This window comes from Megalops cyprinoides, chromosome 17 (assembly GCF_013368585.1).
Source record: "Megalops cyprinoides isolate fMegCyp1 chromosome 17, fMegCyp1.pri, whole genome shotgun sequence".
NCBI classification, from domain to species: Eukaryota; Metazoa; Chordata; class Actinopteri; order Elopiformes; family Megalopidae; genus Megalops; species Megalops cyprinoides.
Window position 1 is genome coordinate 481,842 of NC_050599.1, and position 143,266 is coordinate 625,107.

The following is a 143,266-nucleotide window of genomic DNA, read 5'->3' on the forward strand; positions in this document are numbered from 1 at the left end:
TATAGCACTGCGCTATGATATTACCATGAGAATAGCACTGCGCTATGATATTACCATGAGAATAGCACTGCGCTATGATATTGCCATGAGAATAGCACTGCGCTATGATATTGCCATGATATTCCCAGTTTCAGCCCCAGAAAATAAAAAAGGAGATCATAAAATAACTTCACATCTATGAAACATCCATGGTGTAAAGTTATAATCTAACTTTGTTATGAAGAATTTCTTTTTCTTAAGTACATAGTTTAGAAAGACTAAGACTGAAACTAAATTAAACCAAAGGACATTCTATCAAGATTTCCTCAGTGCGGTAACACATATCCCACACCCTGGGGGTCAAGCAGCACCCTGACCCCTGGGGGTCAAGCAGCACCCTGACCCCCAGTATAATATTCCCAAGAATGCATTAGTGCGAGAACACACACACACACACACACACACACACACACACACACAAGCACGCAAGCAAACACAAAGACCAAATATATTACTGAACATTATCCATGCTGTTTCTTAACTCGAGTGGAAGGATGCCTTTATGATGATTTTACATTATAATATTACACTGAACAGAATAAATAATTCATTGAACTGAATCAGCCAGCTTTGACCCTTTCCTCAGAAGGCTGGCAGATGTTTGTCCGCTGATGATGTTCCTCCCACAGGGAGCAGAGAGACCATGTTTACATTAGCAGAGGGATTGGTTTTAATGCCGTGCTTTCCCGTTCGGCCATGTCTACAGAGAAACACTTATGCTTTTAGCTTGAGGATTAGGTTAGTCGCGTTTATGTGGACTGCAGAATTCATTGACCAAAGAGGTTTTGTCAGGTGTGTATTCATGGCTGTATTTTTGTGTGTTGTTTTACAAATGGACTAAGTGTTTTAAAATTTTTATAGATTCCCCCATAAATGGAATGAAACATACAACATGTATTATTGTGTGTTACATTTGTGTGTGCGTGCGCACATGTGCATGTGTGTATAAGAATGAGTACACATGTGAGTACAATAATGCAATTACTAGTATAAGTGGTGATAAGTATATAAAAATCAACAGGAACTGTGTACATAATGGATGTAATTCTCAAACATGAACCCCCCAGACAGATGCATGCACACAGACACACACACACACTGATGCCAAGCATCTACGTATAATGACATCTATTTCATTCAAGTCACTTTTTATGTAAATATGTTTCTACTCCTGATCCCTGTAATCCAGGGTTTGCTTTAAATGATAGTGTTATCTGTGCTCTCATCCACATTAAAATGCAGAGTGTGAAACACAGTAGCCTTTTTAACTGGGAAATCACTGTTAATCATTTTGCATTTTCAAAATGAAACGCGCACTAATCACCAGCAAACGGGAAACATGGCACAGTGCTGGAAACAGGGACTGAGACACTGCACTGGCCCTGAATATATATAATATCTCTCTGGATGCAGTGAAACAAACATTTTTACAGGGGTCTTACTCTGTTTGCACCTCATAACTGATACTCTGTATGAGTGGTATTGCAAAATGTAGTACAGAAACTGAAATTCAGCCTTCAGTTGCCTCTGGGTAACATACGCTGGCTATAATGCAACAGCAACACCCACTCATAATTACCACACGACAGTGCAGGTAGTTTAGCACACGTTGACATTAGCATGTGACTCTTTTTTTCTGTTGAATCCCCCCTTTTATGCCACCTAACAAAGCTTTGTTTGAAAGAATGTAATTAAAGGAGTGAATGCATGAGGCAATTGTTCACATTCCAGATGAGAGTTGTGAAAAAGACTAAAGCTTGAACAACCTTTGAACTGCAGCGGGTTTGGCAGCAGCTGAAGGTGTCTGCTGAGATGATCCCTTTGGTCTCACCTAATGAGAGAGATTTTATTATCCCTGAAAGGCAGAGCTAAACTAAGCTGTCTAATTAGAGTGCAGGGTGTGGAGTGACAGATCAATCATATTGATCAAAGGGAAGCCCACACGGAGGTCGCGGCCAGGGTCAGACACTGACAATGATGACAATGATGAAATAAGTGCAGGGGCTTTCAATAGGAGCTAATGGCTCTGCTACAGCCTCAATACGAGAGAAGTGAAATTAACAGAAAAAAAGTTGTTGAATGAAATATGTAAACATGGCTATAATTCTGATACCCTGTGACAGAGCTGAAACATTTCCAGTACATGCAACATACTGTAAACACATACAATGCATGTTTGAAATTGATCGATAACTGATTACTCATAATTAGGTATCAATCTACCCTATGAAAAGATGGAGGAAGTGATTTTCTATAAATAGGTCGACCAAAGTAACTGCAAGTGACATGAAAATAGCTGATGCTGCACTTATAGAAGACTTGGCTAGTGCTGCATTCAGGTGAGAGAGTCTTCAAAGGCTGCTTTGATTTCTTTGCCAGGAGCGCAGAATGGCTAATAAGTCGCTACTAATTACCAGAGGAAATGGTGAGCTGTGCGGCCTGTCACGCTCTTCCTGTGCTGCTCTGCTCTGCCGCTCTGTGTCTCCTCAGTGTCAACGCGGTGCGGCTGTGCTGATTGGTCATTAGGGACATGTGTGAGCAGGGAGCAGCAGGCAGGTGTGAAGATCTGTGTGTGGTTCTGAAACCGCACTGCGAAGGCTGAGGTCCACTGTCTGTGATCCTGAAACTGCAGCGATTAGGCAGGGTTTGCGCTGTCCGTGGTCCTGAAACTGCAGCGATTAGGCAGGGTTTGCGCTGTCCGTGGTCCTGAAACTGCAGCAATTAGGCAGGGTTTGCACTGTCTGTGGTCCTGAAACTGCAGCAATTAGGCAGGGTTTGCGCTGTCCGTGGTGGAGAATACCAACTCACCTCCGTCTGCAATGCTGCATATATGGAAGAATGTCCAATGCTGTTTTTCTTCAGGAACAGGAGCACTCCCCACATCTATGTCATATTATGAGAATGAAATAAAATCATGCAGTAAAATAGCAGTTACACAAATTCTTATGAGTACCAATTTCTTTTCATATGCATGCATATGTGTGTGTGTGTGTGTGTGTCTAAGTGCTTGTAAGTGTGAGGAGTTGTATGTAAGTCTGTGTGTTCTTCTAATTGCTTTTCCTAATGCTAATGTGTCAGGGAGTCATAGTGTTTCTTCTGAGAACTACAAGGGATGGAGCTGAATTTAGACTTCATATTTAGATTGTCATCAGGGGATCATTTTCTAACGCTAATAAAGTTACAAAGTTTTATCAAGAGTGATTTACATAGGTTACAATTTTATCCATTTACACAGCTGGATATTTACTGAGGCAATTCGGAGCCCTGCTCCTTACCACTACGTTATACTGCCACCCTGCAATGGGCTACACGGCTACACTGCTGTTCTTTATTACCTAAATAAAGAAGAGAAATAATTCACCAAAACTCACTACACAAAAAAGCTTGTGTAGCACTTATTCTTCAAAAAGCTGATACCAGCTATGCTAAGAATTCAATGTTACTGGAATCAGTATGATGCACTTTCATAATGACAAGTCTTGTGGATTTGTGCTTGGCACCTCAGAGCCACCTTGTTAATGCTGAGCAGAAAATGCTGTTTTCCAAGCATATGTATAAGCTTCATAATTAGTTATAAATACACAGGTCACGAAATGGACTTACCTAAGGTTTGTTTCTGACAGGGCGAGACGACAGTAGTGTTTCAACTCTGAATTATATTGTACAGAACTCTAAGAAATTGGTTTAGGTCAGTGTTTGAAATCACCTGAATTGGTTGTTGATTTAAACAAAGTACAAGGACATACACACTAAAGATAATTAATGAACCAAGTAGTCAGAAAATAGATGTGTGACCTTGTGCTGTCGCCTGAACGAAGAGGCAGAGCTGTGAACGACGGAGGTTTGATTCAGGTGGAGTGCTTTCTTTGCCTTTTCTATACAGCTTTCTCCCTCACTTATCATTGGTCAGTTCTGTGATGGACTCAACTGTCTTGTGATGCTTATATATCACATGCGTGGAGTTTTCTAAATCAGTAGCCTTATCACAGCCATCATTATGAGATGTCAGGCACATGGGTGAATACAAAATGCTTGTTGTTTATGCTCCATAGCAGGGCTGCAGCAGCCTCTGCAATTTCATGCATAACTGCAAATAATTTCCCTTCAATTTGTGCAGGGGTGATAAGAGGAGGCAAAGGGTAGCAGGGTTTGTCAGCTGGGGACTGAACCTCGATATTCCATATACACAAGGCCCTGGAAAGGCCCTGTTGGTATCTGAAGCACCAGCACAGATGAGGGATCTCAGTGCGCTGTGCATGAGCTGGGAGAGCAGTCTGAGATGGGGCTTTCTGATGTGGGACACCTTCATATCTCTTCAGTCAATATGACCAGCTATATGAATATAGCTTACAGTCTAACAAGCCAGCTCTCAGCCATGGATCCAGGCCAATGAATGTAAAAGAGAGGCTTCTACTTCACCCTGTCAGCACTGGTATGTGTGACACTGCTTACGAAACATGAGGAGCTGTTCCGCACTCCTGGAACACACTGCCATTTATTCTGCTGTCTGCAGGCCTTTGTTTTGTAATGCATTCATGTTGTACTTACCCATTTACTGTATTTCATTTGCCTTTGGCTGTGAAGAAATGAAAAGCAAAAACAACTTGCATGACATTGTTACAAGGGCAGTTATTGAAATGGCTGTAAACATCATTAAACTGCAGTGCAATGCACAACAATTGGTGTTCTGCAATCAAAGACTAAAGAAGCCATTTCAGCGACTCTTGCCTTGTAGATAATCAGTGCTACCAACTCATTTACCCCTCTGTGAATAGATCACTGTAAATCCTCCTCCGTAGCTTGTGTCTGTGGCCACACATACAGTCACGCCGGCAGGGTAATTCATTCTGACAAGATCCTGGTGCTAAATGCATGAAGGAGAGAATTACTGTTTAAGACATTTAAGGAGAAGAAGACTGATTCTGAGGCGGTTCTCAATGATGGGGAGCATGTTTGGCGAATACGTCTCTCCACTGTGCCTAACCAGGGGCATCAGACTGACACTCCTTCCATACCTACCTTTCCAGACCCTAGCGGGGAAATGAAGTGCCATTCATCTGATTGGTCAGGTGACATTCCTAATGAGGATACGAGACCTCCCCGTGACACTGTGTCTCCTGAGACAGGAACAGACCCGTCATTAACTGTGTTAGAGGCTGTAGAAGTAGCTGCTCAGTAACACTTTATGTTCTGGCCAGTTCAGTCTTTGGAGCTGTAAAGAACCTTTCTGCCACATTAAATCATGAATAATCCCTGTAGGACGCTGCCCTGGGAAAGGCGAGTCTCTCAGCCGCTCCCACAGTTCCCCGACTTACCATCAGAAAAGGGCAGTCAAAGGGCTGCTGTCATTGTCTGCACAGGGCCGGCTCAGGTCTTTAACTTTATTTCCCCCCAACAAAGGTTGCCAGGGGCAACAAGAGAGAGGTTTAGCGTCACGTGTTTGGGAGCAGACAACATATATAGAGTTAAATTTCTCTCACCAGCGAAATTAATTTCACACACACACACACACACACACACACACAAACACACACACACACTCCAGCCATTACACTCTGGAATCAGTCACAGAAGGGAATACAATGAAAGCTATTGTTCACTTTCACAGGAGTAACAGTTCATTTTAATTCATGTTTTTGCATTTTATGGTATTGTTGATGGTTATTTAGGACAGCAAAAATACATTCCAGCTGGAGACGTTATTGAGGAATGCAGCTGTTATGCATAAACCTCATGGAACAAACACACAGTGAGCGTAATGAGAGCTAATGGGGGGAGTGGACTGACATCAGACAGGCTGCAACACCCAGCCTGCAGTGAAGGATTACAAATCAGAATAGAATAGAAATCAGACAGAAGCCATGGCTGCTGTCCTCGGATACTACAATACTCCATCTGATGCCTCTGTGAATGTAACAGCACTGAAAACCATGGCCTTATAACTGTGTCAGTAGCTTTTCTTCCATATAGGAATAGAAATAGTCCAGTATCTACTAGCATCGGGGAGTAGGAGGAGAGCTGGGGCTAAGGTTTAGGAGAAGTGAGGGTCCTGCTCTTTCAGTCTGCCCTGTACCCAAGAGCTTGCAAACACAAATCACAGATGTGAAGCTAACACAACATTGAGCAGTGTACAGTAACCTGCCCTGTGGCACCCAGTGCCCCTTTACATACATGGATGACATGGAAGTTCTATGAAAATGTATTGACAGTAAAGCAAAGTAAATTAACAACAAACCCACTCCTCTGCCACGTGCCCAGTGCAGGTACATGGACTGTGGCAACTCGCACTGCTGTGATGGGAACGAGGGAGGCGTCTTTCCGTCACTGTGCTGCACAACGCTTCCACCTGTGCCGCGTCGCCTGTAACCGCGCTTCTACATTAACATGGGTGCGTTCGGTATTGTGGCTTGCAAGATCTACTGAGCCTGTAAAAACCAAACATCAAAGCGGGCTTTCAATATCAATATTCAATATTACCACTATGATGTTTTACCTGACGTTGTTTACCTTTTACTACGTGTCACCACGAGTTCGGTGGTCAAAGAAAACTTCAGTGCAACAATAGAAAAAAATGTAATGGTTGTTTAAAACCATCACTCGGTATTTAGGACAAAACGCCTATTGGCTAGATCAGTGCCCCTCCAAAGCTTAAAAATCACGGCTGAAAGTTGTCATTTCTCTTCATCCTCCCCGCTTGTCCACAAAATGACGGGGAATTTAATTCGCAGCGTCCTTTATTTCGCAATGCAATAGTCTGAAAGAATTCAATTGCTAGGATGCTCTAGGATGATTAATCCTTATAATCTGCCTCGTTAACTATTGATCTACAGTAATGTGGTGTCAGCCCCTCTGCCGGACGTTGTCATGTGTGTTAATCGTGTGCACCAAAATGCCAATACTGAACAGAAGTACTGTGTCACTGATAACTAGGACTCGTGCATGACAGCAATGCTGCTTCCCTGTCAGCAGCTGATCGCAAACGCGTTCACCGTCAGTACGTTTGCATCGGTTCCGTACCTGAGCTCTGCACAGCAGGTCCCTCTCGCTCCCGGGGCGCGCGAGACACACGTCGTGCCATCTCGAGCGCTCGGAGAGCTCGCGCCAGCGGCTGTTATCAGTTATCGCGCGCTGCTTTTCCTCCGGTGGATCACGCGCTGTGTGAGGTGAAACGGGCTGGATGCAAATAAGAATCTGAATGTGTTTCAGGGTTACCGTGCAGAGTTCCGGATCGTTTTTCGTTTTTGAATTACTGGGGAATGTTTTGCAGTTTGCCAGGTTGCATTTGAGAACGGAAACCCAGAATGCCACGCTCTTGCTATGCAGGAAACATTAGAGCCGTATAGAAAGCACCAGGAGAAGCTCGCATTAAACGACGTATTTGTGGGATTATAGTGAATTTCCTGTTCGTTTGAAGACTTGGGATATCTGGGCACAGAGGACCCAGTGGGAGTCTTTTCAGCTACAGTCGGGAGGAAACTATAGAAATACTGTGCCGAGAAGCTCCTGCTGCCGCTTCCACGGTACTGCAGGTTACGCTGCTTACATTCCTCTCCAAGAGTAAGGAAAGGATGTGTTGTGTCAGTTTTGATCGCAGTCGATATACAGGAGGTAAAAGAAAATGCTCTGGATTAATCGGGGAGTAAAAGCCTTCGCTGAAAATATAACATCTAGATGGTCCACAATGGATGAACTTCTGATAACTAAGGTAAGGAGAAGGAAGCGGTTTAATGCGTGTTGAGAAAACGGTGGTTTTATCTGTGAGTACTGCTCGTCTCTGCTTTATAGCCTAATGGGCCGGTACATGGATCCCAGAACGCTTAAAGACTGTTATCCCAGTTACATGCTAATATGTCAATAGTCTATGAAGTAGTACATTTAGAATCTTCTTCAAAAATGTGTGCATACAGGAAAGGCTATCATTTTTATAGGAAAATGGACTATTCGTTTCATTTAGAGCAATACGGGGATTTCCAGCTTGCAGACGCGTCTGGGGGACTTGCTGAGTACCGCCTTCTGTGCAGTTTATTCTAATGAACTTGTTTGGACATTATACAGGAGGTCACGCATGTGTCCTAAATGCCAAACGCTATATTTTAAGTGTATTGTTGAATATTAACGAATGGAACAAACTTTTCACTTTCCACTTTACGGTTAGCTTGGTTTCACATTAACAGGCATCTATGCGTTTTAAGTAGACTGCCTTACATTGTGTTATAAACATTCATCTTGCAACGGAATAAGAATGTTTTGCAAGTGAGGTTAAGGCTTGCCACTGTTGATTTCCTGTCGTTTTTTGTGTTTCTATACAAAGTCAAATCACTGTATGGGGCTTAGGATACAGTCGATGCAATAGTGCAAGCTGTGATTAGTTTTAGTCACGGATGTAGGAGCGCAACAGTCTACAATTTTCTACACGGAGCATCAAAGTAATGGCCTGTCCGATGCGCAGAAAATGGGGGCTGATATCGGAGCATAGCGCGCGGCCGTGTGCCGGCGTGCGCTCGCACGTTTTGTGAAAGATGCCTGGCTAATCGAAATGCAGAGACACGGTGCTTACTTCAACAATCAAAGCTCTGTAAAACTTTAAGGCCTATGTAATCCCAAAGACGGACGGTTGGTCTAATTATAAATGCTGTAAGCCTGCGTAAGATATTTCTTGGGGCTCTGAGCAGACAGCCTCTGCAACGGGAACCATGCTCACATGTGCCTGAAATCATTTCCATGCTTCCGCCAGACAGCATGTATAGAATCATTTTTAGGTTTGAACGAAAAGCTGTCGTCTATCTTCATCTAAAAGCTGTGCAACGCGCGGCGTCACGTATTTGTTGCAATGGCAGCGGTTATGCGCTTGTCAATACCGCGCACAATATGTGTTCCTGTTCATGTATTCTTCGGGATACAGAGGAATTGATTGTATAGAGGAGGAACTCCAGCACCCCGAACAGAAAAATAACTGAACGAAAGAGAGCGATGTGCACTGATTATCACCACTTTGCAAGGAAAGCACGAAGACACTCACTTACCACAGTGGTTTGTCCAGAGAAGTACTGGAGAAATATTGTCGTATATTTGACTTACAAATAAACGAGTGGCTAACACCAACACTGTTTTTCTCATTTACTTTGGTGATCGCTTAACAGGCTAAAGTGTGTTTGCGAAGGAAAAAGTCACATTTTCATGGATTTGCGAGTCAACGTTAGAGGCAAATTGATGACTGTACGAGGTTCCGTAGTTAATTCAGGTTGTTGGTTACCCATCACTGTTTAGCGTTTGTTCAGTGGCTGTCCATCAAGGTACACATTTAGGATCAAAGGCTTTGAGATCGCATTTGTACATTTTAAGACTGTTTATTATTTAAGAGATGCCACAGAAAAACATATTTATTATTACATATTTTCATTTCAATTGTGAAAACCTTGGGAAATATATCCTGCTCAGATGTTGTTTTGCTGCTGTTTTTTGCATTGCATTGCATTGCATTGACCAGACTGTGCAATGCCTGAAATGTAAGAAATAAAGAATATGCTTTTGTACATTTTATTACTGATTCAGGAGCTGTAACACAGAGGTGTCCTGGGGGTTTATGGCTGGTTATGAAATTTTGATTATTAAAACCTTATCAAAAATCCTGGAGCAGTTCTGTGTGTTGTGTATTCTCTTAAGTTTACTTGCTTAGCTTGAGGCGTTTATTCTCCTGGATGGCCAGGTCTGTTTGGACATGTGCCAGAATGCGTATTACAGAGCTAGGTGTGTGACAGGTATTTATACAACAAACCTCTGAGGAAATGTGGATCTTGAAGGCCTTCTATGCTACCGTGTATCATGCTAAATTTGATGCAAATATTAACATATTGTCATGAAAGGAGAAGGAGCTGCCGTAAGTCACTTAAACAAAAGTGTAGCACACCTACAATAGAATTATCACAGGGATTTGCAATGGACATCAGAGAGGAATGATTTTAACAACATGCATATTGTCACAAGGTAATAGACCAACATACTCCCACATAAAAGGAGTAATAATAGTCAAGAGGCCATGTAGAACGTAATGAAAAGTTGTTGAGATAAAATATTAAAAGTGCATTCAATGAATGCAGTTATGGAATGGAATAATGAATATGTGGAATCAGATAGCTAATTATTTGACCTACATCCTAATTAAGAAAAGAAAGTCAGTGCACACTGTTTTCCAGTGAGACCTTGAGCTAGTTGTGATTAGTGCAGATATATAGCAAAAAGCGCTAATATCCTCAAAGTCTAAAGCAGAGGCTGCAGTGGCGAGGAAAAATATCCTCAGAGAGAGAAAGCTTTCGTTTAATTTAATGTAGGAGCTAGCGATGGGTTCCCTGATGAGTTACACCTGAGGAGGAAAGTGAGGTTTGGAATTTAATGATGATTCAGGCAGCATCACAGAGGGGTTGTCACATATGTGCCTATGCATTCAGTGAGGAAACGTCTTGCATTTATTCACAGAGAGTCACAATATTTTATGTTTGACAATTTATGAAGTTGATATAAAACATTTGGCAGTTAATGTAGGATTTTCTGTGGCAAGAAACTTGCTTGGTGAGCTTCCCTTAAGAATTGAGTCGTGCACTGCATGGTGGGATTGATTCATCTAACTTCAATAATAATTAATATTGTGTGCTGTGCAGGCCATCTTTACGCTTATGAAAAACATTTCAGAGTTCCTGCACCAGAATTGTAAATAGATGTGTTTGCAGGTGTCCCTTACTGAAATGCAGTTGACTACAAACAGTTCAAGGTTGTTGTTTAAAACACATCCTTGGCAGCTGTTCCTCAGGAGGAGTCTCTGGGGTGTTTATTGTAGGCTCTGTGGGTACTGAAAAGGTAAAGAGAGAGATAAATGTCATGTAATTGATGTGCATAGCACAGACTGGAATTAAGCCACATTACAGCATTTGATTCATAGTTTTTTTTTTTTTGGGGGGGGGGGGGGGGGGGGTTTACTTGCTGCTGTGCGTGTCTCAGGACAGAAGATACCGGCCTTTAGTGGACTAACCCAGATACTGTCACTGAGAGGTACACATGCTCCCCATTGGCCCACCCACCAGGCAGAGAAACCCGGCGCACTAATCTTACTGCCTGCTAGTTAAGCAGGTGCCTTTGCCTTGATGGATTAGAGGAGTGCCCTCAATAGACTTACAGCTAACCTCATCACCCACCTGATCTATTTGTCCTAAAAAAAAAAACACCACAGTTCAAACCATCATGACACATCAAACCAGCATGATGACGAATAGCGCGAGAACGTTTCCGCCGTCTGTTTCCGGCTGGAATTCAGTGATCACAGACCTGCTGCTGTGGGGGACTGCTCGATCATTGCAACTGCTATAGAAGTTATGTGGAATTCAGTGACACCTGAGGGTGTTCTTTACCTCACAGACATCATTTAGCACGTTTGTCTGATAGGCAACGGAGATATTCTTTTGAATACTTTCACATTTCATATGCATTCTGAAAACAGGTGGTGGTAGTATGAAGTCCAGTGAAATCGCACACACCAGGTCCACACCAAGTCAGTGGTGCTTAATAAACTGACAGTGATGAGGAAGTGCCCCATTGTCTTTGCTCACAGAGAACATCTTAGAAGCCTTTCAGCAAACCAGCAGGAATTGGCGTGTCTCTCTGCTGGGGGGGGCTGTGCCGGGACAGTGACCTGCAGCAATAGGAGCAGAACTGAGAGGCCTTGGGTTCGCACACGACGCTGTGGGTTCGGCTCCCAGGAGCCTCAGCGCTGGTGGTGAATATCCAGCTCTCCGCAATAATTACTAATGTTGTAAGACTGTGAGCACTGGAAGTTACTCTGGATTATGGCATCTGGCCAGTGCTGTAAGCTGCATTGTAATGTGGCAGAGCTATATGAGGGTTAAATCCCTCTGTAATCTATGAGAGCTTTGTAATGCATGTACTTATTGTTTTATGGGTTGTTTGATCCTCATATGCATGCTGAGTTGTCATCATTGTGTCAGTGTCTCTAATGCATGAGAACAGGTCTGTGCATTGGCTGACGTCCAGGCAGATCTTGGGGTTTTCATATAATACCTCTCTAAGCAGACCTTGGGCCTCTCAGCGGATCTAAAGGCTATAAATACAGGCACATATGTCAGAGGATGGCCCGGTGACGCGTGCTAAGTCCCTCCTGAGCTGCACATGAGCCTGCTTTCCAGCCTTGCATCCCGTATCGGCCAGCGGGATACAGGCTGGTGCCTTCACCTGTACACCTGCCTGCTCTTCCTCATCTTCATCCTCCTCCTGCATCTTCTCTCCCCACCTTCATCATCCTCCTGTATTTCCTCTCCTTCTCTCCTCTTGCACATGCTCCTGCCTACTCCAATCCCACCTCCTCCTCATCCAGGTCCATCCATCCTCCTCTTCCTCTTTATCCTCCTCCTTGTCTTCATTTCCCTCCTTCCTCATGCTTTTCTGTCTGCTCCTCTTCCTCCTGTCTGTCTGGGTATGCCCTTATTATGGGATGTTGGCTGGTGGTTTGAGATGGCTGTCTGTGGGGTTAATGTGTTTGTTTGTGTTGTCAGAATGTGATTCCCCAGCATGTCGCCAGCTTCAGAGTGTTATGGGCGAAGGTGGAATAGTGTTCCAGGGACAAATAACTGCTGCATTCTGTCACAGTTCAGCACACAACTGCGAATCCATTAAAACACCATCACAGCCGTGAACAGTCAGACTGCAGGGACATGCAGCACTATTGCAGGGTGATAAATACAGCCTGATTCAGATGGAGCACAGGATCAAAGCACAGCTCATTCATTAATCTCATTCCAGCTCAGTCACAATGCCCTCTCAAGGTTTCCATCTATGTTGTGGCAAATCTATATTTCTATAGTGTTACAGCAATATCAGGGGAATTAAGCAAGTGCCTGAAAGCCTGTTCTATTCAGCCTACACTAAACGCTGATGTATTCATAGATATCGAGCAGAAGGCCACTGCTTTCAATTCACATGTGACAATTTTACCAAGTGACAGGATAAATATTTATCCAGTCAGCAGTGGCGATGTTCCACTCAGTGTTTGATGAAGGAGTCAGTGAGAAGCTGGTGCAGCAGAGGCCACCTGCCTGTCAGACAGACACAGCCCACCTGGAGGACCCTGCTGCTCACAGCCGGGCCCCGGGATGCAGAGTGCTGTGCTGTCTGTGTGCGGAGCGCCGTGCTGTCTGTGTGCGGAGTGCCGTGCTGTCTGTGTGCGGAGTGCTGTGTTGTCTGTGTGCGGAGTGCTGTCTGTGTGCGGAGTGCTGTCTGTGTGCGGAGCGTCGAACGCAGGGTGTGTTATGCTTACACTCTGTGGTGGGTGTTTATCTGCATGGGTCACAGCTGCAGCGCACGGTGTCACCAGGAACAGAGAGTTTAGGTGAAGAACGCTGTGGCTTCCCTCTGCTTTCTGATGTCACTGGAGACCGTGAGCCCATTGGTCAGCCCTGCTGGCTGCTGTGTAATTTTTCCCATTCCTGCCGCTGCAGCCATAAAGAGGCAGCAGCCAGCTCTGTGCCAGTGGCTGCAACAGCAGGACACCTGCCTGAGTCTGAGGGCACGAGCCATTAGGTCACTGCCTCAGATATGCATCCCACAAATCAAAAGAAGTGGCTTCGGAAAGTGCTGAGTAAAGACATCTCTGGACCTGTTCAGTGTGTCCCTTCTAGGCCACCATCTACCAACCTGCATGTATTTATACATGTCCAGATGTGTGTGTCTCCACGTGTGTGTGTCCAGGTGTGCCACTCCTTTTAAAAACACACCCCAATCTCCTGTTTGAACCACAGCCATCATGGGCCCAGCGTCACGGTAAAAAAACAAACCTGTCATGACAGAAGCAAGCCCAACGGGGAGCAGGCACAGTGTGTCAGTATCGTCAGTGCTCAGATGATGCTCTTGTGTTTGCTAATGCTAGATGGATGTTTAGTAGACATGACACTCAGAGAGATGAGGAATTTCTCCTCTGCGTTACCATGGTATTATTGAGTGAAAGAAAGAGCAGGTGGGGGCGGGGGGAGTGGGGGGTGCAGGGGACGGGGGGGGGGGGGTTGGCTGTTTCGGATGAAGGCTGCTGTCACCCCGGCTCCTCTGTGGCCCTGAGACTCAAAGCAGTCAGGCACAGATTTACAGCTTTTCCGGACTGGCCTTTGTGTTTTTTTCTAAAGATTCATTTTACAACAGCAGCCTGCCCCAGTGGGCCCAATGGCCATCCTCAATGACGAGAGAGCGAGAGAGAGAGAGAGAGAAAGGGAGCGAGACAGAGAGAGATGGAGAGATACAGAAATGTGGATAAATAAAGGACCTGATCACAATGGTCAGCGGTGATCGCAGGCTGACAGCGAGATCCAGACTGGAGGGACAGAGGTGCACAAAATACGGAAATTTTGATGAGGGAAAAAAACAGCAATTCCACATTTTATCACACTTTCAAACACCAAAAAAGAACAATACAAACAGCAAAGAATTACCATGAAAATACACAGAGCCCCACTATCTGTGATGTACTTTCCAGAGTCCTGCCAACTGTGGATCGGTGCTTTACCCATCTGTGCCTATGAACATTTACCTCGTACAAATATTTATGTAAGAAAACCACTGATGCTACACATATTTTTCTTGTTCTTGGTGTTCATCTGTTTCTTAGTTTCAAAGTCATCAGTCTTATGTCTGATTTAATAATGCTGCTCTGTAATGTCAATAAGGCTTTAAAGTTTGAAACTGAGAAAAAGATGAGAAAGAAAAATACAGTGAATGACAGAGAAAAAGGCAGAGGTGATGAGAGTATAAAAGAGACAGAATGACAGAGAGAGAGAAAGAGAGAGACAGGAATAGAGATGGACAGTGAGAGAGAGACAGGAATAGAGATGGACAGTGAGAGACAGAGACAGGAGTAGAGATGGACAGTGAGAGACAGAGACAGGAGTAGAGATGGACAGTGAGAGAGAGACAGGAGTAGAGATGGACAGTGAGAGAGAGACAGGAGTAGAGATGGACAGTGAGAGACAGACAGGAGTAGAGATGGACAGTGAGAGAGAGACAGGAATAGAGATGGACAGTGAGAGAGAGACAGGAGTAGAGATGGACAGTGAGAGACAGAGACAGGAGTAGAGATGGACAGTGAGAGAGAGACAGGAGTAGAGATGGACAGTGAGAGACAGAGACAGGAGTAGAGATGGACAGTGAGAGAGAGACAGGAGTAGAGATGGACAGTGAGAGAGAGACAGGAATAGAGATGGACAGTGAGAGACAGACAGGAGTAGAGATGGACAGTGAGAGAGAGACAGGAATAGAGATGGACAGTGAGAGACAGACAGGAGTAGAGATGGACAGTGAGAGAGAGACAGGAGTAGAGATGGACAGTGAGAGACAGACAGGAGTAGAGATGGACAGTGAGAGAGAGACAGGAGTAGAGATGGACAGTGAGAGACAGACAGGAGTAGAGATGGACAGTGAGAGAGAGACAGGAGTAGAGATGGACAGTGAGAGACAGACAGGAATAGAGATGGACAGTGAGAGACAGACAGGAGTAGAGATGGACAGTGAGAGAGAGACAGGAGTAGAGATGGACAGTGAGAGACAGACAGGAATAGAGATGGACAGTGAGAGAGAGACAGGAGTAGAGATGGACAGTGAGAGACAGAGACAGGAGTAGAGATGGACAGTGAGAGACAGAGACAGGAGTAGAGATGGACAGTGAGAGAGAGACAGGAGTAGAGATGGACAGTGAGAGAGAGACAGGAATAGAGATGGACAGTGAGAGACAGAGACAGGAGTAGAGATGGACAGTGAGAGACAGAGACAGGAGTAGAGATGGACAGTGAGAGAGAGACAGGAGTAGAGATGGACAGTGAGAGAGAGACAGGAGTAGAGATGGACAGTGAGAGACAGAGACAGGAATAGAGATGGACAGTGAGAGAGAGACAGGAATAGAGATGGACAGTGAGAGACAGACAGGAGTAGAGATGGACAGTGAGAGACAGACAGGAGTAGAGATGGAGTAGAGATGGACAGTGAGAGACAGACAGGAGTAGAGATGGACAGTGAGAGAGAGACAGGAGTAGAGATGGACAGTGAGAGACAGACAGGAATAGAGATGGACAGTGAGAGACAGACAGGAGTAGAGATGGACAGTGAGAGAGAGACAGGAGTAGAGATGGACAGTGAGAGACAGACAGGAATAGAGATGGACAGTGAGAGAGAGACAGGAGTAGAGATGGACAGTGAGAGACAGAGACAGGAGTAGAGATGGACAGTGAGAGACAGAGACAGGAGTAGAGATGGACAGTGAGAGACAGACAGGAGTAGAGATGGACAGTGAGAGAGAGACAGGAGTAGAGATGGACAGTGAGAGAGAGACAGGAGTAGAGATGGACAGTGAGAGAGAGACAGGAGTAGAGATGGACAGTGAGAGACAGACAGGAGTAGAGATGGACAGTGAGAGAGAGACAGGAATAGAGATGGACAGTGAGAGAGAGACAGGAGTAGAGATGGACAGTGAGAGACAGAGACAGGAGTAGAGATGGACAGTGAGAGAGAGACAGGAGTAGAGATGGACAGTGAGAGACAGAGACAGGAGTAGAGATGGACAGTGAGAGAGAGACAGGAGTAGAGATGGACAGTGAGAGACAGACAGGAGTAGAGATGGACAGTGAGAGAGAGACAGGAATAGAGATGGACAGTGAGAGACAGACAGGAGTAGAGATGGACAGTGAGAGAGAGACAGGAGTAGAGATGGACAGTGAGAGACAGACAGGAGTAGAGATGGACAGTGAGAGACAGACAGGAGTAGAGATGGACAGTGAGAGACAGACAGGAGTAGAGATGGACAGTGAGAGAGAGACAGGAGTAGAGATGGACAGTGAGAGAGAGACAGGAATAGAGATGGACAGTGAGAGAGAGACAGGAATAGAGATGGACAGTGAGAGACAGACAGGAGTAGAGATGGACAGTGAGAGACAGACAGGAGTAGAGATGGACAGTGAGAGACAGACAGGAGTAGAGATGGACAGTGAGAGAGAGACAGGAATAGAGATGGACAGTGAGAGAGAGACAGGAGTAGAGATGGACAGTGAGAGACAGACAGGAGTAGAGATGGACAGTGAGAGACAGACAGGAGTAGAGATGGACAGTGAGAGACAGACAGGAGTAGAGATGGACAGTGAGAGACAGACAGTGACAGAAAAAGGCAAAGAGCGCAGCTTGTTTCATGTGTTTTGTATATTTCGTTTATAGCATTACACATGAGACCAGCCTGCTGGCGTGCAGTCCCAGGGGACGCCACGCCCATGTCAGCCATGCCCACATTAGCTGATCCAATCACAGCGTTTGGTTCTGCTGGCTCTCGTGGGTAGTGAAGGGTGGTGCCGTCCTTTTCCAGGATGTGTTGCCGACCAGAATATTAATTTTACGCATTTTATACAAGCACAGGAAATGAAAAAGCACCACATGGACCGAAATTCAGTTTGAAATCATTTAGAGAGAGTTGGCTTCCGTGCAAAGAATCTGTTACATATCGACAGGAACAAGGACAGAGAGGGGATTATAGTTATTGTTTGGGATTAGATTTTTTCCATGAAAACTCCTAAAACTTACAGTGGACTTGTAACATTTTAGATTAATGCATTTCACTGAATTTGCTAAGCTCATTTGGTTGTTTCATTCAGATTTTATCTTTTTGGCACTGACCCCACTGGTCCGCTGACTGCACGTGTAGACAGCAGCTCTCCCCCAGCCTCTCTTCTTTCTGCTGCGATCTCAGTGTGTGAGTTTTCACACCTCTGCTCTGCTCAGAGAGCCGACGGTGTGGCGGGATCAGAGAGCCTGCGGTGTGGCGGGATCAGAGGAGCTGCAGTGTGGCGGGGTTAGGCTGACAGAGGGGCCACGGTGCGGCGGGATCAGAGGGGCCACGGTGCGGCGGGATCAGAGGGGCCACGGTGTGGCGGGATCAGAGGGGCCGCGGTGTGGCGGGATCAGAGGGGCCGCGGTGTGGGGGGATCAGAGGGGCTGCGGTGTGGCGGGATCAGAGGAGCTGCAGTGTGGCGGGATCAGAGGAGCTGCAGTGTGGCGGGATCAGAGGAGCTGCAGTGTGGCGGGGTTAGGCTGACAGAGGGGCCGCGGTGCGGCGGGATCAGAGGAGCCACGGTGCAGCAGGATCAGAGGGGCCACGGTGCGGCGGGATCAGAGGGGCCGCGGTGTGGGGGGATCAGAGGGGCCGCGGTGTGGCGGGATCAGAGGGGCCGCGGTGTGGCGGGATCAGGTAGGCAGAGGGGCCGCGGTGTGGCGGGATCAGGTAGGCAGAGGGGCCGCGGTGCGGCGGGATCAGAGGGGCCACGGTGTGGGGGGATCAGGTAGGCAGAGGGGCTGCAGTGTGGCGGGATCAGAGGGGCCACGGTGCAGCAGGATCAGAGGGGCCGCGGTGTGGCGGGATCAGAGGGGCCGCGGTGTGGCGGGATCAGAGGGGCCGCGGTGCGGCCTGTATCTGTGAGCACATTACACAGGGAGAAATGCTTATGTAAGCGCAGCCAGATGAAGGTTATGGTCATTCTGCTCGTGTATTATTCTAGGAGTATTCAATGCAAATTAAACTAACTCCACACATGCCTGTAGCAATCCATTGATCAGGTTCACTAAATATACAGATAAATGTTTCATTCTGTTTCCTTTAGCGCTAAAGAGAGTAATACAGCTATAAAATTGTTCAGATCTGTTGTAACCACAGTGTTACTCTACCTAGGGTGAATCACGTCACTGTGTTACATTTTAAAGAATTCCATTCTGCCACTATGTACATTTTGACAATAAAATATTTTCTGTTGTAATATTCTGCCTCTATGGCAACCAGTCACTGCAACATTGTAGCACTAGTATTTTGTGTCTGTGATTTGATAGACTCGTTTCACCTGTAGTCTCTCTGCTGTTTGAGCTCAGTGACGTTTCCTGAGTCACTGCATTATATATGCCTTCTTCAGGAAAGATTGGCACATCTGGAACTGCAGGCTTGGATGCTTTATATTATTCATCAAAGACAAATCGTCTGAATTATGAACAGTCTTATACAGTAATATAAGAAATAGTCCAGATTTAAATGCATGGAAATAGCAGTCATCAATTAGCCAGTGTGCTGTTCACAGTGAGTGTGTGGTGCACCTTAGAAAGGTCAGAGATGGACGTCAGCAGGGTGAGCTTTGATCGGTTCACATAGAACGCCCTGCTAGCGTCTTTCGTTGCTGTTTCTGCGGCTGTTGATTCTGGTCCGGATTGGGGATAAGTTCATTGGGGGTGGGGGTGAGTTTTTGTTGGTAGTCGGGGTGAGTTTTCATTGGGAGTGGGGGTGAGTTTTCGTTGGGAGTGGGGGTGAGTTTTCATTAGGAGAGGGGGTGTTTTCGTTCGCAGTGGGGGGGGGGTGTTACCACTGAGGTTCTGCGCTGTAATGCTACGCCTGGGCAACAGCTGCTTGGTTACTGAGGGAGACACTGGGGTCACTAAAAAAGCTAAAGACAAGAGTGTGGCCCCTGTAACCTCTGTGGTTCAGCTCATCATGTTTCCCTCTGGGGGAGTATTTCCTCTCAGCCTCACGGCCAGGAGAAATCTCTTCAGCGTAGGTTGCAAAAAACTTGTTGTATTGTTGGAAGCGTGAATCCAAGTGCAGTTTTACTCCATTCGTTTTGATCTTGTTCATTGTCTTTTTGTTGGTTTTTAAATGTAGCTCCACCTCTGACTGCATGTTGTGCTTCCTGCTCCTTAGACTAGATGTAGCACCTGAAACTCAAGGTTGTTTGCAACTGAAGGACCTCATCCGCCCCCGCACTCCTCCTCCTCCAAATGCAGTAGCACTTTGCACAGGCTGGGCGTGTAATAAGCATGTTTTCAGTGTCCACAAGGTGCATGTCAACCTAATAACAGGACAGAAGATTCCGGATCATTCCTGCAACGTGACACAGGGCAGATGCTCAGAGATGGGTACTGGCCAGTTTCATTCTGATTTATGTCCTTCTCAGCGGGTAGCTGCTGAATCACGTATAACCAGATGTGGAACCAGGAATGGACAGTTGCTTTGAAACTGCTGATAAGAGTGCTGTGCACTTGCAGGCAGCTGCTTCTCTGTGTTTCCCCTGCAAGCGCTGACCGTGTGCTTTCACAGATGCATGCTCAGGGTGGCGGTGTGAGTTTCTCCTCAGGTTGCAAGCTTGGCAGAGTTTGCATTCACATATGAATATTTCAGTCCTTTTGGAGACAACTGGCTGCTGTCTACTGCTGTTTATAGTCGCATACAACCCATAAGATGTATGAAACCATGGAGACCAGACAACACAAGAGCACCGACAGGGTGAGGCAGACGACCTGTGACAATTTCAGGTGCCCCAGGTTCTGTGGCAGAGATAAATAATGTGAGCACTGCGTAGAAGGACCCTCTGATTGGCGTTTTCAGCCAGTCTGTGAGAGAGAGAGCTGCCAGTCCAAAGCAGGCCGACTGAGAGTCAGCCCTGAGAGGGACTCTCATTCTGCTGAGTGGTAGTAATTGATATTTGATTATCATTATATCTAAACAATTATTCAATAATGTGTTATTACATTTAGTCAAAAGATAAAAACTTGCATATTTCAAGATACTAGTTAAGCAAAATTCTACTTTATTTGTATTGTAGTAACTAGTACTGCTGAATTGTATTCTCCCTCACAGACATTACCAGCCTGTGTTGCATAATCACAGTAATGATCAAAGTCTATCATGCATTTGCTCACAGTGACTGCCAAACTGTATCATATACTTACATTAATTGCTGGCTTGCATAATATACTCACAATAATTACCAACCTACATCATTTGCTTAACTGCAGCTATTACCAGCATACATAATATACTCTCTCACTCACAGTAATTACCAGCCTGCATCGCATACTGACTTTCCATCCAGCATCGTATACTCCCAGTAATTACCAACCTGCATCTTATCTCAGGGCTCTCTCAGGAAACAACAGCCATTTTGGCTCTGAATCAAACAGTGAAATGGAGTGTGTCGGGGCTCCCTTTAGGGTTGTCAAGCCTGTTTGCTGAATTATGAATATTTAATCAGTCAGCAGTCGTGTCTTTATTTGGACGGAGGGGTGTTTAGTTTAGGCCCTGTTGTGGCAGGTAACAGTGTGGTTTTCCAGAGGGAGCTCGTTTGGCTTGGCTTCCATGCTTCCTGCCTGCCGGCCGGGCGTGTGTGTGGACAGGCAGGCAGATTGCTTTCTGTTGGCTGTTACTTGGGCTTGGCCCACTGCCACCCCCTTTCACTGCAGGGGAAAAGCCTGAAATGATGAGGGACCCTGTGGGCTACCTGGGGGCCACCGGAGCCTCCCGCCAAACGGGACGGGACAGGAAGCAGGTGAATGAGGCGGCAGCTGACCCTGCCCGCTACTCCACCTGTGCCTCTGCTCCATATTTTAAAATCACAACCTACGATAAGACTGTTAGAGCAGTGTACAGCATGAAAATGGCCCTATATTCCAAAGGATTAATATATACACAGTTAAACATTATACAGACTGTGGCAGAAGATGCCAGGCCTGGGCACTGCCGCTCTCCTGCTCTCCTGTGGGCGTGCCCGTGCCGCATATGGCAACGTGCTGCAGGCTGTGTGTGCTTTCACATCACGGCAACAGCGGCCTGTGCTGCTTCAGAATTCTGAACACAGCTTCCGCCACTGTATAAGCCTGCAAACGAGGACAACGTCACATAGAGGTAGAGGTCAAGGGTCACAGCCACATGCTGACATGGCTTACCCTGTCTGGCTGTGGAGAAACAGGGCAGCAGGCTGGATTTCTTCTTTAAAATGCAAAATCTCCAGCCAGTACAAGACAGGACAGGAAAACTTTAACATGATCCTCTGTAACTGTGGTATTCCAAAGTTACCGCTTAAATAATACACTGCCATTTAAATGTTGCATTAATGCTTCGCTTATTATCCCATTACTAACTCAATAATTAAACACTCATCAAATATTACTGAGAGCTACAGAAAACCTGGGCTCTGTGTCATAAGTCATTTCAGTCATAACCATGGCCCTCAGAAATGTTCAAGCTGCAGTTTCCACAGATCCTCCTTGGTCACAGTGCAAACATCTTTCTGTGGTGAACTCCAAGCCTGTGATCTGGGCTTCAGCGTTCACCGTTATGGTGTGTGCACTAATGAAGCTGTAAGCAGGACTGCCTGCCATGGGAAACATGCTTTCTGCTGCTGGAGGCTGTCAGCGAGGGCAGCATCACCGCGTAGGCGCTGCTGACGTCTTAATCGTCCCAAAGAAGCTTTTCATCCTTTTCCTCCATCTCTACCCTAAGATACTCCAGGGATGACAGCTGACAGCTGGTAAACAGAGAGAGGTGGCAAAAATATCAACATGAACACGAAGGTGAGTGAGAAAGAGACAGATGTAAGAAAGCTGGGAATGTGCTCCCTCCCAAACCCAGAGCAGGAATACCCTGAGGACCTCGCGCCCTATTCCTGCTTCGTTAAAGTGTGTTTATCATACGTACGTTAGACAGTGTTCTTTTAATGAATGGGAAAAATGAGTCCTCCCATGGGCAAAAGCGAAACGGCCGAGCCACTATGCCAGTGCTAGGGATCTGAGAGAGCAGTTTATTCAGGAATTAAACACAATGGTTTCTCTGGAGATCAGATTCTGGTCCAGTTACCTGTTTCCATATTCTCCATATTTCCATATGCTTCCATATGTTGTTTGGTACAACCTTTCCTCACCACACACACCGTTGCCAGCGTCCCCCTGCCCTGCCTGTGGCCGTAGCGGAGGGGCAGCTCTGAGCATGTGCTGCCTAGTGACTGGCACAAAGCATTAGAGCTTTGCTGAGCTAATTGCTTCTTCAACGATTGGATGTTTCAAGCCACCAGAATCTGGTAAATCAATTAGTTAAAATCAACTGATTGTAAAAGTAATTAGAATGAATTGATCTGTGATTCACGAGGCCGTGTGTTTGCTGGAATGGACACAGTGAGCATTTTTCTGGCTCACAGAGCCTGCCCCCTGTGGAAGCACAGTCATGTTACTAAGATTTATTATCCTTGGAATTGAGGCGAGCTTTGCCAAGTTTAATCTCCAGTTCACATAAATACTAAGGCGACATTTATCAAAGTCCTTGGGGAAATTCAAATCGCCTTGCTCCTCCAAATGAAGAAATGCACCGGTTTCGGCACGCCATAGTCCCACTCTCCCTCTCTGCTGCTGTGGCCCGTAAAGAGGCCTCTTCTAGAAGACCTGACCGTTAAACTGATCATATTCTTATTTGCAGTATTTAACAATCAATTAACCAAACCGTTAAAACTCACGCAACTCGGTACACTGAAGTATGCAGTGGTGTGTGTATTTGTAACGCAGCATATGAAACGGAACAGTGTGCAGATTGTGGCTGTAAGCGTGGTGCTTTTTTAGCGCGGTGTTATTTTGCTGCCCTGACTGCGGGTGACGGGCGCAGTAAAAACACCACGGCTGTCACACAGGGGGTAGAAGGCAGGCTGAAGGTGAGGATATGCCAGCGCTCCTGCAGCTGTTAGTGCTGTCATGATGCTGTCAGAGGGCATTAACTCCTGACTGACAGTTGTCCATCAGCAGCCCTGCACTGATGGCTCCGTTGGGTTGAGGTGTGTCTGAGATTGACGTTTCCCTGCTTCCTGGACCGCCACAGACACACCTGTGTGTTGCTGCTGTCCAGGTGTCTGCCGCGCGGCAAGATGCTGCCCCAGGCCGATGTGGCTGTGTCAGTGTGATGCTGGCGGAGGCTGGACAGAGGCAGCGTTCTCAGGCCACACATCACACGGCACTGCATGGCATCACATGACAGTCTGCGTTTATGAGCAATTTGACCTGAAACCTGATGCAGCCAGCACAAACCCAGAGAGCTGGGCTGGGATTGGTCCGTCTCTGTCATGACTGCAGGCACTTACACTTGCTGTGATATGAGCAGCACTTCCTTTTGAGTGGAATGTGATTCTCTGAGAGAAGTGCTCGCGCTCGGAATGTTGATGCTACATTGCACTAACACTCATAGATCACTGTGCAAAGCCTCCCTGTTCTCTGAATAACGAATAATGTTCACCTCACGTGTACTAGCCACCATTTATATCTGAAAAAATATAAATATAACAGTGTACTGGAAATTGTTGAAGAATTTTACAATGAACTTCAAGAATTGAGTTTTGACATACTGTACCAAATATACACCGAATGGCACACATATGGGTGTTTGTGGCTGTGGGTGGTGGTCGCATGGTGTGGTAATCAGACACATTGATGCATGCAGCGATGAAGTTGATCAGATTTAGGCTGGCAGACAGGACAATCTAATGGTGCAGTGGAAAGATTCTCTGTGCTACTGCAGGAAGTGTGGGGACGTCATGGCCACTAAGACTACAGGAAGTGCAAAACTGTCCAATTACTGTCACTTTATGAGGTTGCACTCAAATGCTGCTTTAATGAGGTCAAACGGCAGGGGTTTGTGAGGACTCAGACCTCTGGGTTTATTTCTGTATGATACCCTGAGAAGAGGTCAGGATGCTGTAGGTATGGGGTGCCCGACCCTCCACAATGTTGTGGATGGCACGTTATATTATATTATACTATATTGATCAAATGTGAGGAGAAATAAGATATAAAAAAGCTATAAAAGAGTGACTATACTGTATAGCAACTAAACCAGGGTCATTCTGTAAATATGTCTGACATCAGTCTGGCTAAATGTATTGGGTTCATAATTTGCTTTATCTGTATCTTTTATATTCAGTCATGCTCACAAATAGGACTTTCAGTGAAACCATTTGCAGCCATTACAGCCCTTTCAGATTCAGTTATAAACTCTCCAATAAACACTGCTTTGGTTTCTCCTCCTTTTTGCCACTCTGGAGCATCTCTGTAGGTCTCCATCTTCCTCTCTTCCTTTTTGCCACTCTGGAGCATCTCTGTAGGTCTCCATCTTCCTCTCCTCCTTTTTGCCACTCTGGAGCATCTCTGTAGGTCTCCATCTTCCTCTCTTCCTTTTTGCCACTCTGGAGCATCTCTGTAGGTCTCCATCTTCCTCTCCTCCTTTTTGCCACTGTGGAGCATCTCTGTAGGTCTCCATCTTCCTCTCTTCCTTTTTGCCACTGTGGAGCATCTCTGTAGGTCTCCATCTTCCTCTCCTCCTTTTTGCCACTGTGGAGCATCTCTGTAGGTCTCCATCTTCCTCTCTTCCTTTTTGCCACTCTGGAGCATCTCTGTAGGTCTCCATCTTCCTCTCCTCCTTTTTGCCACTCTGGAGCATCTCTGTAGGTCTCCATCTTCCTCTCCTCCTCCAGCCTCTTCATCCCTCTGCTTTGCTCTCTGAGTGTCTGCATCTCAACAGTGGAAAAAAGCATGCAAAACACACCACTCCACATCCACTTGCATCAGTATAGTGCGGTATACAGTGTCTGTACACACACACACACACACACACACACACACACACACACACACACACAGACACAGGAAGAAAGAGGAGAGAGGAAGAAAGAGAGAGAAATATGTTTATTAACCACACCTTGGGGCTTGGCTATACAACAATCGTATGTCACAGATTTTGCATTTTATATATATATATATGAATAATATGTCATTTAAAATGAGGAGTCAATTGTCACATAAGTATATAAAAGTTTTTTAGATAAAGTGTTGTTCATTAAAGAGAGTAGAGATTTCCCTGGTGTTCTGGCTAAATTCCAATCAGGCCTTTTCTTTCTGGCATCTAATAATCCCCCCAGTTTAATTGACTCTATAATTTTCTCCCTCTCCACCTCAGCTGGTGGGAGGTGAGAGTCCTGGTGCAAAATGGCTGCCGTGTCTCACCCAGGTGGGAGCTGGTTGACTGCTCCCCCACCCCCCCTTCCTGTGTGTACTCTGCTAAAAGGCACTATATATCATTATTAAAATCGCTATTAAGTTAAATGTTTTTTACTCAATGTTTTATTTGAAAATGCGGTAAAAATGTTTATGCCAGTGAGGTGTGCCCATATAAAGGGCAGATCAGAGGAGAGGAGAGGACCTGTAAACAGTTTTTTGGAGTGTTGTGGGTTTGGGGAAACACCCCTCTCTGGTGAGTGTGTGTTTGCTGATAAGAGGGCAGCTTTTCTTCCAGCTCTTCGCTCTTATGGATGAGTTCAGTGACAGCTCTGACCCAATCACCGATCAGCGGTGCTGTGCGCTCAGGCAGGAGCCCTGTGAGATGCAGGGATGGTGGCAGGGCGTTGAGCTCACAGAGTGTGAGTCGCTTTTACCAGCTACACCCTCACTGATCTGAGAGCTTCCTCACTGCTGCCCTGTGAGGGGGACACCGAGAGCATGTGCTTTAGGTCAATGCTGTTGTATTTTGGAGATCATTCACAGTCAGGACTCTGAATCAAGGATTGGAAACATGAAGAAGCACTGTGATTAACTCAGCCAGCTGTGTCCTGGCCGGTGTCAGGAGGGCTTACCCCTCTGCTGGCAGGATCACCAGCAGTTGGCGTATCATTGCCACGCCCCAGTGTACAACAGACTTCTATTTTAATACAAGTGACAATGGCCACTCTGATGAGATATTTATGACTGCAGGTGATGTCAGCTGTTTAAGAGGACCTACAGTGGAGGGGAAATTAAACCCTGAACTTCTGTTTCTATAATTGGCTGGTTATGTGGTGGAATACTGTGAAGCATGTGTCACACAGGTTTCCCTTAGCAGGGATCTTCCAAGCAGGGTATTTTTCACAGTGTTAGATGTTAAAGTATTATAGGTATTCCCTGCTTAAAGGAAATAAAAACAATGATTAAGAACATCTGACTACTGTGCAAGCATAGCTGTATCACCCTCTTTTCCTTGTATGACCTCTGACCTCTGACCGGTGTCAGTGATGTGGTGAGATGGGACAGGTGGGTGAGGGTTCAGGCGTTGCTGCAGAGAGCAGCGGTAGCTGAGAGCCCAGCAGAAGTAGGTTAGAGGCCCGAGGAGCACGTGCTCTCAGAGTCACGTGGCCACCAACAGAGAAGAGGTAGCTCCTGCAGCTGGCCCCTCCCAGCCCCCTCTCCCCCTCTCTACCCCTATTTACCCTCCCAGCCCCCCTCTGCCCCCACCCCCACCCCCCAGGATACCCCTAAAGTCTGCAGACACTGCAGTGCCCCTGTCATTTATGATGGATTTAGGCTGAATAGTTGTGTCTTTTTGGTTACATATGAATGTGTAGTTAAGAATTCCCTTTAGAACAGAGTGTTTACAGACCTGTGGCAGGCAGAACAGTCAGAGGTTTTTCTTCTTTTTGATTAGCCCAATTAGGTGTGGAAATGGCAGATCTGGCAGCAATAGCTCCCACAGCCTGAGTGACTGTGAAAGAACACGGAGCAGAAACCCTGACACAGGTCAGATCAAAGCTCTCTGTGCTGCCCGGAGCTGGGCTAACACCTGCAACAATCAGCCTCTGTGTGCGCGGTGTGTGCGCGGTGTGAGTGTGAGTGTGTGTGTGTGTGTGTGTGTGTGTGTGTGTGTGTGCGCATGTGTGCGTGCGTGTGTGTGTGCGCAGGTGCATGTGAATGTGTGTGTGTGTGTGTGTGTGTGTGTGTGAGTGTGCGTGTGTGTGCGTGTGCATGTTTGCATGCGTGGCTCTGTGTGTGTGTGCGTGCGTGTTTGTGTGTGTGTGCGCGTGTGTGCGTGTGTGTGTGTGTGTGTGTGTGTGTGTGTGTGTGTGTGTGTGTGCGTGCGTGCGTGCGTGTGTGTGTGCGCAGGTGTATGTGTGTGTGTGCATGTGAATGTGTGTGTGTGTGTGTGTGTGTGAATGTGTGTGTGTGTGTGTGTGTGTGTGTGTGTGTGTGTGTGCATGCATGTGTGTGTGTGTATGTGTGCACGGATGTGCATGTGTGTGTGCTCTCTGTAACTAGCTCAGTCTCCTCCTTGGTGTGGGTTGGCATAGCCCTGTGTGCTGTGGGCGTGTGGAGTCCTGGGATTTAGCTGTAATAATCAGATAAACTTCGCATGGAAGACAAATTGCCAGCAGGCGTTACAGTACTTAACCTACTTAACGGCAGCATTTATTTACAGTAACAGGCTACACTGCAGCATAGTGTAAAGACCAATTAGGAGCCTATTACAATGCTGCACCAATTGGCAAATAACACCCTCATGACTTACCTCACAGCACACTTTCTCCAGGAAAGCCTGAATCATTAGAAAGTCTTAATCACAGTTTGGACTTGCTTAGTGTTAGTTTGGTCAGATTCAGAGACTTGACTATAAGTGTTAGATTTGTATGTGTGATATATACAAATACAGGTCTTTGATTCTTTCTATAGGTCACATTAATTGTGGCACATTAATTTATAACTGATTTATGAAAATGAAGAGGTTATATTTCTAGAACAACAGTAAAAGATCTTGACAAGGCAAAGGTCCTGATTCCTCCCCTGTTTGCACACATTCATACACATGCAGTTCCCCTCAGAGGCTCCTGGTTTGTGAATGCAGCAGAACTGTCCTGCCTGGTCCTTTGCTGTTATACTCTATGAAATTCAAATAGATTTGACTGACTCAGCATTGAGCTCTAAATTGAGTTTGGGAGTTTTTTTCCAGCATGTGCTGTTTTATGGTCTGATAAAATATGTTCTTTAACCTTGCTGTGTTCAAAACTGAGAGTGGAGGTAATTTCACTGCAGCTCCTGAGAGAACTGCGAATGAAACAGGCCAGTGTCTGACCGGGGAGGGCAGTGTCAGTCTGACCGGGGGGGGCAGTGTCAGCCTGACCAGGGGGGGCAGTGTCTGACCGGGGGGGGGCAGTGTCAGTCTGACCAGGGGGGGGCAGTGTCAGTCTGACCGGGGGGGCAGTGTCAGTCTGACCGGGGGGGGCAGTGTCAGTCTGACCGGGGGGGCAGTGTCAGTCTGACCGGGGGGGGCAGTGTCAGTCTGACCAGGGGGGGGCAGTGTCAGTCTGACCGGGGGGGGCAGTGTCAGCCTGACCAGGGGCATTTGAGACATTTGACATTTGAGACTCCTGAAACACTCAACAGCAAAATTTTGGGGGGTATCTGGAAAAATGTTAAAAAAATGACAATTTGCTTTGCAATTGTCACTTGCTATTGTCACTGAAAATGTCTTTTAACCCTTAACCTCTTTACTAATATCTTCACCCATTTTCACACTCCTGCTTCTCAGTTGAATAAGTCACGAAGTCCCTATCGCACAACGTACCGCATATCAAAGTAAACAGCAGAACTTCCCTTTCTGATGATGCTGTTGTGTCTCTGTGCGACAAAGCGTTTTTGAGTAATCCGGTTTTGAACTCACAGCAAATTTCTCCATTGTCTCCAACACAGGGCTGACATTACATCCCACTTTGTATGAAAAATAAACACAACATCATGTATTTGCTTTTCATTGCAATGATTCAAAAGTTGTGGTCGAAAGCCATCTCCCAGCGTCCTGCCGTTTAGTTGTTTCTCCCGGGAAACTCCTGTAATTTGCATGGCAAACTTTATTATGAATAATCGTCATACACGGATCCATAAGTTTTGTATGTTTGTCTGACGTTACCCAAGTTGCCAGATCGTCTATGAAACACAATTTGCACACACAATCCACACACTACATACAATTATTTATTTACTTTCCAACCACCCAACTCCCCCCCCTCTGAAAAAACCTCCCGTATTTTGACACAGTGCACTGCTGAAGACAGTTTCCCAGTGAGGATCTAAGCCTACAAGAGCTGCTTTGCTCCATAGCTCCACAGGGTCCTGGCAAATCAGCATTCAGAACACAGAGTGTCTCTTCCTGCATTTCGGTCAATAATTTTGTCCTTTTTCTTCACCTGTAGAGAAATGACAGACAGAGGTGCATATTGGTATTTTACACACACCTTTCAGCTGCAATCTGTTGACCCGTTTTCATGTGGAATTGGAGGGTCAGTCGTTTAGTAGAGAATGTGGTTCGGGTAGCAATTACGTGCACCTTGTTTTTAGAGGACATAAAAAGCCAGGCTGTGACCTTGCCAGAATGCAAAACTCACTTTATTTGAAACAGATACAGGGTTTGTTTCTGCTTAATGTGTGTATGAGTGTCTGTTAAAGCGGTTTAGAGGTGATGGCGGAGGTTGCTGTGAGCAGCATGTAAATGAAGGCGACAGGACTGCCTGCCTGCCAGGCTGCAGTGTCAGGAAGACTGTCGGGGCAGCAGGGCGAAAAAAGAAAACAGCAGCACATCACAGCAGCAACCCCAACTTTACAGCAACCTCACGGCAGAGGAACCCGCTGCTGTACATCATTCTGACTGTGCGTTTGCTACACGCCACTCTGCACCATGTTACTACAAAGCAAATGAAGGTGCTCAGTATGTTAAACAGACTCTGTCAATTGTACCAGATTAGGAGGTTTGATAAGCAAGCAAGTTTGCTGCACAATACACAGCATGCATGATAAAGAGTAACAAGCATGTCTAGAGTGTAGCATGCATTTCAGGTATGTTGTCCACTTATGATCATGAAGGAACAGTTTCTTTCTGGTTACAGGCCTCAGAAATGACTTAATCTTTTTGTAATTAAAAAGAAGAATCTTTCAACAAGCACAAAGCTGCATTATTTGGAAACAATGTTCCCTATAAAAGGGACTGTCAAAAATCAGAAAACAGAAACAATTAGCAAACATCTATTTTGCTCCTCAGACAAATGAGGGCTAGAATGATTTAACTTAAAAGAGCAATGAATGATGTGTATTTCACTTAGAGTATCCTTTATGATTTTTATATCTCCTTGGGAAATGTATGATTTTTGTGTGTGATTTTCAGTGATTGTGTGCATGTTCCGCTCAGATAATATGCATGCAGAGCTTCTCCATCTGCGGAAATGCAGGTAATTTCATAACGGAGCCACTTGAGATTAGGGCTCACATGCCTTACTGTCCTGGTCCGTTGCTGGATTAACCAATAGCAGCGCAGATACAGACGCTGCGAGGACGGGTTTAGCGCAGCCTGTGAACATCCCGGCTCTCGCTGCGTCCTTTGCCAGTGTTTATTTTCTGCATCGTTTTTCATTCCAAATGCATGAGTGTAGGAAGCTCTAGTACACTAGGTTGGTACCATCTCTCACTGTGTGGAAAGCTCTGATGCTTTGAAAATGAAGGCCTGGTATTTTTCTTTCACCTTTGGCTGCTCTGGTTTAATTTTGTTTAAACTGAGAGCTCCTTTCCAGACACTGAAGGTTGATGATCAACACAGCTGCAACAAAGCTTCTTCATTTTTTTGGATTTTTTTTCCCACTTTTTAAAAACTTCCTCACATAGCCTTTGGTGTGCTGTGCTATTGTGCTATTCTAGAGACTCAGGTGCCACAGACACACACACAGTGGGGCACGGGATGTGAGGTGTTAGTCGCTACATTCACTTCATCTAACCTCTAACAGCGTTACCAAGCCAAGCAGTCATCTATAGGCTTTTCTCTCTGTGCGTATTTTTATGGATGATAGCAGGACTTCAGTGATGCTTTGCAATTAGATGTCAGTTTTGCTCACCCATCAGCTTACGCATTAAATCGCCTAGATTGTCAGAACATGTGGCTGAGCTGCTCCTTCAGAAAGGTTAGACTGGCTGACTGCTTCACTGGCTGGCTGCCTCACTGGCTGGCTGCTTCACTGGCTGGCTGCTTCACTGGCTGGCTGCTTCACTGGCTGGCTGCTTCACTGGCTGGCTGCTTCCCTGGCTGGCTGCTTCACTGGCTGGCTGCTTCACTGGCTGGCTGCCTCACTGGCTGGCTGCCTCACTGGCTGGCTGCTTCACTGGCTGGCTGCTTCACTGGCTGACTGCTTCACTGGCTGACTGCCTCACTGGCTGGCTGCCTCACTGGCTGGCTGCCTCACTGGCTGGCTGCTTCACTGGCTGGCTGCTTCACTGGCTGGCTGCTTCACTGGCTGGCTGCCTCACTGGCTGGCTGCTTCACTGGCTGGCTGCTTCACTGGCTGACTGCCTCACTGGCTGGCTGCCTCACTGGCTGGCTGCCTCACTGGCTGGCTGCTTCACTGGCTGGCTGCCTCACTGGCTGGCTGCCTCACTGGCTGACTGCTTCACTGGCTGACTGCTTCACTGGCTGGCTGCCTCACTGGCTGACTGCTTCACTGGCTGACTGCTTCACTGGCTGACTGCCTCACTGGCTGGCTGCTTCACTGGCTGGCTGCTTCACTGGCTGGCTGCTTCACTGGCTGGCTGCCTCACTGGCTGACTGCTTCACTGGCTGGCTGCTTCACTGGCTGGCTGCCTCACTGGCTGGCTGCCTCACTGGCTGACTGCTTCACTGGCTGACTGCTTCACTGGCTGACTGCCTCACTGGCTGGCTGCTTCACTGGCTGGCTGCCTCACTGGCTGGCTGCTTCACTGGCTGGCTGCCTCACTGGCTGGCTGCCTCACTGGCTGGCTGCTTCCCTGGCTGACTGCCTCACTGGCTGGCTGCTTGATTATCAGCATTTCATTTAGCATTACCCAGTGATTATGAAAGTCAATTTTTATCATGTGGTGAATCAGTCTGAATCATTGTCTATTTCTTTTTGTTCAGTATTGCTTGTTTCAATGCAATATTCAAATTCCAACAATTTTGCAAAGTGCTCCACATTATGCTGTGCTACCTGTGCTGTTCCATCTACCCTTTAGTGTACAGTCACCAAAAAACACCCAATTCAGCTTCTAAAGTGCTACATCCTTTGCTTAAATGGCTGTGATTATTTCTGTTTTTTGCAGTTTTTGCTGCTGCTTGTAAAATTCAGTTTGAGAGCAAGGCAGGTGTTATTACAGGGTGCAGGATATGCAGGATAGCTTGCTAACAGTTTCCCATTCATTGTCTGCTGCTGTTGTTCCATTTGAGACTGCTGCCATACTAAATTGGGTACTTTGATTGTAATTGAAGACATAGTGCTATGTCTTTGCTCATTTTGTGAGGGTGATGTTCCATTTTTCCATGTGATTTCTGTGATTCTGCATCCCTCTTCTCTAAAAGGCGCATCACACGGGGATCTTTTGCCTGTAAGGTTGAACACAGAGGGACCTTATTTCCTGGAAAGGAAACAACATCAGATTCAGGGGTATTGTTTGCTATGACCTTACTTGTGATAGAAATTTGAGGTTTAATTCTTGCTCCCTGCAACAGATGTCCATTATTTCTCTGGCTGGATTTGTTCTCTCTCCTTGGCCCAAAAGACTTTTCCTCATTATATTAGTGCAATTTGCACAGAATCCTCTAAATCTGACAGCTGGGGTGGATTTGCATAACGCAGAGAGTGATATTAAAGTTTGCATCACCTGGGAGTGTGCATGTATGTATATAATGATATAATGCAGGCGGGAAGGTGGGAGCTCATAGAGAGCTTAAGCTGCTATCTGCAATACTGAATTCTGATGAGCTATGTCAGCTGGGGGGAGGCGGGGGCACAGCCTAAACAGCTACTAATGACACTAAAAATCTGTGTAAGTACATAAGCGCCGATGTATCCGCCTGTACGCTAACGATTCTCATTAATCCCCGCGGAGACGGGCGGTGCGTCTCGTGTCCGCGCGCGGCCTCGGCCCTGAGGAGACACGCTCCTCACCGGAAAAACGCTCTGATGGGCGGAACAGCCTGCCAGTGAGGGAGAATCGAGGTCAGAGCGGCCGCCAGCGACACACCAGAACATTCTATGTTAGAAGTTTATTTCAAAGGAGAAAGTGGAGGCTTTGCAGGAGACCCAGTCTGGGCGGTCAGAGACGGAAGGTGCCAGAATGCCTCACCCTGGAGGCCAGCTGCTCCTACTGTCCGTACCAAGGCCCTGAATCAGCCAGCCTGTCTATGTTTGTGTCAGTTTGGGGTGCAGCATGTTTGAGAATATGCTCACTGGCTGAGTAATTCCCTGGGATGCGTCTCTGTGAGGAGAGCACTGTTGCAGGGTGGGTAAGCAGATGCACGGGGCCGAGGGCTGTGAAACATGCTTCTGTAGAATGCCACTTTTACACCTTGAATTACCTTCTAAAAATGTCAGAGGAGGATGTCTGTTAAACAGGTATTTAGAGTGTACTGTAGAGTTTAGGGCCAGTGTTCTAGCGTGCACCAATTCAGTGCAGTGAGTTAATTCAGTGTCAGCAAATATTCTCATAAAGGAATCCCATGGGGGGTTACAGGAGTGTCTGGATTATGGGGTTTCATACCCCAGTTTCAAGGGTGTGTGGATCGTAGCGGGGATGGGGGCACCCTGATTAAAGCCTGTAAAGTTTTTATATTTGAGTCTGTTAGCGCCGCATGTTTGAAGAGAGCAGATCTGTGTTCCTCAGCCTGGGAAAAATAGTACTATTTGCACTCGTCCAAAGATCTACATTATCTTTTAAAAAATTTAGCAACCTTTATTTTCTTTGACCTGCACAATCTACAGTTAGTCTGTATTAAGAGGGCGTAAATGTTCTCGGTCTGCAGTCCCTTGTCCCCCCAGAGCACAGAGGCTGTGTACTCATTCAGCACTGGCTGTACTGCAGGTGGTATGGCTGTGTTTCCAGTGAAACATGTGATATGAGCATAACTGTCAGGCAGAGAGGTGGCAGCTTCCTCACTTCCAGGGCTGTGAGATCACTCTGACACCCTCACATCAACCCAAAGTCTACCCACTGGCACTGATCTTGGTTTAAAAGCATAATTTTAATGCAGTTGTGTTTTTCCTCTCTGGTTTTTCTGTGCAGGGTTCAGTGACGTCTGCCCGTTAACAGTGACAGTTTGCTGCAGTCAGAGGCAGCAGAGTCTCTGCAGAGAGACGCTCCTCAGATCCCATTATGATGCCATTTTCCTGCCAGGCTTCCTCAGTGCTGAGGGGGGAGGGAGCTGGTGTGACGCAGCTGAATAACGGGCCTGTGCTGCCCTGCCCTCAGCCCAGCACCACTCAGCCTGTGCTCCTGCGCTGAGCCTGTGCTCCTGCACTGAGCCTGTGCTCCTGCACTGAGCCTGTGCTCCTGTGTGAAACCTGTGCTCCTGTGCTGAGACTGTGCTCTTGCAGTGACACCTGTGCTCCTGTGCTGAGCCTGTGCTCCTGTGTGAAACCTGTGCTCCTGTGTGAAACTGTGCTGGGGGGATGGCTGTGTTCCAGCGCTTCACAGGGAGACTCAGGCATCTTGTCTGGAAAGAAAGAGTCTGTGGATGAGGGATGAGTTGTGTATAAGTGTATTTGACACGGACATTTCTGCAAGGCCATCAAAACACCTTTGCAGCAAGCAGTATTTCAGATGTAAATGAGATGTTGTATAAAAACTAAATAAGATTTTGGGAGTTTCGAGGACTACACCGTTCGTTTGAAAATAAGGTCTTATTGTGTGATGGTGGTAAGAGCTACAGTGTGTAATTTTCTGTAATTTCTCTTAATTTTGGGCCACTCCTGTACCTGGGCGTGACACCCACCTGCCCATCTCAGCCTCCTCTGGCCCTGCCGCTGGGTGCTACACCCAGACCACACCCAGACCACACCCAGACCACTCCCAGACCACTCCAAGACCACACCCAGACCACTCCCAGACCACACTCATACTGCACCAGTTGTGATGTATACCCCTCTCCTGCCTTACTGTCACATCCCACACATTAAGTTTCACAGTTTTGTCTAAATTACTTCTGGTCATGTGACACAGCCAAAAATAAATAGAAATGGCAGAGGGTCCCCCAGCTCCTTCCTCTGTGTGTATTTGTATTTATGTGTTTGTGTGTTTGTGTGTGTGTGTTTGTGTGTGTGTGTGCGTGTGTGTATTTGTATATATGTGTGTGTGTGTTTGTGTGTGTGTATGCGTGTGTGTATTTGTATATATGTGTGTGTTTGTGTGTGTGTATGCGTGTGTGTATTTGTATATATGTGTTTGTGTGTGTGTGTGTGTGTGTGTGTGCGTGTGTGTATGTGTGTGTATGCGTGTGTATGAGTGTGTGTGTGTGTATGCGTGTGTATGCGTGTGTGTGCGTGCGTGCGTGCGTGCGTGTGTGTGTGTGTGTGTATGTGTGTGTGTGCGTGTGTGTGTGTGTGTGTGTGTGTATGCGTGTGTGTGTGTGTGTATGCGTGTATATGAGTGTGCGTGTGTGTGTGTGCGTGTGTGTGTGTGTGTGTGTGTGTGTATGCGTGTGTGTGTGTGTGTATGCGTGTATATGAGTGTGTGTGTGTGTGTGTGTGTGTGTGTGTGTGTGTGTATGCGTGTGTGTGTGTGTGTATGCGTGTATATGAGTGTGTGTGTGTGTGTGTGTGTGTGTGTGTGTGTGTGTGTGTGTGTGTATGCGTGTGTGTGTGTGTGTGTGTATGCGTGTGTGTGTGTGTGTATGCGTGTATATGAGTGTGTGTGTGTGTGTGTGTGTGTGTGTGTATGCGTGTGTGTGTGTGTGTGTGTGTGTGTGTGTGTGTGTATGTGTGTGTGTATGTGTGTATGCGTGTGTGTGTGTGTGTGTGTGTGTGTGTGTGTGTATGCGTGTGTGTGTGTGTGTGTGTGTGTGTGTATGCGTGTGTGTGTGTGTGTGTGTGTGTGTGTGTGTGTGTGTGTGTGTATGCGTGTGTGTGTGTGTGTGTGTGTGTATGCGTGTGTGTGTGTGTGTATGCGTGTATATGAGTGTGTGTGTGTGTGTGTGTGTGTGTGTGTGTGTATGCGTGTGTGTGTGTGTGCGCGTGTGTGTGTGCGTGTGTGTTGGCGGGCTGAAGGGATAGTCGTGGTTGTTTCAGTGCAGAAACCTGTATAGGTGTTGCTGAGATACTGAGATAAAAGAACAGCGTCGGGTGTGAGGATCTCCAAGGCGTCGGGTAATAATGGTGCTATCTGAATGCACGTGGGCGGCGGGTGCTGGTTGTGTAACGGAATCCTTTGTGTAAAGGAAGGAGAGTACGCTGACCTGGGATCAGTCAGTGTAATGCGATCCCGCTGTAGCCATGGGACACCGCTGGGCTTCCCCTGGCTGTCTGGGGAGTGGAGTGTCTCAGTAATGAGCTGTACTGGAGAGGACCTCTGAAGGTCAGCAGTTCACGTCAACACTACTGAGGATATTAGACTCATACATGAAGCTCCACTATCAGTCCCTAAGCCCCAAAAAATAAATAAAATTGAGAGTAACAAAATCAAACAAAGAACAAAAAGAAATAGGCAAATCTGCTGAACCAGCTGGACTCTCTGTGCAGATTTGCCTCAGTAGGGAATGCTATACTAAGATGAACAATTCAAGCATTTTTTTTCTCTTGCAGGTGAAAAAGTGATCCAATGAGGTATAATACTGTAGTATCACATGACAGGAAGAGATGAGCCCTGGGACCGCCCATCAGGAAGAAGCCAACAGGAGATTACTGTGATTAGCTGCAGCCAGCTGGAACGCGAGGAGGTCAGTGCACCAGCGGAAGCTGCTGGGTGCTTCATGGTTGCTGTGTGTTGTATGATATCCTGGGGGGGTCTGCATGCTGTTGTAGCTCCTCCAGAATGCTCTGGCTTACTCTGCATGTTCACTGCTGAACTGTTCCACTGTAATTGTTTTGATATTGAACTGTCCTCAGGTTCGCTTTATTTTTTTGTATTGGTTTGATGTACTTAAATCTGGTCCTTACGACACCCAAACCAACCCATTTCACACATGCGCATAGCAAACATAGGCAAATACACAGTCTTTTGCACATATTTATGTGTCACTATAAAAACAGTCTTTGGAAAGGCTGATCCCCCATCAGCAGCAGGATGTGGTAAAGATATTTATGGAATAAAAGGTATTTATTGGATTATGGAGGTGATTTAGCCTCTGCATGTGCTCTGCATTTCCGCTGTCACTCAGCGGTGTGACAGGCGTGGAGCAGCGAGGGAGAGTGAGATAATCCCGCCGATCAGCCCGTCTGCTGCTCCCCTGCTCCCCTGCTCCCCTGCTCCCCTGCTCACCCCCTGCTCCCCTGCTCCCCTGCTCACCCCCTGCTCCCCTGCTCACCCCCTGTTCCCCTGCTCCCCTGCTCACCCCCTGCTCCCCTGCTCACCTGCTCCCCTGCTCACCCCCTGCTCCCCTGCTCACCCCCTGCTCCCCTGCTCACCTGCTCCCCTGCTCCCCTGCTCCCCTGCTCACCCCCTGTTCCCCTGCTCACCCCCTGCTCCCCTGCTCACCCCCTGTTCCCCTGCTCCCCTGCTCCCCTGCTCCCCTGCTCACCCCCTGCTCCCCTGCTCACCCCCTGCTCCCCTGCTCCCCTGCTCCCCTGCTCACCCCCTGTTCCCCTGCTCCCCTGCTCACCCCCTGCTCCCCTGCTCCCCTGCTCCCCTGCTCCCCTGCTCACCCCCTGCTCCCCTGCTCCCCTGTTCCCCTGCTCCCCTGCTCACCCCCTGCTCCCCTGCTCCCCTGCTCACCCCCTGCTCCCCTGCTCACCCCCTGCTCCCCTGCTCCCCTGCTCACCTGCTCCCCTGCTCACCCCCTGCTCCCCTGCTCACCCCCTGTTCCCCTGCTCCCCTGCTCCCCTGTTCCCCTGTTCCCCTGCTCCCCTGCTCCCCTGCTCCCCTGCTCCCCTGCTCCCCTGCTCCCCTGCTCACCCCCTGTTCCCCTGCTCCCCTGCTCCCCTGCTCACCTGTTCCCCTGCTCCCCTGCTCCCCTGCTCACCTGCTCACCCCCTGCTCCCCTGCTCCCCTGCTCACCCCCTGCTCCCCTGCTCACCTGCTCCCCTGCTCCCCTGCTCCCCTGCTCCCCTGCTCACCTGCTCCCCTGCTCACCTGCTCACCTGCTCCCCTGCTCCCCTGCTCCCCTGCTCCCCTGCTCCCCTGCTCACCCCCTGCTCCCCTGCTCACCCCCTGCTCCCCTGTTCCCCTGCTCCCCTGCTCCCCTGCTCACCTGCTCCCCTGCTCCCCTGCTCACCTGCTCACCTGCTCACCTGCTCCCCTGCTCCCCTGCTCCCCCCCTGCTCCCCTGCTCCCCCCCTGCTCCCCTGCTCACCCCCTGCTCCCCTGCTCACCCCCTGCTCCCCTGCTCCCCTGCTCACCCCCTGCTCCCCTGCTCCCCTGCTCCCCTGCTCACCTGCTCCCCTGCTCCCCTGCTCACCCCCTGCTCCCCTGCTCCCCTGCTCACCCCCTGCTCCCCTGCTCCCCTGCTCCCCTGCTCCCCTGCTCACCTGTTCCCCTGCTCCCCTGCTCCCCTGCTCACCTGCTCACCCCCTGCTCCCCTGCTCCCCTGCTCCCCTGCTCCCCTGCTCCCCTGCTCACCCCCTGCTCCCCTGCTCCCCTGTTCCCCTGCTCCCCTGCTCACCCCCTGCTCCCCTGCTCCCCTGCTCACCCCCTGCTCCCCTGCTCCCCTGCTCACCTGCTCCCCTGCTCACCCCCTGCTCCCCTGCTCACCCCCTGTTCCCCTGCTCCCCTGCTCCCCTGCTCACCCCCTGTTCCCCTGCTCCCCTGCTCCCCTGCTCCCCTGCTCACCTGCTCCCCTGCTCCCCTGCTCCCCTGTTCCCCTGCTCACCCCCTGCTCCCCTGCTCACCTGCTCCCCTGCTCCCCTGCTCACCCCCTGCTCCCCTGCTCCCCTGCTCACCCCCTGCTCCCCTGCTCCCCTGCTCCCCTGCTCCCCTGCTCCCCTGCTCACCTGCTCCCCTGCTCCCCTGCTCACCTGTTCCCCTGCTCCCCTGCTCCCCTGCTCACCTGCTCACCCCCTGCTCCCCTGCTCCCCTGCTCCCCTGCTCCCCTGCTCCCCTGCTCACCCCCTGCTCCCCTGCTCCCCTGTTCCCCTGCTCCCCTGCTCACCCCCTGCTCCCCTGCTCCCCTGCTCACCCCCTGCTCCCCTGCTCCCCTGCTCACCCCCTGCTCCCCTGCTCCCCTGCTCCCCTGCTCCCCTGCTCCCCTGCTCCCCTGCTCCCCTGCTCACCCCCTGTTCCCCTGCTCCCCTGCTCCCCTGCTCACCTGTTCCCCTGCTCCCCTGCTCCCCTGCTCCCCTGCTCCCCTGCTCACCTGTTCCCCTGCTCCCCTGCTCCCCTGCTCCCCTGCTCACCCCCTGCTCCCCTGCTCCCCTGCTCCCCTGCTCCCCTGCTCACCTGTTCCCCTGCTCCCCTGCTCACCTGCTCACCTGCTCCCCTGCTCCCCCCCTGCTCCCCTGCTCACCCCCTGCTCCCCTGCTCACCCCCTGCTCCCCTGCTCCCCTGCTCACCCCCTGCTCCCCTGCTCCCCTGCTCACCCCCTGCTCCCCTGCTCCCCTGCTCCCCTGCTCACCTGCTCCCCTGCTCCCCTGCTCACCCCCTGCTCCCCTGTTCCCCTGCTCCCCTGCTCCCCTGCTCCCCTGCTCACCCCCTGCTCCCCTGCTCCCCTGCTCCCCTGCTCACCTGTTCCCCTGCTCCCCTGCTCCCCTGCTCCCCTGCTCCCCTGCTCACCTGCTCACCCCCTGCTCCCCTGCTCCCCTGCTCCCCCCCTGCTCCCCTGCTCACCCCCTGCTCCCCTGCTCACCCCCTGCTCCCCTGCTCCCCTGCTCACCCCCTGCTCCCCTGCTCACCCCCTGCTCACCTGCTCCCCTGCTCACCTGCTCCCCTGCTCCCCTGCTCACCTGCTCCCCTGCTCCCCTGCTCCCCTGCTCACCCCCTGCTCCCCTGCTCACCCCCTGCTCCCCTGCTCCCCTGCTCCCCTGCTCACCCCCTGCTCCCCTGCTCCCCTGCTCACCCCCTGCTCCCCTGCTCACCCCCTGCTCCCCTGCTCACCTGCTCCCCTGCTCCCCTGCTCCCCTGCTCACCCCCTGCTCCCCTGCTCACCCCCTGCTCCCCTGCTCACCCCCTGCTCACCCCCTGTTCCCCTGCTCCCCTGCTCCCCTGCTCCCCTGCTCCCCTGCTCCCCTGCTCACCCCCTGTTCCCCTGCTCCCCTGCTCCCCTGCTCCCCTGCTCCCCTGCTCCCCTGTTCCCCTGCTCCCCTGCTCCCCTGCTCCCCTGCTCACCCCCTGCTCCCCTGCTCCCCTGCTCACCCCCTGCTCACCCCCTGCTCCCCTGCTCCCCTGCTCCCCTGCTCCCCGCCCATGTGATCACCCCTGAATAACTGCAGGCTTTTTTGCCTTTCTCTGTCTGATGATGGTTTTATCCATGGTGACTTACATACACGAGCACAGTAGGACTGAATGCATGATGATTCAGTGCTGTAATGTCAATACAGATACATGTTTATCGCTATGGCAAGCTGCTGTACTCTAAGTTATTAACAATGACAGTTTTTATGGTTACGCTAAGACTAAATTCTATAATATTTTAGTACTCAAGTACTCAAGACTCTCCAAAGGCAATTGAGAGGTTCAGCCAATCTGATCCCCTAAATCACTGTTTGCACCTATATTTCTCCTTCTTATCGTACTTATAATTAATAATATTATGATTGGCAGTAGTATGCAACACACTAGATTACCTGATAACCGAACTCTAAGGCGAGACGTCTGAATACAAGCTGCCTGGTTCTGGTTCTGAGGTGCGTTTCATGTGTCAGTGTCAACACTAATACAGCAGCATCTAGCTCTGACAATTTCAGCTTTTTCAGGTTCAAGTCTTCATTTTTGTTCCAGTTTTCCCTGCACTTTGCATGCAGGTGGTTAAGAAGCACAGTGAGTAACTCTACTGGGATAGTCTCTGTAATAAAAAGTGCTTCCATTTTTTACTAACAGTGTACGGCTGTAAGAGAGAGGGCTATCATGCCTTTTAAAAATTAGCACACCTGTCTGGAGGCATAAAAATCCTCGTTACGAATGCAGAGGCCAGAAGGGTCAGATGAAGACAAGGTCGGACTGGGAATGCTCTTTGTGTGGATCAGTAGCAGGGGAGGCGGTGTCGGGCTGATTGCTTTTATAGGTGAAACGTGCAGGCAATGCAGAATGCTGCACTGTGGTGAGAGGATGTGAGTGACGCTGCAGGGTGGAGCATGAGCTGTGTCGAAAGGCAGAGTGTGTTCATGGGCACTCTCTGTAACGCCTTTCCATGTGCTACGCACTGGCTGTGGCACAGGATGCTATTTCTCGGTGTGTTTATAAATCCACACTCTTAGTTTGCATCCATACCCAGGGCAGTCTGCAGACCATGCACATTCATCTTTTTGCACCACACCTGATGTTTTTATTCAAGCTCAGGATAAAGCAGTAAAGGATAAAATAAATCAGGATACCTTTGAGCTAAACACCCAGGAATCAAACCTAAGATTTCCAGGTGGTGACCCCAGCACCCCGGCCCCCACCCCTCTGTCCCCCAGAGCAGAGAGCAGAAAGCCATCACCTCTGTTCCTTACTGTACTGTATATGATATGAGAAGCTGACTGGTCCCTCCCACAGACAGCCATTGGACTGCCGTACCTCATTATGCACAGCCTGCTCCACATGTCATTGGCTGCTTACTTGCCAATCATCCAGTCACCGGCCACATTACTCTGCTAGCGGCAGTCTAATATTGAGAGCCACAAGTCAGCCGGCCGTGACATGCGGCCATCTGGCGGTACATATGGACCACAGGCATTAGCCCTGATAATGACCAGCATGTCTGTGTGATCTGTGCTTAAGCATTTCACTTCATTATCTTTGGCTTCAGGTGTATGCTGAAACGCTTATTGCTGTAGCTACCTTACAGATGTCCTTACAGGGCATCTGTTGTTATATTCATTGTTATTATTATTATTATTATCATTATTATCATTATTATTATCATTATTATTATTATTATTATTATTATTATTATTATTTCAATGTCCCCTTAATTACTTTTAAGATACGTGCTCCCCCAGTGGTTTAATCCCTTCCTATGGACCAAGAAATTGCAGAACATCAGCCAAGAGTGCATACTGCATACTACAGCATAAAGAACACTCTTTTGTTCAAAAAGATGTAGGTCTCCAACACCCAGAGGGTTATATTGAAAATGATAGTCATAACCATTTCCAGAAGCTGATTTATTCCGTTATAAGTGGAATGGAAATATTGTATCTATGACAATATCACCATCCATCAGCAGATGGCAGCTATTGTGATTTAATAATTCATAGGTTCTTTGATTGAAATCAATCCCGAGATAAATAAAATAGTTGTGATTCTCTTAATTTATTCTTCAAAATAAAGAACGTGACCTCATTACAGAAACTGCTGCAACTGAAAATTAGGAAATTTATGGCCAAAATAAATCCACTAAAAATAAATATGAATAAAAGTGTGAAGCTATAGTATTCTCACTATGTTGTACCACAATATTACAAAATTTTGTGACCATGGCTTGTTAGCGCTAACAAAATATGTTATGGCATCAGACCTGGTCTACATCACCATTCTGCCCCATCCCTTACAACAGGAGAAAAGATGCTTATGTCTGCTTAAATATCTAGAAAGCCTTATTAAACAATACGCAGTGTAGGGTTTCTGAATCAGCTCTAATGCACACAGCTCTCAGTGACGGGAGAGTGCTGGCACTTAACGGAAAGCTGGCTGGGAAGAGAAGCATTGGGCACAGGAGCGTGTGGGAGCGTGGCTGGCTCAGCCTGAGCCTGTCTGCTGTGACATCATTTCCTGTGTTTGTACAGCAACAGATGGCCAGCCTATTAGAGCAGAAGGTCAGGAGCTCTTGGTGAAAGAGAAATCCCGCTTTGGGTCATGAGCGACAGTACAAAGATCTGCCTCTTCCTTCTCATCACTCCATCAGGATGTGAAGCTGAGAAGCGGGAGGTGAGGGACAGAGCAGCGCTGTGTGTGTCTGCAGCAGGGGGAAACGGGAGGTGAAGGACAGAGCAGCGCTGTGTGTGTCTGCAGCATGGGGAAACGGGAGGTGAGGGACAGAGCAGCGCTGTGTGTGTCTGCAGCATGGGGAAACGGGAGGTGAGGGACAGAGCAGCGCTGTGTGTGTCTGCAGCATGGGGAAACGGGAGGTGAGGGACAGAGCAGCGCTGTGTGTGTCTGCAGCATGGGGAAACGGGAGGTGAAGGACAGAGCAGCGCTGTGTGTGTCTGCAGCATGGGGAAACGGGAGGTGAGGGACAGAGCAGCGCTGTGTGTGTCTGCAGCATGGGGAAACGGGAGGTGAGGGACAGAGCAGCGCTGTGTGTGTCTGCAGCATGGGGAAACGGGAGGTGAAGGACAGAGCAGCGCTGTGTGTGTCTGCAGCATGGGGAAACGGGAGGTGAGGGACAGAGCAGCGCTGTGTGTGTCTGCAGCATGGGGAAACGGGAGGTGAGGGACAGAGCAGCGCTGTGTGTGTCTGCAGCATGGGGAAACGGGAGGTGAGGGACAGAGCAGCGCTGTGTGTGTCTGCAGCATGGGGAAACGGGAGGTGAAGGACAGAGCAGCGCTGTGTGTGTCTGCAGCATGGGGAAACGGGAGGTGAGGGACAGAGCAGCGCTGTGTGTGTCTGCAGCATGGGGAAACGGGAGGTGAAGGACAGAGCAGCGCTGTGTGTGTCTGCAGCAGGGGGAAACGGGAGGTGAGGGACAGAGCAGCGCTGTGTGTGTCTGCAGCATGGGGAAACGGGAGGTGAAGGACAGAGCAGCGCTGTGTGTGTCTGCAGCAGGGGGAAACGGGAGGTGAAGGACAGAGCAGCGCTGTGTGTGTCTGCAGCATGGGGAAACGGGAGGTGAAGGACAGAGCAGCGCTGTGTGTGTCTGCAGCATGGGGCAGCAGTTTAGGAGTTTGCAGTCTCTTGAGAATAGATAAACACTTTTATATTTTTCTGAAGTAATCCCTGAAAACATGGCCCTGTTGATGTGTTTAATTAAAGGCAGATGAAGCACGGAGCTCTGACATCTGTTGTGGCGGTTGCTGCTGTTGTTGCTGGAGTAAGCCGTTAAGCAGAGATAAGGGCTGACAAGGTGCCACCATCTCAGAGACACAGGCGGAGCGTCGGGCCGCGGAGCGTCGGGCGGCGGAGCGTCGGGCCGCGGAGCGTCAGGCGGCGGAGCGTCGGGCCGCGGAGCGTCAGGCGGCGGAGCGTCGGGCCGCGGAGCGTCAGGCGGCGGAGCGTCAGGCGGCGGAGCGTCAGGCGGCGGAGCGTCGGGCCGCGGAGCGTCAGGCGGCGGAGCGCCGGGCCGCGGAGCGGCTCGCCGTTTCCATGTCACGCAGGAACGATTCTCATTCTCAACAACATCCAGTCCAGTGGATTCAGGGAATAAAATTACATTTTCTCAACCTTTTGTACACAGAGGACCACTTTCACATATCTGAAAGTGGCTGTAAGTCCACTTAGCTGTTAAATGAACGCTTTGAAATGCATTTATTATCCATCAGGTTTGTGCTGTTTGTCAGCGACATACTCAGATCTGCTGCTGCAGGGACAGGAGGTGTTACAGAATCGGGAAGCTTTGCCTTTTCATCCATACATCAGAATATCGATCAGAATATCGATCGGAATATTGATCAGTCTGTCTGGTCAGAATGTTGCTGGCTTTAGTGCTGTCACAGAGCCCGTCAGCCAGGCAGGACTGCATACCTGAAGACTTCACTTTAGTCTAATATTCCCCCTCCAGCCCTCATTCTCTGTACACTTCTGCTCTTTTTCCATCTTGTCACTGTACTGGGATCAGCTACAGTGCAGAAAAGCTCAGCGGATGTTGCAGGAGTGGCAGCCAGAGAGTTCCTGTGAAATGAGTTCATGTTCCTGTGAAATTCATCCTAGCACTTGGTAAAACTGATAAATATAAGCTCTAAATATACGTATGTTGAAATGATATATCTGATATGCAAAAGGATTAATTTCAATATGATGAACATTACATGTAATCCCCTGGCCTGTTGCAGGGTCCTGTGCTGTTTTTTGGAGTAGCGCACTGGAGAATTTTATACCTGGAAGAGCGAAATTTTGCCCATAGCAGATGTATCTCTGTCTCTGACGTATCTGGCCTCGTTAGAGTCACACAGCAGTGTATGACTCTTTATTAATTTATTTTCTGTGCAAAAGTAGGTTATAGATGCAGTGCATTGTTTTGTGTGAAGCTCTGAACAGCACTGGGATTGGCCGATTTTAAGATCACAGCTTATGCATGTACCCTCCAGGTGTTCGGTATTTCCGCTAAAGAGCTGCTGCTCTGCCACGGTTACTCAGGTAACATACCTGTGCAGGTGAGCAGTATGTGCAACTGAAGTGTCTGACTGTACCTGTAATACAGAGATGGTCTTACACGGATACAGAGATGGTCTTACACGGATACAGAGATGGTCTTACACGGATACAGAGATGGTCTTACACAGGTGGAAGAAGTTCAGCTTCACACTGAGACTGCTGTGCTTGCAATAGAGTATGCGTTCAACAGTAGTATCTGACAGAGACTGAAAACATGTCTGTGCTGAGCTGAAATATCTGTGAGTTGGTGTTGCTAATGTGCTTTCCCTCCAGCGTTGAACACGGTTTTAAAAGGATCGTAGCAGCAGTAAGTGCATTTGCCCACAGCAGTGACCTCTGACCTTCTCCGTGAGCCGCGCTTGGGTGAGAAGATTAGCGAGTGGCATTCAGCGGCTGCATAACTTCATTTTGAATTGTTTATTCATTTACTTTTTGACTGCGACACAGTGTGGTTAGTCAGGGCTTAATCCCCTAAGCCGCTTTGCCCACAGTGCATCCGGCCTGCTGGAGCATCAGCTATGCTTTTTAAATTTTGTGTATCTCTTTAATTTTCATCCTTTGTGTAAACAGTTCAGTGCACAAAAATGGAAATTAGTGAAATTCAAAAGAACAAAATCATATTAACATCACCGCTGTATCAATTCAGGCACTTGGATACAGTATTTCCAATCTTCACACTGTATCAGAGGATTTTTTTTTCCTCTTTTGAGGCATCTTTCTACTGCAGCTACTATTGGAAGTGGAATCTCCTGCAGCATGTCTGACCCCACATTGTATGTGGACAAATCGGAGAGGCAGGCAGACCAGCCTGGGACAGTGGCTGCTCTCTGTAACTGCAGCAAATGGCTGGGCACACCAAGGGTCACGGATCCTCTCTCTGGACCCAGAGTCTCGGGCAGCTGCCTCACTGTGGCTTCTTGCTGTTTCAGTCCAGCAATGGAGGCCGTGTCGGAGGCCGCAGCCTTGCCTCTACTGTGGATCTGATACGGCTGGGATTGGAACCCACAGCCTTCTGGTATTAAGGGCTGCAATTTTTTATACTTCAGCTGTATCACAGACCAAAACCTGCAGATAATATAGCAAGCTCATTTCTCTATGTATTTTAGTCTGAAAGGTCACCAGCACTGGGTCGTGGCGAGCTCAGCTGAGTGTCAACAGCGTCCTCTGCAGGGAGACCCCAGGACTGCGCTCTCCCTCCTCGTCAGACTCTTCCTTAACGAGTTTCTGCAGTTCTCTCACATGCCTATTTATTTGTGTATGGCTAATGAATGGGCACATGCTGATTGAACTGCTCATGTTTTATAGATCAAAGGGGCCTGTTTTTATTTTGATGCCTCTTTTTTTGAATTAACAGAAACTCAGGGGAAGAGAGGCTCAGACCGTCCAGCGTCCCCCAGAGGAAATAATCCTTAAAAACCCGCAACTGCAGGGCTGCAGCTAATTTGGGTTTCAGACAAGTACCCTTGCGCTGTCTGGAAGCATAACGTGGTTTGCACTGCCTTCCTCTTTTCTATTTTCACCATTTCCTTCTCTGGCTTTCTGGACTGAAAGAGGGATTTGAATGCCCACCATCATGTGCTTGATATGTCTCAACAAATGCTTTCCCTGGGTTTAATTAAAACAAACAGAGACAAACTTCATTTCTTTGTATAAAGCATTGCTTTTAACTGTAAATGTCAAACATTTTTTGGATTAACCTACTGAGAAGCATTTAAGTTGAGGAAAAAACTGTTGTATTATAAATTAATGTTGTATGTTTGACAGTCTTACAATCTTTTTTATTCATGATTATATTTTTTATCTGTTGTCACTTTTCTTGGGTTTATTTATTTTTGGATTATTGATTTCACAGTGGGAGACGTGTTTTGATTGGGATTTGATTTTTTGAGAGACTTGAAATCAGTGAAATGTTCTTTGCTTAGTGCACGCATTTGTTTTTAATGCTTCATTAAGTGACTCGATAATGTGCCATGCACCACAGTGTCAGAGAGCTGTCGCAAACTGTTCTCTGGAAAAGTGGCTCAGTGGCACCAGCTGACACATCCACTGTGGCGTCTTTGTATGGATTGCTGTCTGCTGTGATGTATTTGGCCGCCTTGCTCTCTCTCCTAGGCTCCAGCAGCAGTGTCCCTGGGCAACCTGCTTTCAATATGTTGTTTTATGGTATTTAAGAATATTGAGTGTTAGAATACTGAGTTTTTAAACCCTGTTGGTTTGTTCCTTTGGTTGTTTTGGACCACAGTGTTTCAGTATTTTGGTGTTTTGGTGGTTGTGAGGTGCACAGGGTGTCAGTATTTTGGTGTTTTGGTGGTTGTGAGGTGCACAGGGTTTCAGTATTTTGGTGGTACCCTGCAGATAATGTGTCATCATCTGTAATCTGGATCAGACAGTCATCCACCATCCCACCCACACCACCCACAGGCACACACAGCTATGACTGTACACCTGCGGCAGGTATCACACTGTACACCTGTACAGTGCAGGATGTGGAGGATCCTGTCACCCGGTTCAGTCTAAGTCATTTCTCTAACCCACGCTGGCTCCAGCATGGAGCATCACCTGTCTCTATCAAAGGAACTGAATCTCACATCTCACAGGTGATTATTATTAAAATTATTCTAAATCTTATTATCGTCTATCGAAGCAGGTATGCTTCCTACCTTTGCTAACGTCATATCTGATATTATGTAGGAATGCATCTGAATGTAACCGTGCATCTAGAGATTACAATATGATAAATGTGAAATTTTCTTACCATCTGTTATGTAACTCAGTTATGCCCAATATGATGATGAGAATGAGTTCCTCTCTGTGTTCCTGCTGTGTGAAAGCTGATCTCTGCGCTTTGGGAATCCCCTTCCCAGGAACAAAGATGTGGAAAGCAATCCTGAAGAAGCTGAGAACAGTAGGGTGGTTTCGGAGGAGGTGATGGGGGGGGGGGGGAGGCATGCAGGGGCAGCGTTAATGTTGCTGCGTTTCGGAGGAGGTGATGGGGGGGGGAGGCAGGCAGGGGCAGCGTTAATGTTGCTGCGTTTCGGAGGAGGTGATGGGGGGGGGAGGCAGGCAGGGGCAGCGTTAATGTTGCTGCGTTGCTGTGGCTCTGAGATGCCTGTGCTGGCTGGCCACAGTGTCCCGCTTCCTCCTCCCTCATGCATTTAAATAGGACTCATTTCAATTGAAAATGGCTGAGCTGCAGATTGTATAACAAAATCTGGCATTTTCAAATGCTCTCAGCATGTGCAGGGAGGAATAAGCTGCAAGCCCATAAATTTGCAAAGGTTTAATTGCTTGTGCACATTGCTTAGATAAACCGTCCCAAAAATATTTATTTTAAGACTCTTTATTCTGACCACTTTAAATGGATAATCTAAAGCTTAATTACCCCATCCCTCATCAGAAAGTGGAGTCACGACTGTACTTTGCAACTGAGATTTAGAGCGTGAGGCCATACGACCCCCAGGCAGAACTGCCTGAGATCCAGGCTGAAACTGCCACTCTGGGGGCTGCAGATGTAAGAAAAAGCTTCCCATGAGGCTCATGTTTACTGTATTTGTAAAATACCTTCATAACACAATCCTTATATGGTACCTTTACATATATGGTACCTTTCAGAGGTTATTCTTAAACGGCCCTGCCTTAGCTGGTGGTCTGGCCAAATCATGTCTCTGCTGACAGCAAAGCTGTTTACACATCTTCCCATGTTTAAGCAGTATTATTGTCATCATCTCTGTGTCTATGAAACCTGTTCTTTGTGTTATAAATGGATCCAGTTGTGTCAAATTATCATATCATAAACCTCTGCCTTGCTACACTGCATAGATATATATATATATATATATATATATATATATATATATATATATATATATATATATTTCTGCTGAAGTAAACTGTACAAGTGTATATTGTTTTACATTAACCAATGAGATCAAAAGCAGCAAAAAAAATCATAATAATATGGGGCTCCTGGGTCTCAAGCGTGTGTGCGTGCGCTGGTGTGTGCATGTGTGTGCGTGCGTGTGTGAGTGTGTGTGACAGTGTGTGTGAGTGTGTGTGACAGTGTGTGTGTGTGTGTGTGTGTGTGTGTGTGTGTGTGTGTGTGTGTGTGTGTGTGCGTGAGTGTGTGTGAGTCTGTGTTTGCATGAGGTCAGCTGGACAGAATGGCTCTCGAGGTGAGAAAGGTCACAGCAGATCCAGATGGGATGGCCTTTCTAAATGTCAGTCTCTCCAGCTGTAAAAGTCATGCTCTTCCACCAGGGGAGTCTTCCTTAAACACGATGGAGCACCTCTCCTGCCAGGAGCTCGTTTTATCTGCAGGCTATTCTGTGTATGTGTGTGCGTGTGTGTGTATCTCCATGTTTAAACCTGAAGAGGGTCCCAGCAAAGGGCTATAGGTGACAGGTCACTGGTTGTCATAGCGATAGTGACGGATTTGTCTGGCTCTGTGCAGCACCGATGTGGCAGAAGCAGCTTCCTCCAGATGTGCTGGCCTCTGCTGCAGTGGAGCTGTGTTCCCTGGTAAGGGACTCACTGGAGGGGGTTCTCAGGGTGAAAGTAGAACGTGGCCTGGAAAACCCTCACAGGAGCACAGGCGTAACAGAGCCGCCACACCACAGCTCTCTGTGGATAAACTGGGTTAAATGGGAAGGATGTTATTTCCTGCAGTGTTCACTGGTGTGGAATCGTGGACCCTCATAATCCTCTTTGTTTCATTGCAAGCCCCACTTAAGGATCGCCGCTGATGAGCCCAGTAAGCGGCAGGAGTTTGCTGTGAAATTACTGGCAGATAATTCCAAATTTCCTGCACTGCTGTGTATTTGCTAATACCAGAGTGGGACTGTGATTATGAAGACTCTGTGAAATCATACCCTGCGGCGCAGACCTAACTTCTCAAACACAACGAAAGGAATCATTTGAAATCCCTCCCTGTCTCTCTCGCTAAGGGTGGATCAGTTGTGCTTCCTTTCTGAACTGTGTCTTATTAGTCTACACACCGTAACACAAATTATGGCCCCCGTCAGCGAGAAGCAGGACTGTGATAGTCCCTGTCAGGAGGAGGGAGGTGTGTGATTTAGGGGTGAGCAGATGAAGGATGACATCAGACCCCAGCGTGCCATACTGCATTCACATGGACGATGTTAAGGAAAGAATCATTACCATTTACTGGCTCCCATTTGTGTACAATATTGGCTTATCTGCCACATTTTACAGTAATTTTCACTGCTCGTCGGGTCTCAGTGGTTTTGTTTGAGAAAATTGAGGTCAGTATGTGTGCAGCTAAGATCAGGTATTTATTCGTCGCAGCCAGAAACAGGCCCTGACCATGGAGGATGTGAGACTCTGCTGCCTGAAAACAAAATTTACTCAGAGTTTGCAGAGCTATGCGATTGGCTGCATTGAAAAGACGGAGCTGTGTGATTGGTTGCATTAGAAAGCGGGAGATTTGTGATTGGTTGCATTGGAAAGAGGGAGCTGTGTGATTGGTTGCATTGGAAAGAGGGAGCTGTGTGATTGGCCCCATGAGGAGTGGCATTGTAATGATGCAGAGGTTTGCAGGGATCTCAGTGTCAGTATTGCATATGTACAGCACAGACTACTCATCAAACATGAAGATAGTGTCTTTATAAAGTTATCAAATGACAGATATTTTTATTATCATGTTTATACTTTTCCACTCTTATGAAATCCATCTCACGAGAATAGTCGAATCCATCACACTAGTCTCATCTCACCACAACAATCTCTACCTGCAGGACTGCAGACAAGACCAGTGCAATCCTCCCATACACTCACACACAAAGAGTGCAGTGGAGTGCGCGCAGTGCGCGGCTGTGTAGTGGGCGCTCATTGGTCTGAATCACTTGAAGGTGCATGACAGGTTGTGGTGAGATAGGAGCATCTCGGCCAACCTCCCCACCCTCACCCCACGCTAACCCCCAATCCTACCCCCATCTTAACCCTAACCCTAACCCTAATCCTAACCCAACCTCCCCACCCTCACCCCACGCTAACCCCCAACCCTAAGCCTAACCCAACCTCCCCACCCTCATCCCACACTAACCCCCAGCCCTACTCCCATCTTAAACCCACCTTAACCCTAACCCAACCTCCCCACCCTCACCCCACGTTAACCCCCAATCCTACCCCCATCTTACCCACCCTAAACCCTGGGGAAGGTGATCATCTGAACCGCTCAGCTACTCACCAGCCCAGAACTAGGGATATGTGTCTTTGCTTTAATAATTTAATTTACTGCCAACAGCTTTCTATACACAGATCAAGACTGACCTTCTACACACAGATTAAAAGGCTTATAAATGCTGAATGTCAGCAAGGAATGAGCTCTGGTGCATCTGAAACAAAATCAAAGTGTAAACTGTTTGATAACTCATATATGAAAAGGCTTGTTTGATAACTCATATATGAAAAGGCTTGTTTGTTTGTACAGTGTAATATCGGATATGAACAAAGTTCTCCTTTCCATGTTTGCACGGGCATTTAGTTCCGGGTCCTTCTCGTATAAAGAGCGCTTTCCGGGTCCTTTCCGTATAAAGAGCGCTTACGCTCACAAGTTCTGGATGACTGGGTTTGCTCAATGAGGCAGCAGAGAGGAGTGTGTACATGTATATAATTACGGTGTGTATATCTGAAATTCACAGCTGGGCTCCTTCCCATTAACAGCAGCCCTGCTAAGGATATAGCCATCACGGTGGAACTGCACTGTCAGCTCCAGGCCGCTACATAGAGCTCACCCACCACTACGCTTATGAGAACAGTAATTAAACCAGAATATCTGGAGCAAAATGTTCCTGCACTGAGTGCAGAGTGCGTAATAATTAAGATACAGTATACAGGAACATTATCATCTGAAGGAGCCTAATGCGTATATGAGAAACAAGGATTAGACATCCTGATATCTAGTGCAGTTGTCAAAGCCTTGTTGAATAAAGTTGCATTTAGCCCTGATATTTTTGGTTAAATATTACAGCATTTAGCCCTGATATTATTGGTTGAATAATACTGTGTCTACCCCTGATATTATTGGCTGACTAATACTGTGTCTACCCGTGATATTATTGGCTGAATAAATCTAATGGTCAGTGGGATAGCTGAAAGAGCCAAATAGCTGTAAGTGGCAAGAGTTGACGCAGTAGCTCTCTGGCTTCCAAAGCATTGTGCATCAGTCAGGGGATGTCATGCGCAGCAGGATAAGACTCTGACACCTCGGTTTGTACAGACGTAGTTTGCCATTTGCCTCTGGCACTGTGACAGTGACACATTGAGGAGCAGTGCAGATGGCCTTGCCATTAATGTGGGGAAACGAGGTGAGGAGGTGGGGGGACACCGAGCCCCCAGCCCCCCGACTCCCCCCCCGGCCCAGAGTGCCGAGCAGGTGTTGGTAAAGTTAGTTCTTAAAGTGCTTGTCAGTGGCTTGAGCAAGTTTGTTTATATCACTCTTTGGAATTCTGTCTGAAAGCAAACCCAGTATCACAGTTGTACTAATTTAGATCTGATTATGACCGGGGTTCTGTTTCAGTCTTTTCTAATAAGGCCTATGAAAGCGTAGTTTTGTGTTTTGAAGTATAAGATACTTATTTGTGTTTTGAAGTGTAAGATACTTATTACAGCCTATTGTAGGAATGACATAATTGTAATATGAAAGTAAATCAAACCTGTAGACTATAAAAGAGTTCACCTCCCAGAGTGATTACTGTTCTTGTTCTCGTGCCACAGTATAAATATTCATGAATGTTTATGAATGGTACTATGCATTGTTACAGAAGATATTTCAGTGAATGTGTCCTGGACCTTTTTCCTACAGGGCCATCTAACTGCTGTGGCCTACATTGATGAAAAAGATGAATGAAGAGCGTTTGCTAAAACCCTTTCATAATTCCTGGAGTTTCCCAGGCCATTGTTTTTCCCTCCTCAGGATCGAACTGTAAATCATTTGCAAAAGCAACCAAGCAACAGCTCTCTAAACCTTTAGACTAATTGATGGAAAGGCCTATGGCTGCAGGCAGCTGCATTCAGTGAATTATCAGAGAACCAATATCTGTCAAATTTGGGGGAAAATATCTACTGTATGAAGTGAAATTTCCACAAGCCATTATTGATATTTAGCCAGAGGATGCAGAGAGCAGTGCACTGATCTCAGTGATGGAGCTGAGGACCTGCAGAGGTGACTGATGCAGTCCATGCAGAGCCTCCCCCTGCTGCTGAGAGCTGTCTCCCAGTCTGCGCTCCATCCATGGAAGCTCGGCCGGCTGTCTGCGTGTCACTCCGAGTGGAAGCTCAGCCGGCTGTCTGCGTGTCACTCCGAGTGGAAGCTCGGCCGGCTGTCTGCGTGTCACTCCGAGTGGAAGCTCGGCCGGCTGTCCGCACGCAGGCCGGGACCCAGCAGCAGTGCTGCAGCAGTTGCAGATTCAGACTCAGTGTGAAGCAGCAGTTAGAGAGATGGAGTCTGAGCTGCTGGGAAGTGCAGTGATTACAGGATTAGAGACCAGACCTAAAGGCAGCTGTTATGGTAGATGTTTGGACTCTGTACCTGCCATAGGAGTGTTGGATTTTGGATATGATTTCATGATTCTGAAGTGTTTAACTTCAATGACTCCATTTGCATTGCAGATGGCTGAGTGACAGATCGCAGATGCGTCACATGTCACAGGCATGGTGCATTTCAGCAGCTGCAGCAGACAGGAAGGAAGTGAAACTGTGGGAGAAACCTGTTTGCATTTTCTTCTCACAGAGAGTCTCAGCGGTGAATGGATGGTTTTTAAGTGCAGCAGATTGATGTTTTGGTGGCAAAACCTTTCTGAAGGAGGTGAGGCCCATTAATGCCAACGCTGGCATGTCTGCCGATTCTAGGTGATATTTGGGACTGTAGATCGTAACCACGGCAACTGGGGTGACATCATAGGAGTAGGACGATGGATAGTCTATGTGACCGCTGCGCTGGTGACCCCACAGAGTGTGGATGGGCGCTGTGAGTGTGACCTCACAATCTGCCAGTCACTGTCACATCACACTGACACAGAACAAGCATACGGAATATTTCTTTATGATGAATCAGTGACAGGTGGCGTGATGCCACCCACAGCTGTCGCACGGGACCAACGCAGGTGACACAGCCAGCAGGCTCCACGCTCCCTGGCAGTAAGAGTCTTTTTCAGTCATTGGGCTCTCACCTCCTACGCCAGGGAGGTGTGGAACATGGCCGCTCAGAGCCTTTGGCCCCAAAGGTGGATTAATGCTTTCAGAAATAGTGCTCAGGAAGACAGAATTACACCTGAGGCAGAGTGCCAAGTGGAAACTCCTCTTTAATTAGATCCTGCAGAGCTGTAGACTTTCCAGGAATGATCAAAGAGATTGCAGTATCAGACTGTAAGTCAGTTTGTCTAATATGATGCAGCTTATGTCTGAGCGAGAGTCACGGGTGATACCACTGTCAGACCCTTGAGTAAGATGTCCTCTGTGAAATAAGATGCCTCTGCTGGGTACTGAAATTAACCATACGCTGCCAGGAGACTATAACTCCAAGGTCACTCAATCATTCAAGGGTTGTTCCAATAAGAATGTGCTGTTTTTACATTTCTGTTTTTACCACAAATAGAGACAAGCTGTGAAAGTGAGCACAGATCACCGAGGGTCATATATGCCATGTTATCCAGAGAACATTCCACAGAACAGTGCAAGCAGCAGCCAGGCAGAGTACTGGACCTCTGACCTGAGGGATCATTTCCCAGAAATACTGTTCCATTTTGAGCAGAGACCTTCTGCAGGCAGAGAGAAGAATGATGCTACAGGTTACCTTGGAAATTGGAATGGGTAGTTGATTATATTAGGAATAAGTATAAATGCCCACACAGCCTAGGCTCTTAGTACAACACTGCGGGGCTTCATTGGCGTTTGACCTTTTCTTTGTCCTTGAGTGGCCATGTGCAGCAGAGGTCAGGGGGCCAGCTGCCTCTGCCGGCCCACAGGTGGATTAAGGCCTCTGAAGTCAGAGAGTTCTGTGCGCCAAGAGGACCTGCTGCTTTAATTGGGTTTGCTGGTCCTGTGCAGCCTAAAAAGACTTTCCAGGAATTAGTACTGACTACAGGGGAACTGAAGACCAAAAACAAATATGTGTGGCTTAGTCCATAACCAATGAAGATGTGTAGGAAAAAAAACATATTTCATAATATGCTTGCATGTTGAGATACAATATATTGTCTACCTACAGTATGAGTTTGATATGAAAATCTGTGATCAGCAATTAAAACAACTAATGAAAATGATGGTCCAGATTAAAGATGTTTTACGTTTGGATATGAAAGATTCTGTGCTGAGAGAAAAACTATTTGACCTTTCATTCAAGTTTACTTTTTCTTCAGTGATTCTGTCTGTCAGGTCAGGTCTGAGGAAAGCCATTCTTCTTTTCTTACTGTGTTTAGTGGGGCAGGCAGCTCTGAGGACAGCAAAGGCCTCTGGCCTCAAAGTGCCGTCCGTGTGAAATGCGCGGCCTGACAGGGCGAAAGCCAGTCAAACTAAACAGGAAGTACAGCAAACGCTCGCAGTGGCTTTATCTTCACTTCCATTGGAGAGAAGGAGACAAGGCCAGATCAGTGTGTGCTAGGAATACAAACACTTCTACAGGAAACTCCTCCAGGTTTAAGCTCGCCAGTCCTGAAGTTTGGCTGAAACGGTGTATGTGCCACGCTAGCCTGTTAGCCTCGTTAGCCGTGTGTCGCGTTGCCCATCGGACCCAATTAGCCTTATTTATGATTTCAGAATGGAGGTGCGTAGATCCACTCTCAACCTTTCCTTTGATGTATGAGCATTTATTTCTACCTTAGAGGTAGAAATAAGAATACAATCAATTTCTTTTGAAGTTAGGGATGCATTAGACATTATTAATATCTTTGAAAATAGAGTAATAAACTGCAAACACAGGCTTTTATTGACCGTTTTGCGATAATTCTGTAGATTCCTTTATGAAAGTTGTTTGAATGTTGCTTATTAATGTGACCAATTCATGAACGATGGATGGCTCTCTTCAGAAGCCTGGTAATCCTGGGGGATTTGATTCAGCGGTCAGCGGTTAATTTAGCCCTAACCCTAACCCTCTAACCCCAGCCTCATAGTGTGGTCCCAGCCACAGCTCCAGTTTGTACCTCATACTTCACTTTTCACTGTCTGCACTCAGTTACATGTATATTAGTGGCACATCACAGCAATGTCATGCTGTAAACGGTTATTAGGTGTAGTAAACCCAGGTGCATTTTCAGAAAGTCACAGAAGAAAACAGGTCTATGTATGAAGTGCTGAAACACGCAGCTTGGCATTCCGGACCAAGCCCAATAAGCCTAGAATTCAGCTCTTCACCTTTTCCAGAAACGATCATATGAACAACTCCAGATCAGAGGAACCCTGCTGAAGAAAGCAGCTTGTCCTGTTCCATGGAGAGCTCTGTGATCACACACATACACACACACACACACACACACACCTGTACACCTGAGCGTATCAGTTTGTGGGTAGTGAAGATGTGCCTGATTAGAACCACAGCAAGGAGCAAAGAGCAAGCATCCCTTTGAGCATCAGTTCTCAGTCAGTAAAATCACCACCATGCGCAGTATATGTGAATTCTGCTCTTTTTCATCTGGTACGCTTATCAAGAAATACTTCTGCTTTTTTTTGTTTTCTTTGGGATCAGATTATACAAAACAGAAAGGAAAAACTAGAGGAAAATAAAGCGTTGTGTTCTTTGAGATTGGGTGTGGATGTTCCGGTGTGAAAGTGGGCACCTAAGAGCCATGCTTTGTCTCCATTAAACAGCTGAGTGGTTCATTATAGATTGCATAAATGTTGTTGTTAATGTTATAGCTTCCATCAGCAGATTGTGTAAGTGTCTGAATCAGCACAATTCCTGAGCGCTGTTTACCCACAGTGTTGCCTTTGTGGTTATGGAAAGCAGTTTTTGGAATGTGATAGGGTGGACCAGGTACTCTCAAGACAAAACACAACACCGTAATACTAAATGAATGGCCAAAAGATTAACTCTCCTAGGTGGTTTGAACAGAGTCATAATGGACTTTCCTCTCTCTCTCTCTCTCTGAGCAGAGGTGGCACAAGTTTAAAGTGACATCTTGAATTTCACCTTGTGGCAGTAAAGCGCTTGGCTGCAGTTAAAAGCAGAAACATGAAGCGGATGGAAGCTCGCGACAGCTGAGAAGGGCTGTGTATTGCAGCTGGCAAGAGCACCTGAAACAAACTGTTTACTTTCAGTCGGAAGGCAGCCTGGATGGATCCACATCGTGGAAAATTAATGTAACAATAATTACTCAAGAAATAAAAGGATCCATATGGAAATTCAACTGTCAGGTGATGATCCTGTCGGACATAAAGTTCAGTACTGATTTATCAGTATATTGATAGACTTCCTAAAAATTTAGATGAAATGGATCATCTGACTATAATTGTTTAAGGACTTGAATTATTAATATGCAATTTATGTAAAAATATGAGCTGTCAAAGAAATTGTCTTTTCAGCTCTCAGTCTGTCTATCAACAGAGGAAACAATTATAGAGACCCACAGATACTGATCCTGAATTTTAGGTATTACACTGTACCCATCTATGATGTCTTTTAGCTTGTTCCAGTTGCTTTTAGTGCAGGCTGCTATTTTTTCTTATTTTAATGGTTAAATGTTTGGATACCCAATGCAGCGACCTTACTGTAGACAGGAAAAGTGAGAGCAGACGCTTGTCTAACGTTATAGAAAATACACTGTATGTCAACATGAGTGGCATCAGACTGGAATTTTGTGATATCAGACCTTACAGCTCCAGCACTGCGGTGGTTTGAAGCCGGCAGTACAGTGTGATCTGACAGTATGAACTCCAGGCCTCTGTTCTTCCTCTGAACTAACCTTGGCCCCGATGAGGTCTGTCACACAGGCACGGGGTCGTGGAACAGTGACTCGAACCCCTGCGCACAGCACATGACGCACTGCTGCGTACTCTCTCTGAGCGAGCGCGTCAGCCATGCTGTGAAATCGCTGCGTCGTCCCGAGGCCCTCGCTGCCAAGCCTCAGGGAGGGGGTACAAATCCGGCTGCTTGTGATACTGTGAGGAGCAGCCGAATAATAAAGCACCTGTTTAAAAACAGAGAGAAGAGAGAGAACAGAGAGCTTCCCTGCACTGCTACCCCTCACACTGCGTCCGATCAATGAATCATGTGACTAACCCGTGTGTAGACAGACAGGGTGTTTACAGATGGACATTAAAGCATTTGTGGACAGACAGAGTGTTTTATCTTCAGAACACGTAATATTGAAGTTTCCATCCCAGCTTATTTTCTGTTGTTCAGATGAGGAATGTTTCATCTGTTACATCACCACAGAGACACAGCAAGGTGCTGTTTTCCAGGAGAGCACAGGACAAACTCCTGCGTCTGCAGCTCTGGGCTGAGGGCGATTCTGTCTCCAGGAGTCCAGTGATTAACGACACATGCAAATGAACGACACCTTTTAGTCAAAGGGAACGCAGGGAGGCTGTTTCAGTGATGATGTGATGGGATGATTAGTGGTGATGCTGAAGGTCCCTCTGAGTGTGATTGTGTGGCAGGTGTTCAGCAGCTCTGGGCCTCAGTCACAGCTGAGTATCCCTGAGAGCCGGGGATCTGAGCACTGAGGTAATTGCAGTCCCGCAGACTGACAGGCGCAATCACTGAGTCACTGCCACACCTGCTCTTCTCTCATCACCACACACATAAACATATCTCTTTAAAAAGCATTCTGCCTGCCTGATGCTGGCGGGTACACCACCTGTCCCTCTCTGAATATTTCCCTCTCTAAAAGTGTCTTTCCTTCTGCATAGGTTCATTCGCCATGATCTTTAATCAACGTAAATCATATCCATTCAGTCATTATATGTAATGGCAGATATATCCCTTATGAAAAGTTATTCGTGTTAGTGTATCAAGCTATATCTTTACAGTAACGTAAAGATATGTAATGTAAAGGATATACTATATGTAGAAAAACACATTTGAATTAAATTACCTACGTGAAATATTCTGTTTCGATTTGGGTTTTCTTACCATATACTATATGCTACAAAGTGGCAGATGGTCACTGCAGGTTTCTGATCTTCTTTCAGCTGCAGGGTAACTTGACTGGAGTCATTGATAGGGCAGGACTCGTCCAGCTGGTTCTGAAACCTGTACACATCTGCACATGGAGCTTTGTACACATACACACAGTTTTGCACACGTACACACAGTTTTGCATGCGTACACGGAGTTTTGCACATGCACACACCTATCCTAACTGAATGTGAGAGTGTTCTTGCCCCCATTAACACCTTGGAGGTGACACAGATGCAGAGCCATGCTCTGAAGGGCAGAATCACAGATCTATTTATACCTGATGGTCCCTGCATGAATAGCACATACTGGCGGGCCACAGGGATTTTTTTTGTTGATGTTGTTATAGCAACCTGCACTTTATATACAGTTTTCCAACAGAAACATTTATTTTATCCTACACTGTATGTACAGCCGTAGATGTATTTCAGTAACGATTTCATAATAAGCAGAAAACACTTGGATCGAGTCTGAAGTGTAGGTTCTGTGTCATGTTCATTTGAAAAGAAACATGTTCCTTTAAACATTGCACAATTAACCATGCAAGGTATTTGGTAAACACATCAATAAACATATCAGATACTGTCTCAGTAATTAATCCTGAGCATATTTTTGCAAAAGTAATTATACCAGTGAGCACAACGTTTGACACTGCTCGTTACTCAAATTACACGTTTCCCAGTGCAGACAGAGTAAAGGAGCTGCAGTGAGGCATGTGTGAGGCTCCTAATGACTGTGGAGGGATGGCCCTCGGCAGCATCACGCTCTGACAGGATGGCTGTCACCACAGCCCCTCCCCCTCTCCCTGTTAAACATTGTTCAAATAATTTCTTTTCAGTTTCTAAAAGACCAAACACTCTAAAACATGGACATTTCCGATTGAAATTAAAGTCATTTTAAATGTCTTCAGAGAAAGGGTTTCCGTATGTCACTGGCTCTTGTCATTTCAGCAGGACTGTGGTAAGCTTTTTTCACTGTGCAAAGACAAACAAAAATGAGAAACTAAGAGCTTTGAAATGATTTTTTCTGACTGCCTTGTAGGAGCTCTACACCTTGAGGCAGCTTTGTTCTGATATTGTTCCTTACTCTTCATTTTATTTGGCATGCAAATGAAGCGCACTAATCCTCTCCAGAGCAGAGCAGTGCTTTTTCAGTTTCTCTCTCCAGAAATTCAGAAAGGAGTAGCTACTCGAGCTCTGAGTCCCTGGAGCAAAACTTTAATCTTACCACCAAAACCTGAGTCCGCAGGGCCGCACAGGTAGCCACCCTGTCACATATTATCCATCTATATTCATCTTATCATTTCATAAAATTTCAAAACTGACAGCTAAACTGATAATTGTGTTTCTCTCAGCCTTGTTTTCCCATGATGCATGGCAGGAAAGCTCTCATGTCCTCCAACCTACATAATTCAACTGAGGGGAGGTGTTCACAGAGCTTTGGGATGAAGTCTCTCCCACACAAATTCTCTGGGACTGTTATGCTGGCGGACGATAGCAAATGCACCTGTCCTGTCTGTGACAGAGGCAAATGAAGATCACCTTTTCAAACAGACGTCACTGGAAGTGAAATCTAAAGCCAAAGATCAAAGCTAAAATATGAGAAGGAACAAACAGCTGAGTGAAATTCAGACGCAGGGAAAATTTCAGTTTTTTTTAAGTGAAACCAAGAGCATGTTTTCACAGCAGAACGTCAATCCATCACATCTAATTTAATAGCCAATTATCCTGCAGTGAAATTTTCTTCTTTTTTCACCATATGTGACACTCTTCACAAACAAGCTCATGTGTTAAAATACTGAGGATTTCAGGATTCAGGTTTCAGTGTTATGAATAAAAATAAGAAATATTGTGAGCAGCAGGAATGTGTGAGTGATGCAACCAAAGGGCAAACAGTATGAGATACTGCACAGTCTGTCATTTAAAATACAGTTTTAACAAACATATCAGATAATCTCTCATAATATTTTTTACAGTGTCAGTGAACATTTCTGATTCAGAATTAATTTTATTTTAAAATGCTCAACATTATCGTTGACATCTCAAGTTCATGGTCCTGGTAAACATGTATTATTGACACATAATCATGAATACTGCCGCATATGCAGTATGAATATGAGTGAATAATTTGAGTTCTGACTAATCATTTAATAACTGAGATGACTCAGGTGGTGTCAGGGGAAAATGGTTCCCCATCACTCAGCTGGGACTGTGGCAGGAGGAGGCTGTGTGGTCATCTTACCTCTGCAGGTCTGAATTATAGACTGCACCACCCAGTCATCAAAATGCAGGACCCTGGGTCGATAACTGCCATACCTTGCCACTGAGAGTTAGAAACCACACCGCTGGTATTGACCTCACTGGCTGGAGAGTTAGACTGCAGTTATGTAGAATATCCTCCTAAACTGTAGCTGTGCTGCGGAGGGTCCTGGCTGCTTATTGCGGTGTAGGAGATCGTATCAGATGATTTCAGTATTTATTCTGAGCTCCTCAGCTGTGCCTCAGCTGCTCAGCTGGCCAGGTTGCAAACTGACTCATCGTGTTGCTTCCAGTTCTTTAGTTTCCTGGGCTGTGCATCCCGGGAGGGTCATGGCAGTGCTACAGCCGGGCAGTGCTACTCCTGATGTTACTCCCAGTGCACTGGCGTTTAATTCCCTACAAAGGTACAGGAGGTAACGGGTATCTGCCATGCATCACAGTACAGACTAATGTGCATAGCAAGACCGAACTCCAGCACACAGGAGTCTTCTGCTGGGAACTTATCAATTACATTTTTAAATTGATGAGCCTGAACAATCCTGAACACAGGCATGTTCAAGGGAGTCCATTGAGCTCATAGTATGATAATGCTTGCATTAAAGTGGTCGGAGAACAAGATTAAAATGCAAATGTCTTTGATGTGCTGTAACTCTTGCGAATGCTGCTCTTTTTCTGTGTTTATATTGGACTTTGTGGCCTGCTAAGGCAGAGGAAGGCTCGTCTCTGAAGTTCTAGCAGCAGCAGCAAGTACTGACCATTTAACCTCACACAGAGGGACAGTGAGACAGGTCAATCAGTCCTGTGTTATTACACCCGTCTGCTGCTGGACTTGACATGACACATTTCATAAGGGCAATCATGTACCTGGAGGAAGAGCAATATATTTCGCTGCCTTTGTAAACAACAAGCTAACAGAAGTGTAAAGCTGAATCCGTCTTCTGATTCTAAAAAAAAAAAAAAAACACTGAAAAGTGCAAGTCAGTTTTCTCACTCTGTGATTCACACATGCCTGTAACACGACTGAGGAAAGAGTTATGACCTTTTACCCATAATTCTTTTCATGGTCTGGTCATTCTGGAGCTCCCAGTTTGAGGCCCAGCAGAGGAAGCAGTGGGAGGATGCAGAATATCTCTGCCCCCCCCCGACTGTCACTCTTACAAAGAACCAGCAAAGCACACGTCAGTCCTGTTCAGCCCCTGGAAGCACAAAGCCTTTTTGTACATCAATTTCTGTGAATGAATGTCCATGTATTGTGCCCAGTCCTTTACAAGTTACACTTTATTCATCTGACTGTTCAGGTGATTCAGTGAAGTATCCAGTCTGAGGGTGCAATAGTTTGGCCTCCTTAAAGTTTACTCCATCCTACTGCTAAGCCTTACTGTGCTGTTACCTGTTCCTCCACTCCACTGCTGAATCTCCATTCTGCTGCTAACCATTACTTCACTCCGCCGCTAGTCTGCTCCTTATTTGTGTCTTTCATTCTGTGCAGCAGTGCAGAGTGTAGTGGTGCTGTAGTGGTGCTGTAGTGGTGGTGTAGTGGTGCTGTAGTGGTGCTGTAGTGGTGTAGTGGTGTAGTGGTGCTGTAGTGGTGCTGTAGTGGTGCTGTAGTGATGGTGTAGTGGTGCTGTAGTGGTGCTGTAGTGGTGTAGTGGTGCTGTAGTGCTGTAGTTTAGTAGTGGTGTAGTGGTGCTGTAGGGGTTTAGTGGTGTAGTGGTGCTGTAGGGCTTTATCTGCAGAGATACCAGGGCTGTTTGTCCAGCCCTATCTGTCAACACCAATGTGGAAGTTTCAGGAGTTTTTTATTCTTTATGCGGCAATGGTATTCCCAAACTGGTATTCCCTGCTGAGTTTCACGTTGTTCATCACTCATCTAAGTGGAGAAACAGAATCAATGCAATAAAGACCACAGTGTTACACCAGGAGCAGGGCCCGTGACTGAAAGGTTGCCGATTTGATTCCCTGCTGGGGCACTGCTACTGTACCCCTGGGCAAGGTACTTAACCCACAATTGCCTCCCTATGCAATGAAGTAAAGGGAAATTGGTCTGTAACTGTAAAACAACTGTAAAAATCTCACTCACCATTTCCTTTCTGCATCAGCTGTTCATGGCATTGCTCCTCCACCCATCTCCCCCTCATCGTATGACCAGGTGCAATCCCTTCAAGGACTCCAAGCCAAATGAAAGCATTGTTGTAACTACATTAAACACAACCTTTGAAACTGCTGAACAAGCTACAGATACGCTTTGTAACAGTTACCATCATTTTTACTAATACATTTTACCAGAATTTATTAAACCTGTTCACACAGTTGACCTCATTTTATCCTTATGTTATCCTCTCTCCTCCTTGTTTGCACCTGTGTGATCTGCCCGTCTGGATCATGCACGGGAAGAGAGAAAGCTGGTATCTCTCAGCTTTTTGGGCCTGGGCTGGTATCACTCAGCTCTATGAGTCTCAGCTGATATCTCTCAGCTCTTTGGCCTGGGCTGGTATCACTCAGCTCTATGAGTCTCAGCTGATATCTCTCAGCTCTTTGGGCCTGGGCTGGTATCACTCAGCTCTTTGGGCCTGGGCTGGTATCACTCAGCTCTTTGGGACTGTGCTGATATTTACACAATTTATACAATGCGAGATGTTAAGGATCCAGTCAGATGAAATATGTATTAAATAAATTTACAGCAAATCCTTATTTTGAAGTACCCTCTGAGTTTTTTGTTTGAACTTGTGACTGAAACAATATAAATATCACATTGTTACATGTACATTACATGTACATCAGAATGTTCATGCTACATTTCTGTTATGCACTGCTAGCGCTCAAAAAGAAACTAACACACGTCTGACAGATTTCGTTTGAAGAGACGGTGTAGAGGAAAGTTTTCCTTGGAGGACTTTTGAAGCACTGGATCAAAGTCCGTCTCTGATTTTATCTGGCTTTTTGAATCATACTGTTTCCCCAGCACTCATTTACCAGTGATATTGCAGTGCAGCTGGAAGGTGTTCTGCAGTGGGTGAAAGCAGTAATTCCATTTGAATCATTGACCCTGTTATGCTCCGCCCTCCACCCCACGGCGCAGCAGAGGGAAAGACTCTTTCATTTCTTCTTACTCTCACGGTGTTTCGCTGCAGAGGTGTGTGTGTTTGGGCTTGCAGTGGCAGGGATCCTCCTGGGCTGTGAATGAGTGAATAACTCAGTCACTAGCAGATCTACCTTGGTGCTTTTATTGCACGCTTTGATCAGGCTGCACTGTAATGTCCTCAGCAGATTGAGAGGCTCGGTAAGGCTGCTGAGAGACTCGTGTCGCGATCCTTTGCTTCCTGTGGAGATTGAGATTCAGTGCAGGAGGCAGGGAGCGTCCTGCCGCTCTGTAACAGCCCTCTGGGGTCCTTCAGGCGGCGGTTTGGTGAGATTCGGGGGTCACTGTGGATGAGTACACCTAAGTGCCTGTCTCTGGGGTCCTTCAGAGGGCGGTTTGGTGAGATTCGGGGGTCACTGTGGATGAGTACACCTAAGTGCCTGTCTCTGGGGTCCTTCAGAGGGCGGTTTGGTGAGATTCGGGGGTCACTGTGGATGAGTACACCTAAGTGCCTGTCACAGCCCTGTTCCCACATAAATTGAGGGAAGCATTTGGGGAGAGCACACTGTCTCTCGCTCTGCTGTGCTCTTCACAGGAGCGCTTAGTATTCATGGCGCTGCGTGGGATATCCACAGCGCTATCTCACAGGAAAGGCCTGCCTGCACTTGATGATGTTCCAGGATGTTCTATTGACAAATGAAACCACTGGGGGCGGTCATAAAGAGAGCCTTTCTTTCAGTCTGTTTTTATAGTTGATCTACCCAGCAGTGCATAAATGTGGTCTAGCATGCGTAAGGACAGCACAGAGCAGGTTTTTAAACTGCGCGTTCGAGGTCTGTCTGACTGCTGCATGAGAGCTATGACACGTGTCTCAGCAAATATTTGCTGCAGTTCTTTCTTGTTGTTTTTCTTCTTTGTTATTTTACTGGAAGGAATATGGCTGTTTTTAAACCTCAGCTTTTCCACCAGGACAGCACTGACTGTCTGTCTGTCTGCCTGCAGTTTTTGCCCTGCAGTACCCAGAGTAACCAGCCGAAGCCTGGCCTCTAACCTCTGCCCTGCAGTACCCAGAGTAACCAGCCGAAGCCTGGCCTCTAACCTCTGCCCTGCAGTACCCAGAGTAACCAGCCGAAGCCTGGCCTCTAACCTCTGCCCTGCAGTACCCAGAGTAACCAGCCGAAGCCTGGCCTCTAACCTCTGCCCTGCAGTACCCAGAGTAACCAGCCGAAGCCTAGCCTCTAACCTCTGCCCTGCAGTACCCAGAGTAACCAGCCGAAGCCTGGCCTCTAACCTCTGCCCTGCAGTACCCAGAGTAACCAGCCGAAGCCTGGCCTCTAACCTCTGCCCTGCAGTACCCAGAGTAACCAGCCAAAGCCTGGCCTCTAACCTCTGCCCTGCAGTACCCAGAGTAACCAGCCGAAGCCTAGCCTCTAACCTCTGCCCTGCAGTACCCAGAGTAACCAGCCGAAGCCTAGCCATTCAGCCTCTGTTCCTTCCCAGGCCATTCATTTTAACCTTCAGTAACTGGGCTGCCAGTGCACTGTGGCTGTGTGCAGTTTCAATAAAATTTCATAAACAGAAAATAAAACAGTGCCTCCTCTGCCTATTCTGATATTTTAGAGATGAGTTGTTTTTGTCGGTAGCTAACTGTACTCACACTAAGCGTATACTCCCATACGGGCCTCTCACTCGATCCACACTTTTTCACCCAAAGCAAATCACTGAATGTGTGAGCAGTTATGTGTGGGTGTGCTTTGTGTTCCAGACAGGCTGTGTCCTGGTCCAGAAGGTTGGGACTGACTGAAGGACAGTGATTGTCCGTTAGGAACCGTGAGCGACCGTGAGCGACCGTGAGTGACCGTGAGTGACCGTGAGCCCCCAGCCTCGCCAGGAGAGGGAACCTATGGCCGAGCAGCAGCACAGTGCAGGTAGGAGGGTGGCAGGGCCTGGCCAGCGCTGAGGGCTGGAGGCAGGGTTCGGCTTCCCTGAAAACACTCAATACCTCACCCTGCTTTTATATTTCACTGTGTAGCAGGAGCATGAACTGAACGTTCGCTGCACAATAACAGTATCATTTGTATTTGTCAGCCTTGAAGAGGAAAATATAGTATCTAGAAATAAAACTTATGGGGAAAAGTTTGGCTGAAAACACCAGGCGTACAGCCGGTAGACAGCAAGGCAGGCTGAAATATATTTCTGCAGTGAGCTCAGCATCACAGCAGGAGAGAGACCTAACCTAGTGTTTGATCCATTTGCAGTTGAGAGATTTTTACTTATCGAAAGTCAGCAGGACATGTTTCAAAAGATTACAGTGTATTTCTTTTTAGACCATATCGGATCAAATCTCTGACCCCCCGCTTATAAAGAAACAGTCCCACGGTAGGTGGTATGTTTCTGAATTACCATGGTGTGAGAACCATCTCTGTCGGAAAGGGGCTCCATTGTGTCTGGTATGGTGATGGCATCTGACTTGTCCGAGTTGGAATCAGGAACCCGTTTGCTGCGTTTTAGGCACATATTGATGTTGTGAATGAAGGATATTTTTTGAAAAGATTATTTCTTGTAGGTGCCTCCATACAAGGGTCACATCTCTTGCTCACTCGCTCACTGAACAAATATCTCCCTCTGCAGTGAACAGTAGTAAGGGCATTTTACCACTAGGGGGAGGAAATGCCAACAAAGCGCCTATGGATGCTGGACTGGCTGCTCAATTCTTACTATCTTCCCCAGCGTAGGTCTCTCTGACCTCGTCCTTGACATTTCTGCTACTTCATGGCTTCAGCTGTGCTCACAGTCAGAGGTGCAAAGGCCGGTGCTTTGAAGAGGGGGAGGTAATGATATGACCTCTGACCCCAGGGGCTGCTGGCTCCTCTGTGAGGGGGAAGATGAAAGCAGTGTGCTACAGGATGCAGACACTGCATCACAGCGCTGTGCACACGCTCTCTCTGTGAAATCACAAAGCAGCTGACTAATAAGCAAAACAAAACGCCTCTGTAACTGATGCAGGCAGGTGTGTATTTTAGGAACTGTTTCAGTATCTCAGCTCCTGCGGTAGTGTGGTGGTGACATAGTGGTGTGTCATGGAATGGATTTAGTATCATTTATCAAAGTGCAGAGACCCACATGCTCGGTGAGGCAGTATCTGCAGGATTTTAGCTGTAGTCTCCGGAACTTTCTGATTGCTTTATTCTGCTCCTAGAGACTTTCTGGGGCTTTACAATATAAAGTATAAAGTTTGGAAATTTCAAATGAATAAAAAATGGCATCATGAGTCTCGTTGCCTGATTCATTAAGCGCTGCTCTGAAAACTGCAGCCCTCCCACTGGGCATGATTTCCACTGCTGCTGGATTCAGAGGGCCTGAGAGCTGAGAGCCCGTCCCTGCCTGTGTGCAGTTTGTGTATTGATTCTCTGCACGGTGTCTGTGACCTTGCAGCCATGTGACCACTGGGCAGCAGCACAGAGACAGGCAGGAAAGAGGGAGCTTCATTTCTGTCAGGTGGAGATCGTGCAGGAAGTGGGCTGCTGGATACAGCACAGTTCAGCTCTGTTTCCTCTGGAGAAATGGAAGGTAAAATGGATAATGGCAAACTGCCAATGAATTCAAAATAAACTGCCCTACCTTTTATATGGTGATTACCTGCTATGGGAAATTACCCCATGATGAGACAGGCATGGTGATGTCACTGCTTCGTAGTTAAGTGATGGACCAGAAACATTTTGTCCGTGACTTCTTTTTGGGACCACATCAACGGCACAAATGTACGCCTGGCAGAGCAGTTTTGTATCGAGCTCCGTGGTTCTCGAGGACGGCAGGAACGCAGTGACACGCTGCAGTATCCACAGAAGCACAAACACACTGCACAGCTGCACACGCCCGGTCTCTCCGTACGGCTCCCTCTCTGCGCCCCTGCGTCCTTCCCCTCAGGATGTGAGCAGCGGTTGCCGAGCTGAAGCTTGGAAATACTCTTGTCCTGAATGATTCATGACCGGATGTATTTTAAATGGATGCAATTGTTCTCAGGCACCATGTAGGCAACAGGTATTTCCTATTGTTCAGTGAATATACTTCCATGGCAACCAGGGTGAAGTATTCATTCAATTCCAGAAAATGGTTACATTGTTTGATTGAACTGTGTTTATGTACTGCAAGCTGACAGCACAGTGCTAAACCCCTCCTATATCAGTGTGCACAGTCCTTCATGCATCGATGTGTGTGTGTGTGTGTGTGTGTGTGTGTGTGTGTGTGTGTGTGTGTGTGTGTGTGTGTGTGTGAGAGAGAGAGAGAGAGTGTATGTGCACACATGAAGTGAAAGGTAATGATGGCAACTGTGTTGTCAAAGTGCTACACAGTAGATAACAATAATAAAACTGAAGCATAAGATTGAAATGAAAATACACTGTAGTGTGGGATGCCAAAAATCATCCATTTAGTCTGTGAGTTGCTGACAAATAAACTGCTTTGATTGTCATGAATATTGGATTGATATGCTTGTGTATTGATATGGAATGCTGCTGTATTGGTTATATGTTCTTTTGTATTGATTTGATCCTGTTGAAAGGCATAACAATGTGGTAATATCAGTCATACCAAGATGACATGAAATCTGTTAAGTTCTCCACATGCCTGAACAGCTGAGTAGGTGATATTTCTGCTGATAGATTTATGTTTTCTGAATGTCTTTAAAGATGTGTAAATGGTTATAACAGATATAGGTAATGGCTAGAATAAATGCAATAGGTTATACTGTCAGCTCTTATGCAGAAACACAAAGCGGGTTTGAAGCAGATGAAATAGGAGACTAAAAGGTTATTGATGTGCAGAGCAGCGTGGGTAAAGAGACGGCTTCCTACAGGATGGGAGACTGTTACTATGCAATGTTTACCTCCCCAGTGTAGGACTTCCTGCAAGGTCTTTTTGATTATGCTGTGCAAATATGGCAGGTCTGAAATTACACATGTGATGACCTGATACATTTTTTATTAAAATTTTGAAAGGGTTTGGTTGATAGGGGCACCAGCGTAATCAGATGGAGTCTGTGAGGTGAATACAGACATGCTCGTGTCCACTTAATAATCAGCTCACATCCCGGAGAGCAGAGCAATCAGCATAACATCCCTCCACACTCTCAGCTGGGAGGCCTGTGGCCTCAGTCCTCTGGTCAGGCTGAGCTAGTTAATACTCAGTTATTTATGCGCTTGAAAGAATTTCCCAGAGTTCCGTGCCTGTTGTGAATGTGTTCCAGTCGGCTTTGCGCTGTAAAGCGGTGATCTCTAATCTCCAACGGTGGGGCTCTTCTGTGTCCAGCACCAAGCGCCGAGGAGCTGAGCAGACTGATAAACACCAGCTGCTGTGGAAACAGCCTTCAGACAAATCAGCTTCAGCATGCAGAATAAAGAGGCTTCTTCCCTGTAACACACACACACACACACACCCCCCCCCCCATGTGCACATGCACCCACCCACACACACATACTCACACACACTCACACACACACACCCCCCCATGTGCACATGCACCCACCCACACACACATACTCACACACACTCACACACACACACCCCCCCATGTGCACATGCACCCACCCACACACACACACACACACACACACACTCCCCCATGTGCACACGCACCCACCCACACACACACCCCCATGTGCACATGCACCCAGCCACACACACTCACACACATACCCACCCACACACACTCACACAAACACCCACCCACCCACACTCACACACCCACCCACTCACACACACACTCACACACACACACGCACACACACCTAGACACAAACTCACACAAGCTCTCACACACGCACACAAACTCACGCGCACGCACACACACACACACACACACACGCATGTGCACATGCACCCACCCACACGCACACACACACACACACCCACCCACACACACACACACACACACACACACCCACACAAGCTCACACACACACACACCTAGACGCACACACACACTCAACCACACACGCACACACACACACTTATTCACACACACACACACTTATTCACACACACACAGTACTGAGCTTTGAGACCCAAGCTGCTTCTTCTTGTATTTTATTCAGCAGATTGGATACAGCTTGGAAACAATCTTGCCTTTGCAAGGATACTTAAGCCATCTGAAATGAGGTTCTCTTTGTATCATAAATAAAAGTCGTTAATCACGCGTGGTCTTACTCCGGCTCACCTGATAACAGTTTTGATTGTCTGTCACAACGGTGACACTACAAGCATCCGGGCTGTCAGTTAGAGGAACAGGGGCTGGGAGAGTCACAGCACCGCAGATTCTAGCGGCTGTCAGATGGAGGAACAGGGGCTGGGAGAGTCGCAGCACCGCAGATTCTAGCAGCCGTCGGATGGAGGCACAGGGGCTGGGAGAGTCCCAGACTCACCTGAGGAGGGCAGGCCGATTACTGCGCCTCTGTGATGATCGTCTGAGAAGATCATTGCGCTGCTTGTAGATGGATTTGTCAGAGCCTTCATGTTAACTCCGCTGTGTTTGGATGACTAAGGCTGCCATGTCTACCTGAATACCTTTGATGTATTTCTGAAAGCAGCATTCTAAGCTGGAGAGCTTGGTATTTAACATACCCAACACATCAAGGTGCAGATTTATCTTGGTTTAACGATTGGTGGGATTTCTGTTGTGGCATTCTACAAAGGTAGACACCCATAAAGTACTGATAAAAGGTGCTTTTGGTACATGCCACAGTCACTGTAGCATGGGTAAGTTGTTGCAGGTGAGCTTTAGTCTGGGATTAAAACAGTAAAACTGCATGATTTCACTTAAGTCTGAATGTCTGAATTAATTGTATTAATGTAAGTATTTTATTTTGAGAAACCTACTTCAGCATCAAGCAGCCTTGATTTTTGATTTTTTTTTTGTTTTTACTTTTGGCTTCTTTAGTTTAGAATGTGTTTCTTTACCAAAATAATTCCAAAAATATTCAAATATGTTCTTGCAATACATAAAATATAGAAATGCTATGGTACATTTGGGATAAGTATTTTTAACCTACACTCATATATGTTAAAATATAAAAGTTATTAACATTTGAAAACTCTAATGAAAACTGTCATATTGCGAGAGTAAACCCAGAGAACGCTCCTTCTCTGTCGCATGAGTTAGTGAATCAGTAAACATTTTCCCTGACAGTGGTATGTGCAGTCGTTTCAGGGGAATTTCATGGTGTCTGACATTGCTCGAAGGGTGATTGGGACAGAGATGACCTCCACACAACAGAGGCAAAGGGGTCTGTCAGCAGAATCAGTACCTGTTCATTCTGCTTTCAATTCCAGCATATTTTGTGTATGAAAAGCTGTCAGCCATAAACTGCAAAATCACCTACTGTTAGACGCTGTAATAAATGGAACAGACATTTCGGTCCCTTTTGCTCAGTGTTTGCCTGTAATCTGGAGTGAGTTTGCTTTAGCAGGGTCTCAGGAGTCTGTGACTCCACTCCGTACCCTGTGCTTTCTGAAGGCCCTCACTCCGTACCCTGTGCTTTCTGAAGGCCGTCACTCCGTACCCCGTGCTTTCTGAAGGCCCTCACTCCGTACCCCGTGCTTTCTGAAGGCCGTCCTGTGGTGGCTGGTGTATCACAGAGCTCGGCTCCTGCAGACACTCCTTCCATATGTTCAACATTTCAGTAAAACTGCCAAGCCTCCTGTTACTGAAAATAAAGAGATTAAATGTGTCTTTATGGCATTTGTGTTTGTTTGAACCCATAATTAGTCTTGTTGTGCTTCTTTGCACTTTTTGAGGCTTCTATATCTTTGTATAATATGGGACAGAACCTGAAAACACAGTTCTGTGTGTTTGTCCTGACATCCTTCTTGCCAGAGCTGAATGTGTGGCAGTCAGGATAACTTTGTGCTCCCCAGAAAATATCCCTGCCTTCAGTTTCTGTTACTTACACTGAGCTTCACCTTCAGTAATATTTGCTTTCTTAATGGTGCTATTGATAGATGGCTCAAACTCATACAAATACTATTGCAATATTAATAAAAGTGCTTCTGTGTGGAGTTCTAGATTGTCATGGTTACTGCTATGGTTCATTAATGTATTATCACATGTTCCATAACATACAGGCTTTATATGAATATTCATACTTTCCAGATATCTCACCAAAGCTTAAAGTCAGGCTTTTTCTGACGCTCAGCGTGTCCCAAGGAAGAGAAACTACAGCAGCAACAGCTTTCTCTTCCCACACAGCGAGCAAAATGCATTTCCCTGACCTTTCAATCCTCTGTTGAAAACACCACCTCCTCTTTTTGGTAGACCTGTTTCTTGTTGATGTAGCATTGCAGATGGGTCTTAAAGCAAAGCTTCTGTTTGCCTCTTTTCTTATTTGCTCTTTGAATTAAATCAGTGTTCATACCATCTTCAGTATCAATATACTTTAGCAGTGAATTATTTGAAAATGAATTAAACGTTCCATATTTGAGCATGTTTTTTAAAAAGCAATACGTAAGGAGAAGTGTGTTTGTACAGAAACTCAGAGTGTCAGCAGTGACGTGAAAGCTGGCTGAGTCTGGATCTAACTGCACGTCTTTCACTCAGAGGGGGCCTTGTTCAGAATGTTAAGACTGTGCCCACTGAATTCCCACCCTGCATTAAAATGCATTAAAATACCTCCCGTCTACAGGGGGAGCCACAAGGGGTCCTTTACACTTTGAAATTGGGCTGATATTTTACACAGAATACTGTATAGGAATGAATATACTGACAACGCTAATGTCTGAGCACAGGGAAGCTACAACTTTACAGTAACAGTTTTTAAAGAACTCACACTTTTAACATAACCAGCACATTTCTGAAGAATTCTTGTGTTGTTCCCTTTCTGAGAATGCCTTCTCTGGGTAGCAGAAGGAAAAGTACAAACAGCACTTTGAGTTATTTTGATTCTGTTCACTGACCTCTCTGACATTTGAAAATGCAAAGCTTCTTCTAGCTTCTGCCTGCGCAGCTTTGCTTTATTGGCTAAGGGCTGCGTTTTTCCACATCGACTGGACTTTTCACATGGTGTGGAGGTGGCATTGACTTTGGCAAACTACAGTAAAGTAATAACAGGCCTTATCAATATTTCAGCTGGGTTTAATTGCTCTCATTACCTCAAGATTGTTCTGTGCGCTGTTGCTAATTATTTCATGGGCTAATTAATCACTTTCAAACTGTATCCGGCAGTTTGCCAGATTTAAACTCTCTTTCAATGTTTCATAAATCATCTTAACAAAGACACCAAACACAAACTGTTAGAGAGAGGACCTCCTCTGAATAATTTGTTGTCCTCTGCAGAAAAATCCCTTTGGAGAAACTCACTGATCTGCCAAAGCTGTATAACTTTATATCCCTTTATAAAACCATGTATTAAGCAAACAACTTTAAATTAGTTTAGGCTATAATCCAATATGAATGTGAGATTTTGTTCTGTAAAGGCCCATAGGCAGAGACTGTATAAGCAGGAGAAGCGCTGCTGACTCTCCGGCTGCTCACTCTCCTGCTGCTGACTCTCCGGCTGCTGACTCTCCGGCTGCTGACTCTCCTGCTGCTGACTCTCCGGCTGCTGACTCTCCTGCTGCTCACTCTCCTGCTGCTGACTCTCCTGCTGCTGACTCTCCTGCTGCTGACTCTCCGGCTGCTCACTCTCCGGCTGCTCACTCTCCGGCTGCTCACTCTCCTGCTGCTGACTCTCCTGCTGCTGACTCTCTTGCACAGGCTTTCTGCCCAGCTGTCTGCCCAGCTGTCTGATGGATCCTTCAGTTTCACTCCATGTACACAAGTCTTTCCACTCAACAAAATGCCTTTGATACTTAAAGTTTTTCCTCATTTGAATTAAATGTTCAAAGTGTTCTTGTCAAGGGAAAAGCTATTATTGGCAGAGTGTAAAGCCTAATTTTCCTGGGGTCAGGATGAATGAAGAAATTACTTATAATTTCATCATATTGAAAGTGAAATATATGATTGATGCCTTAAGCCGTGTGCTTTTGCTAAGCCATTATTTGGCTGCGTGTTTCACATGGTTAGAAAGCCAGAGTGTTCTTTCATTCGGCTCTGATGTGTGTTGAATGTGCCTTGCTTTATGCAGTGAGGGAGCACACAGCCTGTGATTCAGCTCTGCTGTTGTAGTAATTCTGTTACAGGGCTCCACTGTGGCTGAGAAGTTACTGTAGCACTCTTGGAAAGTGGAGGCAGTGGACCTGACTGATTGTAAAAAAGCCAGACCTATTGATACTTAAACTAAAATATTAGTAAGATAAAATTAATCCATGAAACTGTTTCACTTTTATTACCCAGTAATAGCAGGAATGTTTAGAGTGCTCAGGAGTGATCAGAACCACCAAACTACTCAATTATTCCTAAAAATGCAGCTGGTTAAACCCCCTGCACAGCGAGTCTCCTGCAGAGAGGTGTCCGGGCCCAGTGGAGGTGTGTGTTTCAAACAGTGTGTGGCCTGTTTAATTTATTCTGCATTTCACATGTTCTGCACCATAAGATGTGCACTCTGCTTATTACATTACATTATTGGCATTTCAGCAGACACCCTTGTGCAGTCTCTCAGGACATGTCTGTGTGCAGAATGTGCTGTACCATCCATCTTTCAATTACAACAGTGATGGTACAGCGGATGGTACACAGTTAATGTCACACACTGCACTGTCTACAGACAACCCGAGGAGCTTTGTCATGGAGCCACTGAGGAGTCACAGCAGCAAGAGAGTGTGTCGCAGACGCGGTCTACACAACAGACAGCACAGTGTCAGTGTGTCGCAGACGCGGTCTACACAACAGACAGCACAGTGTCAGTGTGTCGCAGACACAGTCTACACAACAGACAGCACCGTGTCAGTGTGTCGCAGACGCGGTCTACACAACAGACAGCACAGTGTCAGTGTGTCGCAGACACAGTCTACACAACAGACAGCACAGTGTCAGTGTGTCGCAGACACAGTCTACACAACAGACAGCACCGTGTCAGTGTGTCGCAGACGCGGTCTACACAACAGACAGCACAGTGTCAGTGTGTCGCAGACACAGTCTACACAACAGACAGCACAGTGTCAGTGTGTCGCAGACACAGTCTACACAACAGACAGCACCGTGTCAGTGTGTCGCAGACGCGGTCTACACAACAGACAGCACAGTGTCAGTGTGTCGCAGACACAGTCTACACAACAGACAGCACAGTGTCAGTGTGTCGCAGACGCGGTCTACACAACAGACAGCACAGTGTCAGTGTGTCGCAGACACGGTCTACACAACAGACAGCACAGTGTCAGTGTGTCGCAGATGCGGTCTACACAACAGATAGCACAGTGTCAGTGTGTCGCAGACGCGGTCTACACAACAGACAGCACAGTGTCAGTGTGTCGCAGACGCGGTCTACACAACAGACAGCACAGTGTCAGTGTGTCGCAGACGCGGTCTACACAACAGACAGCACAGTGTCAGTGTGTCGCAGACGCGGTCTACACAACAGACAGCACAGTGTCAGTGTGTCGCAGGCCATTACTGCCTTACAAATGCCAAAATCTGCATTTAAATCACATCACCAGTGAGGGCAGCTGTGGGACTGGTGGCTGATGGAGCTGATATGCTTTAGCAGGAGCTGGTGGTGATGGCACTGCTGTCTGTCTCTCCCTCAGGCAGGCAGCAGTGTGCTGGAGCCGGTGGCTTTGCTGTCTTATCTGTAGTTTGTATTTGTGATGAGCAAATCTGCACTCCCCTCATGTGATGAATGCTTCTGAAGACACAGCATACAGGTGTAGTTTCCATTGTAGGGCTGAGGTTTAGTGATTAGCGCTCGCTGTGCAGCGTGACTGATCCATGCCTCACCACTGTTCTCCCGCCCAGCTGCTGTTCGGCCTCACTGCGCACTGCTCCTCTCTGTCTGAGCTGTACACAGAAAATAACACTGAACTTATAACAAATATAAAAATAAATTGTCTAAGTGCCTCTATGTAAATAGCAGCTCATTAGGGCGTACATAAAGGAAGACCTCAAGCACACATACCTCAGGAGTCTGGTATTATTAAATCAGTCATTTCAGGATCACATGATGCAAAACTCAAGATTTTAATCACCAAAGGTTTTAAGGTTTATTTGAAAGCCTAAGTTATCCATCTGAAGATCCCAAGATAACCACTGCAGCTGTTACAGAATATTGAGATAATTCATGATAATGGATTGGCAGGCTAACCAACAGTAAAGACTATGCTGTTGCTGAGCCGCTCTTAGTGTAATATATGACATTTTCAGACCCTCGTATCTATCTGTGCCTCTTGGGTTGTTTGTTCTTTGTGGATATGTTTGAAAATAATCACATTGTTTCATGGCTCATTTGTGTTGAGGGAAAGGAATGACTTTTTATTTTAATTTTATTTATTTTTGAGGGGGATTACTCTGAATTTCAGCTTCTTGTAAGAGTTACTGAATAGATTGAACCTCTGCTAAATAAATAATCAGTGAAACAATGAATAGAGTACAGTGTCTCTGAGGTATGGCTGAGTGGAGGGGTCAGAAATGCAGGGCAAGCTGCTTCTCTTTAAAATGAGGTGAGCAGTCCGCTCATGTTGAGGGTGAAGCTGGGGTCCGTGCGGGATGGAAGACACACTCCCTGCTGACCACATGTCCTGGAATGGCCGGCAGCCCCCCCGCTGTGGTTGAGTTTCTGGGGGGTTGTGTTTGAGGGGGTTTGTGGTTCGGGAGCTTTGTGTTTTGGGGGTTTATGTTTGTGGGGGTTTGTGTCTGTCGCTCCCTCTCCTCCTCTCCGTCTCCCCGTCTCTCCGAGGGGGGCTCCCTCCTGAGGAGGTGAGCCTGTGGGGTTTGGGAGGGAGAGCCGGTCCTCCCCACGCTGCACAGGCAGGGGGTGCTGCTGGCCTCGCAGGGATAAGCCCTGATAAACCTGAGGGAGCAGCCAGCCGCTAACCGGATCAGGAGAGCAGGAGGGCTGGTGGGATGGTGCTGTTTGATGTATTCAGCTGAGCTGGGTTTACTGGAACGCATGCACATGAGGAGGAGGAGGAAGATTAGGCAGGGGACATGAGGGTCAGGGCCATTGCTGCTGTTAGTGGGAAGCCCTGCTTTCACTGAGGCCCTGAAGAGCTGCAGGAGGAGTTGCCTCTGAAAGATCAGCAGCAGCTGAGAGAAGCGGCCCCCCCCAGATCAGCGGCCCCCCTCAGATCAGCAGCCAGCGGCCCCCCTCAGATCAGCGGCCCCCCTCAGATCAGCATACTGCAAGAATTGTGTCACATGCTGAAATCTCTCTCTCTCAGTTACACTTTTATCTTCTGCTGCAATGAACAGCCTCTGCTGTTGCTGGGGTGCTGGCAGGCTTCCGTCAGCCTCACTGGCCGGTGGGTCAGTGGCCCCAACAGACACGGATCCAACAGAATGATAAACCTGCGGGGGCACTTACCTGCCCCATTGCCTCCTCACCCCTCTCATGGTGGCAAACAACTAGTAACCGGCGGAGTGTCCAGCTAACTCGCTCACTAACCAACTCACGCCCGGTCACTCACTACCACCTGTATAACTCGCTATCGAGCGTAGTGGAAAAGGGTTCAACCTGAGAGATTTCGGTGTCCTCCAGCATCCGTTGGTCTGTAGTGTTAGATAATGGGTGGACCCCTTTTCCATTGTTTTGCCATTGTCATTGATTTGCAGGTAGGAGGTAAGCATGCAGATAGAGCACCTGTAGTGACCCTCTCTCGGGCCGGCTCACCCCACTGGGCTTAAATGGAAATGACCTTTTTGCATGAGCTGTAGTGAACTGTAAGTGGCAGCAGCCGATTCGTCAGAGAGCTTTCAGAGTGACCCGGGGGGGTGTAGGGGGGAGCTGACAGACAGCCTAATTACAGCTAATCACTCTGCCGGAAGAGTGGCGGCACAGTGAGGGATTGTGGGTCGTACTGTGCCCGCAGTATCTGAAATAAAGAGGCTGTCTATCATCATGTCACCGGTACCTGCGACCCTGAGCGCCGGCCCCATGCTCCTGTGCAGCTCTTCTCCACCGCTGCCCAGAGCCTGCAGCTCCGCATCCCTGACCTTTACACCTCATAGCACTCTGCCACAGGTACTCCCCCAGCTGCACTCAGGATATGCTCACGTTTTATTAGTGTGTGTGTGTGTGTGTGTGTGTGTGTGTGTGTGTGTGTGTGTGTGTGTGCGCGTGTGTGTGTGTGTGCGTGTGTGTGTGTGTGTGTGTGTGTGTGTGTGTGTGTGTGTGTGTGTGTGCTTGTGTGTGTGCGTATGTGTGTGCGTGCGCGCGTGTGCGTGTGTGCGTGTGCGTGTGTGCGTATGTGTGTGTGTGTGCGTGTGCGTGTGTGTGTGTGTGTGTGTGTGCATGTGTGCGTATGTGTGTGCGTGCGCGTGTGTGCGTGTGTGCGTGTGTGTGTGTGTGTGTGTGTGCGTGTGTGTGTGTGTGCGTGTGTGTGTGCACGTGTGTGTGCGTGTGTGCGTGTGTGTGTATGTGTGTGCGTGTGTGTGTGTGCGTATAAATATATATATGCATATGTGTGTGCTCCTGAATGCATACAGTATGTATGTATGCAAGTTTGACTGTGAAGGCTGTTCTCATGTCATCTGCATTGCACAGGGAAAACAGTCACTTTAATCCAAGTGACTGGACTGTTGAGCATCTGTGGGTGATCATTTTCATTTTAATTTCTTCTCTGCCAAATGGCAAACATAACCAAAATGTTTGCTTATCCTTTTTGCAGCTTCTCTAATGTTACTAATGTTCATCTTGGCTTACTAACTGAATGTTCAGTCTGAGAGTTTAGTATCAGTGTCTAGATCTGCATTGCTTGCTGTTTAGTTAGCTATCGTAACTAGCTGTCATACACATTTTTGCTAGCAAAAGCAAGTACGGTGGCCACCCCGTACCAACAGACTCTCTCGTTCATTGGCTGAGTGAGCGGAGCAGGGGTGGAGCTTCTAGATGACATCATCAAACTGTATGTTGCAGAGATGGCCTGCAGAAATGAGTGTCCTGTGAGGGACAGGTCACTTCAGGTAGCAGGTAACCTGTGTCTGCCTGCATGGTTAATTAGCCAGGTGATTAGAAGACATTCTGTAACCTGCTGAGAATGAAAACTACACCCTGCTATGAGAACAGAGTCCTTCCAAAGGAGAGTGAGGCTGCAGGGAGGCGGCGGGAGAGAGGCATGCCTGTGCTCGAGGCTTTGGGCTGAGCGGCAGGAGCAATGGCGGAGTGTGCTTTATTTTGGCTTAGCTGAATGCAGGGAGAGCAGTACACAGCTGATAAAGGAGGCCGCTGCCGCTGGGAAGAGAGGCCATGCAGCGGGAATGAGCACCGTGTGACACGCCTCACACGCGTGACGCTACAGCGCAAGGGGTTACACGAGGATACACAGCAGGAGGGACATGCTGAGACTGCGTCCAGCACACTGCGTCCGGCACACTGCGTTCAGCACACTGCATTCAGCACACTGCGTCCGGCACACTGCGTCCGGCACACTGCGTCCGGCACACTGCGTCCGGCACACTGCATTCAACACACTGCGTCCGGCACACTGCGTCCGGCACACTGCGTCCGGCACACTGCGTCCGGCACACTGCGTTCGGCACACTGCATTCAGCAAACTGCATTCAGCACACTGCGTCCGGCACACTGCGTCCGGCACACTGCATTCAGCACACTGCATTCGGCACACTGCGTCCGGCACACTGCGTCCGGCACACTGCGTCCGGCACACTGCGTTCGGCACACTGCATTCAGCACACTGCATTCAGCACACTGCACACCTCTCAGCACTGTGTTGACTCCCCACTAAGAAAAAGAAAAGTTTTTATCAAGACAATGAAACGCTGAAGCAGGTGGTGAAAGTTTTGACTCAGAGGAAAACATTGCAGACACTGCAACCTGCCAGGACCTGGGCAGCAGAACTGCGCCTGAGAGCCTTTCACAGATCCTGCTAACTTTACCAATGCTGCTACTCCAATAGGAAGGGAATCGGCTCTCTGAAATAACAATAATTATAACTATGTATTTAACACCTTTCAAGGAAATCATTTGTAGCCCAAAGAGCTTTAGGGAAAAGACAAAGAAATACCAAAATGACACAGTAAAAACAATTTCCAAGAAATACAAAAAATAGTAAAATGTCAAAATACTCAAGAAATTAAAATGACTGCAAGGATCAGAACAAATAAAACAAGATTAAGAACAAATAAAAAGATTAAAAGTTAGGATAAAAGCAATAAAGCAGCCCATTTCAGCTAAACGCTATCTTAAAAATACGTCTTTTGAACTGACTTTTAAAATTAGCCGCTGTTTGTACCTCTCTAATCTGTAGAGACAGGCTATTCCACAGCCTGGGAGCAGCATAGTAAAATAAAGCTTCACCCATTCTGCTGTAATTTGCTGCTGGAATACAGAGACGTTTAGCCTGTGCAGATCGAAGGGTCGGTTTGGGCTGATATCTTTCCAAAAGGTCACCAATATACTCTGATGCCAAGCCATTAAAACTGAAGGTTAAGTATCATTCCCTCAAAGTTTGTCTGGAATAATGCTTTTGCTTCCTCTGGCATCAGCATATCAGATGCTCCAGGTGCGTGTTGTCCTGTTGGATATGTGATGGAGTGTTTTGCAGGTCTGCTTGGGTAGAGATCCTCTCTCCAGAGAGGAGTCGCTTAATGCTGCATGAGTCTTCACCCAAAAGCGAAGAGGCTTTCCTCGGTGTAACAGGCTCTGTTGCAAAGAAGGGTAAATGTTGGGGGAAGAGGATGTTCGGCCTGTTCTTCAGCTCTGAAGTTATTCTGGAAACATGTTCTCAGACAGACAGGCTGCCATGACAGCACTGTTTCTGCCAAAACACAGCAGCATTTAACTGAGTGCACAGTGCTGTGTGTAACAGTACGCAGTGTCGCATAGCTGAGCGGAGTACGCAGTGGCATGTAGCTGAGTGCAGTACGCAGTGATGCGTAGCTGAGCACAGTGGTGCGTAGCTGAGCGCAGTGGTGCGTAGCTGAGCACAGTGGTGCGTAGCTGAGCGCAGTGGCGTGTAGCTGAGCGCAGTGGTGCGTAGCTGAGCGCAGTACGCAGTGATGCGTAGCTGAGCACAGCGGTGCGTAGCTGAGCGCAGTGGCGTGTAGCTGAGCGCAGTGGCGCGCAGCTGAGCGCAGTGGCGCGTAGCTGAGCGCAGGGCTGACTCTCTCACTGTCCTCTCTGCAGGTCCCCGCGTGTGACTCACCATGGACAGAGTGCTCTGTGGGCTGCTGCTTCTGGGAACCGCGGTGACGATGGCCCATGCCTGCCCCAAGTACTGCGTCTGCCAGAACCTGTCCGAGTCGCTGGGCACGCTCTGTCCCTCCAAGGGCCTGCTGTTCGTGCCGCCCGACATCGACCGGCGGACGGTGGAGCTGCGTCTCGGCGGGAACTTCATCCTCCGCATCACGCAGCAGGACTTTGCCAACATGACGGGCCTGGTGGACCTCACTCTGTCCCGCAACACCATCGGCTCCATCCAGCCCTTCGCCTTCTCTGACCTGGAGACCCTGCGCTCCCTGCACCTGGACAACAACCGGCTGACCCAGATCGGGCCGGACGACCTGCGCGGCCTGGTCAACCTGCAGCACCTCATCCTCAACAACAACCAGCTGAGCCGCGTGTCCGAGCGCGCCTTTGAGGACCTGGCGCTGACGCTGGAGGACCTGGACCTGTCCTACAACAACCTGCGCGGCCTGCCCTGGGACTCCGTGCGGCAGATGGTCAACCTGCACCAGCTCAGCCTGGACCACAACCTGATCGATTACATACCTGAGGGCACCTTTGCGGACCTGGAGCGGCTGGCCCGGCTGGACCTGACGTCCAACCAGCTGCAGAAGCTGCCGCCGGACCCCATCTTCGCCCGCGCCCAGGACACGCTGGTGCTGAGTACGCCCTACGCCCCGCAGCTGTCCCTCAGCCTCGGCGGAAACCCGCTGCACTGCAACTGCGAGGTTCTCTGGCTGCGCAGGCTGGAGAGGGACGACGAACTGGAGACCTGCGCTTCCCCTCCCAACCTGAAGGGGCGCTACTTCTGGCACATCTCGGAGGAGGAGTTCACCTGCGAGCAGCCCCTCATCACTCAGCACACCCACAAGCTGCTGGTGCTGGAGGGCCAGACTGCCAGCATGAAGTGCAAGGCCATCGGTGACCCCCCGCCCACCATCCACTGGCTCGCCCCCGATGACCGTCTGATTGGCAACTCCTCGCGGGCGGTGGTGTACGGCAACGGCACCCTGGAGATCCTCATCACCACCTCCAAGGACTACGGCACCTTTACCTGCATCGCGGCCAACGTGGCGGGTGAGTCCACCGCCACCGTCGAGCTGTCCATTGTGCAGCTACCCCACCTGAGCAACGACACCGGCCGCAGCACACAGCCCAAGTCCCGGCTGTCCGACATCACCAGCTCCACCAAGACCAGCAAGGGGGAGGCCAAGGCCCCGCCCGAGAAGGCGGTGTCAGTGTCGGAGGTGACGGCCGTCTCTGCGCTGGTCAGCTGGTCCGTCAGCAAGGCGGCCCCCAAGGTGAAGATGTACCAGCTTCAGTACAACTGCTCAGACGACGAAGTCCTGATCTACAGGTAAGGAGGGACACCTGGAGGGCAGGGTGGTGTGGGTGGAAGGGGTGGGTAGCTTGCACAAGCGTTCTCACAGCATTCACAGAACACAGGCCTAAAGAAATGCTGGAGAATACAGTGCGCATGCTGCCTCAGCCCTGTACACAGGGGGAAACAGCATTACAGCCCCGTACACAGGGGGAAACAGCAGCATTACAGACCTGTACACAGGGGGAAACAGCAGCATTACAGACCTGTACACAGGGGGAAACAGCATTACAGACCTGTACACAGGGGGAAACAGCATTACAGACCTGTACACAGGGGGAAACAGCAGCATTACAGACCTGTACACAGGGGGAAACAGCAGCATTACAGCCCTGTACACAGGGGGAAACAGCATTACAGACCTGTACACAGGGGGAAACAGCAGCATTACAGACCTGTACACAGGGGGAAACAGCATTACAGACCTGTACACAGGGGGAAACAGCATTACAGACCTGTACACAGGGGGAAACAGCATTACAGCCCTGTACACAGGGGGAAACGGCATTACAGCCCTGTACACGGGGGGGAAACAGCATTACAGCCCTGTACACAGGGGGAAACAGCATTACAGCCCTGTACACAGGGGGAAACAGCAGCATTACAGACCTGTACACAGGGGGAAACTGCAGCATTACAGACCTGTACACAGGGGGAAACAGCAGCATTACAGACCTGTACACAGGGGGAAACAGCAGCATTACAGACCTGTACACAGGGGGAAACAGCATTACAGCCCTGTACACAGGGGGAAACGGCATTACAGCCCTGTACACAGGGGGAAACAGCATTACAGCCCTGTACACAGGGGGGAACAGCATTACAGCCCCGTACACAGGGGGAAACAGCAGCATTACAGACCTGTACACAGGGGGAAACAGCAGCATTACAGCCCTGTACACAGGGGGAAACAGCATTACAGCCCTGTACACAGGGGGAAACAGCATTACAGCCCTGTACACAGGGGGAAACAGCATTACAGACCTGTACACAAGGGGAAACAGCATTACAGACCTGTACACAGGGGGAAACAGCATTACAGACCTGTACACGGGGGGAAACAGCATTACAGCCCTGTACACAGGGGGAAACGGCATTACAGCCCTGTACACAGGGGGAAACAGCAGCATTACAGCCCTGTACACGGGGGGGAAACAGCATTACAGCCCTGTGCACAGGGGAAACAGCATTACAGCCCTGTACACAGGGGGAAACAGCAGCATTACAGCCCTGTACACAGGGGGAAACAGCATTACAGACCTGTACACAAGGGGAAACAGCATTACAGACCTGTACACGGGGGGGAAACAGCATTACAGCCCTGTACACAGGGGGAAACAGCAGCATTACAGACCTGTACACAGGGGGAAACAGCAGCATTACAGCCCTGTACACAGGGGGAAACAGCAGCATTACAGACCTGTACACAGGGGGAAACAGCATTACAGCCCTGTACACAGGGGGAAACAGCATTACAGACCTGTAAACGGGGGGAAACAGCATTACAGACCTGTACACGGGGGAAACAGCATTACAGACCTGTACACAGGGGGAAACAGCATTACAGACCTGTACACAGGGGGAAACAGCAGCATTACAGCCCTGTACACAGGGGGGAAACAGCAGCATTACAGACCTGTACACAGGGGGAAACAGCAGCATTACAGACCTGTACACAGGGGGAAACAGCATTACAGACCTGTAAACGGGGGGAAACAGCATTACAGACCTGTACACGGGGGAAACAGCATTACAGACCTGTACACAGGGGGAAACAGCATTACAGACCTGTACACAGGGGGAAACAGCAGCATTACAGCCCTGTACACAGGGGGAAACAGCATTACAGCCCTGTACACAGGGGGGAAACAGCATTACAGACCTGTACACAAGGGGAAACAGCATTACAGACCTGTACACAGGGGGAAACAGCATTACAGACCTGTACACGGGGGGAAACAGCATTACAGCCCTGTACACAGGGGGAAACGGCATTACAGCCCTGTACACAGGGGGAAACAGCATTACAGACCTGTACACAGGGGGGAAACAGCATTACAGACCTGTACACAGGGGGGAAACAGCATTACAGACCTGTACACAGGGGGGAAACAGCATTACAGACCTGTAAACGGGGGGAAATTTTAATTATCAGAGAAAATGTAACCCTTTCACCCCCAGACCTGTGAGATGGCAGTTCCTTGTCTCCGTTCTTTGTTTTTGCATTTGCCTGGGACTCTTCATTATTCCTACAGCCTACATTCCCACACTTCTCTGCGAAAAGCTTTTCAAGTTTACAGTGGGATTACTTTCAAATTAAGAAATCAAAAGAAGAGGGAAATGGATGGAGAGAGAGGGAGATGTGGGGAACAGCAGGGGGAGTGTGGAGCCCCCGGGCCTTTCAGAGATGGGACATGACTCACACTTTCTGCTGCTCCCCCATCCATTCCTGTCCCTTGGGGGGGTGTCAGCGGATTTTTGTCCCATGCAGGCTGCCACAGCCTTGATCTCATAGTCTTTCTACAGTTAAACCACCCGGTTTTCTGACACACTTTCACACATAATGTCAAGTGGAGAGCTGTCGTCACAGTATCAGAGATCATGCCTCTCAATGTGTGCTGTATAATCCACGGATGGTGGCATCTACCTGACTCCGGAATGGCTGTGGACTGAGGCAGAATTATGTGTCAGTTTCCGAACTGCAGAGGTACATGACACTCAGCAGCAGTGAGGCTCTGTACTGTCCTTTACCCTGCGATGAGTGAGAGTCCCGCTCTGAGCGATGGATGCCAGCTCTCGTCTCCGATCACAGGGTATTTTATGCGCTCTGGGAGCTCCGCTGTTGGTCATTACTATTATCTCACACTAGGATTATGTTAATTGAGGCTTGTTCGGGGCAGCAGTGAGGCATTGTGGGAAGGGAACTGGGCTTTGCAGTAACTGCTGTTTGTCTGATTCCTGACCAACACTTCCCTCAGCGAGTGTATCCAGCTGCATAAATGGGTAACAGCTATGCTACGCAAAGGCGCTTGGTCATGCCTTTCTGGGGGGAAATGTTACTTGACTAAAGCCAGGTAAGCTGTAGGCCTCCAGTCATTTATGCTCCTTTTAGATTGTTTATGATGAAAATATGTTTATTGAGCGTGTTTTTCCTGACGAAGCAGCGCCGCTCTGTCTTTGGCAGGTTTAGCTTCTGCTTATTATTGCACCATGCTTTCTGTGAAAATGAAGCAAAGCTCTCCTACATTGCCTCTCTGCAATGTAAGTGTCTGTACGGTAAGCAGCGCTTGGCATTTTGCAGTGCTTTGTTCCAGTGTATTTGAGTGGAGCTAAATGAAGCCATCGATGCAGACAGCCTGGAATCAATCAGGAGCGTCGGAGAGTGAGAGGAGTCCTGCCGAAATGGCCAGCGCACACCAGGGCGTCTGCTCCAGGCAGCTCGGCCAATTACAAACCAGCAGCAGATTAAAGCAGGCAAGCAGGCCGAGAACGCAAAATTGGAAAATATTCAAAATTCAAATTGGAGTCAGCGCTGCGTTGTGCTGTCGGGTGAAAGGATGCCTGCTGAGTCTCAGCAGAGTCAGAGTCCCGGAAGACCGCTGCAGTCTGAGCGGGACGAGTTCAGGTGGGCCACTCTGAACGGGACCTGCAAGGGGGGCACCCAGGCCACCCTGCTCTGACACTCATTAACAGGTATCTCCAACTGGACCGTGAAGCTTCAAACTCGCTGCATTTAGCATGTTTGAATGGCAGGCAGGAGCATGTTTGCAGCCTCTGCTGAGGACATGCATTTGAGGGCTGGAAGGAGCATTGCAGCTGTCAGACAGTCCAGTTAGCGATGGCCTCAGGGCAGTCACCACACCAAAGCCAACTCGAGCACCTCGTCTGTCAGGGCTCTGAAAAGCTGGGTGACTTTTGACCGTGAGAGGCTGATGGGTGAGGAGAAGGGGTGAGAAATTCTTCTGATGATCAGTGAAAAAGGCTCCCCAGGCTTTCACTCTCCCCATCACACTGAAGGCTTTCGCTTATCTCCTCATCATTTCCTTTTTCTCATTCTTTGTTTCCTGGCCTCCTGACCTCATGTACAGTTTGCCAGAGCAGATGGCTGCACAGCCGGTCAATGCTGATTGTTACAGTGGAGAGAGGAGCTCCTGGACAGCAGGACTGACAGTCTGCTTCATGTAGAAGAACAGGAATTAAAGCAGTGCCAGCTTCCACAGCCGTTTCAGAAAATCCTTCACACACAGAATGAATCAGAGAGCATTGTTCCTCTGTCTTTGTATTTTTCATTGTAGTTGCAAATATGCAATGTTCATTCCACACCTCTATGCCACGGCTGTGTAATTAAAACTGAATCTACTGTTCCATTTCATACAGACACCAGTGTGAAAACCAGACGGGAGAACTGAACAAAAGGAAAACTGAATGACAAATCACAGTCTTCTGTTTTATTTAATAGTCATGTTTGGTCATACATCACTTATGTGATTTTGCTATTAATCTACTATTCTTCAAACCTATGTATGGAAGCTGCCCACCCCTGTATTTTAGTTCCTCTCTCTGATTTAATTCCTCATATTTCTGTCCTTCTCTCTGATTTAATTCCTCATATTTCTGTCCTTCTCTCTGATTTAATTTCTCATATTTCTGTCCTTCTCTCTGATTTAATTCCTCATATTTCTGTCCCTCTACGATAAAATTTTTCCTGTTTCTGTCCCCCTCTGTTTAACCATCTCTGAAGGATGATCCCGGCCTCCAGCAAGGCCTTCCTGGTGACGAACCTTGTGTCGGGGACGCAGTATGACCTGTGTGTGCTGGCTGCGTGGGACGACACGGCCACCACGCTCACCGCCACCAACGTGGTGGGCTGCGTTCAGTTCTTCACCCGGGACGAGTACCCGCAGTGCCAGTCGCTCCGCACCCACTTCCTGGGCGGTACCATGATCCTGGTGGTGGGCGGGGTCATCGTGGCCACGCTGCTGGTGTTCATCGTCATCCTGATGGTGCGCTATAAGACAGGGGGTGAGGATGAGCCCCCCCCGGGCAAGCTGCCCACCGTCAGCGACACCTACTCACAGACCAACGGGGGCCGGGCCCTGCGCAACGGCCTGCTGCCCCCCAAGCCCAAGCCCAAGGTGACCCTGAGGAATGAGGTGGTGGAGTTCAGGTGCGGCTCCCTCCAGAGCAGCCTATCCTCCTCTTCTTCCTCCTCATCCTCGGGCCCGCCGGGCAGCCGAGACGGAGACCGCTACAGCCTGCAGAGCCAGGAGGGGGTGCTCTCCAGCAAGTGGAGGACTGTCCCCTCCAAGGCCCGGCCCAATCTGGACCACCTGCTGGGGGCCTTCACCTCCCTGGAGCTGCGGGGCCAGGGCAGAGACTCGGGGCCCTCTGGCTCCGCCCCCGGGGCCACAGCGCCCCCTTCTGACAAGGAGCCCCTGCTGGGTCGGACCATGGACTCCACACTGAGCCGCCTGCTGCTGCTGGACAGCAGGCCCAAGCGCAGCCAGTCCTTCGACATGGGGGACGTGGGGGGCAGCGCCCCCCCGCAGCTGTGCAGCTACCCCCGGCGCATCAGCCGCATCTGGACTAAGAGGAGCCTGTCCGTCAACGGCATGCTGCTGCAGTACGACGAGGAGGGCGAAGCCGACGGCAGCAAGGGGGCGTTGGAGAGCTCCGAGTGGGTGATGGAGAGCACAGTCTGAGGGCGGGGGGGCCATGCAGAGGACAACAGCCCGGTGCCCCCCCCCTCCCTTGCTGTGCGTGTAGTTCATCGACGCTAATCCTGTCAGCACAAGTCCCTCATCAGCTGATCCGAGCCGTGGGGTGGGGGGGGGGCGGGATCAGAGGCGACGCGGGGGCGAAATGCGTCAGGGTCGGTGTGGAGTGCCGGTGCTGCCGTGGTCAGGCAGCCGCAGGGCGCTGGGGGTCACAGGCACATTACTCTGGCTGACAGCCGCCAGTCACAGCGCTGCAGACTCAACCTGACTGCACACATGTAATGAATTCAATTTTGATGTATTTTTTCATTTTACAAGTCAAACGCTCATCTGGCTGTCCCCTCTCTGGAGTAGTGATTTTCATACCATAAATTGGGTTTTATTTTTCTGTGTTCCTCTCGCTCCTTCTTTGTGTGAGACGCAGCTGAATGCCACACAGCCCCCCCCTGCATTTACCTGTGAGCTCTGATTGCCACCCCTGAGAGATGGACCGCACCGCGCTTTTCCCAGTGGAGAGAGGCGTCAGAATCACCATCATGTTTGCGTGAGTGAGAGAAGCACTGATTTCACGCTAAAGCATTAGCATTAGAGGGAAAAGGCAATCACCAGCCTGAGTGCTGTGCAGATGTGAATACTGGAACACATTCAGAGATTTAAAAACAAACTGAATTATTCCTCGTAAGTAAAAAAAAAAAAAAAGGAACATCTATGTTTCTAAGTTATGGTTCTGATTTTTTTTGGTCAAATAAATTGCTCTCATATTTTAGGTCATAACTATTCAAATGCAAGGTATTAAAACCACTTTCTCATGGACTTCTAACGGCACCTGAAGACAAATACAGATGTAAGCGTGCTAATGATGATCATTATAACGATGCTGGCAGGTGATGGCGATACGTTTTGCTCAATGTTTTGCTCATAAAAAAGTGTGAAACTGATACTTTCAGTCAATTGCATTTCTTTTTTGTAATATGTTTTTTGTATACAAATTTTACAAACTTAAAGTCTATTGGATTTAATAGACAGTATGGACCCCTTTCCCAGGTGTTACCAAGGTTACCTGCATGCATGTAAGCATTCATACATACATGCATAGATTACATACATATACAGAATACATGCATACAGCCATATATACATACATGCATGTAACTTACATGCAGACATACTCACTTAGTTGTGCAAGACTTATTCTGTGAAAACGATGAGTCCAAAACATTTCGTATGTTTTGTTTTTTGCCAATCGGTTACTGGTGAGGCCAGATCTGATGATGATGATGGCTCTCCTCTGTCCCACTCTGTCTGGTTCTCAGTGGTCTCTTCTTGATGTACAGTTGTGTAAATTGCCGTTTTTGTATCTGAGCTGAATGGGAGTGTGTGATGGAGTACCTGAAGCAGTGTTCTCTCTCTGGCCCTCAGCAGTGTAGGGTACTTTACTCTCATGTTACAGTTCGATGTTTCTCAGCTGGAGTTGTAGAAAATGTTTCTGTGGTCATACATTTTGTTTTTGCTACAAAAAATAAATATGAAGAATTCCTAAAAAAAGTATTTTCTTCCAGCCGTATCATTGTGCTACTCAGTCATGTGTGTAAAATGTATTATGATTCAAATAATCTCATCCTCATTACATTAACAGCTCCATGAATTCCCAAGAGGGCCACATTCACCATTACACAGTGTCACCATTACAGATTGAACATTACGGTATCAGCATTACACAGTATCACCATTACAGATGCAAAAATAGTATTACACGGTGTTAGCATTACACATTGAGCATTACACAGAATTAATTTGTAATGTAAAAGCACGTGTACTCAGTGTACTCAATGCTGGGGGCCAGAGATGTGATTCTGTTGTGTCGTCGGGGGCGGGGGGGGTGGTGGGCTGCTGTTATGAGGAGCTCTGTGAGGAGCAGTTTTGGGCTTTTGTGTCGTCGGGGGCGGGGGGGGTTGGGGGGGGGGTGGTGGGCTGCTGTTATGAGGAGCTCTGTGAGGAGCAGTTTTGGGCTTTTGTGTCATCGGGGGCGGGGGGGGTTGGGGGGGGGGTGGTGGGCTGCTGTTATGAGGAGCTCTGTGAGGAGCAGTTTTGGGCTTTGCATGTCCTCATTAGTGTGTAATTTTTTTCAACAGCTACAGTAGCTGCTGGTCAGGCTGCACACCCACCTTAGCGCTGCTCCCATTAGACAGCAAGGCAGCCGGCAGCTGGCCCTGGCCAAGAATAAGACCTTAATTCACATAATCTGTCAGGAAAGGTACTTACAGCAGCGCTCTGTAAACAGGCCAGGTGGCCAGCAGCTCGTGTGCTGCAGCTCTGGACTGTCCCAGGACGAAACAGCGTACAGGGATGTTGAAGGCATTTGTCCAGATGCTGTATTACAGTTGTTATTTCTGTGGTACAGCTGCTGAAATCCCTGAGCATGAATCATTTGAGCAGAGCACCCACTCACAGCTCAGCCAATCACCACACTGCCCTCTGCAAGCCCCTCCCCGCTACAGTGCTTCAGTGTTGATTGGCTAAGTGGTGGCTGGCAGGTTGGGGTTGTTAACAGGTTGAAAGCTAAAGGTGAGTTATTGTTTTAATGTGAGGAACAAACTGAATATATTTCAACAAATCTCCTGTGTGTGACAGGAGTCACCAGGCATAAGCATGTCTGCAACACAGACAGACAGATTCTCCCATCTAACAGACTGGCAACATTAGATGCAAGACGCGCACACACACGCACTCACACACACACTCGCACACACACACACACACACTCACGCACACACTCACACACTCACACACACTCACACACGCACACACACACACACACACACACACACACACACACACGCTCCACTCTCCATAGCAGATGCTCTGCTTTAAATCACTAAAGCTTCTCTACCACAGACGTCAGCAGAGAGGAAGTGAGAATCTTTCACTTCTTGGCCCACAGCTATAGAGCAGTGTTACAAACCTAGACCTGAAGCAAGGTCCCAGAATCTTACAGTCTGTGAGGCAGTTTGCCAAAAATGTACCTGCAGGGAGAGGAGTGGCTTCCTGCTGGACATCACTACCCTTACTCACCACTACCATCACCTCATCACTACCCTCACCTCATCACTACCCTCACCTCATCACTACCCTCACCTCACCACTAACCTCACCTCACCACTACCCTCACCTCACCACTACCCTCACCTCATCACTACCCTTACTCACCACTACCCTCACCTCATCACTACCCTTACTCACCACTACCCTCACCTCATCACTACCCTTACTCATCACTACCCTCACTCACCACTACCCTCACCTCATCACTACCCTCACCTCACCACTACCCTCACCTCACCACTAACCTTACTCACCACTACCCTCACCTCATCACTACCCTCACCTCATCACTACCCTCACCTCACCACTACCCTCACCTCATCACTACCCTCACCTCATCACTACCCTCACCTCACCACTACCCTCACCTCACCACTAACCTCACCTCACCACTACCCTCACTCACCACTACCCTCACCTCACCACTACCCTCACTCACCACTACCCTCACCTTATCACTACCCTCACCTCATCACTACCCTCACTCACCACTACCCTCACTCACCACTACCCTCACCTCATCACTACCCTCACCTCACCACTACCCTCACTCACCACTACCCTCACTCACCACTACCCTCACCTCACCACTACCCTCACTCACCACTACCCTCACCTTATCACTACCCTCACCTCATCACTACCCTCACTCACCACTACCCTCACTCACCACTACCCTCACCTCATCACTACCCTCACCTCATCACTACCCTCACCTCACCACTAACCTCACCTCACCACTACCCTCACCTCACCACTACCCTCACCTCATCACTACCCTTACTCACCACTACCCTCACCTCATCACTACCCTTACTCACCACTACCCTCACCTCATCACTACCCTTACTCATCACTACCCTCACTCACCACTACCCTCACCTCATCACTACCCTCACCTCACCACTACCCTCACCTCACCACTAACCTTACTCACCACTACCCTCACCTCATCACTACCCTCACCTCATCACTACCCTCACCTCACCACTACCCTCACCTCATCACTACCCTCACCTCATCACTACCCTCACCTCACCACTACCCTCACCTCACCACTACCCTCACTCACCACTAACCTCACCTCACCACTACCCTCACTCACCACTACCCTCACCTCACCACTACCCTCACTCACCACTACCCTCACCTTATCACTACCCTCACCTCATCACTACCCTCACTCACCACTACCCTCACTCACCACTACCCTCACCTCATCACTACCCTCACCTCACCACTACCCTCACTCACCACTACCCTCACCTCACCACTACCCTCACCTCACCACTAACCTCACCTCACCACTACCCTCACCTCACCACTACCCTCACCTCATCACTAACCTCACCTCACCACTACCCTCACTCACCACTACCCTCACCTCATCACTAACCTCACCTCACCACTACCCTCACCTCATCACCTCACCACTAGGTGAGCTCAGGCAGCCCAGGCTGCAGGGGACCTGCCGCGTGATGGGAAGCTCATGCCCTTCTAGGTAATAAAATCCAGGCAGCTCAGATTTAAGAGGAATGTTTTAGTCCCCCACACTGCACAGGTAAAATCTTCTGCCAAAACCAAGCTCTCCACTAGCAGTAAGTTGGTGGGTGATTGTTGAGATCTTGAGTTTGCTTCAGGACATATTTCTCTGCTGGTTCCTGTTTCCCGATCGGCAGGAAGTGGGACAGGGCTATCGCAAGCTGATCTCTCGGATGCATCATGTGGCTATAGCTTGCATGTGGAACTCAGCTCTAAATCTCTGTTGCCCTCTGTATTTCAGCCGCAGTGCGTTTATCGCAGAGCAGAGTGTTTGTTGAGGATCCAGACGCCTGGCAGACCCAGGGGAGCCAGGTCAGGGCAGCTCGTGACGAGGGGGATCCAGGAGCCGGCCTATGGCTTCTGAATTTTAATAGAATTTATTCTGAAAGATTCCAAAAGTGCTCCCGTTTTCCCACACTGAATTATTGTTGCAGTGACTCAGAAGAGCATGAATTATTTACGAGGTCAATAATTGGAGCTTTCTTCAGGAGTCTAAGAAGAGCTCAAGTGGTGTTCAGATACGTGCCATCATCTCCAGGACCTGTGCTTCTGTGCTTCCACTGAAAAAGGGCTTCATCATTTCCAAACAAACAGAAATGTGTTGGATACAGACACACAGAATACCTTTGGCACCATTAGCTGTGGAATGACAGTGATTGCAGTCACTCTGTTGTGCATTTGAAAATGACAGATTTATTGGACTGAAATCGGCAGCTTCATTTGTGCTTGACACTACTTCAGAAGCTCTAAAGCTCTAAAGTCATTCGTCCACTTCAGTGATTATTATTATTAATATGACTTACTTAGTCATAGTCATATACTGACACTACTCAGTAAGCAATAACACAGCTGTCAGCAGCTGCAGGTGCTGCTGGTGCGGCGTGTCCATTATAATCAAATATAAAAAGAAAAAAAGAAACACTGCACTCTCCTCAGAAAGGTTTAAAGTATAACTGAAAAACAATGTTCAGTTATGCTAAGTATGGAAAAACGCCAAACCCACAAAGTGAGTCAAGGATCAGATGGAGCAGTCAGGTCTGAGGTGCGGTGATCCCCACCAGCAGCCTTTCATAAACTCAGAGCTGACAGCACTTTCTCCTTTACTTATTTTTAACATTTCAACTGTGAAAAGCCAGGAACCTCACAGCATGAAGATCATAATGAAAATGAGAGTTAATACAGTATTATCATATATTAGCTTTTATTCACAAATGTTTCACACAGTATTGTAACTGATAGTTTACTGTAATTACTGTTGCAATTCCTCATCATTCACTAATTAGTGATCCAAGTGATTCAAGAGTTGCTCCAGTTGGTCAGATGAGTCAGCTGTAGCTCTCTTGTTGTGTCTCACTGGCATTTTAACAAAACTCCTTTGGGGCCCCAGATCCTGCTGTTCAGCTCCTCAGTGTAGCTGACATTTAGCTACATGATCTGACACACAGACACTTGGCAGCTGAATGGAGCTGGAATTTTCTGACACTTTGATCAGTGCAGTGTTTTTTGCACCATCTAAACAGAGGCCACAATATTTACTGTATGACACTGTAATATTTACTCAGATACGTTTTGATTTTTAGTAACAATTCAAAGCCTTGTTGGAATGTTAGCAAATTGAAAGTGAAGGTTGAGCGAAGGCTGTCCATCATATTACTGATGTGCAGACAGCTTTGCCCGCTCAGAGCAGACCGAAGAGGACCATCTCCCAAAAGTCTCACCCAATTACCAGCACAGTGAGCGGGAAACACAGGGCCATGTGACTCTACAGGTGGAGGATGGGAGTTAAATTCAGATTTACATACAGCGGCAAAGAGGATCATTTCATTTCTTTCCCCTGTAATGCTGTTCATATGACGTTATAAACTTTGTGTGATTTGGAGAATGCTGTGTGTCTGCCATGTCTATGTTTTATACAGTGTATGTGGTAGCAGAGCCCTCTCTGACTGTAAACTCAGAATGCCCACTGGCTGGCACACACAGGCATTCAAGCACAAAGCAGCTCCTCGGGTCTGCATGGATGAGTTGAAGGTACAAACGGCACAAAGACACCCTCTATGGGTGGTCTGGAGAACTGCAGCAGCAGCACGCGGGCGTCCTGCAGCCCTGGTGACAGAGCGTTGAGAGGGAGAGTGTAGGAGCCTCTGCAGAATGTGTGCTGTGGTCTGCACCCAGCCAGACCTCTCCTCTGTGCCTCTGAAAATAGTTTCTACTCTAAAATAGAAACTATCAGAGTAGAAACTATGTCTTGCACTGTTACTGATGGGATAGAATGACCCTGTGTATATAAATTATGTTGTGGATTATTGACTGAGGCAATATTTTAGTGAGTGAGCATGTTTATTCATATCAAACCTTCAAAAGTTTTTTTTTAGTATCAGCAAAGGGATGTATTTTTTTTCTTAGAGAAATGACATTTTGTCACATGTTGACTGAAGCTGTTACTACTCCTATTTCAACTACCTACCCCTGCCTCGAGAAACTCTGAGCAATGTCTGTAAGGGAGGAGGAATCTGTGTGATGTGTGGGTGTGAAAAAACAACAACAACCAACCCACAGTGGCGTGAGGCAGACCTCCTAATCCAAGGCAGTCAGGGTGAATTTGCTGACTCGCCCCGGCTCTGGGATCCCCTCACAGGACCAGCTGTCCTCTGGGCTCCACAGCCACCGGAGCCACAGTGGCGGTTTGTTCAGTTTAGTTTGATTTTTATTAAGAAACAATGGCACCCAGTCAATAGTCCAACTTGACTCTGATCATTGCAGCCCCAACAAATCTGGCTAAACGTCTCACCTCCAAAAGAGCACATCACACCCCTGCTCCAGCTGCTGCAGCAAAGAAACAGTCACCACCGTCACCAAGGATTTCCTGAATTTTCTCTTCCTCTTCCAGTCAGCAGCTCACCTTTATAAGCCTCCCTTCCAGGTAAGTGTCAGGTAATGTCAGGTAAGGTAAGGTAAGGTGAGGGTAGAAGTTGCTGTGTTGTGTACCTACATGCAAAATGTGAGAGTAGTCTGATCAGGAGATGGGGAATTTCTTTGAGCGACCTGATTTATTTAGTTACTTTAAAATATGGCACTTCATAGACACCCAGTTTCCCGCATTCCCCTGCTACCATCCAGCTCAATGTTTGACAAATTGGTGCAAATCCAAGACATGCAGAAAGATTTAATCTCTTTGATTTATGGTCTAATAATATCCTTGCACTCCCAAGCCCCAGCCAAGATTAAGTCCTGTCTGACTGCAAGAGTGAACTCGGAATGGCATTTTCAGAGCGGTGGGATGGCAGTGCGGCTCCTCTTCCACCTGCACTGGATACCGATGCAGTTTAAAGTTTGCTTCTGCAGTTAGAATCTCTGCTGACCAATCCACAGCCAACACCCGTGTCATTGGATGACAAAACTGTCAATCAGAATAATTGGCTTCAGATACTCCAAAACACAGAGTAGGAGGTTCCAAAACACAGGGTTTGAGTTTAAGGTTAAGCGTTAAGGGCAAAGGATGAGGGTGAGAGTTAGAGTTTAGGGTTCAGTGTTAGGGTTCTGAAACTGCATGGGAGTTCCCAGCAGTCCTGACAGATGAAGGAAAACGCACTCTACAAAAGGGGGAGTATTTCAGTGTCTTTCTTTCAGTGGTGATGTTCATTTTAATGCTGATGCTCAGACAAATAGTTTCTTATTAATATTAACATTTGAAAAATATTGAGCTGCGCTGTTGTTTTCCTCTAGCTAGCAGTTGGTATTTAAACGGTTATCTTCACTATTTGCCCTGTAGTTATATGGCTGCCAAACATTAGCTGTCAGATTACAACAGTGATGGCTCTATGCAATGTCAGTAAAATCACTTGTCCTTCAACTTAATAGAAGTTGCAACAAAATAAATAACATGGGTTGGCTTCTATTATGTTTTACTGCATTGTACTGTATATGCGTGGACTATTAAATAGCATTCCATACAAATTAGAAAGTGTGATACACCTGATACCCGGTAATTCCCCATAGTTAATTTCGTTCAGAATGAGCATTAATTATATAAAAGGTTACGGTTTTGTATTGTCCGGTATGGATGATGGCACTGCAGGCTTAACAATGTCCTGAATGAATGAATACGATTCCAGGGTCAGGATTTCAGCCCCCTGGTGCTAATTGTTTGCATTTTTTCATAGTGTCAGCCACAATCCCAATCTTTGTTTGGATCCATTGAGCCATTGAACTAGAGGATGAAGAACATTTTTTTCTTCTGTCCTGCTGTCTGGAAGAGCAGCATGTTCACAGTACTGTGCAAAAAAGATGGCTGCAAAAAGATAAAAGGACATTATGTAGTGTTAAACAGCCAAAAAAATCAAATACCTGCAATTACAGAGTTCCACCCTCTCTGGGCAGACACGTGTCATTTCTTACTTCACTGATCACAATTTAACCTGTAAGACATCACCAGTTGCTGCAGAGAAATATTAGAGGTCTCTAATCAAAACTCCAGCGTATCATTGCACTGGAAAATGAAATGAGTGATCATGCGATTGTGCAGCTCTGAGGGTAGATTTTTAACGTGATTGCAGGGGAATTCGAGTGATCATGCGATTGTGCAGCTCTGAGGGTAGATTTTTAACGTGATTGCAGGGGAATTCGAGTGATCATGCAATTGTGCAGCTCTGAGGGTAGATTTTTAACGTGATTGCAGGGGAATTCTGATAGTGAGCAATGGGCATATTCAAATGTTTTAGAAAGATGATAATATTTGAGTAATTTGCAATATTTTTCATTACACTGACTGATGCTACCTACGTGGTTTCATCCCAGGCAAGAGAGATTGATAGGGAATGAGAGAGAGGAAGCTGGGCTTTGCAGTGATGATACACACACACACACACACACACACACACACACACACACACGCACACACACGCACACACATACACACACACATATACATACACATATGCACTCAAACATATAGATGCACTGTGTTATGCTTTCCAACAGTTTTGATAATAACTGGACTGGTTCTGGACTGATCCTGTTCATGTGACTTGTCCATTTGTAAAATTACTGCAGAGGTTTTGGAATACTTTCTTTTTGCCTCCTCTTGCATGTTTCTTTGTCTTTCCCTCCCTTCACAGCCTGACTGTAGCAAAGCTGACGCAGTTGTAGTTCTGTATTCATTGTGACTGGTATTCATCAGAGCGGAAGGCTGTTATGCTGCATGCAGTGGCAGCTCCTTTCGGTCAAACAGGCCTGTCATCTCCAGAAACTTCACCCTATCTGACGAGCAGGTACACATCAGAAACTCGGAGGTCTATTTCTGGCATGCAGAGAGATAGAGGGAAACTGCTATATCTCTGTACAAGCAGTAGTTACTGTGCTGCTTACACTCCTGTTCAGTGGGAACAGGAATGCAGCCTGACTGACCGCCGGCCAGGCGCCTCGTGCGGACACGCAGCCTGACTGACCGCCGGCCAGGTGCCTCGTGCCGACACGCAGCCTGACTGACCGCCGGCCAGGTGCCTCGTGCGGACACGCAGCCTGACTGACCGCCGGCCAGGTGCCTCGTGCGGACACGCAGCCTGACTGACCGCCGGCCAGGTGCATCGTGCCGACACGCAGCCTGACTGACCGCCGGCCAGGTGCCTCGTGCCGACACGCAGCCTGACTGACCGCCGGCCAGGTGCCTCGTGCGGACACGCAGCCTGACTGACCGCCGGCCAGGTGCCTCGTGCGGACACGCAGCCTGACTGACCGCCGGCCAGGTGCATCGTGCGGACACGCAGCCTGACTGACCGCCGGCCAGGTGCCTCGTGCGGACACGCAGCCTGACTGACCGCCGGCCAGGTGCCTCGTGCCGACACGCAGCCTGACTGACCGCCGGCCAGGTGCATCATGCGGACACGCAGCCTGACTGACCGCTGGCCAGGTGTGTTGCTGCATACAGACCCTTGCAGCACAGACATGCAACGTGTTCCGCACCCCAACGACACGCTCAAGCCGTCCGCTATCCACATGTCACCATAACAACACGACACAAAGTCACAACGGACACATGCATTGCATTGCTAGAGTCAGTCTCGTTTTCAGCCTTCTTATGAGAAAGTGACAACTATATAAAGCATTGAAGAATATGTACCATATATTTTAATATCTGTCCTCATGTATTCATGTGCATATATTTCTCCAATTTTTCCTGAAGACAACATGAAGGATTGTCTTTGTCAGTGAGCATACAACTGAACACTATATTCTATCTGCCGCTTTCATTAGGAACCTCCTTTTTGGCTGTGATTTCTTTGACTACATCGCCATCCAGTGGGCTCAGTTTGAATTGCATGTTGATGAGCGCAGACATCAGTGGGGACTGAACAGGCTAATTGCCTCCCTTCAGGGGCAGTTATCCATTTTCTCAGCCTAATTAAAGGAAACTGATAGCGAGCGTGTTTTGTATTTTGGAGATGTCCAGTGGAAGACGTGCGTGGGGAGAAATAGTGTCTTGTCTTTGAGAAAATAAATGGACGCTGTAAACAGGTTAATCATGTTTATCCCGGCCCAGTTTAGTTGCAAGGTTATTTAATAAGTGCAAAACAAAAATTCTCAATGTTCAGCTGTGAAGGCATCAGCTGACTGGCGCTCGGGGGGGGGGGGGGGTGTTCTCCGGCTCCGGTTCCGGCTGTGTCTGCTCCTCACATGCGTTTCATTACAGAATCCGAGCCTCTGCTTTCAATTATTCATCCGCAGCTCGAACTGATCTCAGTCCACCGAGCTGATCCCAGAACTCCGTCTGAGCGGCTTTAAAGATCCCAGCCCACTGCACGGAGCTGAGACACCGATCCCAGAACAGGGACAGGCTCGGGTTGCTGATGTGTGAGACGTGAGTGGGCTGACAGATCCAGTGTTTGCAGACGTAGCGTATGTATATTGCCTCAGCGTCAGAGTAACGTCCTGTTCCTCTGTGGCCATTAAGATCAAACAGAATTTACTGAGCTGATGTTAATTCAATAACTGGCATCCTGATCATGATTGCTTTTGCTTGTTTTCTAAATAACGTACTGTGCTGTATTGAATTAGCTTCTGAACACCAAGCCCTGAACACCAAGTTCATGTTCCTCCTTCTTTACGTATGCAGGAATGAATGGATGTTAAAAGGGAGTCCGAAATCCTTCTGAATTCGAGTTGTCATGGTAACATCATGTCAGTCGCTCGGGAAGAGTCCGGCCAACTGTGAGGCAACTACATCCGTGCGGCACGCAAAGTGTTAAATATTTGGCTGCAGCGCCTGCGTAGTGGGACCGCACTGCAGAGAGACGCTGTGCGATGCGCTTTTCCGTGTAGCGTGTGCATGTACGTGTGCGGGCGCATGTGAACCTGAATGGAGCGCGTAAGTGTCGGGCTGGTGGAGAAGACAGCTCTGCGCAGGACGGCATATACAGTATGAACGGTGTCCGAATGCCTTTGGGTCACGAATGAAACTGGGAATTTGCTGGTCCCGTCCGTCCCACGAACAAACTGGACCAGGACATTTCACATTCCCTGCATCATGTCTACGGGCGGCGCAAACAAACCAGGCAAATTTCAGGCGGAGGACAAGGGCAGACAGCGGACATTTCTGTCTTTTCTCTTTTACCAGGCGGTGCGGGATCACAAGCCCGTGTGGATGCTGGAAGACATGCGGACCATGGAAACGTTCTATTGGGAAGAGAACACCAATCAGAGAACGTACACACCATCCGAAGCCCTGCTGTACGCCATAGTGCACGACCACCAGCCGTACGCGCAGTACCTGCTGAGTCACTATTCGGAGGAGGCGCTGGACATGCCAGGTGAGCGCTTCTGTTGCTGCGCGTCCTCGGCGCCGCACCTGGCGATGGCTGTCAGATACGACAGAAGGGACATACTGAGTCTGATTCTGCAGGTGGCCCACCGGCTGCCCGCTCTCCGGTCATATCTGAACCGCGGAGGCTGTTTTCATATGGAGGACGGCAGAACCCCGCTGCATCTGGCCTGCGAGCTTCTGCGCTCGGAGGCAGTCATTCTGTTGCTGGGCAACGGCGCCTCGCCCCAGGCCGAGGACAACAATGGCATGACGCCGCTGGACGTCATTTTGGAGCAGCTTTGGGATTCCAAGGTCAACGTGGGAGCGAAAAAACTGTGCTTGGACAATCTGCTGCTCTTCATGCCCGAGATACGCTTCAAAATGAAGGGATCCCTCCAGAAAGACCCCGTGTGTTGGTCAAAGGTTCTCGGAGAAGACAAATTCAACCACCTCGTCGGGAAGAAACCGGCTCCACTGTTTCTCATAGCTATGCAAAAAATTCTTCTCATGCTGCCTCCGGAGCAGTTTCTGAAATGCCTGCATGAACTCCCAATTCCGACCTCGCTAAAGCCGCTCCCCGTGTCCTGCAAGCCGCAGGGACGGCTACAGGTGCTCTAGAGTATTTTAACATTTTACGAGTTTTTAAATAATTTATGAATTACTGATGAATTTATCTATTTATTGACTGTTCTTGCATGGTGTGGGCTCGTCTGTGAAGCACGTTATATATACTGTACGTTTATAGTGATTGTAAAGAGAGAATGCTAATCCTCTTGAAAAAAGTAAGTCGCGTCATCAAAGAGAGAGAAAAGCAATATTGTACAACAGTGTCTGGAGACCGATTATGAAGTATTAGAATGTATAACAAGTTTTCTTTTATGCAGGAATCTTTTATTTTGTAAAGCCAGTTATCTAATTACAGCATAGAAACGTTTTATATTTAAATATGTACTTATATATTTTAAGATCAAATACAGACAGGAATTATTTTTGGCAGCATGGAATATGACCTTTATATATGCAATGTAAGATTTTACAGTTTGTTTATTTTGGTATTTCTTCCTCTTGATGAGTTCCATCATGGCATATGGATTTTAATTCATCCTGGACCAATTTTAAATAATAATAATAATAATATCCAGACAGCAGCATAACCTCTGGAAAGTTGTCTCATGGTATTAACTGCATCTCTCTGGTAGCTTGTGGTGGTTGGGACACCATAGGCATTTGTTAATGCTAAAGCATGTGCAGTTTCTTTCATTTTTTTGAATATGAATAAACTGAGATCCTGCATATTGAAATGTGAGATCCTGCATATTGAAATGTGTAGTGTACGGCTGAGAACCTGCATATTGAAATGTGACATCCTGCATATTGAAATGTGTAGTGTACGGCTGAGATCCTGCATATTGAAATGTGAGATCCTGCATATTGAAATGTGTAGTGTACAGCTGAGATCCTGCATATTGAAATGTGTAGTGTACCTGCATTACTGAGGTCTGTTGTGTTTGTGTTGCAGGGCCTATCTGGTCACATGGTACAGTTCCAACCCCGATACTCACCCCACAGCTATACATGTCCTGGTCACAGCTGTTGTTATCAGGCAGAAGTAGCCGTTGGTGATGGTTTAACTTTGTTTGGCCCTTCTTTGGCCCCAGGGTGGCCAGCCTTGGTCCTGGTTTTTGCAGGACAGCTGATCCCCTGAAACAGGTAATCACAGCAGGTTGGGGGTGCCTCCCTCCTCCGCTGACCTTTGCTTAGTTTCCACCCAAACTCTGGCAGAGACGATCCAATGAGAAAGGCTCTCTGGTCAAATCTGCCCTCTGTCCCCTTATCAAATGTCTCTCCACTCCGAGTCCTGCCTTTAAGTTCCACTTGTCTCTGATCTCCATCTGTCTTTTTGTTATAGTCCTCTCACTCCTAGAGTAAATCTCCTCCCCCACTCAGCACCCCAAAAGCATGCGCGGGCGACGCCCCGCAACAACCCCCACCCCCGTGCTTCCTCACTCCTCAGAGGCAGACACACCGTCTCCTAAAATACCCAGAACAGATTCAAAAATCACACAGAAAGACATATGACCCTCGCCACTGAAGCAGGACATTGAAGAGATTGAGACTCAGAGGCTCCAGCTTCACTCTTGAAACAGGTCACCACCAAGGACACAATGAAACAGTCAGTAGATATCAGCACACTTTGACTGGATCAATCACATGCTGTGATAATGTACTGTGTCTGTGATAAGGTTGAAGCAGACATACACAACACTGATGCAAACACTTATCTTTTCACGCACCTAACAGAAACATTCAAGGACTTTTTACTTGGGGATAAATCATTAACCTTCCATCAGCATCAGTCGTTAGAAAGAGAAACTCTTTCCACGAGGAATCTGACGCATTGACTTGCTTACCAAATACATTTTTCCTCTGAAATGTTTGCTGGCTAGCCAATACTATGAATTTTTATGACACAAAGCAGGGCCTCAGTCATTGCCTTGAGATGATCGTCCTACAGCTATGAGCCGAGCGAGCTCGTTTACCTTGATGTCATGGATAAAACATGCTCTAGTTTTGGAAGTGGGCAGAATTTAATGCACCACAATGGTTTTTACAACATTTTCTCTTTATTGATTTTAGGTTAAAACAATGTGGACAATTCCTACATTAGATTGATCAAATAGCATCCATGCACATAGGAAACACCTGTACCAGCAGTACCCAAGACTGTCATCAGTCTGAGGCTGACCGTGGTGCGTACATGCTGCTGCCCCCTATTGGTGGGAGAGCAGAATGGTTTCCCCTTTGGATACCACTTTTTTTGATGCATGGCACCAATATTACACATACCCAATCCGATTCTTTGAGCTTGCTTATGCAGGTAATGCCCTGTACTAGAGTCAACAAATGGAAGTACAGTATCTTCTGAAGGCTGTGATCTTAAGAGGCAGCAAAATACTACCGTTCTCCAAGAACTGAGAATTACACACCACCTCCCCTATCTTCCCTGAAGAAGTAGCTTTATTGGTTTATTCATGTATGAAGAGCTGGAGACCAGGTCTGCTCTAATACTGACAGCAGCCTCAATGCATCACTACCCACTTGAGCATAACCGGTTCATTTGTTCTGTCTAATTCTGTCTGTACCAATGAGAGTAGTGCAATAATACTAACACTAATAATACCCTCATGGGTTCATAATAGCAACAGAACAACTTGATTCATAAGTCCAGGTCAAATGGGTTATGTTGGTTTTTTTATATGTGCACCTATGCAAAAGTCATCACATCATTCATGTGGCCATTTAGAAATTTTCCAGTTATTTCAAATAAGGTGCTGCACCAAGAACAGCATATTATGCTCAGTACAGAAGGTGTCCTTGCTTTTAATTCTGCACATGGAGTGGAGTGGTGGAAAAGAATTTGGACACATTGAGAAGTCAGTGATGAAAGCTAAGTTAGATGCATTAGCTGGGGACCTGCGGTAGGGTAACCAGGCAGAATATTTTCAGTGCATGTTGCTATGCCTGGGCAAGTCTCCCTTGTCTCCACCAGGTGGCAGTAGGTGCATGTGTCCACGCAAATGAGTAACGCTATAAGGTACTACACTCACACAAGCACATCCACAGCACTTAAAATGTCACTCTGAGACGTGGGGAAACTTAACACACAAACACACAGACGGAAAAACAGGCCATTCTAGAATTTCCTCTGATTTATTTTTTTGCTTATTGCAGTATCCTGACCGCATTACCCGCCGGTGCCCCAGAAGAGGTTTTAAATAAGGGCAAGTTAGTTGACCTGTGGGAACAGACAGTGCCATGAAATAGCCAATGACATGAGATTCAGTTCTTCAGATGGGCCATGCTGAAGACGTCTGCAGCTGGAGTCTGCGGTGCAGACTGTCTCAGACTCTTCAGACAATACAGTGACTTTAGGAGATGAGAAGATGTGTGAGGATGTTTGGTGTAAATCTCCAAGCTGAGAGGATGTTCACAGAAAGGCAGAGAGCTGCACCAGGGACCATAGACTTCCGCTGTGCCATTATTCAGAGGGTTAACAGACTCCCCGATCCAGGGACGCCTGAGTACAGTTCATACACCTGGATGTCTGTTGGAGCAGAGAGCTGGAGTCAGAGTTCTACAGCTCAACATTTAACCCTTCGGTATGCATGGCCTAAACACCAGTGCTGGTGTAACTCAGAGACCCCTGGGACTTAAATCTTAGAACAGCCTTATAAGCCTTATAAATTGCCACGTCTGGCAATTTACAGTACATGGCAATTTACTGTGTCTAATGGTTTGTAGCGCTGGACTGCAATTTCATTACTGATTATTAACACGCATCATCGTCCTGTCAACCACTGTGAAGTAGTTCTCAAATTTACATGAACTTTTCTAAATCTCTTATACAAAGCAATCTAATTACTGAACACTGTAATCCACATTACGGTGCCTTCACTTCAAAGGCAGACATCACAAACCTTGGAAAAGACAGCAGTGAGACAGAAACACTGTTTTGGCTGTGCCAAATGTAATTAAGAAAAACAAAAGAAACAAAGAAAAAAACTATATAAAAATAGCTAGCCAAATATTTCCATTTTTGTAGCTGGCTAAAAAATGAATGTTTAAGTTAAAGGTAAATGAAATATATGTTTCAGCGCACATGCACCACTCTCAGGAGTCAGGAGGTTTGCTGAAAAGAGCCAGATGCAGGAAATGGATGAAAACTCACTTCCTCTGTTTCTCTGGTGTCTCTGTGCTTGTGTCAGAATGTAAAAAGCGAATCATGTCACATTCACATTGCATATCCTTACCACTACTCATTCATAAAGGTGTAGCAATACATTTCAAATGTGTTACAACAGGATCACAGTTATTTCATATCTAACAAAATTCATTTGTAAATTTGGAATGGAACTGCAGAAAGCAGTGAAAAACAATATTTAACAATATTATTTTCGTATGATTTTGGGGTCCTGTAAGAAAATGAAATGCCATACTTATACTTGTAAAATGCAGCAGACATTTTCTTATGTAATGCAAACTGTTTCCTCCAGTAGCTCATTTTAATTGTCTTGTGGTGCTTTCCCCTGCACTGTGAAACCCCCCCCCCCTTTGTTTTATCTGTTTCTTTTTAATCATGACTTCCCACCATCTTTCTTGATAACAGCTTCTGTGAAAAGAGGAACAACCGTAATCCAGGAGATCAGGTCTGACAGCAGTCACCTTCTTCGCCCTCACCCCTCAGGCATTTAGGGAAGTTCCTGCAGGTTCTGAGACACATGCCACCCTAAGTACACAGATTTACCGACTATCAGTCATCACGCAATAGCTGGCTTTAGATGTTAATTGTGTCTGTGTTTCAGCCGAGACCCCAAAATAATGACCTCAAAATAGTGTTATTACCCGAGTTCATCTGTATTAAGAAGTAATAGTCCCAAACAACAATTGCTTTAGATTACAAACCTATGAAAGAATAACACAAATACAAAGCAAACTTCATCCATTTTTTCAGATGTTTCCTTTCATCCTCAATACTACAATGAAATGCTGATGCCTGACACTGTGGGTTAGTGTGTCACAATATTGCCATCACATCGTGTCACAAAATCACTTTCCACAACCTTCTCCACTGTTGTCCCCCGGTGGTGGAATGAACTCCGACACTTCATCCATTCTGCCAAGTCCCTTACTATCTTCAAGAAAAATCTGAAGACAGCTCTTCCATGCTTACCTTAACACCTGAAACACTATCCCCTAAAGCAATGTCTTATGTTGTAAGCTTTGTTTTCCATAAAAAATCAATCTATGGTTTCATGCACTTTTAAGTCTACCAGCTAGTTTGTACCTTGTCCAGGTAACTATTGAAACGTGATCACTTGTGTTGTACCAAAACAGGTAGCTAGCCAGTCTGCGACAATGGTCTGCCTGAAAGCAACGGAATATGAATCAAATATGGTCATTTATCAAATCAGAAATAAGCAAGTTTTAATAACTCATTATTAGCAGAACCATCTGCATGGTTCTGAATGGTGTATGACTACAATTTCATTTTATTCACACTGCAAAACTTTTTTAAGTCTGAAGAATGTTCTATTTTAAGACTAAACTATTCAGGAGGAACATCGGCAAGAGTGGACTCTTTTGTTCCTGGTTCTAAAGTTAGCCTTGGTGTTTGTCTAGGTGGCAAGCTACTAGCTAGCAGCTGCATTTGCCAGGACCATCAAAGAGGCCAGCAATGCTCTTTTTCCACTAGTATGCTGTATCATGAAATTCAGAAAAAGCTTTGCTTCACGAGTCTTCACTCTTGGGTGGTCTTGTTGAACATGACCAAACTATGAAATCTCTGGCCCCACAACTAATCGGGTGGTATTTCACTGGGATGAAGACCACAGGCGGAGCTGGTAAATGGTGTACTCTTTTGCTGGTACAACTTATGACATCTCATACAATGGTCAGATGCAGTTTTTAGTCACTGGAAATTTATGCTGGTGATATGGACCTCTACACAAAGTAAACCAAACTCCCTCAGCACTCACACTTTCACTGAAAACAACTCCTGCTACTGCCCCTCAGCAGATACAGCAATGTCTGTGTCTCCCCCAGGGGTAACACTGGCACCTGCGATCCTGAGATCCCAATTTACTGCTTCTCATTCCTCAGGAAAGTCCTGGGAAACACGTCAGTGAGCATCCGCAAAAATAACACGGAACTGAGAACCATTTCCCATCTCCTGAAATGAACCTGGTCCCTACAGAAACCAACAGCACTCATGAAATCAGCCAGAAACACAAAGCTCAAACATACATGTTTAGGCAAAGGTGTTAGGCAAAATATACACTCTAAACTGTGTTACACAAATGATGTGTAATAAATGATTCTAAGGGCCACTTTACTTTCCTTTACATCATACCCAGGAAATCGATTAAATCTGCTGTGTGTACGTGTCATTATCAGGAGCCATGGGCTATTGTACCCATAAAAGTCATCTGTTGTTGGAAGTCAGGATTTACAACAAAATTGTTTAAATTAATCACAGAAAATGTGCATATAACATGTAAGGCATGACTGTTGGCAAAGATAAAGAGAAGTAAAAGAAACAGGTGAGATAACCAGGAATGGACTTTATCAGTCAGCATGATCCACAGTCTCAGATAAGATTGTCATTTTAGATGTCCACACAACCAGTAAATGTGCCTAAGTGCTATCACAAGACCATTTGGTTAACTTCAATGCAGTATAAGTAAACCAGACATCAGGAATTTACTGAACAGAGAAAGGACCTTTCAGTTTCCTCAGTGAGGTGCAGTAATGCCAGGCCAAACAGTGGACAACATTCTAAGTAAAATCTAGTTTGAACCCTTAAATTTCAAGTTGTTTATGAAGAAATGTGATGCAAGGCAGGGCTTGGTGTAGCATTTTTGATATCAGCAGATGGGTGTAACCTCACCAAGGCTAGTGATCTCTGAGGCCCCATTTTTCCTTCCTCACTCACTCATCTACACCCCCCTCCCCCCCAAAAAACCACACACACTTACACCCAGTGGGGGTGGTACAGGAGAATTGCTTTACTAAATGAATGAATGAATGAATGAATAAATAACTAAATCAATACAATTAGATGAAACAGACAGACATTCATGAAGTGGTTATTTTTTATTCAATAATTGGAATGTTGCCAGGTAAAGCCTAAATGAGGAACTGCTGCTGCACCCCTGACTTATGAGTGCAACCTGCACTTACCTTAACTACTGCAGTGCAGACCTCACTGCATAAATGATCATGTTATCATTATGTGAATCCCCTGACCAAAGATTCCCATCAAGCTTATTCATAATATAACATTCCATAGATGATTATGTGCGTAGTACTGAAAGAATTCGCGTGCAGTCTCACTGGCTGCTGCATGAGTCACGGGCATTGTACACATTCTACACTGCAGTGGCAGCAGACGTCCCCACGGCCCGGAGCTCAAACCCAGTAACAACCTCTGATTTGAGGCCATGCATCGCTGATTTCAGAGATGCAGTACTTCTCCTATCAAACTGCTGTTTATCACCCCACGGAGGCTGGCTCTATTCGCTGTCTGGTTTATGCACCTGTCAATCAAAGTGCAGGTCACACGTGTGCCGACACCTCCGTCTGCACATTCTCCTCCCTTTGCTCTCAGACAGAGTGTATTTAAACCTCAGACGCTCCTTACGGCTCCACTCCACCATGTGCAGCATGCGGTCCCGGGCGTCCTGGTGCATCCTCGGGGTGCAGCTGCTGCTGGGACTTGGGGGATGCTGCGATTTCTCAGAGTCCGTCTGCGGGGCGCAGGCCCCCGGGGACATGCTGATAGGGGTGCTGAACCCGAACCACGCCAAAGTGGAAGACCTGCACAGCCGTTTTCACCCCGAGGCCTTCAACTGCACCAAGTGAGTACAGATAAGCAGCCAGCAAGATGCCCTGACTCTGACCATACAGAAGAGATCCTACTGCTGAATTTCAGAATTTACTCATCTTTTCACACATTTTACCAAACTAGTATGTACAAAAACATTTTTATTGTTCCTGCAGATAATTTAAGATAAATATTTAAAAAATGAAAACAAACGTTTCTTTGCCTTTTGTCTCTAAGTTTTGATCTGACAGCGTTCGTGAGAACCTTGGCCATTATCCATTCGATCGAAAGCGTCAATGACTTGGGCTTCCTCCCGGGAGTGCGGCTTGGGTATGTGGCTTGTGACACCTGTGCTGACGCCACCAAAGCCCTCCAGAGCGCTCAGCATCTTCTGTCCTCTAATGGCTCGCTGCCTGTCCAGTGTGACTACACCGACTACAATCCGCTGGTCAAAGCCATCATTGGAGGGCGATATTCAGAAGTGTCCATCCCTGTGGCAAAGCTGCTGGGTCTCTACATGGTACCCCAGGTGAGGAAAACATGAAAATTGATTGCCTTCAATCCAATCTGTGATGAACGGATTGCTTTAATCCCCCATTCTCTGTTCTGATAAATATATCGTATTGATAGCTCCTCTAACAGTCATGTGTAATACCTCACAGTTCCATGCCTCAGTGCTGGTATTGCTGAAGGCCTTCAATAGTTCTCCAATATATTCATTACTTACATTACAAGTTTCATTCAATGCCTCCATTTATTTCGAAATTAAAATCAAATCATTAAGTATATGAAACACAAAGGGTTGATGGGACTCATAAAACCATTGAAATGAACATTTTATTTTCATAAAGGACTGAGATGTTTTTTTCAGCTGTGTGTGTGTGTGTGTGTGTGTGTGTGTGTGTGTGTGTGTGTGTGCGCGTCTGTGTGTGCGTGTGCGTGTGCGTGTGCGTGTGTGCATGTGCGCGTGCGTGTGTGCATGTGCGCGTGTGTGTGTGCGCATGTTTGTGTGTGTGTGTGTGTGTGTGTGTGTGTGTGTGTGTGTGTGTGTGTGTGTGTGTTGTGGCCTGCAGGTTAGCAGCACCTCCTCGGCTCCGATTCTGAGTGATAAGCTGCGCTTCGCGTCCTTCCTGCGCACCATCCCGAGTGACGTGCACCAGACCCGGGCTCTGGCCAGGCTGATGGCGCGTTTCAGCTGGGACTGGATCGGCGTGGTGTCCGGCGACGACGACTACGGCAAGGCGGCCCTGCAGAGCTTCCTGCAGGACGCACGGGAGGCGGGGGTGTGCACGGCCTTCCAGGAGGTCATGCCTCACTACCTGGACCACGGGCACAGTGAGCGCCGCGTCCGCGAGGTGGCGGATCAGATCCGCTCCTCCAAGGCCCAGGTGGTGCTGCTCATCCTGAAGGGGGAGCTGGTGGAGAAGCTCTTCCAGGAGATGCTTCGCACCAACACCTCCCGCACGTGGATCGCCAGTGACGCCTGGTCGGTCTTCCGCCCGCTGGCGAGCATGGAAGGAATCAACCAGGTGGGGGACATTTTCGGCTTCAGCTTCATCACCGGACAGATCCCAGGGTTTGAGCAGTACCTGCAGAAGCTGCAGCCGGGCCCAGGTGCAGTGAACCACTTCATCCGAGAGTACAAGGAGCTGAGATTCAACTGTACCCCTGAACTCCTCCAGCACAGAGACTGCCTGGCTAATAACCCTCCTGAGCTCTGCCCTGTGTCTGACTCTCTTAGGTTTAAATCCCCACTAGCCTGTAGCATCTCCAACTCCCAGCAGGCTGATGATGACTTCCTAGTTCACAGTGCTGACCTGACACAGGCCTACAGCGACAGGCTGTCCGTGTTTGCCATAGCTCATGCCTTAAAGAAACTCCTGCAGTGCAACGAGACTGTCTGTCCAGGAGACAGGAGCTTCCCGCCATGGAAGGTAAAAAAATAATAATGAATAATTACAGTCATTACTCTCAAACCTAATATCAGTGAAGTACAGTAAATTGGTCCTGCTTGTTTGCTTTAATATTAAATTGTTCTTGACCATCCACCACTGCGGATATGATCATTATGCATCATTTCACTCTCTCTAGCTCCTGCAAGAGCTTAAAAAGGTCCGTTTCAATCTCGACAATCATGAGTTTTACTTTGATGAGTCCGGCGACTTTGTGACTGGCTATGACCTGATAATGTGGGGGAAGTCTGGAGGTGGGAGAGAATTCAAAGTGGTGGGAAGCTACAGCGTGAAGGACAGTGACATCAAGCTCAATGAGGATTGGTCAACCCTCGACCACAAGGTAGGTAAGAGCTGGCAATAAACAAAAGTGCAAATCTATATCAAAAAATAACAGTTGTTATTGCCAGGACACAATGATCTGAAGGATTTATTCCTTGAGGTGTGGTTCTGAAGCTAATCATGTCTTTGTCATGAGAATGATATAAATTGGATAAAAGCAGCTTTTATAATGAAATAAAGGTCAGGGTGTGTCATGTTGAGCTGCTCCTGCTCTTGTTCCTCAGATCCAGCAGTCCAGATGCTCTGAGTCCTGTGCACCTGGCACAGTGAAGAAAGTGTCCAACATCTCCTGCTGCTACAACTGTACTCTGTGTGAGGAGGGGACCTACTCTGGTGACTGGAGTAAGTAGCAATCAACCAAACATTCAAAGATCAAGCATGCTTTTGGGTCCTCTTGAAAGATCTGAAGAATATTTGAAGAAGATAAAGGTATGATCAGTGTTTGGTTTTATTGTATTAAATGTCTGCTTCATGCAATGTGTATCTATACCATCTGTGCCTAAGGCATGGACATTTTTCTTATTTGATTTGTCTTCAGTTCATGGCTATGATATAGCTACCAAGCACAGACAGGACTTTTCATGTTCTCACCCCCTGACCTTCTGTTGTGCTTGCTGTGCTCTTTTTACAGACATGCATGACTGTCTGAAATGTCCCAATGGCACCTGGTCCCTGAAAGGGTGGAGCCACTGTGAGCCACGCCGGGAAACCTTCTCCCACTGGAGCCATCCTTACTCCATTGCGCTGGTGACTGCAGCGGGCCTGGGGATACTGCTGCTGCTGCTGCTCCTCATTATCTTCCTAGTGTACCGACAAACTCCTGCTGTGAAGATAGCTGGGGGGAGCTTGTGTTTTATAATGATAGCTGGGTTGTCTGTGAGCTTTGCGAGTGTAATGCTGTTTGTGGGAAGGCCTAATAACCACCTCTGCCAGGCCCGCCAGGCAATGTATGCCTTGGGCTTCACTCTCTGTGTGTCCTGCATCCTGGTCAAGGCATTCCGCACCTTCCTGGCCTTCATGTTTGACTTTAACAGACGGCACAGTCTGAAGAGGCTCCACAAGCCCCCTGTCATCATCATTCTGGTCACTGCTGTCCAAGGACTCATCTGCACCATGTGGCTGATCTTTGACAGCCCCAGGGTGGGGCAGTCTGTTTCAGAGCAGAGCATGGTCACTGTGCTGCAGTGCATGGAGGGCACTAACGTGGGCTTCGGCATCATGCTCAGCTACATCGCTGTGCTGGCCTTTGTCTGTTTCCTGCTGGCCTTCAAAGGCAGGAAGGTGCCGCACCTTTTCAACGACACGGGCTACATCATATTCAGCATGCTCATATACCTGTTTGTGTGGGTGTGCTTCATCCCCATCTACATCAAGCAGAACGAGCAGCGCTCCATCGTTCAGGCCTCGGCCATCCTGGCCTCCAACTACGGCATCATCTTCTGCCACTTCCTGCCCAAGTGCTACATCGCAGTCTGCAGGAGGAAGAAAAATCGCATAGAGGACACTCACAACAGACTGCGAATCTTTTCAATTATGTCAGTAGATTCTGTGGTCGAAAGGTACACTGTTGAGCCTCCCGCCGTGTTTGATGAGGAGACGAGCAGCTCTGTGTTCACAGAGGCCACTGCTCACATCAGCATGTCCCCCAAACCAAGGGCCAGGGAAAACCCCCAATCAGAAGACACCCCTCCTACACTCAGTACACACCGCTGAGAGAAACTGGCTGCTCTCTCACCTAGTCCAGCTTACCAGCCACGTATTATACTTGCCTTAATCACCCAATCTTACATATTCCTAACGGCAGCCACAGGCTCAGCTGAGAGAAATCTGGGCAGATCACAGGAGGAGTCTGGCTCTCCAATCATCCATAATGGACATTTATGGCACAGATGAGTAGACAGATGATGAACATGATGATGAAATTGTCAGAAAATGTCTCGTATATGCTAAGCATGTAAGTCATTTTTGTATATGATGCAAAAGTTAGGGTGTGAATGTTTGTGTATGAGTAAGCGATTACCACATTCATATCCAATGTTGTATTTTTAAACATCATATAACAATAGGTCTCTGCTCCAGAAAATAAGAGGAGATGAGAAACAAAGAACTCAGTAGATTTCTCAGTAGATTTCTCAGTAGATTTCTCAGTAGATTTCTCAGTAAATTTCTCAGTAGATTTCTCAGTAAATTTCTCAGTAGATTTCTCAGTAGATTTCTCAGTAGATTTCTCAGTAAATTTCTCAGTAGATTTCTCAGTAAATTTCTCAGTAGATTTTCAGAGGTTTTCTACTGTAAATACCACATGGCTTCAATCTTCAGTCTGTTTTACTAATTGCAAAGACAATGTTGCCTGTCCCTATGGGTCAATACAGACAATGTAATTGTTCAAAATGAACTGTGCTGAATAATGCACTTTTTCTATCCTAATCTATGAAAATTCAGAAAGCTAAGCTGTGGAAATGCAGAAATCATTTATATTCTTTTCCAACCTATCCTGTTATATGTGTGTATTTGTACCATTAGGAAACTTCTCATAGAAGAAATGTTCTGTGTGTCTTGGCTATAATGTATCTATGACAACTTTTGATTTAATAAAATGCAAATGTATGCCTTTGTTGCTGTGTATTTATGTATTGGAATTTATAGAAATAGCTAGAATATATTATTTTCATTTAAACATATAACCTGAAAGTGTTGATTATTCTGTGAATTATTTGTTTTATTGTTAATCAAGGAGGATAAGGGGGAACAGGTTGAAAGTAATGATAGATTAAAAGGTAATGTTTCAGCCTCACCTGTTTCCAGCTCCCCCGCCACCACAGATAACAGAACATCTTTACGCAGAGCGATTCGGTCTTAACCTTAAACGTGACCTCGTGACCTTTTGGCTTTCTGACTGCAGATGTTCTGAAATGAAATCATCTCTTTCAGAAAGAGCAAACTCAAAATTTAATTATCACTTTAAAGTTCAGTAGTGTTCACTGTTGTATACACCATGAAGATATTTTTGTTCATCATACAAAAAAAGGTCTTTGGACAAAATGAATTTAATTTTAAGTAAAGACTTCAGCATTAGTTTTTATACATTTCAAAAAACAGTATATCTTACTGGAATGATTTTTGGAAATCATTTTTGGAATGAATTTTGTCTTGGCAAGTGCTGTTGCATGAAAAACTGATGCTGATCTACCTTTCAGAAACTCTCCAAACCTTCTCACAATGACTGCATTTGTAGTTTATGTTCAAAAGTAAAGAGATGATCATTATAATGTGTGTGATATTTCTATTCTCCATTGTATGATCTGTGTTACATATGTTGATTTGGACAGTGTCAGCACCGCCTGCCACTCACAGCCAGAGAATGGGGATTACTCTAATGAACTGTAATACACTTGCTGTTCTCGGTCTCACAGCCAATCCAGGGCCAGGAAAATGCCATGACTGACCGTCTCATGAATGAGATTGCCTTGAGCTCAAAACAAACAAGTAAACAAGATTTTAAAACAATGCTACAGTGGTGGTAGAGGTGGAGTGCATGTACCAAGTAATTCTCATTTCACATTGCATTGGTAACGCAAATGTTGTGGATCACAGTCCAAATAAGCTTGGCAGAGAGACTATACAGCTAATTGAAAAAAAAACAGAAAAATAAAGTTCTAAAGAATTAGTCACATAATTCTGAAACAAGAATTGACTGGAATTCAAGGTCACTGCTTCACACTGGAAAGGTGATTCCTTTTGTAGATAAACAGTGTATCAGTAGGTGCAGCTGAGATGTAGGCATCCAGCAGGCAGCTGTGTAGCCACCTGTCCTGGGTCCTTCTCTGCCTCCCACCACCATGAGGTCACAGCAGTGGTCTTAGCTGCAGATCAGTGGCTCTCCTGACATCAGTGCTCTATGCTAACACGATTACCGCTGTGTGTGAGTGTGTGTGTCACTGTGGTAATGGAGGGGCAGGAAGGTGCAAAAAATATCTCCCCTGCCCAGTCTTTTAATAGCATTCTGTTTATTGGCTGCTAATTATATTTCTTCTAGAGATATTACACAATCTGTCCTATATATATATATATATATATATATATATATATATATATATATATATATATATGAGTGTGTGTGTGTGTGTGTGTGAAAATACAATTACCTGTAATGATATACGTAGACCACACATAAACCACATATAGAACAACAGCTGTAATTTGTGTAGAACCTGAGTAGGTCAATGCTGATATATGCAGTTTCTCAAGTAAAAACAAATGCATGTCATAAAATAGCCGATATAATTGTGTGTGATATGCCTGGACTTCTCTCTGAATGGAGGGAATAATTGGAAGAGAACTATCATTGTGAGGATGCTCATCTGTGCGTGTGTTAACAGTGAGCTTTACCACGTTTTCATTGGCTCCACTCAATCCCACATCTCCAGATTTAAGATTTGAGTTCTCTCTTCCTATTAACAACCAGCCAAGCTTCTCCCCTGGCCTCCTGTTCAATGCCAAAGTTTAATGAAATGGTGCAGTAGATGGAAACAGTGCAGTGGCACACGCTATAAAAAGCTACCTGACAAGCAGGGCTGCTGATTAGCTGGATGGGCTTAAGGTCTTACGTGTGCAAGGTCTTACGTTACTGTCTTTATCATGACCATCTGTGCGCACTGACCACAGGAGAGAGAGCAAATCCTCCGCTGTCCTCTCCGCTTGCTGACTGCGGCAACTCGCAGCCTGCGACCTCAGAACATTTCCCTCAAAAAAAGAAATATGAAAATGGATAGATGGACCGATCGACCTGACGGATAAGGGAAGACAGGACTCTGAAGCTGCCAGCCTGTTGCTTGTATGTCATTCTGTGCTTTTGTGCTGTTCTTCCAAGGATAACGACGCCTTGTTGAATGCAAGGATTTACTCAGCAAGTGGACATACCTGGTAATGACAGTGGGAGCTGGATTTTCACCTGTTCTGTGTCTTGGGTGTAGCTTTTGTCTCCCCCCCCCCTGGTGGATCTCACACTGAAGTTTAGCTCAGTTTTATTTAATATTATTGGTATTGTATATTTTTAAGCAGGTTGAGCTGAGGACACTGTTTGGCAAAGATGGGCTGCTCTCCGTCCAAAGGAAACCGCTGGGCCGCTGAAGCTCCAGCTCCGTTCAGAGAGGAAGGTGCTGGGATGGAGACGGACTCACAGCCTGAGGACAGACACACAGACGCTGTGAATAAAACTGAGACAGTGGGAGGAGACAACACATCGCTAACCCTGAAGGAGACCCCTACAGGACCCCAGGAGGAGGTGACCCCTGGGGTTTGCACAGTCTTGGGCAAAGTGAGCAGCCGAGGGGATGAAGTCTGTGTGGCTTCTGAGGGAAAGGAGGCTCAGGGCGATCCCAAGGAGGAAAATCTGGGGAAAACAGCAGAAGGGAGGCCAGGAGGGAGCAAAGAAGACAAGAATAGCAGGCAAAAAGATACAGAGAAAAAACCTCCAGCAATCACGCTGAAAGCAGACTTCCCCCAGGCCGTGGCGAAGGCTCACCAGGCTGCTGTCACCTACCTGGACCCCAGCGTCTCCAAATGCGAGGCCCTGCTGGGGCTGCTGGGGCAGGCTGTGCACACCCAGCTGTCCCTGCGGCCCATGGTGGCCTTCGTGGTGCAGCGTCACGAGGAGCTCACCCGCGGGCTGGAGGAGATGGCCGCCGAGGGAGAGCGGCTGCTGAGGGAGCACGGGGACGGCCTGGCCTGGCCCCCCCTGAAGGAGGCCCCCTCCGGCATGGCCCCCCCTGACCCCCTGCAGCAGCTGCAGCAGGCCACAGAGAGGATGAGGCTGGCGGAGGAGGCGGTGCGAGGACAGAGCGACTCCTCCCTGCAGGAGGCAGCTGGATACTTCGCCTCCCTCTCCGAGCTGCTGGGAGAGAAGCTGAAGGCCAAGCGGGCAGCGGAGGGCCGGTTGCTATGGGTGATTGCCCACATTGAGGCCGCTGCCTTCCAGAAACCCTGCCCCGAGGACTCCACCCTGCACAGCGAGGACAGCGGCATCGGGGCGGAGAGCGAGTCGCTGGCGGGGTCTGAGAGGCAGCGGCGGCACCGCGGGAGCTGCGAGTCCTCCGGCACCGTCTGCACCCGGCTGCGGTGCCAAACCGCCCATCCCACCGGGGACACAGGGGGCAGGAACGGGCCGGCTGCCAACATCAACACCAGCTTCTCTCTCAATTCACTGGACTCCACCTGCAACGGCAGAGAACCGACCGGCATAAAGTATCTGCAGGGCTCAGATGAGGAGGAAGATTTTGATGATGATGATGAATATTATGACGATGAAGAGGAGGGTGAGAGTAAGTGCAGGAGGAGGTCCAACTCTTCCCCGCCTGACCCCAGTCAGCTGGGCCGCCCCCGGGACGGTGTGCGCAGCGAGGAGAGGTCAGCAGGTGGCCGGCGGCGAGCTCGATCCGCAGAATCCCTGCGCGGCCGAGCGGACGACCCCGCCCTGTCAGAGCCAGAGAGCACGCGGGGGTGTGGGAGGAGCCGGGGCAGGGCAGGAGGGCGCGGGGAAGCCCTGGGGCAGGTCTACAGGCGCTTACGGTCCTCTCTGGACAGGAACTTCGGCACCTTGCCCAGTCAGGACAGGGTGGGGCTGAAAGCACACTGCTGGAGGTACCAGGAGGAAGGAAAGGGGGATGAGGAGAAAGAGTGGAAAAGGAAGGAGAGAAGAGCATGGAGGGGCCCCCTGCGGGCCGGCCTGCAGCCCAGCCCCCCTCCCTCAGCACACTCTTACACAGTCCCCGCGGGCAGGAACTCCGTCAGGAGGCTGATCAACACCTTCAGCCAGAGGACTGACACACAACAGCAACCCTCTAACATCAAGGGCTTTGTCAGCAGGACTAGGAACTGCAGAACTTCCACCACACTCAGCACAGGGAACAGGGAGACAGTCACCAACCGCAACCACAATTACAGCAGCTGTCAGCTGGACCCTAAGGCTTCAGAAAGACCAGAAGATCTTGACGTAGACAGCCTGCCACCCCCTCCCCCCGAGGTCCTGATGGACCATTCCTTTGAGTGTACGGCGGGGCCGTCTGCAGGGGGGCGGGGGCGGTCTGCTGCCCCGCCCAGGGGCGGGGTGTCCCAGCGGCTGCGCGCCTCCCTGCAGACAGTCACCCTGCTGCCCAGCCGCAGCAGCCTGCCCCCGCTGCACCCCCCCCTCCCGCCCGGGGCAGACCCCGGCAGGGACGAGGCTGCCACCCTCTACCGGCAGGCCAGAAAGATCATCCACCTCAGGCACGCAGCCGAGTCGCCGGTTAGGAAGATGGAGCCCATGACACGGTACGCTAACAGCCAGCCCCCCAGCACCCCGCCCGTCTCCAGAGCCCGACTGCCCCCCTCCGCCCCCTCCCATCACACGGGGGAGAGCCCAGCCTCCGGCCTCCCTGCGTACCCGTTTAAGGCGCGCTCCACATCGGCGTCTCCCAGGGTGCAGCGGTGGACCCGGGGGGGGTGTGGGGAGCAGAGGGACTCACACCCGTCCTCTCCCTCCCCCTCTTTCAGCGATGCTCGCTCTGTGTTCTGCCACGTCCCACCGGACCCCCCCGCGTGGACCACGTCCCACCAGCTGGGGCTGCCGCGGCCGTACGGGGAGCCCTCTCGGGGCAGGCTGCCCGTGTCTGTGAGGGGCCCCCAGCCTTTCGTCAGGCGGAGTCAGTCAGACAGCCGGTCCAGCGCCCCCCTGCTGCCTGGCTCCGCCCCGCCGCCTGGCTCCGCCCCTCTGCCGCCTGGCTCCGCCCCTCTGTCGCCCGGCTCCACCCCTCTGCTGCCCGGCCCCGCCCCTCTGCCGCCCGGCTCCGCCCCTCTGCCGCCTGGCTCCGCCCCTCTGCTGCCTGGCTCCGCCCCGCCGCCTGGCTCCGCCCCTCTGCTGCCCGGCTCCGCCCCTCTGCCGCCTGGCTCCGCCCCTCTGCCACCCGGCTCCACCCTGCCACCCACAGCCACGGAGACCCACAGCTGCGAGACCGAGCCTAGCACTGACTGGCAGGAGTAAGTGTGAAACTGCAGCTTCCTCTCTCCTCTCACACTAATCACATTCATATTGTGTTGATGTAGTGTTTTTAGGAATATTGTGTTGCAATCGCCACTATCATAAATGCCATATTATGCAAGTACAGGAAAGTGAATTATAATAATAATTCATATTCTGTGAAACACATTCAGTAATCAAAGCTTATAATTTAATTTATGGGAGTCATGTGTATATTGTGTATTTTGGCATATATTACATAATTTGATAACAGAATTTGTTACACCAGAAATTAAAATGTCTGCAATTTTACTATATATCAACATGCATTACTTACTCATTTACTTCTTGAAGTTCTTCACTGCTTTATTATGGACTAAATCAAACTGGGACAAAACCTAATTCAAATAATCTGAGTGGCCATCTCTGTGTGTCCTGTCTCACCATCTGTGAGTGCTGGGTGCTGTCTGCGTCCTGTTTTACCATCTGTGAGTGCTGGGTGCTCTGTGTGTCCTGTCTCACCATCTGTGAGTGCTGGGTGCTCTGTGTGTCCTGTCTCACCATCTGTGAGTGCTGGGTGCTCTGTGTGTCCTGTCTCACCATCTGTGAGTGCTGGGTGCTCTGTGTGTCCTGTCTCACCATCTGTGAGTGCTGGGTGCTCTGTGTGTCCTGTCTCACCATCTGTGAGTGCTGGGTGTGTGGTCTGTGAATCTGCTTTCTGCTCGCGGGTGTCACCTCTGCCCCCCTGCTCTATGGCAACAGGCTGCTGTCGCTGCCAGCATTCTCTTGCCTTTGCCAAATGCAGAATTTTCATTTCAGCAGCAGGTGCCAGTGTCGGTGTGAGACTCACACTGTAGGTCACTCGGATGCTCATTGCAAACAGGGACTCTGAAAGACAATGTTTCTGTGTGGCAGTTTGCCAGTGTTTTAGCTGTTTCTAGTTCCTCTCTGTTGTGTGAATTATCATAAATCTGCGTTCCTCACACATATCATATTTTTTGGAAACGTGAAAGCAGGTGCGGCTGCATTCCTCTGGCTCAGTGAAAAAGCAGAGCAGCAGGTCAGTGGGTTGTTTGTGAGAAACGGGGGTGTCGTTAGCACAGAGCATCACTGGAGCTCATCCAGCATAGCGGCGGTGCTGAAAGCGTGAGCTGAAGGAGCCGTGCCACATTCCTACTGAAGAGGAATTCTGCACAGAGGCCCAGCTCCCCAGGGAAACATAATGACACACGCAGAGAAAAGCCAAAGTGGGTCAAGGACTGAAAAACAGAGACAAAAGTCTCCCTCCCTGGCTAACACTTAAGGGTCCGTAACAGCATATCTGTGAATGAGACTTCACAGCAACACTGTCAGGATGATGTGCTGATTGGTAAGGGTCCGTAACAGCATATCTGTGAATGAGACTTCACAGCAACACTGTCAGGATGATGTGCTGATTGGTAAGGGTCCGTAACAGCATATCTGTGAATGAGACGGCACAGCAACACTGTCAGGACGATGTGCTGATTGGTAAGGGTCCGTAACAGCATATCTGTGAATGAGACGGCACAGCAACACTGTCAGGACGATGTGCTGATTGGTAAGGGTCCGTAACAGCATATCTGTGAATGAGACGGCACAGCAACACTGTCAGGACGATGTGCTGATTGGTAAGGGTCCGTAACAGCATATCTGTGAATGAGACGGCACAGCAACACTGTCAGGATGATGTGCTTTCTGATATCGTACAGGACAAATCTGCCGGGGGGAAAAAGAGTAAGATGTTGCCATTGCTTTGCATGGAAAACTACCAGTAGACTGGGGTTATCTAGAGCCTCGTTTTAGAGAAAATCTCACTTATAGACCACCCGCTGTCCCAACCTTAGGGTTGCTGTCCCAGTCTACACAGACACAATGTTACCCCTGACCTCAGACCTCCAGGGCTGTGGCTTGGGTTCTGGGAAGTGCAATGGAAAATCAGTCATGCTGTTGAGGATTAGTCAGACTGGCCTCCATCTTGTGTTACCCCGGCTCCAGCTCTACAGCAGAATCTTGATTCCTGGCACTCTTGGGACAGAGGATAAAACAGTGGAATGTATCCTCTTCTTCCTGCATCTTTTGCAACAGAATTATGTAACAGCACACCTGAACTAACTGGATGAGCTAATCCTCTGTAGATTAGACATCCCTTATTCACGGCAGCAACCTCAAATCGCACACAGCGGTGCTAACCTATCTGACCCACTCAGATAATCCATCTCCTCACCTGCTCTAATCCTTTTCCTTCTTCTCCTCCACAGGCAGGATCTTGGTCCAACCGCAAAGGAGGATTAGTTGGACAGCCAATCCGATCTCAGAGCTGCCAGTAGCCCTGCCTCCCACACAGAGCTGCTCGCTGAGGGTTAGCCCCAAAGTGAAGACATCCAGCGGGATTATGGATTACCTGGACTCTCAGATTAAGGTTTATTCTTTTTTACTGCCTGGGTTACAGATTCTAAGAATGTCCTCTCAGATGCAGGACCAACATTACAAATAACAGATTCTGGATTGTTCTGTTCAGAGGAGAATGAAAAACCAAACTTGCTATTTTATGGGGTGTTCCCTTTCCACAATCATATAACCATTTGTGACTCCTGGAGGTGTTTACTTTCATGAACTTTTTAAGTAAAAATGACATTTCTATTATTTTAAAAATTTTTTTCACAAAACGGCTGTGTTTCCCATCACCCATTGTGTCTAAATGTGTAAACTTACCTGCATATACATGAAACTAACTGGGCCTTTATTGAATCACATAATTCTAATCATGAATCGGAATGAAACTGTGTAATATTAAATATTGAGAAACCACAAACAATGATTATACGTACACACATACAGGTTTCCCCAGCGTCTGCATTAAGGATTGTTTGCATCGAACCTTTCATGTCATTTAATATTGCATATCAAGACATATTGAATGAAGTTCTCTCCCCTCTGGCATTGCAAACACATGCTGCTCTGACCCGACCCTCTTACAAAGCAAACTCTCTCGTACAATTATATCACATACACGCTGTGCATACATTACTGTTGCGCAATTGTCAAATTTTACACAGTTGAAATTCTCCCCTTTTTTGTATCCTTCTCAATGTTTGTGTTATTTATTTGGACTCAGCTACTTCCTGTTCATCTTTTCATGTTTTTGCTAGTGTTTTTCTCAGTGAAATGTTCACTTGTGTGTTTTTTAAACATATGCATTCAATAAAAGTGCTTCATCTTCACGCTGGCCCACTTGTGCAGATGAGGGGCACAGACCTGCAATCCATGTCTTTATTCTTACGAGCGAGAGCGATGTCTCCTGCCCGCAGCGAGCGTCCACAGGCGTGATTCACTGATGAAGATTCACACACGATCATGAGTAGGGATGAAACGGTTACCGGTTTCCCGGTAAACCGCAACAGTTAGTATTACCGTTTCAATTTTTAATTATCATTAAAACATTTCCGCGCTTTAGGAAACTCACGTTGAATACTGTTTTCTTATCTACAATATGCACAAAGTGCAGTTACCTCTCGTGGCCACATGGTGCCGCCTTTAATGTTAATGCACATTTGATATGGTTTTCATATGTTTACATATGTTTTATATTGGCTATGCTATTATTTTATTGTTTATGCAAACAAAAAGTGCATAGTGCTGCTAATTTTATTTGTGGTTTTCAAGTTAAAACTTGGTGAAATGATTTCAGTTTGTGTATCAGTACTTTTTGAACATTTTCAGCACATTTTAACAATACCGCAATAATACTGATAACCGCGATAATTTTGGTCATTATAATCGTGATCTTAAATTTTCATACCGCTTCATCTCTAATCGTGAGTTTTAGTCCACATCCCCCCCTTCAGTTTATTCAGTATCTAATGAATCTGTCTTCACAATGAATCAGTGCCACACCCAGCTTCCACAGGCTGGGGTGCCCGCCCACTATCGGCTCAGCCTCCAGCATGACTGTGTTCAGGTCAGTCTCCGTTTTGACTGAATATTCATTCTGCTCTCAAGGCCAACAATGTTACCACTGTAAGTCATCGATACAAGTGATGAAACACACAAAGTATCACACTCCTGGAAGGAATGAGAAAGAAAACATAGTTCTGGCCTGAGTAATTCACTGTGGCTGTAACTGTTGGAGGAGATACACACAGTATGCATACACCTGTGCGCTGGACACAGCAGCAGTCTGCCAGGGAGCTGCAGGTTTATCCTGTGTTCAGACAAGAGATTAGTGCTAAACTCACTGTCATAGAGTACTGTGGAGCGGCGGTGAGGGGCGGCGGTGTGGGGCGGCAGTGTGGGACGGCAGTGTGGGGCGGAGGTGAAGGGCGGGGGTGAGGGGCGGCAGTGTGGGGCGGCGGTGTGGGGCTGTGGTGAAGGGCGGGGGTGAGGGGCGGCAGTGTGGGGCGGGGGTGAGGGGGGGGGGTGAGGGGCAGGGGTGAAGGGCGGGGATGAGGGGCAGCGGTGAAGGGCGGGGATGAGGGGCAGCGGTGAAGGGCGGCGGTGTGGGGCGGCGGTGAAGGGTGGGGGTGAAGGGCGGCGGTGTGGGGCGGCGGTGTGGGGCGGCGGTGTGGGGCGGGGGTGAAGGGCGGCGGTGTGGGGCGGCGGTGTGGGGCGGCGGTGTGGGGCGGGGGTGAAGGGCGGCGGTGTGGGGCGGGGGTGAAGGGCGGCGGTGAAGGGCGGGGGTGAGGGGCGGCGGTGTGGGGCGGCGGTGTGGGGCGGGGGTGAAGGGCGGCGGTGAAGGGTGGGGGTGAAGGACGGCGGTGTGGGGCGGCGGTGTGGGGCGGCGGTGTGGGGCGGCGGTGTGGGGCGGCGGTGAAGGGCGGGGGTGAAGGGCGGCGGTGAAGGGCGGGGGTGAAGGGCGGCGGTGAGGGGCGGCGGTGTGGGGCGGCGGTGTGGGGCGGCGGTGTGGGGCGGCGGTGTGGGGCGGGGGTGAAGGGCGGCGGTGAAGGGCGGGGGTGAGGGGCGGCGGTGTGGGGCGGCGGTGTGGGGCGGCGGTGTGGGGCGGCGGTGTGGGGCGGGGGTGAAGGGCGGCGGTGAAGGGCGGGGGTGAAGGGCGGCGGTGTGGGGCGGCGGTGTGGGGCGGCGGTGTGGGGCGGGGGTGAAGGGCGGCGGTGAAGGGCGGGGGTGAAGGACGGCGGTGAAGGGCAGTGGTGAGGGGCAGGGGTGAAGGGCGGGGATGAGGGGCGGCGGTGAAGGGCGGCGGTGTGGGGCGGCGGTGTGGGGCGGCGGTGTGGGGCGGGGGTGAAGGGCGGCGGTGTGGGGCGGGGGTGAAGGGCGGCGGTGAAGGGCGGGGGTGAAGGGCGGCGGTGTGGGGCGGCGGTGTGGGGCGGGGGTGTGGGGCGGCGGTGTGGGGCAGCGTACATACCACAGATTGCCTGAAATGAGAAGCTATGAATGGCTGTGGCTAAGCGTGCCTGCAATGCCAACACAAAGCCAGGGAAACATGCTGTCCTGTGACATGTTTGGCACTTTCATTTATGCTTACTGTCAGCATTCTGTCAGGTGTCACACACCTGAATGCCCTTTCTGTAAAGCTAGGCCTGAGGCAAACAAGCCACATCATTTGCTCTCTGTTATCTGCCAAATACTGTGATGTGTAGATCAGTGGATAATAACTTCTCTTATCAACAAGTGTTTAAAGAACCTGCCAGCAGCAACCACAGGAGCCACATATTGTGATCATTTCTTTGAGAACATTCCAGACACATTCTTCACGTTACCTGCAAATCAATGGCTTTGTGCCACAGTTGAAAAAATGTACATGTCCTGATGACCTTAAAATCAAGTTAGCTTCTTCTGCAATGCACCAGCCAAACTAGCTATGATACTTATGCAATCATATGTGAAAGTGTGCAAAATGTAGAATTATCTACTACTTACTGCAATGCATGTAATATGTAATACACGTACATTGATGAATAATTCAAATCCAATGTGTGAAATTATTGTTAGAGAACACGTCCCCAGACTGGATATGAATCGGGGTTCACACTCCTGCAGTGCATTCTGGGATCTCGCGAGTGAGACACGGCTGCATGCAGGTGTCAGGATTGCACTGACTGTGCTGAAGCATTCCGAAATGAGAGCGAGGTGAGAAAATTCGGATTTAATCCAAATCTGGGTTGAATAATTCCGTGCACCTGAGTAAAGATTCAGGGTTCAGCCTTTGTGTTGTCTCCCAATTTATCTTTCACTTAGTCAAATCAAACAAGCTATGAGCTTGAGAGGTGGGTGAGGGGAATGAATGATTGCTAGCGTTTTTCCCTGAAAATCAACCAGAAATCTAAAAACGGATGCTCTTTCAGGTGACTCGTAAATCGGAGAGCCCCTCGCTGTGGTTGGTGAATGGAAGCCCCTGGCGTCGCTGACACTCCCGTTCTCTCTCCCGGCCAAAGGGGGGCGCTCCGGACTGCGAAAAAAATCTACTCTCCAGTTAAATGGTGGCATGAGCACAGTACGTGGTTAGCGATCTGTCTACTTAATGTCAGTTTGTAACTGCTTAGCAATATTGCCAACTTGTTATACATGATTGCAGATAAATAAGACTATCAAAGTGTTGACTGAAGCAGTTTTTAACTTCTCTTGAGCATACGCAGTTGCCTTTCGCCGTGTTGGGTGGTGCAGCGCCACCAGCAGCATAAACCTAAGATAATGAAGTAACCAATATTGGCTACACTAGTTTAGCTAACCTTTGCTTGCTAGTGTAGCAGAGCTGAAGTGATTAGCTCGTGTGAGTCCTGCGTAAAGCCTTAGGTAGCGGGTAGCAGGTTAAGTAGCGTTGTCGCCGACAGGCTAACGGCAATTTGCCTTTAAGGGGTTGGCAGCGAGCAGTAAGAACCTCAGTTCGAAACTCGCTCGCTCGCCGACCCACGTAACATCATATTAAAACACAACGCAAGAGACCACCCGTTACATTAGGACTTAAGCATTTAAGTTCGATCTTGGTTATGAAGCTGGCCAGCGAGTTGGTAAACATCGTTGGTAATGAGCGGTGCGTCAGATTTCACCGCAACGACAGCCTACTGGCGCTTACTGGCTGTCGCCTTTTTTAAATGGGTGACCCAGCATCGCCCTCTCCCTCGTAGACCTACTTGACAGCAACATTATGATCAAATCGTCATCGCCTCGTTTAGAATACGAATATTTTCGAGTTTTCGGGCAACAACTTTGCAGTGGACTTTAAGTTTTAAAAGACCTTTAAACTGCGGATGTGTGGTGAAGTAAAGCTTGTTATAATTCGGATTTAATCCAAATTCTCTGTGTTTCATTTGTAATACTACCACCCATCTGCTGGTGAACCTTAATAACGCAGGTGCTGTATGAAGCAACTGGAAATAAATCTGGAAGTAGCTCTTAGGGCCACCATAAAACTGGAGTTTCCTTTTAAATCTCACTGCCCCCCCCCCCCCCCCCCCCCCCCCCAAAGTTAGCTTTGAGTTTTGGAAATAGAACAAAAAGGTGAGACTCAGCAAGCTGTTAGCCGTAACCCCCGCTCCAGGGAAGGCCACCAGCCAGCTACTTACGACCTGCATTAGGCTACCTGATATTAATAAATGCCTTACCTACCTCAGGGCACACATTGCAAATATGCCGACCCCGCTGTCAAAGCTTAGCCTGTATATTTTATTTGTGAGCGATGCTTGTTGTAAGCAGTCTGCCGATAAACGTACAAAAGTCGTATGAAGTAAATGCTATGATATATTAGGCTACTCCATTCTTGGTTAGATGAGCGAGTCCAATGTCCAAGGAATTAAATAACCTATACGGCACATATCAACCCGTTACGTGTTTATTAACATAACTAAATCCAGCATCTTCAGAGTGAAACGTTTTTTGATTCCATTTCTCTGAGGCCAGGTTTAATGAACCCGGAGAGTAGGTCCTGACTCATCCGCAAACGGATCCCCACCTGACCTGTGCAAGAGGTTGGGTGGAAATCTGTGACGGGATAGTCTATTGTCTTGTCAGAATGGGAATAATTTATTTCATTTAGTACATGAATTTATCATTTACTCATATCTTACTAGTTAACTAGTTAGGGTTTGCCATATGGCAGAACTCTCAGCCCGGTCCAGATGATTACACGTTGCGAGTGCGTGTAATGCGCCATAAATAGCATTTTGTCAATGCGCGGTTTTCACACTAGAGGGAGGGAGAGGACCGCTAAAGTTATTTTTATTTCCATAACCTTTAGCTGGCAACCGTTTTACCCACCCTTGACAACCGACTCTTGTTTATTTATTTGTTTATTTATTCATTCATTCATTTTGCAAAGGAAGCTCCTCCCAGCTGAGTTCATCTCGGAAGTGTCCATGCTCCGCTGCGCGCTGTCCCGCCTTGCGGTCGGCGCTCCCGGCCGCGCCGGCAGCAGTTTGCCCGGACTTCGCTGGAGCTGCGCCGGGACCAGGGCTCCACAGCGGCACAAGATGACCGACCGAGGGCTTTCCGACGAGGCTGCTGCGGCCGCATGCAAGGAGGGTAACCCGATAACTCAGGTCAGAGCCGAAACGGTGGGACCGGCTGCAGAGTTCAGACTGAGGCTTTTAACGTAACTTCTGAAATGAAAAAGCCGGCTCGCCTTACAGGTGTGTTATGCGCCGGGCATTGCCGGCTAGGTAGGCTACATTGCGCAAAGTTAAAGAAAGCATTCAAGCGACAGGTTTAGCTTTGTTAGTGTCTACGTTGTCGACGAGTTCAAAAGATAATAATTTGGTTTTACAGTGAAAAGTGATTGGCCTGGCTGCATCATTTTCTTGTATCTGGCCTCCATGGAAAGTTAGTTGCACAGTTTAACTGTTGTATCGTAGCTCAGTGTAGCGCAATGCTTCTCTGTGTGTACAGGCTTTCATTCTGAGTGTTTTTAAATGGCTGTGATTGAGTTTCTAATTAGATACAGATCTTTATTTGGCATCTCTACATGCAATGATCTATTTGTGTTAAGGAAATAATTGCTTTTGGGCCAAAATAAACATAAAGTGCACTTGTTTGCCCATTAATTCAGTGCAAGTTTTTCCAGTTAAATTACCTATTCTTCACTCCATTGAGTGACGAATTATTCTTGGCAAAATTGTAAAATTGTTTGTAGTGCTGACATACCAAAGGTGTTGAAATAGTAGAAATAGAGCATAGAATTGCCTTAATAAAATGTTATTGATTTATGATTGAGCTGCAACAAAAAAAAAAAAAAAAACAGGATACATGCTGGGTCCACAGGAGCAGGTTTGAGGAAGCAGCTGGAGCACACTTCACAGAAGCACACTTTGTGTCCTGCTCTCAGTGCCAGGCACCTGGAAGGGCAGAGCATTGTGAGGCTTTACTGGGAGTTACAGCATCAGCGGAGGGCAGGCGTGGGTGCAGAGCCGTTTACTACTGAGTTCAGGGCAGCTCCCAGCCTTCCACAGCTTTAAATGTGCAAGGATGTCCAGCATAGAACCCTCACACTCTTGCACCAGAGATGGCAGTAGTGTACATTTCAGTTGAATTTAAGCCACTACAGAAAAGGAAAATGACTGATACGATAGATAGTTGGCATGTTTACAATGCATATTAGGGAAAGCGGTCTCCTGCGGTGATTACTGGCCATGTGGGATCACCACCTTACCCTGCCAGCAGCTGGCTTTGCTCTGATTCTAGGGCCCCATGGGCTCCTTCTGAGCCTCTCACCTCTGGCTGAACCCTGGGCAGAGGGAGCCTAATTCTGAAGCTCAGTTCTCTGTCTGTAGCAGTTGTGGCTGGGTCCCTACTTACCCTGCTGATTCCCTTTGATGTATCAGTCACAGTTAACACACACATCAAAGGGAATCAGTCACAGTTAACACATACATCAAAGGCAATCAGTCACAGTTAACACACACATCAAAGGGAATCAGTCACAGTTAACACACACATCAAAAGGAAAGCAGAGTCACAGTGATTCTATAATCAGAGTTGTGTCCTGGCCATCTGTAGTAACATCATGTTATATTAGTTGTTTTCTGGCTGGCATACGGTATGTGTGACTGCTGGTCTGCCCGCATTGTGATGACCCCTGTGCCCTCAGTTTTTCTGCTGATCCTGTAGAGCTCAGGGATGGGCAAGGGAGGAGTGAGCAAAGGGTCTAAAGTGGATGGTCTCTTTGTTGTTGCTGTCTACCTTTAAATACCTGTCAGTGTTACGGCACCTCTGAGTCAGCGAGGCTTTGTGGTGGTAATGGTTTATCCCGGTGGTGCTCGCATGCCATTTTAAAGAGAAAGAAAATGCATCACGCAGATCCCTCTTTTTCATTCAGTGGTTGTGCAATTTTTAGTGACTTAGTGTGTTTAGCAGGATGGTGTGGGATTACGCTGCAGTAGAATGTTACAGTTAGGCCTGTGAGTTGCTCATTATTAAAATCATTCTTTATTTGACAGACGTCTTCACCCAGGGTACCTTGCAGTACAACACTGATCGTCATTTCCTAACACATTCAGTGTGTGTGACGTTTACTGAGCTAGGGCTGCTTCTCACATCATGTGCGCACTCCTCTCCCATTTGACTGAAGTATTTGGCATGTTTGGATCAATCACAGGAGCATGTCTTTCATGCAAGGTCACAAGTAACTTGTAGGTTGTAGACTGTCTGTGTGTGTGTGTGTGTGTGTGAGTGAGAGAGAGAGAGAGAGAGAGAGAGAGAGTGTGTGAGAGAGTATGAGTGTGCATGTGTGTGTGTCTGTGTATTTGTGGGGCTTGGTGCAGTATATGTGTGTGGCTTTGTGCAGTGTGTGTGTGTGTGTGTGTGTGTGAGTAAGTGCTGGACAGAGCGTGATGGTCAATGTGTTGCAGGACTACATGATGCAGCAGACCATGCTGAGAGTAGGGGACCCGGTGAAATCTCTGGATTTCTACACACGGATCCTGGGCATGACGTGAGCGTGAGACCCCCCCCCCCCCCCCGCCATTTATGATAAGCAGGTTACACTCTGTACAGTACAGGCCAGTACAGGCTGAGAAGTTTTAAAAAATGTAACTAAGATAACTCATTCAGAGATTTAAGAATCTCGTGCAGCTAGCAGATTTGTCATTGGTGGTTTAATGGCCACGTTGCTCTCCTGAGCTGATCTGTGTGTTCACAGTCACAGTCACGGTCACGGTCACAGTCACAGTTCTTTCTGCTGCACTCTGTCCCGGCTCTGTGGTATGATGTCCTTTTCCTATGTAAACATTTTTGTCTGTGTTTTAGGCTGCTGCAGAAGATTGACTTCCCATCCATGCGATTCACGCTTTACTTCCTCGGCTACGAGGACAGGAAGGAGATCCCTGTGGACGTGAAAGAGAGGACAGCGTGGACCTTCTCCCGGCAAGCCACCATCGAGCTCACCCAGTCAGTAACCCCGATAACTAACCTTAACCCAGTCAGTATCCCAATAACTAAGCCTAACCCTCTAACCCTAACACTAACCCTTGCCCAGTCAGTAACCCCTCTATCACTGCAGTAACCTACACCCCACAGAGACATCAAGCTTGCACATTAAGTGGCATGACAACTCTTGAAAGAGCATACAGGGTGTAAGAGAATGGCATTACAGTCACGTAGTCTGCATGGCATAAGCCTCCATAAACCTGACACATAATCTGTGATACAAGCCTCCATAGAACTCTCACATAATCGATCATAGAAGCCTTCATTGAGTTCACACAGTTACACTTGTGTGGTGTAGCCGTGGTGCACATTATTAATAAACCTAAGATGGCATGTGTGTGTGTATGTGATGGTGTCTGTGTTAATGTGTGTTTTGGAAATGGATATGGATTCCTGTCACTCTTTTCCCTCTTCCTCAGTAACTGGGGCTCAGAGTCCGATGAAACCCAATCCTACCACAACGGCAACTCCGACCCTCGTGGCTTTGGTTAGTTAAACATGGCACCTCTGTTTTCCTAATAAAATAAATTATTGTTTCGTTTAAAACCACAAACTAGATATGTCTTTAATGTCTTTAATCATAAAAATGAGGTAGTGTAGTGCCTGAGCTGAATTTGTTAAAAAATAAAAATGCTCCAGCAGACATCAGCCACTCAAGCCCTGCAGGAGGACCAGGCCAGTGTTTGTTCTGGTCACAGCCCTCCTGGTTGGGTTTCACTCCCCTGGTCCTGCACTGGTTGCTGTGTGGAAACACCTTGCTTTGTTATTTGAGGTCTTTAAGCGCTGTCTTCTCCTGTTCTTGCCCCCAGGGCACATCGGTATTGCAGTTCCCGATGTCTATGCTGCTTGCAAACTGTTTGAAGAGCAGGGAGTCACTTTTGTGAAGAGGCCAGATGAGGGTGAGAGCAGCTCTGAATGGCACTCGGCTTCAGCCTGTTTGTAGGAAAGGGCACAGGGAGGCAGCCTCTTCCTGGCGACACATTCCAGCCGACTCTGCGGCGCGGCTCAGCTGAGAGGTTGCATCAGAGTCGGCGTGGGCTAACAGACTGCTTTGTTTGCGTGCATTCATGCATGCAGATTGCATTCAAAGCCTAGTTACTCGCGTTGAGAAATGTTTCCTGTGTGATGTTCCTGCTTGTGTGAGCTCAGATGGAATTCTGTTGGGGTTTTTCCAGGTAAAATCAGTGGACTGGCCTTCATACAGGACCCAGATGGATACTGGATCGAGATTCTGAGCCCAAACAACATGGTCTCCATCATCACCTAGGAACAGAGAGATGAGGGTGAGCCGAGGGCGTGAAGACGGGATTTAAAGAGAGAAGTTTAGAGCAGACATGGAACCGTCGAGAAGACCAGAGAGAGATCAGTGACAGTGCTGGTGGAGAGAGTCTCTTAGACAGCAGGATTCACCTTCATTTTAAAGGCACCTGCAATGGAAAAAATAAAAGGACCTCAAGTTATTTGTTTAGTTTCTATATTTTGTTCACCATATTTCCTGTGTTCTGCCTGTAACACCTGCAGTAGATGCAGCTCTGTACACTTCCTGTTCCTGCTCCAGAGGAGGGCCAGGAAAGAGTGCATTCAGGAAACACTTCATTTGTACATAATTCAGGAAACACTTCATTTGTACATAGCCCTGTACTAATGACTGCTGCCCATATCTTCTGTGTGCACAGACTTACAGGCTCCTCCTCTCCAGTGGCTCTGAAAGCCGTGGTGCATTTTTCCAGCTCTGTCTGTCTGTGATCTGTTTTCTTTCCTCATACCACAGTCCTTACACTTAGGAACAACAGAATTGCAACACCTGGGACAAGACAGGAAGTCCGAGCCACAGATGGTCACTTACAAGCTGCTGGACAGCAGAGGGCAGTAACGTCCGACTGAAAGCTACTGCATTCAGTGCTGATCACAGTGCCTCCCGTGCTGTCCCACGGCGAGAGGAATGTAACCTTGTCCTGGCCTGTTCCTCTGGATTCTTAAGCCACAGCTGCATGGCATTGTGTATGTTCTGACGGTGCACCTGTGTCTGATACTCTGACAGACGACCACACGGCCAAAAAGTTTAGCCCACCAACACCTGACACGCCTGCGCAGTCTCGCACACACAGATGGCTGCAATGCTGTGTGCGTTTGTGCAGAGCAGGGAACCTGAGGCCAGTGCAAGGTTAGATAGCAGCCTTGCCTCATTTCTTACTCCTTTACATGAGTGAAAGAGATGCTGTCTGCACACCGCTGCAGAAATGTCGTGTGAAAGAGATGCTGTCTGCACACCGCTGCAGAAATGTCGTGTGAAAGCAATGCTGTCTGCACACCGCTGCAGAAATGTCGTGTGAAAGCGATGCTGTCTGCACACCGCTGCAGAAATGTCGTGTGAAAGCGATGCTGTCTGCACACCGCTGCAGAAATGTCATGTTCGGACAGCATCCTGTTCTCTGGCCCTGTGCACCTGCAGAGATTTCATCTGAATTTCTCTGACTGCAGTCACTCTCCAGGTTTTATTTATTCATTCACTCTGAATATTCCAAAGAATTTTTACCAGCTGGGACCTTTCAGCACTTTAATAAGTGAAAACACTTGCAATGTTTAATACAAAGGTATTAAGTCATTTTAAAAGTAACTTTACGTTTTCTTATATTTCCTACAAAAATAGAGAATTCTGTAAGGGTGACACATGTCAATGATTGTTTTTCAGCTACATCCAGTTAAGGTCTAGCTGGTGACAGGTAACTTATGTCAGTTGGTTTATAAAACGTTTCATCTGGTGAGATTTTAAACTATTTGAAACAAAGTAACTTTTTTGCTGACATGTTTTAATGTTATATTTAATTACATTACATGGAGCAAAATCATGTTGGTCAGATAATGAATTTTACTGTAAGGTGAAGTGAATTTACTGCAAAGTGAGGTAAAGATGTATTAAAGCCCCTTTAGTTTGTGTTGTACAGTAATATCCGACAAGGATCATGATGAAAAGGCATTTGCTGTAGGTTCCTGTAGGTTTAGCATCGGACGGGTCACTGTAGCTGTGCACCGTGGAATGTGCGGGATTTCAGCTGGCGTAAACACAGCGCGCGTTCTCGTTTCAAATAAATCTCATTTTAAATATTTATGTTCGATTACTGTTTTGGCCTTATTTTATAACCACCCTAGCCACGTTAGTATCCTGTTGGTGAGTCGACGTTGACTATGCGATTTTTGAATTATTTTGTCAGGCAACGTTGCTTTTTCGCCATCCTCCCCATAAGAGGCGCTCCGGATTTGTTTAGGTGAAGTTCTCCGGAACACCATCCGGGTTGAGCCCCATGGTCGTGTGATGTTTTGGTCGCGACCCTCTGGGCCCCTGGCTTGATATAGATGAGCAAAACGCTACTTCTTTGCAACGTTGTTGCGATTGTTGAACACGCCGATCCGGAAAAGCTTGAAACAGAAAGCGATAAGAAAGTGAATGCCATCTGTCCGCAGGGCGTCGGTATGTACCGCTGCTAAACGTCAGTCAGCGTTAGCTAACCAGACCACTGTAATTTTGTCATAAAAAATAAGTCATACTGTGTAACTGGTTTGCTAGCTAGGTGGCTAAGTTTCAGAATGAGCTGTCAGATGGCTTGCAGAATGAACGCCCTGGATGTGTCAGATCACCGGCGAGCTAACGCGACAGCAGCACAAGCAGCTAGCATGAATGCAGCGAGTTAGCTGCTGTTACCAAATCACTGCATGTCTATCGGCTTTGTTAACAAACGAGTTCTCCCGCAACATCGTGCTTAAACCTGTCAGCAGTGCATCCGTGGTTTTTGGAAATAGGCTATAAAATTATAATAGTAATAGCCTAGTTACCAAACTAGCTGTCATCGTCGACAGCTTGGTAGACATGTCTATGGGAAATTTTAATTGAAAACTAACAACTATGATTGTTTTATGTGTTGTTTAAACATTGCCAGGGAATTTGACAACACAGTAAAATAGAAAGCGGTTGATAAAAATACCAGATTGTCAGTATACCAGTATATATCGCGTACCTTCATTTACGTTGATTAAAACGGGTAATATTAAATGTAGATCCATGAAGTCGGTGATACCGGCGTTAAACAGAAAACTTTCGACAGCCCATTATGAATATGGTTTTAAGGGTCGGGCGGAGTACTGAGCTCGGAATGATGTGACGGATATACAGCTAGATGCATATTCCAAACCTCCGATTACGGCTGGGCAGGTATAAATATTTATTTACTTGCCGCAGTATATAAGGTATAGACAGAATGAACGCATCCAGTGTTGTATCCATTCAACATTCATTTGGATACATTCAACAATTTGGCTACAGTCCACTTCTGTAATATACCGTATCTGCCCCCGATACATTTTACTTTATGATTTCTTTTCATTTTTGTTTACCCGAGCAGTCTGAGAGCTCCCCTGTAATATTAGCGCAGATCGTGTTACTGTGGGTGACAGAAGGTGGGAATCTCTCTCCCTCTGGTGGTCGCGTTAGGAGTGAGAGCGCCCCCTACCTTTGGCCATGAGTAACAGCCACCCGCTGCGGCCGCTGGGCTCGGTGTCGGAGATCGACCATGTGCAGCTGCTGTCGGAGCAGCTGGGCGCGCTCGCTCCCGGGGAGGAATACAGCGACGTCACCTTCATCGTGGAGGAGAAGCGCTTCCCTGCGCACAGGGTCATTCTGGCTGCACGCTGCCATTACTTCAGGTGGGTGAATCACACTTTCACATGACCTAATTTCAAATAAAACTGGTATTCCATGGGTCAGAGACAGCGTAGTGTAATATAGTGCCATTATATTGCCAGTTCATGTTTGCATTGTGATTTGAGATTAGCAGATCGGCCCGCATGTGTGTGACACTGATGGCTGACGGGTCCTCAGCATGTTAGCGCTGCGGCCATTAGGGGCGGGGCTGACAGCGGGCTCCTCCTCTCTCTCAGAGCGCTGCTGTACGGCGGGATGAAGGAGGCGCAGCCGCAGGGGGAGGTGTGCCTGGAGGAGACACGGGCGGAGGCCTTCTCCATGCTGCTGCAGTACCTGTACACGGGCCGGGCCAGCCTCAGCGCCGCCCGCGAGGAGGTGCTGCTTGACTTCCTGGGCCTGGCCCACCGCTACGGCCTCCAGCCACTAGAGGACTCCACCTGCGAGTTCCTGCGCACCGTGCTGCACACTCACAACGTGTGCCTGGTGTTCGACGTTGCCAGTCTGTACAGCCTCAGCGCCCTCAGCCATGCCTGCTGCTCCTTCATGGACCGCCACGCCCCCGAGGTGCTCGCCTCCGACGGCTTCCTCACGCTGTCCAAGGTAACGGGGAGTGACGGGTCGGGGCTGAGGAGCAAACGGGTACAGGGAGACTGTGCGGAGATACGGGGGGTAAGACGAAAACGAGGGGTCGCTGTGTGAAAGCGGGGTGTAATGGAACAGTGTGGGCCTCTCTGTCCGTCTGTCTGTCCCTGCAGACGGCTCTGCTGACGGTGGTGAGAAGGGACTCGTTTGCCGCCAGCGAGAGGGAGATCTTCCAGGCGCTGTGCCGCTGGTGCCGGCAGAACGGGGACGGCACGGCGGTGCAGGAAGCGATGTCAGCGGTGCGGCTGCCGCTCATGACTCTGACGGAGATGCTGAATGTGGTGAGGCCCTCCGGCCTGGTCAGCCCTGACCACCTGCTGGACGCCATACAGACCCGCTCAGAGAGCCGAGACATGGACCTCAGCTACCGCGGCATGCTCAGTGAGTCAGTTACCCCTGCGCTCAGTGAGGCAGAGTCACGCCTGCGCCCAGTGAGTCAGTTACCCCTGCGCTCAGTGAGTCAGTTACCCCCGCGCTCAGTGAGGCAGAGTCACGCCTGCACTCAGTGAGTCAGAGTCACGCCTGCGCTCAGTGAGTCAGAGTCACGCCTGCACTCAGTGAGTCAGTCACGCCTGCACTCAGTGAGTCAGAGTCACGCCTGCACTCAGTGAGTCAGTCACGCCTGCGCTCAGTGAGGCAGAGTCACGCCTGCGCTCAGTGAGTCAGTCACGCCTGCGCTCAGTGAGGCAGAGTCACGCCTGCACTCAGTGAGTCAGAGTCACGCCTGCGCTCAGTGAGTCAGTTACCCCTGCGCTCAGTGAGTCAGAGTCACGCCTGCACTCAGTGAGTCAGTCACGCCTGCACTCAGTGAGTCAGAGTCACGCCTGCGCTCAGTGAGTCAGTCACGCCTGCGCTCAGTGAGGCAGAGTCACGCCTGCACTCAGTGAGGCAGTTACGCCTGCGCTCAGTGAGTCAGTCACGCCTGCACTCAGTGAGTCAGAGTCACGCCTGCACTCAGTGAGTCAGTCACGCCTGCGCTCAGTGAGGCAGAGTCACGCCTGCGCTCAGTGAGTCAGTCACGCCTGCGCTCAGTGAGGCAGAGTCACGCCTGCGCCCAGTGAGTCAGTTACCCCTGCGCTCAGTGAGTCAGTCACGCCTGCGCTCAGTGAGGCAGAGTCACGCCTGCGCTCAGTGAGGCAGAGTCACGCCTGCGCTCAGTGAGGCAGAGTCACGCCTGCGCTCAGTGAGTCAGAGTTACGCACAGCCATATATGGCTGTGTCAGTTAAGGAGAAACACAGGGATAAAGTTCAGTCGAATGTAATACGCATATGCATACTCTTCAGACCTTGTGTGAGTCCTGCCTGTGCTGGTGTGGAGAGAGTGCTTCAGTACGTCTGCATTCTGTGCTGAAGTGCTGATATTCAGCAGCCGTGAAAAGGTTTGTCTTTGCAGTCTTCAGAAGATTAGGGCACAGCATAGGAAATCTAGGAATGAGTGGGAATCCTTGGTGAATGTGTGTGTCTGTGCGTGCATGCGTGCGTGTGTATGTGTGTGTCAGTCCCTGAGGAGAACATCGCCACCATGAAGCACGGCGCGCAGGTGGTGAAGGGGGAGCTGAAGTCGGCACTGCTGGATGGGGACACGCAGAACTACGACCTGGACCACGGCTTCTCCCGGCACCCGATCGAGGAGGACGGCCGAGCCGGCATCCAGGTGAAGCTGGGCCAGCCCTCCATCATCAACCACATCCGAATCCTGCTGTGGGACAGGGACAGCCGGTGAGAGACAGCAGCCCACTCACTCCCCTCCTTCTTAATGTTCTTCTCAGTGTGGGCATGTGCTGTATTATGTGAGACTCTGCAGTTCATCTTCATCTCCTTCTCCCCTCCCTCCCCCTCCCCCTCCATCTCTGTGTCCCCAGGTCGTACTCCTATTATATAGAGGTGTCGATGGACGAGCTGGACTGGGTGCGTGTGGTGGATCACTCTAAGTACCTGTGTCGCTCCTGGCAGAATCTGTACTTCCCGGCACGAGTGTGTCGGTAAGACAGGAGGCCCCCGCCCCCGGGATCGCATTCTTAGACCCGCATCGCCACACCTGTGTGTCTGTGTACCTGTGATTGTGTGCTTTTGCTCAGGTGTGTTATGTGTTCCAGGTATGTGCGCATTGTTGGAACACACAACACTGTCAACAAGGTGTTCCATCTGGTGGCCTTCGAGTGCACATTCACCCATCACTCTTTCATCCTGGAGAAAGGCCTTCTTGGTAAGACATAAGCAGACAGGAACAGGAACATGTGATCACTTCCTGTGACAGGTGACGTGTTGTACATGCAGGGTCATCTGCCTTGGTCGCTCTGTATCTCTCTCTCTCTCTCAGTCTCCCTCGTTCTTTATTGGCCTGACAGTGTTTAATTTTGGGTTTGCGTTTATGCAGTGGAAGTGTGAGTCTCTCTCTCACTGCTCCACAGTACCCAGTGAGAACATGGCCACCATCTCAGCCTGCGCCAGCGTCATAGAGGGGGTGAGCCGCAGCCGAAACGCCCTCCTGAACGGGGACACCTGCAACTACGACTGGGACTCGGGTTACACCTGTCATCAGCTGGGCTCAGGGGCCATTGTGATCCAGCTAGCACAGCCATACATGGTGGACTCGCTAAGGTAAGTAGCAGAGACTGTGTGTGTGTGTGTGTGTGTGTGTGTGTGTGTGTGTGTGTGTGTGTGTGTGTGTGTGTGTAAGACGTGTGGGAGGGTAACGTGTGTCTCTGGACAGATTGCTGCTATGGGACTGTGATGACCGAAGCTACAGTTACTACATCGAGCTCTCCACCAATCAGCAGCAGTGGACCAGGGTGGTGGACCGAACCAAGGTGGCCTGCAGGTGGGCGTGTCTCTCATCTGTGTGCGCCTGTTCCTCTACCTGTCTGCGCTTTCCCTGGCTCCATCTCACAAGATGTGTCTCTGTCCCTCTCAGTACATCCTGTCTCTCTGTGTCTGTGCTGTATATCTGACTGTATGTCTGACTGTGTGTCTCTGTGTCTGTGCTGTGTGTCTGACTGTGTGTCTCTCTGTGTCTGTGCTGTATGTCTGACTGTGTCTGTGCTGTGTGTCTGACTGTGTCTCTCTGTGTCTGTGCTGTATGTCTGACTGTGTCTGTGCTGTATGTCTGACTGTGTGTCTCTCTGTGTCTGTGCTGTATGTCTGACTGTGTCTGTGCTGTATGTCTGACTGTGTGTCTCTCTGTGTCTGTGCTGTATGTCTGACTGTGTCTGTGCTGTATGTCTGACTGTGTGTCTCTCTGTGTCTGTGCTGTATGTCTGACTGTGTCTGTGCTGTATATCTGACTGTATGTCTCTCTGTGTCTGTGCTGTATATCTGACTGTATGTCTCTCTGTGTCTGTGCTGTATGTCTGACTGTGTCTCTCTGTGTCTGTGCTGTATGTCTGACTGTGTGTCTCTGTGTCTGTGCTGTGTGTCTGACTGTGTGTCCCTGCCACTGTAGGTCCTGGCAGACGCTGCAGTTTGAGAAGCAGCCCGCCTCCTTTGTGCGCATCGTGGGGACCCACAACACCGCCAACGAGGTGGGCAGCGCAGCGGGCAGAGGGGGGAGGATGCCGGCGGCCGCAGAGAAGCGGACACTGTCACCATCATCATCATCACCATCATCATCTTCTTCATCAGCAGCAGCACGGTGACTGTGTCCGTTTTCTCCATCTCTCAGGTTTTCCACTGCGTGCACTTTGAGTGTCCGGCCCAGATGGACACAGCTGTGCAGGAAGGCAGGCCCGGGCAGGACCCACCCGAACCCAGCTCCTCCTCCCAATTGCCCCGCCCCCCGCGGCCCTCACGCACCCACGGCCTGCTCCCCGCCCCGACGGCACCGCCTTCCTCCTCCTCCTCCTCCTCCTCACACACCCACCACTGACGCGCCTGTGCGCTGCCCGGGGGGACACACCTTTGACTGCAGGGGCGTAACAGAAAACCCCAAAGCTGTGTTTGCACACGTATCTGTCTCCATGGTGCACTTCTCTATGCTGCTATGCCAATTGCTCAGTTTTATGATGATTGACAGTTGTAATATTGATGATGGATAACTTGTGATGACTCAAACAAACTTTAATCTATTTCAGGATTTAAGTAGTTTATGAGTTTTGTCTGAATTATTTTTGGGAGGTGGTGGACACTGTATGGAGCAGAGTAAGAATCCCATAGACAACTCACTGAGCTGCTGGTGTTCGCTGGAGCCTCACACCCCCATCTTTAGCAGACGGCACTGTCAGTCCTGTATCATGTGTAGTTTTGTTTTCAGTTGTTTTGACACTTCAGCTAACGTTGGGCTTCTGGTAGATTAAAAGGTGTACCAAAGGGCTGTATTTCCCCTCTTATTTAACACGCCTCAGTGTGTAGCTGCACTTTATCAGGATGTGACAGGATTTTGCCAAACAGCACAAAGCTATGCTGTGCTTTATGTAGGGTTTCGGAGAAAATAACCTTTTTACTTTATGTAAACCTTCTGTAGCCACCTTTCTTTGGGTTTATACACACCAAGAGTGCTGATGGTACAAGCATCAGTTTTGTCACATTTTGTCCTCTCAGTGACTGACAGTTTTTGATGCAAAAACATACTTTTTGCACTTTAAGTGTGTTTTTTCATTCTTTAAAGCAGAATATTTATCTGAAATTCATGCTGTGTAGGTTTGGCCAGAGAGAGTGCATTGTGTCAGAGAAAGAGTGCTTCATCAGTGTGCTGACACTGTGCCCCCCCCCCCCCCCCCCCCCCCCATGCTCTCTCTCTCTACCTTTTCTCTCCACCCCTCCATCCGTGCCTGTGTTTACCCTCTGTCTCCCTTTTCCCCCATTGCTGCTGTTTTCTCTCCCTCTCCATTCATCTGTCAGCTTAAGCTCATATAAATTCTTCACTTGACGTCTCAGACGTCTGCCAGGGCTGTGGTGAGAAGCTGGGGTGTGGGAGTTGCATTAAAATGTAGACTGTTACCGACAGACGTGTTGCTCCCTCTCTTCTCTGGGAGCCGAAGAGTGGTCCTTTTTGGACTGACGGAGCTTGATTGTGTCCTGTTTTCATGGATGTATTAATATGGTAATTATGAGTGATATTAGCATTAATTTATTGGTTAGTATGACTGTTTTCGGTATCACTAGAGATCACTAGAGATCATTGTGCAAGAGAAGCCCTGCTTGACTACAAATGATAACCACTGTTTTGTATCACAGCAGTATTTCCATACCCTGTCTTGGTCTTTTGAGTCAGGCAGAGCATTGTGGGCAATATGGTGCTGCAGGCCTGTGTATTACTGGGGGATGGAGAGGATTGGATGGCTGCTGGTCCTGTGCAGGGGCGAGGCCTGCACTCTGTGCGGGAGGCTCCTCCTCTTCCTGTAGACTCTGTGATGGTGTTGGCTGGCTGCACCTTCTGTAAGGAGTTTTCATTAAAGAAAGCAGACTCTGAATGGAAATCACATAAAACGTCTCTAACACCACAATTGCAGTCTTTCTCTGGCCTCAAAAAATTATGTTTTTAAAAGACTTACGAAAAAACAGTTTGAGTTCTCCATCAGAGTCACAGCAGTATTGGTTT

General features: G+C 48.0%; 6 protein-coding genes across 6 annotated transcripts; all 6 read left to right on the forward strand.

Annotated features, from left to right (window-relative positions):
• The first annotated feature begins 7,606 nt into the window (after positions 1–7,606).
• Positions 7,607–89,961, forward strand: LOC118792305 (leucine-rich repeat and fibronectin type-III domain-containing protein 2-like). Its single transcript, XM_036550130.1, has 5 exons — positions 7,607–7,744; positions 37,266–37,399; positions 67,296–67,458; positions 82,756–84,151; positions 88,917–89,961. Exons 4-5 carry the CDS (start codon positions 82,776–82,778, stop codon positions 89,875–89,877), a joined length of 2,337 nt encoding a protein of 778 aa, XP_036406023.1. The 5' UTR covers positions 7,607–7,744; positions 37,266–37,399; positions 67,296–67,458; positions 82,756–82,775; the 3' UTR covers positions 89,878–89,961.
• Positions 89,962–101,839: 11,878 nt separating this feature from the next.
• Positions 101,840–103,302, forward strand: zgc:112001 (uncharacterized protein LOC550384 homolog). Its single transcript, XM_036550525.1, has one exon. The coding sequence runs from the start codon at positions 102,056–102,058 to the stop codon at positions 102,947–102,949; it is 894 nt and encodes a 297-aa protein (XP_036406418.1). The 5' UTR covers positions 101,840–102,055; the 3' UTR covers positions 102,950–103,302.
• Positions 103,303–110,553: 7,251 nt separating this feature from the next.
• Positions 110,554–114,806, forward strand: LOC118792695 (G-protein coupled receptor family C group 6 member A-like). Its single transcript, XM_036550597.1, has 6 exons — positions 110,554–110,748; positions 110,952–111,243; positions 111,788–112,648; positions 112,806–113,009; positions 113,233–113,350; positions 113,640–114,806. Exons 1-6 carry the CDS (start codon positions 110,555–110,557, stop codon positions 114,719–114,721), a joined length of 2,751 nt encoding a protein of 916 aa, XP_036406490.1. The 5' UTR covers position 110,554; the 3' UTR covers positions 114,722–114,806.
• A 3,291-nt stretch (positions 114,807–118,097) lies between these two features.
• LOC118792321 (photoreceptor cilium actin regulator-like) lies at positions 118,098–121,025 on the forward strand. The gene has a single exon (XM_036550148.1). It carries the CDS (start codon positions 118,098–118,100, stop codon positions 121,023–121,025), a length of 2,928 nt encoding a protein of 975 aa, XP_036406041.1.
• An 8,196-nt stretch (positions 121,026–129,221) lies between these two features.
• On the forward strand, positions 129,222–133,837 carry LOC118792572 (lactoylglutathione lyase-like). The gene is made up of 6 exons (XM_036550450.1): positions 129,222–129,511; positions 131,816–131,898; positions 132,213–132,353; positions 132,812–132,879; positions 133,202–133,291; positions 133,568–133,837. The coding sequence occupies exons 1-6, from the start codon at positions 129,329–129,331 to the stop codon at positions 133,657–133,659; spliced, it is 657 nt and encodes a 218-aa protein (XP_036406343.1). The 5' UTR covers positions 129,222–129,328; the 3' UTR covers positions 133,660–133,837.
• Positions 133,838–135,661: 1,824 nt separating this feature from the next.
• On the forward strand, positions 135,662–142,433 carry LOC118792734 (BTB/POZ domain-containing protein 9-like). Its single transcript, XM_036550643.1, has 11 exons — positions 135,662–135,861; positions 136,879–137,090; positions 137,325–137,688; positions 137,844–138,111; positions 139,230–139,449; positions 139,593–139,712; positions 139,827–139,936; positions 140,142–140,331; positions 140,444–140,551; positions 141,173–141,251; positions 141,392–142,433. Exons 2-11 carry the CDS (start codon positions 136,906–136,908, stop codon positions 141,593–141,595), a joined length of 1,848 nt encoding a protein of 615 aa, XP_036406536.1. The 5' UTR covers positions 135,662–135,861; positions 136,879–136,905; the 3' UTR covers positions 141,596–142,433.
• Positions 142,434–143,266: the final 833 nt, after the last annotated feature.

Excerpts from the sequence above, each read along its gene's own strand:
- LOC118792305 (XM_036550130.1), top strand. The coding sequence starts at position 82,776 with ATGGACAGAGTGCTCTGTGGGCTGCTGCTTCTGGGAACCGCGGTGACG. Across the intron at positions 84,152-88,916 it reads GACGAAGTCCTGATCTACAG|GATGATCCCGGCCTCCAGCA; the intron begins GTAAGGAGGGAC and ends CCATCTCTGAAG.
- zgc:112001 (XM_036550525.1), top strand. The coding sequence starts at position 102,056 with ATGTCTACGGGCGGCGCAAACAAACCAGGCAAATTTCAGGCGGAGGAC.
- LOC118792695 (XM_036550597.1), top strand. The coding sequence starts at position 110,555 with ATGCGGTCCCGGGCGTCCTGGTGCATCCTCGGGGTGCAGCTGCTGCTG. Across the intron at positions 110,749-110,951 it reads GAGGCCTTCAACTGCACCAA|TTTTGATCTGACAGCGTTCG; the intron begins GTGAGTACAGAT and ends TTTGTCTCTAAG. Across the intron at positions 113,351-113,639 it reads GACCTACTCTGGTGACTGGA|ACATGCATGACTGTCTGAAA; the intron begins GTAAGTAGCAAT and ends CTCTTTTTACAG.
- LOC118792321 (XM_036550148.1), top strand. The coding sequence starts at position 118,098 with ATGGGCTGCTCTCCGTCCAAAGGAAACCGCTGGGCCGCTGAAGCTCCA.
- LOC118792572 (XM_036550450.1), top strand. The coding sequence starts at position 129,329 with ATGCTCCGCTGCGCGCTGTCCCGCCTTGCGGTCGGCGCTCCCGGCCGC. Across the intron at positions 132,880-133,201 it reads CTCCGACCCTCGTGGCTTTG|GGCACATCGGTATTGCAGTT; the intron begins GTTAGTTAAACA and ends TCTTGCCCCCAG. Across the intron at positions 133,292-133,567 it reads TGTGAAGAGGCCAGATGAGG|GTAAAATCAGTGGACTGGCC; the intron begins GTGAGAGCAGCT and ends GGGTTTTTCCAG.
- LOC118792734 (XM_036550643.1), top strand. The coding sequence starts at position 136,906 with ATGAGTAACAGCCACCCGCTGCGGCCGCTGGGCTCGGTGTCGGAGATC. Across the intron at positions 139,450-139,592 it reads CTGTGGGACAGGGACAGCCG|GTCGTACTCCTATTATATAG; the intron begins GTGAGAGACAGC and ends CTGTGTCCCCAG. Across the intron at positions 140,552-141,172 it reads CGAACCAAGGTGGCCTGCAG|GTCCTGGCAGACGCTGCAGT; the intron begins GTGGGCGTGTCT and ends CTGCCACTGTAG.